Source organism: Mus caroli, unplaced genomic scaffold, assembly GCF_978045245.1.
Source record: "Mus caroli unplaced genomic scaffold, Mus_caroli_1 scaffold_4, whole genome shotgun sequence".
NCBI lineage: Eukaryota > Metazoa > Chordata > Mammalia > Rodentia > Muridae > Mus > Mus caroli.
The window spans coordinates 76,005,794-76,144,121 of NW_028227259.1; the positions used below are offsets into that span (position 1 = coordinate 76,005,794).

General features: G+C 45.0%; 1 protein-coding gene and 1 pseudogene across 7 annotated transcripts; one reads left to right on the forward strand and one right to left on the reverse strand.

The window, feature by feature from the left end:
* Positions 1-12,562: 12,562 nt before the first annotated feature.
* On the reverse strand, positions 12,563-13,445 carry LOC110294740 (small ribosomal subunit protein uS5 pseudogene; annotated as a pseudogene).
* Positions 13,446-17,594: 4,149 nt separating this feature from the next.
* On the forward strand, positions 17,595-97,036 carry Dcun1d4 (defective in cullin neddylation 1 domain containing 4). Of its 7 annotated transcripts, XM_021163557.2 has the most exons (12): positions 17,595-17,656; positions 17,770-17,830; positions 47,278-47,348; positions 47,520-47,559; positions 56,520-56,634; positions 59,062-59,153; positions 67,988-68,058; positions 71,926-72,017; positions 81,235-81,343; positions 91,602-91,706; positions 93,484-93,586; positions 93,859-97,036. In XM_021163557.2, the coding sequence occupies exons 1-12, from the start codon at positions 17,651-17,653 to the stop codon at positions 93,912-93,914; spliced, it is 921 nt and encodes a 306-aa protein (XP_021019216.1). In that variant the 5' UTR covers positions 17,595-17,650; the 3' UTR covers positions 93,915-97,036. The 7 variants fall into 7 exon arrangements, with proteins under 7 accessions (XP_021019216.1, XP_021019219.1, XP_021019218.1 ...); XM_021163560.3 differs by lacking the exon at positions 91,602-91,706; XM_021163559.3 differs by lacking the exons at positions 17,595-17,656; positions 17,770-17,830 and adding an exon at positions 27,629-27,755.
* The last annotated feature ends 41,292 nt before the right edge of the window (positions 97,037-138,328 follow it).

Genomic DNA, 138,328 nt, shown 5'->3' on the forward strand with positions numbered 1-138,328 from the left:
TGACTGAGTGCCAGGCTCAGTGACAGACCTGTCTGGGAAAATACAGTGGAGAGTGATAGGAGGAAAACACCCTGATGTTAATGTCTGGTTTCTACATGTACAGAACGTGCGCGCGCGCACACACACACACACACACACACACACACACACACACGTGCACACATGCACACATCTTACTGGTGCAGATAAAATAATTTTATTTCTATCAATAATCTTAGGGAAAGACAATATAAATGAAATTATCTCTCCAGTGTTTTCAGATACACCGTCCAGCACACAGTCAAAGATGACTGAGCATAAACCGCCATCAATAGAAACAACAGAGAGGAAAAGCAGACCTAATGAAGCTGCCAGTATGGGATTTATCAGATCCAGCCTACAGAGTAAATGCAATTTCCAGGTTTAAGGAGAAGCCAAGTTGGAACATTCTGGCAATAAAATAAAATAAAATAAATAAAATAAATTCTAGAACTCTTAAAAAAATACAACTGGAATAAAAGAGTCACTGAGATGATTTAACATCAGAATCTACACATAGTTGAAGGAAAGCTGTGAACTGGAAGATAGGTCAGAAAACAAAAACAAAATCCCACTGATCCGGAGCTGGAAAGACAGAAGGACAAAACTCAGACACACTGTATACAATGTCTACACAGATAGTATCGCTGTTGTCTCTACAAATCACACATATCAACAAATTCATTAATACTTTATACAGCAGTGTGCTCTGTTCAAATCAAGTACCTATCTCTAGCTACACAAAGTGTGCTAACACTAGTGTTATGGAATTTCTTTTGATTCATGTCTATTAGCCCAGTGCTTCTAGCCACCCTGGCTTCACTGATGTTGGCTGTTGCTAGATTCCAGGATAAAATAATGGCCCTGGTTGTTTGGGGGTATGCGTTGGGGAGAGGTGTGGCTGACCAGTGTCTCTGGTTGCAGGCCCTTCACAGCGCAGGTATTGGATTGCTGTGGAGATGGAAAAGTCCAACCTATGGTAAGTGGTGGGGCTGCCATCCTGGTGACTGATGGTGGCTGCTTTGGAGACAGTGTCACTGTGACTGAGATCACTAAAGACTGTTGTAATCTGTGAGCTCAGCACAATGTCACAAGGGCTTAGCAGTCTTCATACTACTTTGGAAGAAGTCTATATAGAGATTAAATAACTTGTATGACAATCTGGGCCACTTGCTAATACTCACACCAGAGCCAGTGTTCTCTGGTTGAATCCAGGACCATGAGTTGTTCTGGGACCTAATTCCTTCCCTTGGTGGAAAAGGACAGCATGCAGATCACTCCTGCTTGCTCTGCTTATTAGCAGAGCAAAACACTATATAAATATTTCTCCAGTATTTTTCCATAACAGAAACTTCCTAATAATATCTCTGTAAACACTTTCTAATATTTTTTGGCATTTATCCACTTTCTTTTTTCTTATAAAGTGCAGCTGGCTGACAAGATATTACAGTTGGTTTTATATTTTTTCTTAGATATAAGATGAGAATAAAACTTGTTTCTCTCTTTTTTTTTCCCTGTTCCCATTTATTTTTGATGTGCTACTTTTAAACTTCTATGTTTTTCCTCATTTTTTTCTATTTAAATATAACACTGGCATGCATTTATGGACTGGGTTCTCATAGCTTGACACAGGACGGCAATGTATGACAAACTAGCCAGGGTGTAGAGCATGTCTGTTGCCTTGGATGTCAATCATTTTTATGTGCCAGGAATTTTGATGTACAGTGGTCATTTGGAAATGATCGTGGGCTGCTTTACCCAGTATCTACAGTGCTGTGCTATGGAGACCCAGGCATACACTTCAGTGACTCCTAGGTGGCTACTTTCTGCTTCCCCCACACTTCCCAGTCTCTAGTGCCCACAGCTCTGCTTCGTCCTTCTAAATGATTTAAGTTACATTTTTTTATTAAATTATTCTTTGACAATACATACATATACATACTGAAGTCTAGTTACTCTCTTCTTCCCACCACCACCCTGCTCTTCCCACCACGACCCCTCTCTTCCCACCCCATCCCTCTCTTCCCACCCCCACCCCTCTCTTCTTCCCAATCCCACTCCTCTCTTCCCACCCCACCCCTCTCTTCCCACCCCACCCCTCTCTTCCCACCCCACCCCTCTCTTTCCACTCCCACCCCTCTTTTTCCATCCCTCCCCATAGCCCCCCCGCCCCCGTCCCTTTCTAAGATTCATGATCATTAGTTCCGTTTTGTTACACATTCGTCTTACCCAGGGCCATCTGTGTGACATTGGACTATGATGCTAAATTAAAAAGAGAAGGTACTTATCTGCAATACACTGCAGTAATGAATTTATCTTATCTTAATCATCTGAGCCTGTACAGTAGCCTTCCTTGTCCATAGATTTTTCTTTTCTTTTCTTTTTCAGTTACTTAAGTTTAACTGTGCCTAAAAATATGAGATGGGAAACTTCAGAACTACACATAGATTTAAAATTGGATGGTGTTCCGAGTCGTGTGGCGAACCGCGTCTGCCTAGTGCAGGCGTTCACACTATATGCTACTCACCCTAGTGCAGGCGATCACACTATATGCTACTCACCCTAGTGCAGGCGTTCACACTATATGCTACTCACCCTAGTGCAGGCGTTCACACTATATGCTACTCACCCTAGTGCAGGCGATCACACTATATGCTACTCACCCTAGTGCAGGCGTTCACACTATATGCTACTCACCCTAGTGCAGGCGATCACACTATATGTTACTCACCCTTTCATCAGTAGCTGCCTCGATGATCAGATCCACAGACACAGAAACACGGTGCACTTGCGTGAGGTCTTCCTGAAACTTTTACATTTTTATTAATTTGTGGAGGGGGGCACACATGCCACGGCTCACATGTGGAGGTCAGAGGACAATTTGTGGGAGTTGGGTCTTGTCTTCTACTACAGCAGATCCTGGGAATGAAAGTCAGGTCGTCAGACTTGGTCACAAGTGCATCTAACCACGGAACCATCTCACTGGCCTAAGTGATCTCTATTTTGTTTTCTAACATTACCAAAGAGCAAGCAGAGGGCTGCTGGCAATTTGGATATGCTAAAGAGAAGCCACGAAGTGTTTTCCTTAAGGGAAACTACAAGATATTTTTAAAGGGAACTGCATATACTTAATTTGTTACTGTAAAAATTATTTTGTTTTACTTTTGGTTATTTTTATGAAAATCCTGGCACTCTGGCCTCAAACTCAGAAATCCACCTGCCTCTGCGGCCCAAGTGCTGGGATGAAAGGCGTGTGTCACCACTGCCTGCCCCACAGTAGGTTTTTTGTGACAGATTCTCTCATTGACCCTGGGGCTCACTAATTTAGCTAACACTGGCTGCTCAGCAAATCCCCAAATTGCCTCTACCCTCGCAGCGCTTGGATTATAGGTTTGTGTGCAGCTTTCTTACATGCATGCTGGGCATCAAACTCAAGTTCTCCTGCCTGCCTGGCAAACACTGGACCAATGGAACCATCTCCTCAATGTATCTCGCTGTGGCCCAATGATCTGAATTTCTGCTTTTAGGTTTTGTGTACAGTGATGCCTCCAAGGAGATCCTCACAGACAGGGTCAGTATTTCCTGTTAAAAATGCTAATTCTTGGGTCCCATCTCAGTCCTACAGCAGGCTGGAAACTCTAGGAGATCTGTGCTTCCAACTTCCTGTGATTCTGGTAGCTGCAGAGCAAATGAGTTTCCAGTGTGTAGAGTGTATGTATAAATAAGTGCACACATATGAGGTATACCGGAGAGCTTACTAATGTAAGTCTGAAACAATCACCTCTGAAGATGATGCTGGAGTGACAGTTGCAAATTCTCTTATTTCTTAATCTTGACGGGTAGCCCTGGGATGGGGTGTGGGTGCCATTTTGAGTCTTTAACTTCCTTGGTGAGCATAGGTGAACTACTTTACTCATCTGGAGAGAAACATAACGCAGTAGATGCCAAATCCTTGAAGGGATCCAGGGACTTAACCTGGCTGTGGCATTGAGGGAATGAAGAAAAGACCAGGACAGACATACAGAAGAGCTGGGGCGAGGTGAACCGGGCTCTCTGTTGGAGATGCCACAGAACCCCAGGAACTCAGTGTGTTTATTATATACAGTGGAGCAGAAACGAGGAGTTACTGTGTATAGCTGACCAGGGACTCGGTCTTATTACGTACCAATAAACATGAGGCAGAGTCACAGTGTACAGCTACATCAAGATTTAGGAGGTGTCTCTAGAGGGGATCAATCGTCAGGTCATAAGCAGGGAGGAAGTTATGGTGGACATTTTCTCTATATAGTATCAACATCTGCACTTGGGCCTGCAGAAGGCTTTGTCATCCCTCTGAGCCTCCCGCACAGGGCAAAGGCTTTGGTGTCTTTTCTTGGGTCTGGTGCTAGAGTTCTTGACATGGTAATGCCCACGAGACAGCACACATTTACCCAGGACTTTCTTCCCTCTGGGCTTCCTCCACACCCTACATGTAGTGAGACGTTATCCTGCTTACTGCTGTCCTGAGAACTAAGTGAGCTGGTGTACACTCCAAGCACGCAGGGAGCCTGAACAGGTGCTTAGCTTTTCTCTTCCTGTGTAGCTGCAGACGCCATAGCAGGAGTAGTTTATAGCCCCCAGCTGTCCCCAAGCTTATTGGAATATTCCATGTATGGAAACCAAAAACCTGATATATTTATTATTTGTTCAGAAGCCTTGACAACCAAAGGTGGATGGGGAGAGCCATGAGCAAGGTTGTTCAACACGTATTTGAAAGTCACACGTAATTTCCCTCTGAGATTGCAAGTTGCACGAAACATCAGTCAATCCAGCTGCTGCCGTTCAACATCACGTTGTTTCGAGGAACAGCCAATGAAGCTGCAGGGATGTTTACCCTGGAGGACAAATTCCAACTCCTGCCAGGAATGCTTGGTCTCCACAGCTGGACGCAGCTGGGCCAGCTCCTGGATGGCAATGACAAGTTTGACCAAAGTTTTTCCACTAAAGACCCCCGGCCACACAAGAGAATTGTCTGGGAGGAGGGTTGTGGTGGGGGTGGAGGTGAGGGTGGGGGGAGGTGGCTTCTGCTTCAGCCCCAGAGGTTTTGATTCTCTGGGTAGAAAGTGGGCCTCCAGCTCCTCATTGTTATCTACCTTTCCAAGTAAGTTGCACACACTGCAAGTGGTCGCGCACAGAAAGAGTTTATCTGCCCTGATCTGTGGCCATTTTAGAACTGATAAACTGTTTAGAGCTCATCCCATGTAGGATATCTTTACATTTTTTCCTCTCTTAAGAGTCAAGATCGTTGTCGTTAAGATAATCGCATGACACTTTCTCACTAAACATGCTCAGGTTTGACAAAACTGCCAGAGTCAGACAGCACTGTAAGATAAGCGTCCGTATGAGCAGAGGCTCTCCACAGACTGGAGCATAGATGTCTTTAACTTAATACCATCTCTCTTGAAAACTTAACCAGAGTGCAAGGAAGAGAGCGAGAATAAGGGTGAACCTGGACGGCCTTGAATTTATGTCTGTTTCTAAAATAGTTTGTTAGTATGCTTGAAGACTTTATCAGTGACAGATTTCCAGAGGATACAACTTGTTCTATGGTTCTTTTGTTCCTCTTTGTCCTGTGTAAGAACCTTATGGTTTTATCTGGAAATAGGGTGTGATGGCTCTTCTTGGTTGCCAACTTGACTACATCTAGAATGAACAAAAACCCCAAAATGGAGGGCACACTTATGAGGGACTTCTACTTAACGTGAGGTAGGGAGATCCACTTCTAACCCAGATATTTGAGGCAGGAAGATACATCTGAGCTGGAGATATTTAATCTTGGCCACACCTTCTGCTGGAAACCTATATAAGGACATGGAATATGGGAGCCATTGCTCCTTCCCTGTTTGTCCCCGCCTTGCTAGCGAGTCTATTTCTTCACTGGCATTAGAGCCTACTTCTTCAGATTCCAGTAGATACTGGAAGCCAGCTGAAACATGCAGCCTCATGGACTGAGCAACTATTGAATTCTTGACCTTTCTGTTCATAGACAGCCAGTATTGGATTAGCTAGACCATAGCTTGTAAGTCATTCTAACAATTCCTCTTTCTATATGTAGAGAGGTTTATTCTATAAGTTCTGTTACTCTAGAGAACCCCGACTAATACACATGGACACACAGAGAAAAGACTACAACAGACTACATTTCCCATCATCTCTTACATCTGGGCATGGCCATGAGCTGAGTTCTTGCTAACAAGATATAAAAAGCAACAATGTGCAACTTCCAGACAATGTCCTTTCAGAAAGCTCGGAAGGATTATTTTGGTAAAGTACTTGTTAGGCAATAATGAAGACTGAGTTCAGATCTCCAGTAACTATGAAAAAGCCAGGGCTACTAGCATGCCTAAAATCCCAACACTGTGTAGGTGGAGACATGGAGATCCCTGGAGCTCATTGTCCAACCAGCCTCTATTCAGGGAGAGAATCTGTCTCAAAAGATAAGCTGGGGGTCAAATGAAGAAGACACCCAAGTCAATCTCTGGCTTCTACAAGCATGCATATACATGCACCTACATACATGTACGTGTTCACACACATACGCACAGAGAGGAATTCTTGGTTTTCAATAATCCTGTCATCCTTTGTTTCACCAGTTGCATCTCTCTCCATCACTCAGACATTGAGGTGCATTACCCTCAGAAGGAGAAAATAATATCTGAGCCACAGAAGGAGACAGGGAAAGAGATCCCACAGGAGTGAGAGGAGCACAAGAGATGGCACCTGCATCACTGGGAGCCCACTATGGGGACAACCATGGCAGACAGGGCTCCTTGAAGAGATGATCTCTTTGGTCTCTGGGTTGCAGAAGATGTTTTATTAAAGAGATCTCTCAAACACTGGACCATCAAACAAACAGCATACACAAGCTGAAATGAGGCCCCTAACACACATACAGTAGAGGACTTCCAGGTCTGTGTTCATTCAGAGATGATGCACCTAACCCTCAAGAGACTGGAGGCCCCAGGGAATTTAGAGGTCAGGTGGGGTTGGGGGTGTGGAAATCCACGTGGAGACAGGGTTGGGTAGGGAGGAGGTATGGGAGGTGGAACAGTAGGAGGGTAGATCGGGATGGGGGAATAAAATATGGAGTGTAAAAAAAAAATATTAGAGGGCACTGGAAAGATGGCTCAGTAGTTAAGAAGACTTGCTGCTCTTGCAGAAAACCTGGGTTCAGATCCTAGCATCAACAAAATGGCTCATGACCATCCATCAGCTCTAGTTCCAAGGGATTCAATGTCCAATTCTGGCCTCTGGGGATACCAGGCAGGTGCTCATATGGTGCACTTCCATATATGTAGGGGAAAAGCCATGCACAGAAAGTAAAAAAAAAATCTTTTAAAAAAGAATCACAGGAGTATGGTAGGTCTTGCTATACACATGACAAGAATGGAATAGGCAAAGAATTCAAGATGATAGCTGTGAGGAGGATGAGGAAGGCAGAAGCAGAGGATTTGCCTATCTATGTGATTTCCAGTTTTGTTGCTTTTCATGCCAAGTACACAGTCACTGGTCTGGAGAGCCACTTCCAAGTGTGAGGCTGAAGAAAGGGGTAGGTAGGTCCAGGCCTGGTGAACATGGCACTGGCCTGCAGTACTACACATTTGAGAATGACTCCAGAGGAATACAGTAATGTCTTAGGGTTCTATTGCTGTGAAGAGGTATCATGACCATGGCAACTCATATAAAGAACATCATTTAATTGGGGCTGGCTTACAGTTTCAGAAGTTGAGTCTGTTATCATCATCGTGGGATGCATGGCATCACGCAGGCAGACACGGTGCTCGAGAACCTGAGAGCTCTACACCTTGATCTACAAGCAGCAGAAGCATTGTGTCACTGGGCATAGCTTGAACATATATGACACTCCACAGTCTGCCTCCACGGTGACACACTTTCTCCAACAAGTCCACACTTCCTAATAGTGCTACTTCCTATGGGCCAAGCATTCAAACTCACAATTCTAGGAGGGCTATACCTATTCAAACTACCACAGTGTCTTTAGCTCCAATGCTACAGCAGGGAACTTCAGGCTGAGTGGCTTAAAGAACAGACATATATTTCTACAGCATTGTGGAAAGACCTTCAAGATATCGGCCTATTTCTGGCTTCTTTTAAGTAAGCATCTGCTTTCTGGCTTGCAACTGGCTAGCTTCTCATTATATCCCTGTTTGAGAGAGCCACATAGTCTCTCTTCTTATAGGGATATTACTCTCATTATGGGGCCAACATCAATACTTCATATAATTCCCATTCAAAGGCCCTATCACTAAACACCATCACATTGGGGGTGAGGTATTGTGTTAGTTTGCTTGGACTGCCATAGCAAAGCACCATAGACTGGTGGCCGACAAGCAACTAAAATTGATTTCTTACTGTTCTTGAGGCCAGAAGTCCAAGATCCAGGCATCAGTATACTTAGAATCTGGTGAGGGCTGACTTCCTGGTTCATGGGTGTTGCCCACTGGCTGTGCCTTCATGTGGTAGAACGAGCAAGGTGCTCTTGAGAGATCACTTTTTACAAAGTCATTCATTCCACTCATAATCTGCTTCTTGAGACCATCATATTCAACATGGGAACTGGGGAAGCATCATGACAGGGTGGGAAGTGTTATTAAACATCTAGTCTAAGCCATCATGGTAGACCCTGACTTAGGAAACCCGAGAAGACAGCATACTCGTTAAACAAAGTAGAAATGCTTCAAAAATGTGTTGTTCTGAATATTGCTCGTAGCTGACGATTTCATTGATGTGTTTGAAGAGCAAACCAAGATGCTTTCTAGACGTTAGTAACAGTGAAACAAAACCAGTGCAGGAAAAAAGTTCAGATAAACAGTGGACAGCTGAGAAGTTTTCCCCTTTGGGTAGAAGCAAATAATGAGGTCAAAGAGGAACCGAGAGCTGAGAAAATGAGCCTGGAGAGGTGGCTCCATGTAAAAGCTCTGGTTGTCCCTCCAGAAGATCCTGTCTGGGTTCCAAGTAGCCACATCCGCCAACTCACAAGTGTCTGTAGCTCCAGTCTTCAGGGATCTGATACCCTTTTCTGGCTTCCCTGGGCACCTGCACACATGTACCATATACTCACCCTGACACACATAGATAAACAATAATAACAGGGGAAAGATACTTTCTGATCCTGGACAGGATTGAAGGAGACAAAATCTCCACTGAGGGAAAGATGCCCTGGAGACTTCCCACAAGTCCTAGCTTTTCCTGCCACAGGATGCAGACAGACATCAGGTGGCTTAGGATTATAGGTTTGTGAGTTAGTGCTTCGGCACCTTTAATGCCTGAAGTAGCTATTTCTGTACTCAAGTAGCCCATGATTGCATCCTGACTGATGTGTCTCAAGAGGACAATATTCACAAAAATAACACATTTAGATTCTCGGCATAGCATCAGGCATAACAGAATACAAAATAATAGCAAGTTGGGTAAATAATAACTCCTGGAGGAAATAACTGTTTTATGTTGGTGCCCCACAGAAAGGAGACCAGGGAAGCCTGCCGTTTATGTGAACTGACTTGATAAAAATCTTACTAAAGAGATCTCTGACCTTGACAGAATAGCTTCCCTGTAATAACTCCACCAGGGAGGAAGCTAGGGAAGGGGCACTTGTGGGCTTTGGACTTTTAGAGAAAGAGGCTAGTTTGAGGGCAAAGACTAACATATATATATATATATATATATATATATATATATATATATATATATATATATATCCCAAATATAGACTTAATATTAGGAAAATTTTTTGTTTCTTTGTTTTGATTTTGTATACAGTCTCTATCCGGACTGGACTGGAACTTCTCCATGTAGCTTCCCCATGACTTTATATTTCTGTCCTTCAAAGTGTGTACCACCATGTCTGGTTTATGGGGCCTTGGGAATCAAACTCAGGGCCTCATGCGTTCTAGGCAAACACTCTTGGTCACTCTACCAAATGAGCTACATTCTCCAGTTCAAGAAGGTTTTATTTTTAGGATAGATGGGCTCAAATGAGCTGCTATTAAAATTATTTAAGTTTAAGCAGTCTATGCTGTACACGGAAGCCTGGTGGGAATTTGTCGGTTTTGCAAACCTCGTTTACAAATTACAGTTTCTACTATGTTCTCATGGAAGCATGTAGCACGGTGTTTGTACTCAACAGACATTTGACTGAGTTAGTAAGTTAGTTACTAAAGAGAAAAAGAACAAAGTTAATGCTCTCAGGAGCCTAGACAGGCAAGCATAGGGCAGTGGCTTCCTAAGCTATCCCTATAGAGTTTGACTTAGTAGGTGTTGCAGAGAGGTGGGCTAGAGACTTTGCTGTTAAGGAATGCCAGCGTAATTGTATGGCGGCTCACAACCATCTGTAATGGAATCCGATGCCCTCTTCTGATGTGTCTGAAGACAGCAACACCAGATGATAGAGGAGAAAGCAGAATGAATTGCATATCTCAGCGTGCATGACCCCTTGGCCATCCATGTACCTGCACATGGAGCACACACGTGAGCTCGTGAGGGAAAAGTTAAGGCAAAGAGAAACTGAAGCAATGTGGTTATGTGAAGGCACTTTGGATTGCAGTGTCTGGTCACAGTGAATGTTGTCAGTATGTTATTTTTACCCATAATAGCATGCCTAAATTGGACTGCTTTATTAAGTATTTTTATTGAGGTGAAATTCACGTAACACTAAACTGCTTTAGAAACAAGCATTAGGTTTTCCCTGAGATTACACAATTACCACCAACTTCTAGCTCAAAAATATTTCAACATCGTGATTAAAAAACCTTCCCGCTGAGTAGCTCCTCCCTAGTATTTACTCTCGGGAGTTCCTGCCAGTCATCACGGACTTCTCTTCTCCTCTCCTCTTCTCTTCTCTTCTCTTCTCTTCTCTTCTCTTCTCTTCTCTTCTCTTCTCTTCTCTTCTCTTCTCTTCTCTTCTCTTCTCTTCTCTTCTCTTCTCCTCTTCTCTTCTCTTCTCTTCTCTTTTCTCTTCTCCTCTTCTCTCTCCCTCTCCCCTTCCCTCCCCTCCCCTCTCCCTCCCCTCCTCCCTCTCCATTCCTCTCCTCTCTCTCTCTCTCTCTCTCTCTCTCTCTCTCTCTCTCTCTCTCTCTCCTTTCAATTTTGAGCTTACTAAGTTGTCAAGGCTGGCCGTGAACCTGTGTTCCTTCTGCCTCAGCCTCCCCAATAGCCTGATTACAGGCCCTGTTGTACCAGGTCTGGTATGTGAGTGAGTCTCCTGTTCTGAATGTCTTTTGAGAGGTCATGCATTCCGTGTGTGTGACCTGCCTGGCTTCTTTCACTTATCAGACTGTTTCAGAGGTCACTGCCTCCGTCCCAGCACGGACCTATACACGGTTCATTCCCCTTTATGGATAGTGATATCCTGCTATGGATAAATAATTTATTGTATTCACCCATATGAAAACCTTTGTGACTTTTTGGCTCTTTTGAACTGTACATTGTTTAGAATCCCTAGGTCATTCTATTCACAGGTGATTCTATGTATAAAAAATTTTAAAGGAACTGCCAAATTATTTTTCAGACTGGCAGAAACATTTTATGCTGAATCAAAAATAGATAGAGGTTTAAATTTGCCCACACCATCACTGACAACTGCTATTTATTAGCTTTTAGTTACAGTCATACTCAAGGGAGTGTGGAGCTCCCTGTGGTCTGGTCTTGCTTTTACCTAACAGTGAGTGGCCAGTGTTTCCCTTGCTCATTAATGATGTGTGTTTATTGTCTGGGGAAATGTTTACTTGAAGCTCCTGTCCATTTAAAAATTTGTGGGTGTTTTTTTGTTGCTGTTATGTTGTAAAAGCTCTCTGTCTCTCTCTGTGTGTCTCTGTCTCTCTCCTTTTAATATTGAGCTTACTTGGTTGTCAAGCCTGGCCTTGGACTTGTGTTTCACCCCAGGAACTTGATTACAGGCCTGGTATGAGAGTTCTTTACATACTCTAGATGTTAGGCCTTTGTCCAACTACGGACACTATGGTTTTAAAATATTTTATAGCTATACTTACTTCATTCTTATTAGTGGTCACTACCTTTTCTCTCTTTCCTCATAAGAATCAAGTAATTGTTCTACCTGTCTAGAGTGCCTATTCTGAACGATTCATCAAAACTGGAACTGTGCCTCTTCGAGTTAGCATAGTCTTTTCAAGGTTCATGTTTCAATATACATGAATACTTCCTTCTTATCACTAAATAATGCTGAGTTGGGCTGGCAAGATGGCTCAGTGATTAAAAGCACCGATTGTTCTTCCGAAGTTCCTGAGTTCAAATCCCAGCAACCACATGGTGGCTCACAACCATCCGTAATGAAATCTGATACCCTATTCTGGAGTGTCTGAAGACAGCTACAGTGTAATTACATATAATAAATAAATAAATCTAAAAAAATAAAATAATGCTCCATTGTGTTTGTGTGTTACATTTTATTCATCCATTAATTAGTTTTTTTTTTTTTTTTTTTTTTTTTAGCAGACTTAATTCATTTATTTTTCTTGTATAAAAACCCTTATGTGGTAGCCACAGCTGGAGCCTGGGTCTTCTGACCAGAGACTCTGATGTGGGTTTTCACTAGATGATCAGTGAATTCCTGATAAAGAAACTTGGTAAACACAGTGTCTTTCCAGAGGTCAGGGGTCAGATAGCTGTAGGTCTTGGAGATGGCATCAAAGGTGGCCTTGGCAAAATTGCCTAGGGTGGCAGTGCAGCCTTTATCTGAAATGTAGCAGTCATTTATACCGGCCATCATCAGTAGCTTCTTGGGCACAGAAGCAGAGACAATGCCAGTGCCTCTGGGGGCAGGGATGAGACCCACCAGCACAGAGTCATAGCAGCCTGTCACCTTGCATGGAACAGTGTGGGGTTTGCCAATCTTGTTCCCCCAGTAGCCTCTCTGCACGGGGATGATGGAAAGTTTGGCCAAAATGAATGGCCCCTCGGATGGCAGTGGCAACCTCCTTGGAGCACTTAAGGCCAAGACCAATGTGACCATTGTAGTCCCCAATAGTGACGAATGCCTTGAACCTGGTCTGCTGGCCAGCCCGAGTCTGCTTCTGCACTGGCGTGATTTTCAGAACCTCATCCTTTAGGGATGCACCCAGGAAAACATCAATGATCTCAGACTCCTTAATGGGCATGGAGAACAGGTAGATCTCCTCCAGGGACTTGATTTTCATGTCCTTAACCAGGCAGCCCAGCTTGGTGACAGGGATCCACTCCTTGTCTTCAGCTTTACCTCCACGAGCCCCACAGCCTGGACCACGGCCATGGCCTTGACCACGACCGCAGCCCCTAAGACTGCTCCTGGATCCTCCGTGGAAGCCATCGTGGCCTCCTAATCCTGGGTCTCCGGGTCTTCCCGGCCCTCCCACTGCACCGGTGTCATCCACCATTTGGTGTTTTCCGGAAGAAGAAGCCATCCATTAATTAGTTAGTGGATAAACAATGTTGCCAGGAACATTTCTATGTTCTTAAGTGGACCTGTGTTTTTGTCATTCTTGGATATGTACCAAGGAGAATAGGTGGGTTATATGGGGAGTCTCCATGATCAACCCTTTGAGAAGTTACAAATTGTTCTGCAAGTCTGCAATAGTCCTTACATTTCCACCAGTCAGACATGAAGTTTCCAGTTTTCCAAACATTTGCCATCCTCCTGCCTTTAGACGACAAGATATTCAATATCAGCCAGCATAGCAGGTATGAAATAGCATCTCATTATGGTTTGCAATCACACTTTCCTAAAAAAATGGAATGTTGAATACCTTTTCCTTGTATGAGCATGGAGGTGTGCATATGTATTCAGATATGTGCATGTGTGTATGCTGTTATGTGCATAGAGTCCAGGAGTGGAGTTCTAGTATCATTCTTTAGGAGCTTTCTATCTTGTTATTTTTGAAACAGGGTCTCTCCAACTTGTGCAGCAAACTCTTTACCAATCCCTGTTCCCTTGGGAACATTTTCATGTACCGATAGATATCTGTCTTATTTATTGATGAGGATGTGGGGTGCCAGACATCAAGTGTGTGTTATCTATTTCTGTCTTCAAAGTGAGGTGAGTGTCCTTATTTAAGCAGATATAGATTCAAGGTATCTGTCCTGCCCAAGGTCACACATGGAAGCCCTCTCCTTCATGACAATACTGAGAGGTAGGGCCTTAAAGGGACAGCCACATCATGAGCGGCAGAGTCCATATATGTAAATTATGACTTGTGAAAGGCTTGCAGGAACTTGCCATGTTTTCTTTGTCCTTCTGTTTTCCATCAGAGGACGTGGTGTTTGTCCCTTTTTGTGCTTTTCATCCTTTTCTGCCATTGGAAGGCATGGCAAGAAGGCCTTTAATCCCAGCAGATAGAGGCAAGCCAATCTCTGAGTTCAAGGCCAGCCTGAGACAGCAAATTCCAAGAAAAGAATAGTTTTTGTCCAGACCTTAATCTGGGCCATACCTTCTGCTGGAGGCCTACAGGGGGACAATGGAAGAAGGAAGGCTCAATCTTCTTCGTCTGCTTGCACTTACTTGCCAGCACATCTGTTGGAACCTACTTCTTCAGGATTCTAGCTGATACAGAAGACCAGCTCAAACACCTAGCCTCAAGGGACTGAGCAACTGTTAGATTCTTGGACTTCCCATCCACAGCTGCTCATTGTTGGGTTAATTTGACTATAGAATGTAAGTCCTTCCAATAATTTCCCTTGATATATAGAGACATCCCATAAGTTCTGTGTCTCTAGAGAACTCTGACTAAAACTCTCATCTTAAGATTCTTTTCTGTTTCCAAGTCAGGAAAGCAGCCTTCCTCGAATTCCTACACAATTATGGGCTTGTGCTTTAGGTTCCTGCAGGTGACGAGAGTGCAGCTGTGCCTCTGTCCTTGGTACCAAGACAAAACACCCACAAGACAAAATGCCCACAACCATCCTTCTTATGGTTCAGAAAATGTTAACTGAGTTTCTATCTCTGCTAGAGACGATGTTAAGTCATCAAAGATCCAGGTTTTGCGCTAAGGTTCAGGTGGCCACATGGAGGAGACGTTTCCATGGAAACCTCTTGAGAAGGTAAGCCTGGCAGAGAGCACGAGGGCAGGATGGATCAGAGGGCCAGGCCAGACAAGCTTTGCCTCTTGAGATCCTGGTTGTGACAGAGACCTAATTTGAACCAAAGAGAAGCATTTTGGAAGGTCAGAGGCCAGGCTAAGGGTGAATGGGTCCAGAGACTAGAGAACTCTCCAGGCAAAGCTGCTGTGTAGTTTGTTCTATGTGCTTGGAATGCTCTTCTTTCTAATTAGCCTCATCTATTGGCTAATGCACGTGACTCCAGTCATCTCCTTGGGGGAGGGGGGTATTATTTGCTTTCTTGCTGCTGTGACAAACATACTTTGAAAGGGGGCTGGAGAGATGGCTCAGTGGTTAAGAGCACTGATTGCTCTTCCAGAGGTCCTGAGTTCAATTTCCAGCAACCACGTGGTGGCTCACAACCATCGATACTGGGATCCAATGTCCTCTTCTGGTTTATCTGAAGAAAGTGACAGTGTACTCATATATATATAAAATAAATAAACCTTTTAAAAAAGAAACTATTAAATAATACCTTGAAGAGAACATCCTAAGAAAAGAAGGATTTATTATTCAGATTTGAGGGTACTTCATGGTAGAGAGTCAAGATGGCAGGAGCCTGAGGTAGCTGGTCACAGTGTGCCCACAGTCAGGGAGAACAGAGCTACGGAAGTGTGTGCTTAGCTAAGGGTCTCCTTAAAAAAATTTTTTTTTCTACTTGAAAACTTTTAATGATTTTTTAAAAATATTTTTTATTATGTATTTTCCTCAATTACATTTCCAATGCTATCCCCAAAAGTCCCCCATACCCTCCCCCCACTCCCCTAACCCACCCATTCCCACTTTTTGGCCCTGGCGTTCCCCTGTACTGGGGCATATAAAGTTTGCATGTCCAATGGGCCTCTCTTTCCAGTGATGGCCGACTAGGCCATCTTTTGATACATATGCAGCTAGAGTCAAGAGCTCCGGGGTACTGGTTAGTTCATAATGTTGTTGCACCTACAGGGTTGCAGATCCCTTTAGCTCCTTGGATACTTTCTCTAGCTTCTCCATTGGGGACCCTGTGATCCATCCAATAGCTGACTGTAAGCATCCACTTCTGTGTTTGCTAGGCCCCGGCCTAGTCTCACAAGAGACAGCTATATCAGGGTCCTTTCAGCCAAACTCTTGCTAGTGTATGCAATGAAATTTTTTTTAAAACTTATTTTTATTGTATGAATGCGTTGTCTCTGTATATGTATGTGTACCACAATCCCGAGGATGCAGAGGAAGGTGCTGTGTCCCTTTCTTTGTATAGTCTTGGCTGTTCTGTAACTCACTCTGTCCTTGAACTCAGAGAGAGGCTTTGCCTCTGCCTCCTGAGTGCTGGTGCTGCCACCACCTTAACCACTGGGCCATTTCTGCAGGCCCTTTATTCTTTTCAAGTAGTCTAGGATCTGAGAGTCCAGGGAATGGTACCACCCACAGTGGGTGGTTCTTCTCCCTTCAATTCCGCTCATCAACATAATCCTCCAAAGGTATGTCCAGAGGTGTAGATTCCGGGTGATTCTCATGGTGTTGAATTCGGAGTTAGCCATCATGGGATATCCACTCCCAACAGTCTTCTTCCTGACTGGATAACGTCTGGAATCTCAGCTGGCCTACTCATGACTTTAGACCAAATTAGAAAAGGGTGATGTGTTTGCCACGATAACACCAACGTTTGAAAAACCGGCTGATCTTCCCTAGAGATGAACGTGGCTTCAGAGCGGGGCTCATGGCTCGGTGAGCACAGTCCACGTGGGCTTCGCTTTGCACAGTGCCCAAACTGTACAATTGTTCACAGGAGCTGAACCGCAATTTTGGCTGCACACGCTCTGAAAAACTGCCCCTTTCAGTGCCTAAGACGGCGGCTTTATTTTGCTAGTTAAGAGACGTCTAGTTAAGGATGGTCTCCTCATAAACTCAGAAGCCTCGTAAAAGGAGCAGCTGTGGCTGTTCGTCGTTTCTAGAGTTGAGTGCGCTGACACATCAGAAACCCTTGATAAACCATGCTTGTTTCGAGAATGAATGACTGAAGGAGTAAATGAATGTTTCTGTCACCTGCTTTCCCACGACTGCCTTTTCCCTGAGGTGGGAGCTCTAGTCTCTGGCTGCTGTGAACCTAAAGGCAGGGCCTCTATTTTGCCTTTACTGTTTTAAAAGCTCCAGGGAAGGGAGTTGATTGGCCCAGCTGAGGTCACATGCTCCTTGGAGTTGGGAGTGGGGCTTCCTGACTGACAAGCTTCATCAAGCGTTTGGTAAATATGGGGTGCAAAAAGAGGGTGCTCTTCCGAGGAAAAGATGGGATATGCTAAACAGGGACTGTCCTTGTCCCCTGTCTATGCCTCTGCAGGCGTTGCTGGAAGCTCCTGGGGTTGCCGTGGGGGTAGTTTTCTGAGCTCACCTCTAACGTGCTCCATCGTTCCATCCCCTTTGTCTTGGTTCTGAGGCAAAATTCGGTTTCAGTGTCAGAGAAGACCTGTGGATAAAGCCATGACACTGGGCAGCCTTGGTCAAGCAAGACCTCATGGAGGTGAGTGAGGGAGGAGGAGACAGACAAAAGGCGTGGGCTGGGGGCTGAAGGAAGAAAGTTGGCTTGTTCCCCCGTCAATTTCTTACCTGATCTCTCTTTTCCCCCCAACTCAGTTTACCCAAGAGCAGCAAGCCTGTCGTCCACAACGGTCTGAGGAAATGAGACATTGGAAAGGCAAGTTTTGACGGGAGCAAATGTATCACATCCTTAGTGCGCAGTCTGATTGGCTCCTTGAAGGTCCCGTCTCTGCTGGGGGGTGGAGTCTGATTGGCGCTAAAGTAGATGGATCCCAAGGTCTAGGTGGGGAAGCCTTCAGATCTAAAGCAAACTACCAGAGATAATGAAGAGTAAAGGTTTACTCGGCCCCAGGCCCCACGGTTCAGGTCGGTGACTGGGTAACTTGTGTTGGACCTGTGTTAAGGCTGCACACCATGGCAGGAGCCCATGGATGGCAGAGAAAGACGCACACTGGAGGGAACTCAAGAGGCAAAGGAGAGATTGGGGTACCACAGCCCTTGGTACTCTAGGCCATGCCAAGTGGGTCATTGTTCCCCTTCCCCTTTCTCTGTGACCTAAGCTTTGTGCTTAACTGAGGGCGGCTTATCTTTTAAATCATGTGTTCTGGGGGTAGGGAGCCATTCCAGATCCAAAGGATGGCAGGGAGACTAGGGCAGCAGAAAGAAGTGTCTCCATCTTGTGCTGTTAAGTTACAAGATGCTCTCTTCTGGTGCAATCCGCCCCAACAGCTTCCTAGGATCATGAAGATCCTATAGCCTTGGATCTTGTTGGCTCCTGCTTCACAGTCTCTAGGCTCCTCCTCTGTGACTTTCTTTTTGGCTTTTGTTCAAGACCAGTGTAACTAACTCTCTTCAACCTATAACACAGATAAGGAACACTGAGGCTTGCCTTCATGAACTAAGGATAGGTCAGCAGTACGGATCATTTTGGGCAAGCCGTTCAACCAGGTCCCCTGGGTATCTGGAAAGGAAGCTGGGAAAGGCAGAAGTCTCCCAAGGGGGAAAAGAGGGAGAAGGGAGCACAGCTCTGCCCATGCGCTTCCCCAGACGACAGTGCTGCTTTGGGTCCTGTTCTTCTATTCCCCAAAATGAGATCCTGCTTTAGATTTGTTCCGCTGCTTAACAAGGACAGGAGGAACGGGATGAAATATCCATGCATTGATCTTCCTTCTTGATATTTTTGTGTTTTGCAAATTGTATCTTGGATATTCTAAGTTTCTGGGCTAATATCTACTTATCAGTGAGTGCATATCAAGTGACTTCTTTTGTGATTGGGTTACCTCACTCAGGATGATAGCCTCCAGATCCATCCATTTGCCCAAGAATTTCATAAATTCATTGTTTTTAATAGCTGAGACCAACTTTCTTCTAATATGCAATGTAGTCTGTCATACCTGACTGTAATGAAGATTCTAAGTATACTTTGCTAAGCTTGCCCTGAGATTTCTAACTCTATGTAGTAGAAGTAATGTCGGATTTCTTTCACTATCTCTCTTACAACACTAGAGGCAATTCTGAATGTCACTGAATAGGCAACATTCTTACTGAATTCCAAACCCAGGGATGGCTCAAGGACTATCTAGGGCATTGGTGAAGGCCAGGAAGCAAAGTTCGATTTTGCTTAGGTATTTGGCAAGTCATTGCTTGGAGGCACCTATAATAAAACAATACTGAGGGAAAGCACACAGATCCTTTCACCAACTAAAGCAAGGACATTATTGGAGCATTCGTTATACAGGATGCCCCGGTTCCAGGAGACTAAGTTTCCATGAACTTTTGGTCTTGCGACTGCGTCCAGGTTTCTAGGCCCATCACATGAGTCACTACTGGAGTGAATGTAGCATCTGGGCAAGTTACCTTATATCTGTGTGCTTTGGTCTCCTCATTTGTAAAATGGGTTATGCAAAAGAACCTACTAGGATGGTTTGGAGGAGTGCGTTAACATGGGGGCTTCAGGACAGTACCTGGCCCAAAGGGAACGGCAAGTTCAGTAAGATTTCAGTGCTGAAATCTGTTATGTGCAGTATCTCGGGAAGTTTTGCAAAGCTGAAGTTATGGAATGTAAATGGAGGTTCTGATGTTAGAGCTTCGGAACCAGAAAAGGTGGTAGAGATGGAAGGATAGAAAATACACGGGCCAGTGTGGAGTTCATTACTCAGGGTAAACGACCAGAACTGCAGGCTGGGAGCCAGGCAAGCTGGGAGCCCTTGTGGTCCCTTTGGGGGAGGAGCAAGAAGTTGATTTGGGGTCCTGGAGCCAGTGGAGTGAGGAGAGGACATCATCTGATGACAGCGAAGTCATACAGAAGGACTGGGGACAGGGCGCAGAGCCTGGGAGGACAGGGTGGCCTCAGAAGAAGCAGCGCTGGCTTGAGTCCAAGTTGGCGTTGGAAGACAAATCTAGAACTCGATAAAGTCTATTCTTGGCATTTCTGCCCCCAAGAACACGACTGCTCTTGCCCAGTGACCAGGATCATCTGTGAAGGAGGCAGCAGGTGCCCATCAGCCTGAAGCTGCTGCGCTCACTCACCTACCAGCTCCTCAGCAAAACTCATATTTGAGCACAGGCGCAGTTGGCAGCCACGCTTAGGAGGAAAACTAAGAGAAAGAAATTAATCCCACCCTGACAGAATTACAGGTCACCACCAACTGTGGCCTGAAGCCCTGGGACTTCAAGAAGGCAAAACCTGTCGCCGGAATGAACGTCTGAACCAGGCATTCTTAGTGGAGGGTGACGGGGATGCCTATGGCTGCGTTTCAGACCTTTGATAGAAAATTATCAATGACTCCCCAGAATGCTAAGGACTGCCCTAAGGAAAATAAAGTAATAAGGAAATATCTGGGTTAGTTGAAGGAAATAAATACGAACTCTGTTGTTCGTGATCAGGGCAGCATTTGAGTGTTTGAATGTTCTATGCCAGGCTTAGAACCATTGAACTTCCTTGAGTGTGTAAGATACCTTGCTTTTGTGACACTTGTGGTAGGTTGTGGGTAGCATCCATTAGGGGAGAGTATGTGGTTGGAGGTGTGAAGAGTCTAGGGTAGCTTCAACTCTGTAGGTGAGGCTGGAATGTGCTGAGTCATGGAATTTGGGTGTTCAGCATGCTAGTCCTTTATAGAGCAGGAAGTCCTTACCCCATAGTGTAGTATCCCCAATCAACTGAACATATAGTTCCTGTAGCTCCTGCTCTCCTCTCTCCCCTCCCCCACTTCCCTACTGCAGTCTGCCTTCTCCATCCACTCTCCCAGAATGCTTCACTCTTCCATAATGAGATGCTTGGCTGCCTTGCAGCCACTGAGCACTGGAGATGGATGGGGTCTCCTGTACCGCCCTGAGAGGGATGTTAAAAGACATTGTATTCATGAAAGCAGGAGAAAGGAGGCAGAAGAAACGGAGAGCACGACAACACACAGAAGCCATTGTGCAAGAAGAATGGTTATTCTTTCTGTCCATCTCCGGCTAGCTGCGGTAATTGAAGAAATGCTATGTTCATGAGCATCAGCACCAAGGTCAGGCATTGTTGAGAACTGGGAAGTTATTCCTTCTGAGATTGAATCACATGCAGCATCATTAGGACTTGATTAGCTCGATGTGGGGTAAAGAGAGAAAATCCAATTCAGAGACGACGTGGTAAGGAATGAATACATTTTTATTCAAACTCTGTTAATTCCCTAGGCAGGTGTAATTCCACAAAGTGAAAGGAAGGAAAGGAAAGAAAGGAAAAACCCAGCTGAAGCATCCCATATCTGCTCTAGAAAAAATGATTAGTTTTTTCTACCTGATAAGAATTCTTGGAAGTTAGGAATATTAAAAAAAAATCCTTTATTGCTGCTATAGGCAAAGCAAATAAATTCATTGCTAAATGGGACCAAAATGGAAACATGATGTTAAATCTAATTGGAAAATTCTAAGCTCTGTTAAGGGATCCTCCAGATGACTGCTTCATCAAGAAAGAGTCATTTTTGGTTGAAATTATCCTTGAGTTGGGAAGAAGCCAACTCTAGCAGACAGCAAGCATTAGGCTCATCAGGAAATAGGAAGAGAACCCGGGCAGTGGGAGGTCACACGCTCCTCCTTGCTGCATTCTCCTAGTCCTAGATGAGGTTCTGTATACTTGACCCTGTCATCCCGAATTATACCCTGGCAAAATTAGTCCTGTTTTTGTAGATGAAGAAACTGAAGCCCAGACAAGTTGGCACTTTTTTTTTTCTTTTGTCTGTCTTTTAGACAAACTCTTGCTATGTAGCCTTGACCTTGTCATCCTCCTGCATCAGTCTCCCTGGTACCATTGTACTTGGCTCTCAGATAAGCTTAATGTCTTCATTTGATGATTGGAAATGGTAGGGTCTTTCTTAATCCAGCTTACCTCATACGTGGTACTCAAAATCATTCGATTTCACGTTCAGTCTACCAGATTCAAAGTGTCCTAAGCAGGGCCGGGAAGGTGCCTTGGTGGAAAAGTGTTTGCTGTGGATGTATGAGGCCAGTGAAAAGTTAGGGGCCTTAGTGTAGGCATGAAATCTTAGCACTGGGAAGGTAGAGTCAGGCAACTCCCTGTGGCTTGCTAGTTAGCCGTTCTAGGTGAGCAACAGGTTCAATGGGAGATCCTGTCTTGGACAAAATATTGTGGGGGAACAATTGAGGAAGGCACTTGATAGCACTGTGATCATTGCATATGTGCACCCAAGTATATCTCCCCCATCCCCACATACAGAGTGTTTGACACCAGCAACTGTGACTCTCAGAGAAGAGTAATTGTTTCAAAGAAGAGAAACTGTTCATTATGGGGATACAATATGAACCTCCATTCATAGAAAATCTTCTAGGATATACTTCAGTTGGCTTAATTTTTTTTTGGATATTAGCTTTCTGTACTCACAGAACTTCTCTGTGTGAATTCCAAATATGAACATGACTTTTTCTTTTGTTATACAAATGTTTGCATGTTCTGTCGGAGTAGGCTGCACTGGTGACTTGTCCTGGCGAGTTTGTTCTTGCATCTCTGTCTCTGCCTTCACTGTTCATTTTAGAAGCTAGAAGAGAATTACTCCAAGTGTCCTGGTTAACTTGCTATTGCTCTTGGAAAGCACTGACCAAAAGCAGCTTGGGGGAGAAAAAGGGTGTCTTTGGTTTCCAGGTTTCAGGCCATTGTCTAGAAAAGCTAAGGTAAGAGCCCAAGGCAAGAACCTTGAGTAGGAATCTGAAGCAGATAACTTAGAGAGCACTTGCTGTCCTTTACAACCCAAGAACAGAACGCGTGTCAAGGGATGGCTCCGCCCACGGTGGGCTGGGCTCAGCCTCAGCAATCCTGTGGACTGTGCATACAGGCCAATCTGATGGAGGCAAGAACTTAATTACATTGCCCCCTTTCTCAAGTTACTCTAGTATGCATCAAGTTGAGCAAAACCCAACTAGCACAGCGAGTAATTATCTACTATCCAGTGAGGAACTAGCATAGGTAAAAGAAAGAGGTGGTGTGAGAATCAGCATGCAGTGGAATGTGATTGTACTGACAGGGTGGTAGCCATAGCAACAGTCTCACCATTGCTTAGGGGATGGTCACTGAACCTGTGTTCCAGGACTTAGTCTAAAGGGTTAACCATCATTATGAGATTGAACTACACTGTGCCAAGTATTATAAGCAATTATAGAAACTATTGTTTTCACTATTTTGAAAAAAAAAATGACAGAAGTGTTCCTTAAGCCAAAATGTCCAGTGAGGAGTCAACTTAAGAAGGGTCTTAAAATTCTACGTGTTATTAAAAAAAATCTTTGGAGGACATGCTATAAAGATTTATCATTTACTTTTATTGTGTGTATGTGTGTGCCTATGTGTATGTGGATGCAGGTACCCTGGGAGGGGCTGAGAATCCCCAGAGCTGAGATAAAAGGCTGGTATATGCTGTTTGACATGGATGCTAGGAACTGAACTTCAGTTCTCTGCCAAAGCAATGCTCTCTCTTAACCACTGAGACTCTTCTTCCGATTCCCATTTTGAGGTTATAGTACAGATACAGGGGTGGCTAATAAGAAAACGGAAGCACCATCAAGGTGCCCACCCCGAACGACAGCGTTTGGGTTTGTGTGTGCATTAAATGCATTTTAGACTCACAGTCTACTCACAGCAACTCCACAAAGTTTGAGGGAATTAACTATTCTTCCTCTGTGAAGACATTTAAATATTTACTCATTTTCATTTCCATATCCCGAATACCTACTTAACCCGTCTTTTGATAAATTGAGGAGTTTCACATACTCTCTCTGGAATCAAAGGTTACATGAATTCCAACACGCTATGTTTTCCTTTCTTACTTCAAGCCTTACCAGGGACATATTTATCTACTAATCTAAGCAGGTTCAAGCCTATCTAAGTCTCCAGGGCTATGCTGTTCTCAATTCCGTATCCCAAGCCTAGTGTACATGGGACAAGCAGACATACTGTGATTTGGGATATTGGGAGGAAATGCTTAAACCCCCAAACCTGTGCTATTCTCTCTCTCTCTCTCTCTCTCTCTCTCTCTCTCTCTCTCTCTCTCTCACTAGACTTCCATCAAATTCTCAACTAACAAAATAGGTGAGTCAGGCTCCACTGAACACTCCAAGTGATGGCTACTCCTGAGTGTCAGCTTGTCTATATCTGGAATGAACTATATCCAGAAATGGAGGGCACACCTGTGATCCAGATCTTGAGGCAGGAAGACACAGGCTTTTGGTCTGAATCTTGAGACATAGTGGCCCAGAAAAGCTTAGGCCCAGACAAGGGAGTACATGCTTTTAATCCCAGGAGACAGATGCAAACAGATCTGTGAGTTCAAGACCAGTCCGAGACAGAGCAAGTTCCAACTAAAGAACATCTTAGGTTCAGGCATGGTGGTATAGACCTTTAATCTGGAGGAGGTCTACATAAAGACAATGGAAGAAGGAAGCCCCTTTTTTTTTTCCTCTGCCTGCTTGCACTTACTTGTTAGCACATCAGTTGGAACCGACTTCTTCAGGATTCCAGCTTATACAGAAGACCAGCTGAAACACCTAGCCTTGTGGGACTGAACAACTATTAGATTCTTGGACTTTCCATTAAGAGCTGCCCATTGTTAGCTTAGTTGGGCTGCAGACTGCAAGTCATACCAACAATTTTCACTAAAATATAGACATTCCTGTTCCGTGACTCTAGAGAACCCCAATACACTTTGTGACTTGTTCGTATTGTTAATGTTTTAAGTCATAACCAAGTGCCATGAAATAATGTGCTATCCCTTTAAATCTGCCCACCCGCGAGTCTCAAGACATTCACTACCCGCTGCCCCCAGATTTAAATATAAAAGATGGTATTTCAGTAAACATCTCTACAGGGGGACCTTGCTATTTGGGAAAGTTATTGAATGAGGAAAAAAATGGAAATAACATTATTTATTGAATGATTCCTTGAAAAGGCCATATTCCAAACATGAAGAATAGAATTTGTATTAGCGTGGTAGAACTTTTAAGGAGTTGGAGAGAGTACTGTCCCAGGAATCTTGGATTTTCTCATTAGACCAGCGTGGCGATGGAGCGTTGTAGACAAGGAGCCAGAAACTCGAGTTCTTAAATACTGCTTTGTCCTTGGGTAGTCCGATAACTTGGATTAGATGCTTAATTCCTTTGAACTCCCGGTCTCATATTCTTATAATGAGGAAGTTGGATTTGGAATCTCTGAGGTTCCTTTCAGATATAAAATTCCCCAAGAGTTGTCATCCACTTCACTCTTAGGAACAGTGAATCAGTGTCCACTGTTGGAAGCCACTGTACTAAGTGCCGGGGGACTGAAAACAGTCATAACAAGTTCCCTGACCATGAAGATTTATAATCTTATGGGTGGTTGAACTGTCTGGATGATATTCACAGAGCATCGTTTAGTTGTTTTATTATTCATGAGACTTGTGCAGTAGTGAGGCTCAGCTGACTAAGAAAGAGTACTTCCTCTCAGTTCTCTAGCTCTAGCGGACCGTGATTGGCCCTGACACCTTGCCTCTGACTGTCCTTGGTGGAGGCCACTATTTGGAACCTACACACTATCCCCCTACCCCGATCTGGGTCAATCTGTATTTTACTTGAAAATGGTCAGACTGAACCTAGTGGAAACAGCTGAGAAACAGCATAGGTTAGAATTCTGTTTATTATTTTCCTGGATACTATGTGTCAAGGACGTGCTGAGAGCCAGGGAGAAAGTGAACTGGCAGGTCCTTTAGGTTTAATAATTTCACAACGATAAAGTTTGCTGCAGAGAAATCAATGTAGCAGATTAATAACTAATATAAATCACGGGCTTATTTTAATTTACAAGTACCAAGAAGTAAACCCTTTTTCTGTGCAAAACAATATGGGAAACAAAACTCAAACACATACAAATATTATACATAAGAAAGTCTCAGAAACACGAATAAACTGTAGTTCTTACTATATTAGGCTGAAATCGGGAACAGAATAATGAACCCAAGAAGACTTTGCCCAGAATAAGCACTTAAAAATTATATATAGCTCCCAACCTAGGAGCCTACAAGTACCTTCCTTTGTTTAGGAGACTCGGCTAAGTCTCTGTCCTGTTAAGGAGACCCAAAAGAATGCTCTATGAAGAATTCTTGCCTTCAGATGCAATTCTGATATTTTGCAATTTGATGAAGTGAATCATATGCATTTGAATGACAAATATGAAAGATTGCATTATTGGGATTCAATTTAATTACAGAGAAATAGAGGACGATGAGGTGGAACATATCACAGTAACAAACACAGTGATGTAGATAACCAGGACTGTAAGCTGTTTTGCTTTGTAACATTTGTCCGGATTTCAGAACTCTACAACTCAAGAGCCTGGGCTGTAGAATTCAGAATCCTAACGCAGGATCCCTTTGCTATCTTTGGTCATATCATCCAGTGCGTGTGGCGGAATCTACAGGCTGTCCAGGCTGTGGTTGGGGCAAGCGAGGTTCGGACATGGAGTGTGTGTTTGCGGTGGGGGCGGGGCGCCCACCCTTGCACATTTTAGCGTTATTGCATTACCATAGTGATTGTGGAGAACTGGTTTTCAAGTACTGAAAAACTCCAAGAAACAACAAAAAGCAGTATTTAGGACACTTAACAATCACAACCCCTTTAACGCTTCCCTTTGCTAAACAGCGGTTTGGCCAGGTTCGACTTATGTTTCTTAGACTTTTATAGTCAGGTGACCTGGCTTGTCGTGGTGTCAGGCTGACCCCCCCAGAGCCTAATGTGGCACTAGGTTTTTCTCTCGCTGTCTGGGGACCGCAGAGGTGTCTGACGTTCAATGCCTGAAGCATTCGAAACCTTTGGCGCAAGTAACGCATGACTCTGAATAATTGACTCTGAAAAAGAGGCGCATTTCCAAAGTTGAGGACAGAAAGGTTGTGGCATAAAAGGGAGGAAAGCGGAGATATTTTTCTTCTTCTAATTTTCCGCGATGGGAAACGATTGATGAGAACCGGCGGGATCCGGGCGTGGGCAGTAGCGGGATCTGGCCGATGGCCTCCCAGGGAACACCAGTCCCTGTGGGTAGGAGCTTGGCTCCAGGTCCCTCAGGCTGCTTTGTTTCGGATGCTTAACCCAGGTTCTCGGTTGGGCTCTCGGTTGGTCTCCCGCTCCAGGATCCGCCCGCCACAGGGCGGGGCTTCAGGGTCAAGGTGGACCAATTCCCCAGTCTCGCCCCTCCACGCGCTTTCGGACCCCTGAATGACTGACAGCCGTTGGGTCCAACCTGCGGCTCCGAACAGTGGCCTCCACCAGGGGCGGTCGGAGGCGAGGCGCCGGGGCCAATCACGTTGCAGTCTAGGGGGCGGGGCCTCCTTGCCAGCTGCAGGCGGCGCAACCAGCACTTCTTCGGTCAAATGAGAGCCGAAGAGGGGCGGTCCCCCGGCTGGGGTCTAGCCAATGAGAAGGGCGGAATGGGCGGGCCGGAGAAGAAGCCGGCGGTCCTCTGTTGCGAGCTAAGGTTTGGGGAGTCGGTAGGGGGACCGCGAGTGGAGCGCGGGAGCCCGGGCGGCAGGCGGGTGTGAGCTGCCCGAAAATGCACTCGGATGCTGCAGCTGTCAGTGAGTAGCACAGAGCCAGCGGGCCCGCACACCCCGTCCGCTCCTGCGCTCCCTTCTCCACTTCTCCGGTTCCGATCGCGCTGGAGTCCCTGGCCGGGGAGCGGGTTGAACCCCTCCTGGAGTCCGAGGGCCGTGACGCTGCGGGCGGCTGGGGCGGGAGCAGGGGCGGCGGGGAGGGGGTGGGGACTGGCTGGCTTTCCGCGGTTGGGGGAGGGGGGACATTCTGGAAGGCCGGGGGCCGAGAGTCGGTGGTGCACGGAGGTGGAGACGGCGGCGGGCGCTGGCAGCTGGGGTCGGGGGTGGTACGAGCGGGCAGGGAGAGGGCCTGCGGTCCGAATACGGGGTGAGGCTTGCGGGGCCCGAGCCGTACGGTCTACCGGGGAAGGCGGGGGAGTTCGAGGGGAGAGGGGGCGGGGACAATGGGAAGGAGGGCTGGGGGCGGGGGCGGGAACAATGGGTGGGGAGCTGGGGCAGCGGCCGGGCCGGTGAGGGGCTGGGGGCTGATGTAACGGGGGCCATGGAGTGGGAGACACCGCGGTGGGATGGGAGAGTTGTGGAGTCCGGTATGCGGGACGGCGGCCGGGAGTGGGGAGAGGGCTTGGGGGGCAGGTGTTGGGACAGGGGGTCCCCGGAGGAGTGGATGGCGGATAGGACTGCTGTGCAGTTTGGGGGCTGGGACAGGGGTCGGGGAGGGTGTGCGGAGTGAGTTAGGAGGAAGAGTAGGTGGGGAGAAGCGGGGACTGGGAGGGCTGTCATCTTCGGGTACGGTGCTCTTGGGGCGGGGTGGGGAGCGTTGGACTGTCCATTGGGGGAGGCGCCTCCTCCCTGGAGAGGCCCGGTCCAGCCTAGGAGGGGACCACCCTTGAGCCTCGGGGTGCACTGAGGAGAGGGGGCGGGGCCGGGTACCCGGGAGGTGTCCCTAGGCTGGCAGTGGCCGCTGCGTTCGGCGAGCAGCGGGGAGCGAGGTCAGCGCGGGCTGGGGTTACAGGACCGGGAGGCCGCTGTCTGCGAGCTGACCCGACCCGCAGGGGTCCTGGAGGCGGGGTGGAGGAATTGGCGTAAGAGGTTGTCGGGGTCCCCGGCGGTCCGTAGGTTTGGCAGTGTGTGACGCAGTTCCCTAATTTCTGGCCATCAGCTGTAGAGGCTGATGCGTCAAGACCTGTTACCCTGTACGGAGGGCCGCTTTGGAGGCATAGCAACGCGCGTGCGAGAAGCTACCTCCGCCCGAAGCACCGGGAGGGTGCTTTAGGGGTTTCCTTTAGGGTCTGGCTCCCCGAGCCGGTGTAAAGGGAAAGGCAGGCTCGCGGAATTCTGGGTCTTGTAGTCCCAGCCGCCCTGGGCCGCGGTTGGATTGGGTGCACGTGGGTAACTGTGGAAACGAGTCCCAGAATTCAGCGCGCCCCTTGGAACCTCCTTGCTTGACTAACTCGTGCTTTATGCCGCGGAGACTCAATGCGTTCTCTCCCGGGAGATGCCTGGGTTCCTTGGGACAGTGTCCACCGCAGAGGGAGAGCCCAGGCCAAGCCCTGGCCTTTCTCCGAGATAATTTACCCCTGCATCTGCCCTGGGGAGCGAAAGCTTAGTCTCGAATCATCCTGCACACGTTCGTTTTAAAGCAACGTTTACCATGGAACATTTAGTGTGTGTTGTATAGACGTCTAGAGTGAAGTATATAGCCTTACATAAGTATGGAAACTAAGTAGAGATTCGTAATATCCCTTGTGAAGAAAATACAGATAACTGCACTGGGTATTTCTTGGGTTACTTGGTTTGCCCAAGAGTTAGGGGATTTTTTCTTTTGGAAGCGAATCAAGAATGGCAGCTTAGTGGAATTTGGGGTTGAAGTAGTCTCATGCCAGAACCTGCAATGAAATCCTAAAGGTGAGCAAAGGGGAACTGTGATGTCTTAACTTTTATGTAAGTGAAGCGAATGAGGCTGTAAAGTCCTTCCCTTTGGACTATTACAGGTCTTCCTAGTTTGTGGGCATCCTTTGCCAGTTCTCCTTAGTGATCACCCTAAATCAAATGTAGGGACTATAAGATTATTTTTGTGTGGTGTATCAGATACTATGAAACATCCATAATCGCAATGGTTATTGGAGGGGTGTTTTAATAACCCAGCGGTAAACATCTTGAGGGCGAGTTTTAATATTTGGAAACGACTTGACACAGTTAAGACAGTACTAAACTTGTCTATGTGTTTGACAATGTTTTTTTAAAATTTATTTTTACTATTTTTAAGTATGTATATATATATATATATATATATATATATATATATATGTGTGTGTGTGTGTGTGTGTGCACATGCATATAGATGCAATGGAGAACAGATGAAGGGTCCCCTAGAACTGGTGCTTGTGAGCTACTCAACTGAGAACTAGGAATGGAACTCAGATCCTCTGCAAGAGCAGTAAGCACTCCTAAGTGCTGAGCCATTTCTCCAGACCTTACAGGATGGCTTTTGAAATAAGGTCTGAGAAACTTGTGAGAATATGTTTTAGGGAAACAATTTATATCTATCCTGTTTTGACTTACACCTGCAGTAAAATTTCTAAGAGCCGTCTTGTATATAGTATGGACATTTTTCAACAAAGTATTTAATCCAGGATTTGCTCTTGCTGAGTGATTGGGGGGTGGGGGAGAGCATGTGCTCTTTAGATCTTCAAGATCTAAAGAAAACATCAGTCTGCATTTCTTCTGTTTTCATTCGTTCTCATCACATCCCGAAGAACAAGTGCCCTTACTCACACAGTCCTCCAGCTAGTCCATAAGCCCCAAAGCCCTAGGCACTGTCAGCCTGTACTGTCTACTTGTCTTTCGACCTTTGCATTTTGGCCCTTGGCTAGGTCTTATATTTTCTTGTGGATTTAGCTATGCATTTAAATAGTTCAGAAAGTTTTATTGAAGATTTTTGACTCTGTATTGGAAGGATTTGGCAGGGGTAGTTGTATAAAGGTTCTCTCAGTATCAACTTATAGAATGAATCTGTCTCTATATGTATGTATATATGTATATATGCATATAAATCTTACATATGTATGTGTATATATATGTATACACACATACATACATACATACATACATACATGGGACTTATACATACACACATATATACATAGGCAGTCTAGCTAATACAACAATGGCTGTCTATGTATGGAAGATCCAAGAATCCAGTAATTGTTCAGGCTGGATGCTTCAGCTGGTATGTACTGGAATCCTGAAGAAGTAGGCTCTAATGCCAGTGAAGGAATGGACTTGGTATTGAGGCAAGAGCAAGCAGGCAAAGAACAAAAGCTTCCTTCTTCCATGTCCTTATATTAGGATTCCAGCAGAAGGCTTGGCCTAAATTAGAGGTGTGTCTTCCCACCTCAAAGGTCCAGAATAGAAGTAGATCTTCCCACTTAAAATTAAGCAAAAATCACTCCCCAGTATGCCAGTTTGGGGGTTTTAGTTAATTCCAGATGTAGTCAAGTTGACAACCGTATAGTCATCACAGTCTTGTGTGTAACTGCCAAAGACGAAAGCTCTCTCCTCTTCTTATTGGGGATTTGTATACAGTGACTTTTTTCATTCTCCACATTGGCTTAGAGAAGGCCCCTACTTAATGCTTGATGGTATCCCTCCTCCCCGTAACTTCCTTCCTTCTTCCTGTTTTGATGTTTGCATTGCTCTCATCTTAATTATCATCATGGTCATCCTTATAATTGTAGCTAATAATTAATAGCTAGTAATTCTGCTGACATAGGAGCAAAATGCAGTCTGTCAGTTGAGGACCTGGTACTTAATAGCCTGGTGACTTTGGTAAGTGTTTATTCCCAGGGACATTTAGACTTGAGGGTGTACCAGGGTACTTCCATGTGTTGGAAATAGGCTGTGTATATGGCCCTAGCTTTGTAGTTAGTCAAGGCAATAGAAAACCCAAGCTAGTTAGTTGATTTAGTTCCTTTGGTTAATGAAGCTGCAGTAATTTTAATCACCTTGGTTGGAACCTTACATACTTCCCATCTTTTTCTGTTTGGAAGTGGAAGGGAGAGTCTGTATATGCAATACTTATCTTGTTGCTGTGATCAAGTAGCTGACCACAGCATCTTAAAGAGGAAAGGGTTTATTCTGGCTTACAGTTTGAGGATACACTCTGGCAGAGCAGAGAAGATACAGCTTTGAGAGTGAGGTGCAGGAGTGGGAGGCAGCTGGTTACACTGTGTCAGTAGGAAGGATAGCAGCTACTGGCAGCTGGTTACACTGTGTCAGTAGGAAGGATAGAAGCTACTGGAGGCTGGTTACATTTTATCAGTAGGAAGGAGAGACGCTACTGGTGGCTGGTTACATTGTGTCAGTAGGAAGGAGAAAGGCTACTGGCCCTCTCCCACTTTCTATTTTATAGTTCGGCCGGTGGGAAGGTGCTGCCCACACTCATGGCAGGTCCTTTTTCTGCTGTTAAATCCCCCTGAAAAGTGCTCTCACAGACCCACAGTGTGTCTTTTTCAAGATTGCAAATTCAGGCAAATTGACAAGATAAATGACCACAGGCTGCATCTCTTCCTGTCCCCTACAGCTGCCCCCTCTTCCCAACTCCTCCTCATCAGTATCTTGGGTCTGAGGCAGTGTTTTGTGATAACCAGTGATCCTGTGTGAGGCCTAGCCTGTGCTCCACTGGTCTATCAGTAGTTGAATCATCTTTGCTTTTAGTATTCCTTCCCTACTCAAAAACCTTGAGGGCTTCCAGGCCTCCTGGTGATATAGGACAGCTTCTGTCATTGAGGCCTGGCTTCTGTCCTTGGAAGGCTCCCTTCTCCCTACCTGTCCTCAGAGCATAAGACAATATCACACTCCCCAAGACCTATCGCCAATGACCTGCAGAGGTTCCATAGTTTTTGCAACCTCCAAGCAAGAGTACTAGCTGGGCAGCAAGCGCTCAAGATGTCAGCCTTCTGGGAACATTTTCTATTCCAGCCACGACGTAGCACTACGTGAACATTATGTTTGATATGTTTGATATGGAGAGATTAAATACTGCAACGGATGAGCAAGGTACCTACAAGGGACTACGAAAACTCTGTTTGGGACAGAAGGTTAGATCTCTTACCAGGTCTGTTTGGGAGATGGTTGATACTATTTTAATTTTTCTCTTTCTGACTTATGGCCATATCCTGGTCCTAAGGTTTTATTTCTTCAGTTAACAATACAGTGAGATAGGAGCTGGTGAGAGGGCCTGGTGGTTAAGAGCACTAGCTGCTCTGGCAGAGAACCTGGGTTTGGTTCCCAGCACCCACACAATGCTGAACCACAGTCTGTAATTCCAGTTCCAGGAGTCTGATACCCTCTCTGGCCTCTGAGGGTATCAATCACACACATGCACAGACACCCATGCAGGTAAAAATACCAAATGCACATAAACCCAGACAATAGGACAGTGAGAATGTTGGTATGTTTTCACTTACTATGTTAAACAATGTGTAAGTTAACTCTAACACTGACAGAGGAAAATATGCTGGTTGGGAGCCTGAATTGGTGTTGATTGCTTCCTACAGCTTATTCTTACAGTGAAATTCAGGTCAAAAGTACCTCTTGAGAATTATTATTTTAAGACCATACTTTAGAGAGTGTATCTTAGGAAGAAAAACACTGAAATGCATTTTAAATAGAATTTCATGCTTTAGTGTCACATGACAGTTTTAGAGCCAGAAACACTCCCCCCTCCCTTTTTTTTCCCCCTTCTGGAGTTTCAGTGTTCTGGAGGAAGTGCCTGCTAGTTGAAGTTTGAGTTGCCTTTCTTTTCATTAGAAAATGTTAAACAAGTTAATGTCACCTAGGAAGGCTGTTGTTTTTGAAACTCCTGAATGTATGGAATAAAATCCCTAAACGATAGGAAAAAGACCCCTTCCTCCAGGTAGCACCATCCCTCTGTGTGGGATGGGTTTTGCTCTGTTTTCTGTTTTTGGTAGTCCTTCAGAAATTTCCTTTCCTGATGAGAGTTTAGCAAACCTTTGTCTACTGCTGCCTGTATCAGTAGGGCTTGCTGAGTGTCATCCCAACTGTGCTATCTGGCCTAGGGGATCTCTTCCTTAGCTCGGAAGCACTCCTCCCACCTCCCATCCCTCCTGAAGGTGGAAGCCAGCTAAGGGAAGAAGGCTGTAGCCTGAGGAGAATCACTGTGGTGGGGGCAGCAGCTCTGTTGGTTTTGGAGTTGGAGTTGGTCCAGTCCTGGTTCTGTCTGTGGGGAATCTCACCATGTGCCCATGGGGGATTTTTTTCTGTTGTGTGATCCACAGGCCTGGCTTTCTCATCTTCCTAGTGAGTCTAGTGCTATATTTAAAAGAAAAATCAAAACAAAACCAACATGCCACAGTTGGTTTCCCGTACTGGCAGCTAAGAACTCAGACCTAGCCCCTCACTGTCCCATTTACCTGGCAGAGGCTGTTGTGGAGAAGAGCTGCCTTTTTCCTTTTCAGTGTAGCTGTCTGTAGGCTCCACTCAGACGTGACCAAAAGCCTGACTGAAGGATTCCTGTAATGTCCCTTGTAGGTGGCAGGAGCCAGCATTGCAGGTACTCAGTGTTGGCATCCCTTCTAGGCTCCTCCTAACAGTTACCTGGCAATAGCCAGGTAGGCCTGGCTTGCTATAAAAGAGGCTGTTTGGCCTCGATCTCTCTGCCTCTTTTCTCTTCTCTCTCTGACTCTCTTCCCTCCCTGACTGACCCTTTCTTGCCCCCCCCCTCCAAGGGTTCCTGGCCAACCTCTCTCTCCTCTCCCTACCTCTCTGTCTCTGTCTCTGCCTCTACTCCCTTCTCAACTCCCCTTCCCATGCCCTTAATAAACTCTATTCTGCACTATACCCATCCTATAGCTGGTTCTTAAGGGGGAAGGGATGTCTTAGTATGGGCCCACAGAGACCCCCCTCCCACCTCACCATACTGTGCTCTACAAAACATACGGTGGTCTTTTTGTAAAGCACACCACTCAGCCACAGGTAGGCCAGCCAGCTAGCTCTCGGCTGGAGCTGTGTACTCACGTCTCCACAGATAGATAGCCTCTTTTGTCTCTTAAGAAATGCAGTCCAGAGGTGGGATGCTCAGAAGCTGGCCCCTAGCCCCTTGTAGGTTTTTCTTGAGTAAAGTATTTTGTTTAGTCAGAAATAATGTCTGATAGTTCTAAAGCCTTCCAGGTCAACTTTACTGAGGTTATAATTTACATGTTAAAAAATTATAGCCACTTAAATGGATAGACTGGTAAACAAATACCCTGGCAGAGCAATTGCTAAACCAAGATACAAAGCATACCCATCGTTCTTTAGAGCCTCTCTGTGCCCTGCCCACGAGGCAGCACTTCCCGAGGATCCCCTCCCCCACATACTTGGCTCTTAAGATGTGTTTATGGCCTTCTTCATGTTAATGGTTAGCTGCTTTTCTTTGCATGAAGATACTACAGCACCACACACTGACCTAAAGGAAACTGTCGATGCTGTGTGGACCCTGTATCTCTTGACTGGTGCTTTTGCCACAGAGAATGATGATGCTAAATGTTTCCACAGTGTTTCTGTGGCCCAAAGACATGACCACACCAGCGTCTGCTCCATGGATGTGATGGGATGGTGTCTCCCCACTGCTCTGTGACAGTTTGAGAAGTAGGAACGTGCTTGCTCGGGAAAGACCCTTGGGTCAGAATGACTGGATTCACAACCACCCTATGCCATTTATTAGTTGTGAGATTTTAGGTGAGTTCCTCAACTATCTTGTGCTCAGAGATTTCATGTTTAAAAGCTACCCTCTCAGGGGCACGGGGCTGCCAGTCACCAGGTGTGAATGTTGAGTACCTAGTGTATGCAAGGCCGAGTTCTCCACTGGTCTGGAAGTCTTCATTCTGCTGTAGGTGAGAGGCAGATGATAGGTAAGTTCCATAGTGATCAGTTCTGTAGAGACAAACAAAGTAGAGGAAGTGTGTGTATGTGTGCGCGCGTGTGTGCGTGTGCATGCATGTGTGTGTGTATGTGTAGGGCAGTTGGATGCTGGTGTGGTCAGGGAAGGACTGATGGGAAGGATACCAGTGCATAGTCTCTGTGTGCAAGGTAGGCCTGATCTGAGGAACATCAAGGAGATGGGGATGCAGGGAGGAGAGTTGAGGGGAGACACGGTCCCATGGAACCCGTGGTTGCTGTTGATTTGTAATAGTGGCTCCTTGGTAGGTGTGGCAGCGTAGGAGCCATGGAGGGGACGTGCCATTCCGTTATTTGGGCACTCTGTCACTCACTCAGCTGTTGCCAGACACTGCTATAACAAACAGGATCGTGGAGGAAAGAGGGGAGGGGGCAGGTGAAGGGTGAATGATGGCTGCTGCATTAATGAATGTTGGGGTGCTTGGAACCAGGGGAAGGCACACAGCTAGACTTCCTAGAAGAGTTAGTAGTTAACGTTGTCAGCTTAGCCTTTGGTGTTTCACTGGGAAAAGAAAGAACTGAGTTCAGGAGCAGGTTTGAGAGGCCAGGACGGACCGACCAGGCAGACCTGTGACAGTTATGTGTGTGTGTGGTGGGGAGTGGAGGGCAGGAGGAGTTAAGGTACAGAGAGTAGGGACTTGTGGGACGTATGGGTAGAGAGAAAGCAGGAGGGGAGGGGGGATGGGTAAAAAGGGACAAGGGGAGGGGGAAAAGGCCCTTAATAAAGGCCCTTAATTACTATGGTCTTTACCCCTCCCCAAGGCAAGGAAGCTGGAATATAGGAAGGGGGACCTCAAGGCCACTGGGATTGAGGCTCTTTACACAGCGCCTTGGAGGTCTAGCTCCAGAGTCGGGTACTCTCCACTGCAAGTGAACGGGCCTCAGTTGTACTCTGCTTTTCCCTTGCGTTGTCCTGGCCTGTGAGTGGCTAGGTCAGAGCCCACTGGTACTTCCCTCCTTTGCCTTGGGCTCTTCCTCCTGGGACAGAGTACCTGGTAAGGGTCTTACAGCTTGCTCCTCTGCACACCTCCTGGCAAGGAGATTCGAGGTGACAACAGGAATTTAACCCTGCTGGAGGATTGCGGCCCAGAAAAGTACTCTGCATGTTCTTATTTGCTGCCAAAGCAGTTTAAGTTGTCGAAGATATGGAAATACTCTTACAAGTTTGAAAATACAGGCGATAACTAACACCATTGCAGAAAAGCCAGAGCAAGAGACTTGGCTTAGAGCCACTCAGTCCTGAAGTTAATCCCCATCCCCAGTTTTATATCTTAGAGCATGGTTAAGTATTTATTTTACCGTCTCTTTTTACAGATGCCATTCCCCAGACTATCCCAAAGATTCCTAGTTCCGATCAATTAAATAGGGGATGTTATGAGTGAGTCCAGGGGATATATTGTAGTATGGCCTTAAAGATACATCTCCTTGCTATCCCTTCTTCCATGTCTTTTCTGTGTAGCTGTTCCAGGTCCAGGCCAAGTAGAGCTGGTGTGGGGTGTGGGTGTGGGGTGTGGGTGTGGGCAGCACTCTGTCAGTGTGCTCTGTGCACCTGCTCACTGCTGCCCCAGGAGCTTGTGGAGAGGGTTCTGTCATTCTGGCTCTAGATGGGGCACTGAGGCACCATGAGTTAGATTGCTGACATATGAGGTGACTCAGCTGGGACACAGCAGAGTTAGGACTCTGGACTAGAGCGTACTAGGCCTGACAGTCTCTGTTCTAAGCCTGGGCCCTGCAACATTATCTAGATTGAATGGTATTTTGTCTCTGAGTGACCCTGTGAAGCTCCTTTCTCAGTGGTAGGCAGGGTGCGAGGAAGGAATCTGGAGTCCTTTGTACCTTGTCACATTGGGAACACAGCCAGCCCCTGCGTCCTGGAGTGACCGGATCCTTTGAGATGGCAATGGCAGGCACAGACAGGGCTCTGGATGGCATGCCTCCTCTTGGGTTTCTTCTACCAGCTTCTTCCCTGGGTTCTGTGAGAGCGAGGGGCAGCTGCCTGCACCCAGGTGCTTCTCTGCATGTAATGTTGCATCTTGTGCTCCATGCCCATGCTGCATTACACAGTGACCTGTTTATCAGTGTCCCTTCTGTAGCTCCCCTCTGCCGGCTCTTTGTCCCAGTAGCAAATACTCATTGGCCAGGCAGAAGTTAACACTTTCCTCCCTGCTGCCTGCCTCCCCTTTGCTTGGTATGCCTGCCCTGTCTTGACCCTGGTTCTCACACTGCAGGGTACTGGATTAGTCTTGTTGGCGCCCAGGGTGTTGGAGTGGCCGGTGATGAGATGAGGTGCTGTGTGTTAGAATTTATGCTCCTATTTTCATAAATTGATTGGGTCATACTCTTGCTTCTATGGGTATATAAGCTACTTTTGTGTTGCTTAAGCAGGTAGCAAGCTGGGGTTGGTTTGGCTGTGTTGGGAGAAGGCTTAAAAGATGCCACCCTCTGACCTAGGTGTTACCTCCCATGCCCTAGGCTGATCTCAGCATTTCATTCTTGCAGCATCCTTGGGAGGTAGGTACCATTAGCCATTTAGTAGAAATGCCTACTTCTGGCAGGGAAGGCCATGCTGTATGGAACTGACTGTAGATGTAGCTTTTGGGATCTCCTACCTAGACTTAGAGTGTAAAAAGACATCACAGTGTTCTGATAATTTTGCCTTAAAAGTAAAAATAATGAAAGACCTGTGCCATTTCATACAGCCAGTGACTATTATGTCAAATTGTAAGTTGGGATTAGAGATCCCTTAAAACATTTTGTTTTTAGTTTTCACAAGGTGTAGCTTTAATTTTATGGAAGATACTGTGTCCCAAGTCATTTTAAAGTGAATTTATTTTACTGTAGTTAAAAAAAATTACATACTGTACTTTTCAAATCTCACATACTGAGAATCTCTGAGCTCAAATTCCAGTCTGTAATGACTTGTGATCTGACCCACCTTTTGTTCAGTCTACCGGCAGTGTTTTTTTTTTTGTTTTTTTTTTTTTTTTTTTTTTTTTTTTTTTTGGTGCGGGGCTTGGGATCCTCCTGCCTCAGCCTCCTGAGGTCTGGAAAGTATCTGCATTTTAAACATGTTCAAGTCTCACCCTCAGCCACTTACACTGCTCTGTGAGTACGTGGTGCATGCACGTGTGCATGCACACACACACACACACACACACACACACACACACACCCCTACCTGCTCTCCCCTCACTACGTCTTGAACACTTTGCTCCTCCCCTTACCCTCCACCCCCCAGCCCAGCCTACCGTGAGCTCTGGCTTCCGCACTGTCTTCCTGAAGGTCTTGTGAGCGACCTCCACGAGGCTGAGGCTGTTGGCTGTTTTTGGAGCTTGCAATTCTCTTGCATATCCACACCCGCCATGTCCCAGGTTTGTGCCCTTGGAAGTTTGGGGTTGGGGTGAGAAGTCCCTGCCCTGAAGCTTGGACTCTGGGGGTAGGGACAGAGATGGTCGTGTAGATAATACACACAGTATTCTGTTTATGAAAGTGCTGTCCTGGGCCTTTCTGTATTCTAAAATGTTTAGAAGAAGCAGATCTGTAGAGACAGGAGGAAGAGTCACGGTGGCCTCTAGGTGAAGGGGGAGGGGACAAGTGAGGACTGGCAGCGAATGTGATAAAAAATGGCCCGGAATTTGATTGTGGTGATGGTTAGATAGCTCCCTGAACACACTGAAGCCACTGCATTGTATACTTCAAGCAGTGAATGATGTGGAATGTGAAACGTATATCAGCAAAGCTGTTGAGAATACCAGCAGGGGGAAGGCCTGTGAGGTACGAGTCTCTGGAGGGTGGGGAAGCCAGAGCTGATGAGGGCCTGTTCCAATAGATACTCAGTGAAGACAGCTGTTGAACCTTGTGCACTCCAGGCATCAAGGCAGAGGGCATCCCGACATCGACATCGCTTGAGCGCTCAAGGAATGGAATGAGCCCCGAGGACATGGGACAGTCAGATGGGGCCTTGCATGGGCTTGTGTTTCTAGAGGGAAGGAAGCCAGGCAGTCTTAACAGTGGCTATCACTCTAGCACACTCCTGCCATCACCATGGGTTTTCTCTTTCCATAACACTTAGGAAAATGGAGGCCCCAGGGGAGAGTCACAGCTCTGCACTGTTTGGTCCCTGCGATAAAGTGCTTTTTGATAACCTTTCATTTTGTCTTGGATTTCTGGCAGTAGCATGGCTGTTATCTTGCCCTTACCATTGAGCACCTCCCTACTGCCCCTGCAGGTTATTTCATGCTTTTTATTGTCACAGAGAAGGCATTTATTGCGAGCACAGTGGCACCTTGACTAGGTAGTTTGAAATCTGCAGGCAGTTGTTGTCAAGTGTGCTGAGCCTTCTGTCCTGTGCAACAGGAGAACTGATCCCTTCTGTCCCGCTTTACACCAGACCCATGAGCCATCCCCCTTCACTCCTCCCACAGACCCTTGCTAGGCACTGCTGACTAATATTCTGTTCCTTTTAGGACAGGATCTTCCTCTATAGTGCAGGCTGGCCTGGAGCTCGCACTGTAGGGTAGGCTGGCTTTGGATTCCCACTGCTCCTCCTGCCCCTGCCTCCTAAGTGCCTGGCCTGTACTTTGAGAAGAACTTGTTAGCTTTTACATTGATTATGCATATTCTCATGGAAATGACATACGTCTAAGGTAACTGACATGCCAGTCATCCTGGTCTGTTCACCACACATTATATCTTTGTTTTGTGGTGTCACAGTGTACCTCCAAAACATGTACAGTTACCACATTTCAACTAAAACCAAGTGAAAATATGCAGTGTTTGTCTTCTCTTCCTTATTTCTCTTTCAATGGCCTCCATTTCCCTCTGTCGCAGGCGACAGATTCTATCCTGTTACTGCTGTCTAGTGTTCCACTGTGTGCATGTACTGTGGCTTTTGCATTTGTCTGTTGGTGTGTGCTGAGGCTGACTGCATGCCTTAGTGAGCTGTGTCCCAGTAGATATGCCGAGCCTCCCGTGCTCTTCTCAAGTCCCTCTCTGTGCACACCCAGCAGGGAGGTGTCACACTGTTAGGGCTCCTTCTAGTTTTTGAGAGTCCCACACTGTTTGTTAATGGCTAATTATTGATGGCTAATCAATTAAAGTATTAATATAACTAAGTCCTAATTTGTGTCCACCAGCCACATCGCCTGCAAGAGTTCTCTCTCACACCAGTGCATCAGGTTCTAGCTGGCTTGTTGCTAATACTATTATAACCTGTGTGAGGCGATGCCTGGTTATTCATTCACGTGTTACTCATTTATCTAATCTTTTAAGAACTCTCTTAAGCCAATGTCCACACAGGTCATTTGTTTATTTCTAAATGGAATTTTTTTTCTTGTTTGTTTCTTTTTTGCTGTTGACATGTTTAAGACTGTTCATGACTTAATAAACTCCCATGCAGTAAAGAGACTCTCGGCTATTCTCTTCTGCTCTGTGGGCTCTCTCTCTCTCTCTCTCTTTCTTTCTCTCTCTCTCTTCCTTGATTGTTTCCTTTGCTGTACAGAAGATTTTCAATTACCATTTGTCAAATTTTGCTTTTGCAGCTTATTTTTTGGGGAGTCCTATCCAAAACATAATCTTTCTCCAGACCTGTGCCCTGAAGCGCTTCCCGTGTTTTCACAGTGGTTGTGTAGTTTTGGGTTTGTGTTTAAGTCTTTGACCTATTTTGAATCGATTTTTTTTTTTTTTTTTTGGTTTTTTGAGACAGGGTTTCTCTGTGTAGCCGTGGCTGTCCTGGAACTCACTCTGTAGCCCAGGCTGGCCTTGAACTCAGAAATCCGCCTGCCTCTGCCTCCCGAGTGCTGGGATTAAAGGCGTGCACCACCACGCCTGGCTTGAATCGATATCGATTTTTAATTCATTCTATTTCTCTCTCTCTCTCTCTCTCTCTCTCTCTCTCTCTCTCTCTCTCTCTCAACTGTCTGTCTTTTGTGTTTGTTTTTGAGGCATGGTCTCACTCTATAGCCCTAGAATCCTGGGACTCAGGCTGAACTCCAACTCACAGAGATTCACCTGCCCAGTCTCTTGAGTGCTGGGATTGGATCCGTAGGCCTTGACCATTCTTTTAAGTGTGTGTGTGTGTGTGTGTGTGGGGGTGGGGTGAAGGAAGAGAGAGAGGGAGGAGAGATTGTTTTTTCTTATTTTGTCTGATGTTCCGAAATTCATTTAGTGATGAGGCTTTATGTAATGTATGTTCTTGTTCCATTTGTTGACAGTCTGGCTGTAGATAGACTGATTCTTAGATTCCTTAGTCTGTGTCATTGGTCTGTGTGTCTTGTTTTTAATTTCAGTATCATGCTGGATTTGTTTGTTTTTTTTGAATTTTGATTTTTTTGTAGTATTATTACTGTTGCTTTGTAGTGTTTTTGTTTTTTGTTTTTTAAGACAGGGTTTCTCTGTGTAGCCCTAGCTGCCTTGAAACCTACTCTTTAGACCAGGCTGGCCTTGAACTCAGAGATCCACCTGCCTCTGCCTCCAAGTGCTGATGATATTAAAGGCCCATGCCACCATCTCCAGGCTTTGTAGTATGTTTTTAAAGCCAGGTATTAGAGCCTCTAGATTCTTTTCTTTTTACTCAGGAGATTTTTTTTTCATTGTTAGCATGCGGCAGCTGCAGCAGCTGGCCTGCCCTCTTAGTGCAGTAGACAGTGCAGTTGATGTGTGGGGGTCTGGCAGAGTGCTGAGGGCAATGCCAGAGTGTATGGAACCAGTGAGATACAGGGCTCTGGGCCCAGTGACGAGTGCATGGCTGCCTCTTGCCTTGAGTACTCTCCCCTTCTACTGTGGCTGAGGTGGGAGCCGATTTCAGTGGATTTCCCTGATTGTGCTTTGTTCTCTTTCTGATAAGTAGAAATGCTTTCTTAGTTAGTGGGATATAGTGGTGCACTTCTTCAGTCACAGCACTTGAGAGGCAGAGGCAGGAGGATCTCTGTGAGTTCAAGGCAGAAGTCTGATTTACATAGTTAGCACCAGGCCAGCCAGGATTATGTAGAGACCCTGTCTACAAACAAATAGGCCTCTATAGCATTAGTTATATGCATCAGTTTACACACAGAGACCTAGGTGTCTCCTTTCCCTTCAGCTTACCTGTAGTCCTGCACAGTCCACTGTTGTAGCTGTTGCACATTCCCACCAGGTGTTGGCTGACAGTGACCTAGGGGCCAAAAACTACCCGCCACCTAGTTTTTACAAATGAAAATTTTTTTTCTTTTTTGGGCAAACAGCCTCACTCCTTGTTTATGTGTTAGCCCTTTGCACTTGGGCTGTAGTGGCCAAGCACTTGTGGAGCCCACAAAGCCCCAGACACGTAGTCTGCCCCCTAGAGTTTCTCTGGCAGAGAAACCATGCTTCATGTTGATAACTGGGGAGAAAGTGCTTGACCGGGCCAGCATCTTCATTCCAAGATTGGTTCCAAGCCTTCCCTTCCTCTCTCCTCCTAGGTTTTCCCCAGGGGTAGGAAATGGCTGTGGGGGATGGGTGGGTATAAAAGGGTGGGGTGTGTGAAAACTGCAGGGCAGTCAGAATAGGAATTTGATTGCCTTTCATTTTTAGTTTTCTGAAGACAGAAGCCATTGCTTCATAATGTTGGCACTTTCCCCTTCCAGAAATAACCATCGCTACGATGACATCTGTCACCAAACTTGATTGTTTCTGCATTTCTGTCTCACATTTTGAAGTTTATTCCTATATGTCTTATTGCTTTTTTGATGCTATTATAATTGAGATCTCTCGATTATATTTTATAATTGGCATTATGGTAGGAAGGAAGGATTTTGCTTATTGTGCATTTAAATTGCTTCTGGTTCTTACGGATATATAAACTGCTAGAACTTGAATTGTTGTTATTTGATGTTCGTGTCTGAGTTTACTACCCCAGATCGCCTGATTCCTAGTTCTCCTGTGTCACGTTGTAGAGTTCTATATCTACGGTGGTTAGCAGAGTGGTCTGTGTCCTCCCGTCCCTTTCATCTTGCACAGATCACAGCAAATAGTAATTAAACCAAAAAACATTTTCATACCCAGTCAGCATTTATTGGTGGTTTTGAAAACACCCAGAAGATAATGTCGGTGAGCTCTTTATTAGACAGACTGTGTTTTGCAGAGCTGATGGTTGCCCTAATGCAGACTGTAGAGGGGTGCCTGTCACCTGCAGAGTCGGACCCCCTCTGCTCTCTGTGGAAAGCTGCGGATCATGGAGGACGCTTGACTTAGCCTCGTGTTTATCCTTTGGAATTGAAAGATGAGCAGGTTTTTATGAATCAGTTAGTGCTTTCCTGACTGTGTTCTCTGTAAAGCGTTTGATCTTTACCCTGACATCTCTGCCTTAAGGATGTGAAATCTATTTTAGATTTCAAGGTCTATTCCTTGCTCTGAGCACAGTACAGGTGAACCATAAATCCAATCTCTGTTAACCTTTGTGAAGTTATCTTTTATTGCTATTTTTTCCTTTTTTTTTTCCTTCTAAATTCATGTCTTCTTACACTGAGACGAAAGGGCCATTCATGTTAGTGGTTTCATCTGCTTTTCCCTTTTCAGTCACTGCCTTTTGAGTGCAGTGACAGCCTGTGGCTGTGGTAGGAATGGGTATGGAAGAGGATAATTGACATAGTATGTTGACTTGTGAAATGAACCCTCTTATTGCCTTTAGTGAAGTGCAGCTCCATATAGAGAGCTCAACTGTAAGCACTCTTGTCTGTTTCAGTGTGTGGAGATTCACTGGCGCCATCATTGTGTATATACATACACTTTGGGTAGAGCAGCACTCTCATAGGTTGTAGAGATGTCTCAGGCCGCTCACCTCAGCGGAGCTCTGACTTTCAGGTCTTTGATACAAGGCTGGTATCAGATGGATGCTTTTTCTGATTACTTGGTGGGGAGTTGATAGTTTTTATTGAGTCCTTACTGTATTCTAGGTGTTATGGTTGGGGCCTGACATATGTAGGCATTGTGGTCGGCAGCCAGTTACACAGTTTCATCTTTACCACACTATACAGGAAGGACACCATTTCATTTTATAGATGAAAGTTGGGTTGAATTAACTAAACCAGAGGGTTCGAGTTGAAACAACTTCTAGGCCCACAGGCCAGAATGCAAAACCCAGTGGTGCTTTTGGTATGTGCCCTGTGGACTAAGCTGTAGTGGGAAGACTGGTGTGGAGGGGGTGGGGAGGGGTTTGTGGGCTGGTGTGAAAGACCCTTGGAGGCCAGGGCAGGCTGTAGTAGCTCATGAAAGTCTGCGAATTCAGTGCAAGGAAAGTTTATTTCTTATCTTGTGTGTCTTCCATCTTTACTACGGAAGAGGAAGGTTTAACAACCTCAGTTTGTTTTGACACTTACCCAAGGTCTGTCATGGCCTGAACCACAGGCTTGTGATTGACATATGGTGACCACAGGGATGCATGTTGTATGTTCATAAACCTTTGACACATCCTTTCTGGCTTCTCTTCTGTTGTCCTCTGTGATAAGACAGGCCATCGTCTCAGCTTTAGTTTAGGGTGGATCTGTGGAGCAAAGTGATAGTGGAATGTATTCACCCATTTTCCTGTTCCTAAACAAACAAATACTAAGATGGTTTCTGTGTTCCTTAGCAGCTGCAGAAGGGTATGGATGCTGTGTATTTCAGTTCCTCACAGCCTCTGCTGGTCTGAGTAAGCACCATTGTTTCTGGCTTGGAGACCCCGTCCACTTTTCTCAAGTATAAACATGAGGCGTTATGGACACTGCACACGCAGGCACATGTGCACGGTCTCACCTGGGTGCTTGTGCTAAGTGGGTCATTTGGATAGATCCTGTGCTGTGTACCTTAAGCCTGGCTGGATTATTCAGATGCTATAAGGGGGCTTTTGTTTCTGTTTTTCTTTGTGTGTGTGTGTGTGTGTGTGTGTCTTTCTAAGACTGGGTCTTGAGCATACCATCCCCCTACCCCCTCCATGCTGCAGCATACCTGGCTAGGAGTCCATCTTTAGGGCCCATGTAGAGGTGAGGCCCTGCTCTGGCTGTCACTCAGCCCACACTGGTTCTGGAAGGCAGTGAGAGTGACTTGAGAGCAGTGCATATGCACATGGGTGTCATCTGTTCCTGTGCCCCCTTGTGAATGTCAGGATATCTCATTGCTTGGCTCCCATCCTGGCAGGGCTGCTCAGGGATGGATTCCTAGTGCAAGTGAGCCTTTTTGCCAGAGAGTCCAGCCCAGCAGATAGCTCACCGGGTGGCACTGACCCCTGGCTGTGTTCTCCATGTCTGGTGCACATCCCAAGTGATAACTCAGTGAAGTGACTTACTTCTTTCTCCCTAGAATGGTGTGACTCTAGAATAGAGTATCTCTTTTCTAGGCCACTTTCAGTCTAACATTTGTGATAGGAAAGCAACAGAATTAATGCAAATCCTGGTATTTATAAAAATACTTAATGCTTTTCCAGTTATGAAATTCTTTCTTTCTTTTTTTTTTTTTTTTTTTTTTGGTTTTTCGAGACAGGGTTTCTCTGTATAGCCCTGGCTGTCCTGGAACTCACTTTGTAGACCAGGCTGGCCTCGAACTCAGAAATCTGCCTGCCTCTGCCTCCCGAGTGCTGGGATTAAAGGCGTGTGCCACCACGTCCGGCTCAGTTATGAAATTATCAATAACCATTTAGCGCCTCTGTATAGCCTGCATATATGTATGTGGGCATACTTTATAAAAACGTGTCTGCATGTGTGTGGTGCTAGGGATTGACCTAGGGCCTCACTCATTCTGAGTTAGGACTCTACCACTGAGCTGCATTCTCAGCTGTGGAAACCTTTGTGGCGGGAGATTGCAAAGCCTGGCCCTGTACTGTAGTCGTGCTATGCAAGATTCTAGGACTGAGCAGCCGGTAGGGTCTCTGGTGCCCGACTTAGCACGCAGTCCTGAGGTGCTTAGAGGTGGGGGATGGATGGGGATGGGTGCTCCTCTGTGCCGGGCTGCTTTCCCGGGAGTATAGCTTAGAACCTGGCATTCTCACTGTTGCAGGGCCTGCAGGGGCCTGCACACTACCATGCGTTCTGGAACCAATAGTTCATGAGACAGTTCTTTATCTTCGTGCTTAAGGGGAGGTGGAGGGTGGTAGATTCCTGTGATAGAACCATATAATCTGAAGAAATACATTGTTAGGTTATAAAGTGCTGGACATTGGGACACCATTCTGTCATTTTTCTGCCCTGGAGCGTGCTTATTATACCAAGATTCTGGGAAAGGATGGGAAAGCAAGCCTGTTTCCTCTGAGATCTGAGCCATCTTCTATTTGCGTGATCATTTGAGTTCCTAACATTATTTATATCCTCCTAAGGAATGCAGGTTGGCTGCTGGCAGGGTTTCACAGCCACTGCGGTGTTTTCTTTTTACTGTAGAGCTGACATGAACTCGCATGACTCTTAGCATTTGGTTGGAGACTTGACTTTGCTGTCAGAGCTTACTCCTGGGGCTGGCTCAGTAGTTACACGCCGCTGTTCCCTTGTAAGCGTCCTGCTAGTCGAGCTACTAGGACAACTATACATGTTTACTTTTGAGCTTTTGCAGTTTCCTGCTGAATGAGAAATAGCTAACACTGGTTTCTTCTCTCCCTTCTCTTTTAAAGACTTTCAGCTGAACTCTCATCTCTCAACACTGGCAAACATTCATAAGATCTACCATACCCTTAACAAGCTAGTAAGTCAGTCTTTAAAGATACAGTCGCCAGCTTGGAAGCAGTCCTTCTGTGCAGGCGTGTTGGATAAAAGAATTTACACTGTGGTTATCACGTGCTTATGACAATACTGAGTTTTCATGCTTACTGTAGGATGTGCGATTTCTTGGTGTTAACGATCATATTTCTTACAGAATCTGACAGAAGACGTTGGCCAAGACGATCACCAAACAGGTAAATGCAAATAACACTACTGACATTTAAGTGACCGCGCTGAGATGTGATTGTGCAAGGGAAGCGGTGGCCACGGATGCTCTACCAGCCCCTCCCACTCCCCAGTGCCCTCAGTTAAGAAGTTGCGACTCTTGACTCTTGAGGCCTGGGGTAAGAAGGCTCCTCCTTCCCAGTGGGGACTCTGTTCCTGAGGTGCAGGATTATGATAGCTGGCTGTCTGGTTTCTTCAAAGGGCCTGAAGACTTTTCTGGTAGCCTTCAGGAGCAGTCCTTTTCCTTACGTAAGCATCTCGGCTCTTGCTGAAAGGCCCTGGAAAGGTGTGTGTCACTTACAGGCCAGAGTGGTTTGAAACTTGGGAAGGTGTTTGTGTTTTTGCCCTGAGGGGTCCTGAGTGAATTGAAAGAAGTAAGTGGAGTGCCTGACTGCTCCTAGGTGTGGCAGTGAAGAAGGTTGGTTGGAGCTATGAGGAAGAGCATACCCAGAAGCATCCAGAAGGGTCCAGACTGAACATAACCTGCTAACTGAACTGGGCCATGAGAGGAGAGGGGATGGAGGAGAGAGCTCAAGAGAGGGGAACCAGAAGCACTGGCAAAGAGGCCAAGAGGCCAAAAGACAGACAGTAGCCAGAATGGCTGGGTTATATAGGAAAGCGCAGCAGAGGGAGGGGCAGCCCAGCCTAGTCCCTGGGTAAGGAAGTTTAGGGTAGGGTTGGGTTATACCACTCAGGAGGACCCTGTAACCTGCTGGGAGAATCTGGTAGACTGTGTCAGCTTTTATATGTTAATAGGCATCTCAGTTAGCCCTTTGTCCCAGGTTTGAGACCTAATGGGGTGGGAAAGTGGAGATCTTGGAGCTGTGCTTTGGCCCTGAGGTCCTCAGGGTTTAAGCAGCGCAATGATTGCCTTAGTTCAGCCCTCAGCTGTAAGTTCAGGGTGTGGTCTCAGTGTTTGCCCATCTGACCAGCACCTAGGTCATGATGCAGCCAACTAAGGGACCAGACTTGGAGAAGCTCTTCCCTAAGCCAGTTAGGTTACAAAACTTGTGTCAAAAATCTTTTAAGTGTACTGTAAAATAGAAAATCACTACAGCTCCATGCTAGCTGATTCAGGCTGCTGTTACAACACCCTAGAGCAAGTATCTTATAAATAGTCCTGTCTGACTCTCAGTTCTGGAGGCTGGAGAGGCAGGTGACAGATTGCTGTCTGGTGAGGGGCCCTGGAGGAGGTGGGGGCTCCCCGCAGGGTTCTTTTCTCAGTCCTTGGGGTTTCAGCCCATTACCCAGTCAGCCTCAGAGACCCCAGTTCTCCATTCCAGCACTTTGGGGATTTGCTGTCAGGGATGAGTTTTGGAGTGACACATTCAGGCCACAGCTTGGTGAAGGCATTGAGCAGTGCCAAAGTGAAGGGAGTGGAACTTGGTGGTCTTCGCTCTCCCAGTCTGTCACTCTGCTCAGCACTACTTTCTGTATTCTTTTCTCTCCCAGATTAACTTTCACACACGTTGTGTCTTCTGAAGCATCCATGGTTTTCACATTTTCATTTAATGGTAGATTGTTATTGTGTGGTCTCATCCTCAGCTTCTCCCCAGACTGACTCAGAGTTAGTTGAACTTTAACCATGAGGTGGAGGTTGAAGAAGTAGTCGGCTGGAAAGTACTGGCTCTCAGTCAGCTCTCACAGGGTCCAGGCTGGTACAGCTGCTGTGTGCTCTCTACTGACCCTGTAATGGAGAACAACTTCCCGCTCCGCTGGAATGGCTGCATCTCAGAGCAGCTTGGCTCTCTGCTCAGCATCCTTTCTCTGGCTCTCAGACCAGACAGGATCTCTGTTCATGGGAATATGAGACAGGGGAGCAGACCGAGGCCGGTGAGCTGAGGAGGTCCAGGGCAAGCAGTCCGTTTTTAGTAGCACATTAAATAAAAAAGGATCTGTTCTCTTTTTTAAATTGCTGCTTAATTGTCCAGTTCATACATATGTCATATGTTCCAGTGCAGCCTCCTGATGTGCATTTGTTTGAGCCTAACTCTCAGCTATTTTAGTAATTCTTGAATAAAATTTCTAGGGTCAAGTTAATAATTAAGGAGAAAACCACAGTTCTCTGCTTGAAGCTGGCAGTGGTTGTGAAGTTTTGTTTTGTTTTGTTTTGTTTTTAAACTTAAGAGTTGGTAGTTTTAGTTTTTAAAATAGAATTTTGTATTAGTAAGACTCTTAAGATTATCTTAGCTATGGTAACAACACCTCTGGCTTGTGAATATTATATAGTTAATTTTGGAGTTTAGATTTAAATGAGTAATTGTTAGTAAGTAATTTCATATCTAAGTGTTAAACTTGAAAATGGCAATATTAGCCGGGCAGTGGTGGTGCATGCCTTTAATCCCAGCACTTGGGAGGCAGAGGCAGGCAGATTTCTGAGTGCAAGGCCAGCCTGGTCTACAGAGTGAGTTCCAGGACAGCCAGGGCTATACAGAGAAACCCTGTCTTGAAAAACAAAAACAACAAACAAACAAAGAAAATGGCAACATGATAACCAAGTTTCAGCTAAGAGCAGTAATGGAGGAAAGGGTGTTTGGCCCTGGCTCTGTGTGCCTCTTGGTCCACAGCTGTGTCTGAAGTGTGGTCACTGCCATGCCATAATGCCTGGACTGTGTTGATTAGTGCTCATGATGTATGTGTGCTCATGGCTTATGTGTGCTCACCTGTATGTGTGCTCATGGTGTGTGTGTATGTGTGTGAGTATACATATACAATATGTTTGTGTATGGTATATATATGTGTATGTGTGTGTGTGTGTGTGAGTATTGTATACATATACCATATATATTGTGGTGAGTGTTGTCTTGTGCATGTGTATTGTATGTGTGTGTGTGTGTGTATATATATGTATGTGCATGCGTGTATGGTGTATATCTATCTATATCTATCTATCTATCTATATAGAGAGAGTATGTGTGTATGGTGTGTGTATGTATGTATGTATGTATGTATGTATATGTGTGTGTGTGTGTATGTGTGTGTGTGTACTGATGTATAAATGTGTGCAAGTACACTGGGTGATCGTGTAGGGGCCAGAGGTTGACATTAAGATGTCTTCACTTGCTTCTCCACCCTATTTTTTAAAACAGTCTCAATGAACCTTGAGCTCACTGGTTTTGGCTAGACTCCACTGGCCAGCAAGCACCCAGATCTGCCTGTCTTTGTCTATTCCTCTGGGGCCAAGGTTACAGGCACATGCATCCATGCTTACCTTTGTATGTGGGTGTTGGGGATCTAAACTCACGCCCTTATGTTTGTAGGACCCCCTGAGCAGGGCTTGTTTACCAGTCCATCACCACAGTTCCACACCTGGCTAAGGCACCTGCTGTGTTTCCTGCTCTCCAGTGTATACTGTCTACGTTAGGCAGAGAGCGGAGGCTTGGAGATATGAGCAGGTGTTTCCTTGGACTGTCTTGGTCCAGCACTTGGGAATCTGAGCACTAAGCATTATGTGCAGTAGAGCCAAGGCCATGTCAGAGGCAGAGCATCTCATGTGCTGCCTTGTGCTCTGATCTTCCATGGGACAGATAGGGAGATAAGTCTGAGCAAAAGTAGCTCGAAAATAGAGAAATGGTGAACAAGAGAAAAGCACAGAGGAAAGAAGAAAAAGTCAGGAAAAGTAACGGTATGTGCCGGAGTCCCTCTTACTTAGAGATAAAGGGGATTTCTTTTGTCCTAAAATAGGAACATTTGGTTCATTTAAAAGTTACTAGTTTTGGGCTAGAGAGATGGCTCATTGGTAAGAGTGCTGACTGCTCTTGCAAAGGTCTTGAGTTCAAATCCCAGCAACCACATGATGGCTCACAACCATCTCTAATGAGATCTGACACCCTCTTCTGGAGTGTCTGAAGGCAGCTACAGTGTACTTACATATAATAAATCTTAAAAAAACAGTTACCAGTTTTTGAATGGGTAATCACTGATGTGTTCAAGATAATGCAATAAGATCCTATGTACTGGTGAGATGTCTGAGACTGCTATGTATTTATCAGCCGAAACTGAAATCTCTGACATTGAGTGAGTTCACTCAGTGGAGTGAGCTTCCTGAAGACTCTTGACAGGGCAGAATGAGCCGCACACAGTGTCATGAACTGAGACAGCAGGCTAACCAAAATGAAGGTGTGCATTTTGGACAAATCAGAAATAGCCTTGTCCTCTTGCTTGGGAATGAATAGAGACTGGGCTACAAGTTGCCAAGTCTTATGGGAAATCCACTCTACTGGGATTCTTGCTGAAGCTTATAATGTACGGTGATTACCGGAAGCCAGAAGACCCGACTCAGATACCCACTGGTGAATTCATGTCCCAAGGTAAACTGCCAGCAGGATGGGTAAACTAAATCAAAGGCCTTTGTCTTATCCAGGTGACCTCAAGTTGTCTTTAAAACTTGATTTTCTGAGACAATACTAAAATACTAAAATAGACCTACTAAAAAATGCCAGCAGTATTCTAAATTGTTGAATGTGGGAAGAAAGGCTACAGTAATTGGCTTAATTAAACAGATAAAAGTTTTCTCTTGAAATACTGAATAAAAAAACCGAATTCAAACTTTCAGGAAAAAAAACAGTTGGGTTTTAAAATTGTGCTTGTGAGAGTGTATGTGTGTGTCCCCAGAGAACTCTCTGGGATAGGTTCTTTCTTTCCATCTTCATGTGGATTCCTTGAAATCAAGGTCAGGTTGCCAAGGTTTTGTGACAAATGCGTTTATTGCATGTGCTGTCTTGCTGGCCCTAAATTTTATTGTTATTGTCTCTTTAGTGATTATTTAAATGCCACACTATTTAGAAGAAACCTGTGTCTGCAGTCCCAGCATTCTAGAGGCTGAGGCTGATGGAATGAGAGTTCAAGGACAGCCTGACCCAGCCTGAGACATAAGACACTGTCTCACAGCAAGACACTGTCCCTGAAAGCTCAAGGGCTGGGATGCTGGTCAGCAGTAGTGCATTTGCCTGGCTTTCCTGAGGTCCTAACCCCATGCTGTAAGGAGAAGTGCTGTGTCTGTGGCTTTGCACCCCCCCCCCCACCACCTAGAATGTCATGTGGGTAGTAGCCTGTTTTCTGAAGTAAGTAAATTCATAGGAGTTCTTGCTTGTACTATCTACTTTCGGATTTTATTTTCTGTTAAGGTATAATTAAATGGAAGTAACGTACGTATCTAAGCTTGGAGGCTAAATTTATTGATAGAAATACATAAGAATTTGTAGAACATTCATTTAGATGTAAACATTTTTTAAATTGTAAACGGAGTTATCTTAGTCATTTTAAGGAGCATGTTCTCTACCTGCCAGTGGACATGAAGTCAGTCTTGCTGATGACTGGGGAGGTAGACCGGGAGCTTTGGCGCAGTAGCTACTCAGGTGTTTCAGTATCCTGAAACGCTCTGACTTTAGCACCTCAATTTATGCAGTTCTATGAACACATTTGTCCAGTGAATCCTGCGTATGGAGTTGAGTAAAGTGTATTTCACTATTATAAATTATTACGTTTGCTGCATATATTATGAGTGAACCAACAGGAAGCCACAAACAAGGATGTGCTTTTTCTTTCCCTTTCCTGTATTGTTGTTGTTGTTTTGAGGCTGTGTCTTAATCTTTAACTTCCTTCGGTAGCCCATGTTGAACTTGTCTCCTTTCTGCCTGAGCCTCCTGAGTGAGTGAGCACAGGCTATCAATAGGCCTTGAGCACTTCTGTCCACGATGTACTTTAGGAAGTCCTAGTGGTTGGATCTGCCGGCAAAGGGAGGAGCAGAGGAGGCAGCAGGTGGATGTTGGGCAGAACTTCTGTATGCGCGGTTGACCCCAGACTGCAGGTCTTGTTGGTAAATTGTGAACATGCAAAACAGCTTTCTCCATAGCCTGGGGAATTCTCTATGAGTCTGTATTTTCTCCATCTGTCTTGTGAGGCAGCTGTGTAGGGGCAGGACAGAATATTTGAATAGTGGTCATCAGAGAGTAGTCATGGCATATTTGTGGAAAATGGCCAGTAACAGTTACTCACTTATAAAAATACTTAGAGCAGAAAGATCTAAAACAAAGTCATATTTCCTAGCTAGGAAATAAAAGTTTTGAATAAAGTAAGGTGCCAAACTTGAGGATATGAGTAAGGTCTACACAGATATGAGAAAAGAAATGGTTTGTAAAACTTAGAGAAGAAAGCTTCGGTGTAATGGATTGACTAGGTATGACCCCATAGACTCACGTGTTTAAATGCTTGGCCCAGAGGGAATGGCACTGTTGGAGGTGTGGCCTTGGAGGAGGTGTGTCATTGTGGGGATGGACTTTGAGGTCAAGCTATGCTCAGTGTGGTACACATTCTCCTCCTGCTGCTGCCTATGGTTCAAGGCGTAGAACTCTCAGCTCCTTTTCTAGACCATATCTGCCTGCATGCTGCTATGTTGCCCACCATGATGATAATGGACTAAACCTCTGAAACTGTAAGACAGCCCCAGTTATATGTTTTCTTTTGTAAGAGTTGCCGTGGTCATGGTGTCTCTCCACAGCAATGAAACACAAACTAAGACACTCAGTAAGAAAACCATGTAAGGAGATTGGTTGATGTTTGTGTGCTTACAAAGATGTGCTACTGTGGTGAGTAGGGTCGGTGAAAGCAGACATGGTGTTGCTGTGTCTGAAGAAGCAGGTGCTAAAGGAGCGAATGGATTATGGTTTATTGGAGGGAGGAGACATTATTTTCAAGTGCTCATTCCTCATGGACTGAGGAGATAAGTGTGTTTTCCTGTGTTCTGTAAATACCGTGCGAGGGAAAGGCTGCTGCTAGACCAGATTCTCTGGGAAGGAACTGCCTTTCCCTCACGTGTGTGTCTCTCCAGGGCAGTGGAAGCCCACCGCAACAGTAGGCATACCCCCAGTTCTGGACTCTGCCTCAGGCTATACAGTTAGGTCGCCAAGCATCGGTAAGCAAGGTTAGCCTCATCTTCGAGGCTGATAGTCCTTGGAAGCTTAGGTCAGTGCAGTGGTTGAACCTTGGCACACGATGGAGTGTGGTTTGAGAACTGGAGACTTCTTTGTAAGGAAGGTGAATTGAGTGTGTCAGGTGGTAGGCAGCACCCGCTCTGGCTCTTTGCCTGTTCTCAGCTGCTGCTGTGAGAGATAGAGCAAGCTTTGTATCTCTGAGGGACTTTTCACTCTAGGACAGATGTAGTTAGGCTCCAGGTAAGGTAGCTGGGATCTGTCTAAACCTGCTGGAAGTCAGGTCTGGGCTCTGATGTCCAGGGACTGTCCAGGATGGGCTGAGGACTTGAGTCCATATGGGAGACCCTGAAATGCAGCAGAGCGGTACAAGCCTAAGAGTGAGCCAGGGTTTGGCTCCAGCTCATCATTGCTCTCAGTAGGTCGTGGCTCTGACTGCTGACCACTCTTGCCTGGCTTGTCACACCTCCCAGCTGACTGTGATCTGGCCCCCATCCTAGCTCTTTACTACTAAATGTAGCTTGAGTCATCTCACACAGCGGCCAGCCTTCATGTGGCCATAGAGCCACTGCTCCCACCCTAGAGTCTCCTCTGGTTTCTGAGACATCATAGAAGTTATTAACTTCCTTTTCCTGTGTTCTTCCAGGTTGTTAACCTTCCTTTTTGGCCTCTTGAATAGCTGTACTTCCTAGGGTTAGGGGTTACAGAGCTTACAGCTGATGGTGGGCGAGAGCTGGCTTTGCACTGACCACTCGAGTTCCCTTACCATTAGGCTGCACACACCTACACACAGTGTGTCTTCAAATGTTTGCCGGATGGATGCTTGTCTTCATAATTGTGAGAGAATCAACAAGAGAGATACCTTTACCATTCTTCAAATGATAACAGAATAAGATGCCTAAAATAGGTGAGCAGTTGCCCATGCTACAGTGTTAGCTGGAAAGCTGACTTTGACCGTGGGTTGCTGTAGCCTTGGATGCTTGCAGCATGGGCTATCCACAGCCTTTTAACCATTTTAGAGATCTTAGAAAGTTGCCTGATGCCAGCTTCTCCGAGCTGTTATGTAGAGAATTACCATTGCCTATCGTGTGCGGGGCTCTTGTGAGAATTGAGCACTGTGTCCAGTGGCACTCGTACCCAGACGGGGTATCTAACATCTTCTAATCACGGTCTGAGTGTCTTCAGTGAGACAGCCACTCTCCTGGGTCCAGCTTTCTCTTCTCAGTTGTGCCTCTTTCTTCACAGTCCTTTACACTAGGAGCGTGACTGAGTGTGTCCATGCAAGGGTTGAAAACAGAGTCTGGAGCCCTGTGGATATGTCGGTGTTACTATCGCCAGATTTTCATACCCTTTCTAAGTTACAGTTACACTTCCTCACATGAGCCCTAGCTGAAGGAGGCAGTCATTCGCAAGTGGCAGAAACAGGGAACAGTTGACATGAGCCTTCTGTTTTAAAGTCAGATTTCTGCCCACCTCCCAAACCCCCCACCCTCCCTATCCAATGTCCCTTGAAGCCCGTGTTCAGACTAGTGTGCTTGTGTGTGTTCAGGTAGGGTTGCTGTTTAGTCAGCTTTGCCTCATGAAGTGCGTGTCTGTGACGGGAAGACGGTTTGTCTTGAAGGACATTGCCGTGTAAGAAGTGATTTCCCTGAGTGCCACCTTGACAGTGAAGCTCACCTCTGCTCCTGCTGTGGGAGGGGGGTGGGGTTTATTGATTTGTGTAATGGAAGGTTTATTTCTTGACTAGACCGTTTTCCTAAAGGAGAAACTAAAACCTGCTTCTCTGTGTAATGGTCCTGACGATGTCTGACCACTTCACAGGGCAGGTAGGTCTTGGGGACGATGTCTAACCACCTCACAGGGCAGGTAGGCCTTGGGGACGATGTCTAACCACCTCACAGGGCAGGTAGGCCTTGGGGTTAGTTGTTTAGTGGTGACTGTGTTTGGAAGTATTGCGTATGCCATGCCTCAATTTTGTGTGCTCCAAATTTGTTCCGTAGGAAGCCTGCACTCTTGCAGTTCTTCGGACTGCTTTAGCAAAGTGATGCCACCCAGGAAAAAGAGAAGACCTGCCTCTGGAGACGACTTATCTGCCAAAAAAAGCAGGCATGACAGGTAGGGTGCAAAGGCCACGGACCCAGAGCATGCAGGTGGGCCGGAGTCCTCTGTTTCTGTAGATGATTCTTCAAAGTATAATTATTTCATGATGCTTATTTTATGTCTTGGTTTGTATTTAAGAAAGAAAATAGGCAATCTGAGTTATTAGAAATTAGTTTCATCTAATCAATTGATTCTCTGGGACTTGGGTGAAACATCAGTTTATTTCCACTGAAGCCTGGCTGGCGTAGCCTGTCGTATGGAGTACTGGGTGTCTGTCCTTCAGAGAGGGTCTCACTAGCTGTAGTCACACCGCCAGAGTGAGGCAGCTGCTTTGAGTGTCCTCCCAGATTGTCAGCCAGTCAAAGTTTCTTCTCATAGGGCTGAGAATTTAATGAAAACTGAAAAACAAGGCTATTTAAATACTACTCAGACAGGTTACATGTTAACCATGGTGATGCCAAGAACGCCATGCTTTTCATGTTCTTCTTAGGTATCTTTATTGTTTTGCCTTTAACCTTAACTTTTTCTTTCTTCACATGTCAAATTTCATGTCGTGTCTGTCTTTTCTTCAGTTTCTGTCTTTCCCCATTCCTGCCTGCTGTGTGGGTCGTTTCATCCTTGGACTGCAGTGTTCCTCTTTAAGTGGAGGGAGTTAGATGAGTTTGGTTTCTTTCTTGCGGTCATGCTTCATTTGTTTCAACCCAGTTGGAGGAGCAGAGATGGGCAGCAAAAATGAAAATAACGCCACAGTTAGTATCTCAGCAGCAAATGCTAGCCAGGAGACCAGAGTGGCTTCTGAGATAATCACCAGCTGTCCTCTGGCCAGTGGTTTTCAATTTTACAAAGCTAAGTACTTTGCATCAGGGAACTGATAAATTCTCACACTCATGTAGGCATCTGTGCTGTATTTTTTTTTTTTCTTCAGCATAATTTGGTATGATATTGTGCTATGGAAAAGCCAGCTTAAGCATTGGCAGTTAGGTGAAGTTTTTGAGTCTGATTCTTGGCCTTTTAGTGACTTTATTTAGATCCATCAAGTCGATACAGTCTAAGTGTCTAATTCAGTGTGCTTTTAAGTTACTGAGTTGTACAGACTGTCCTTACAAGCCAGTGTTGGAACATTTCCGCCATCCCAGCCAGTTGCTCTTGTACTTTGTGGCAGCCTAGGCTCGCTGTTACAGCATTTTGTCTAAGTGGTCTTCTGTGTTTCCTGTCTTTTTAGTTACTGGGATATTTTTAAGGCTCATCTGTATGATAATGTGCACCAATATTTTGTTTCTTTAGCTGCTGCATTATTGTTCCATTGTATGGTTTTGGGCAAATTTTATTTATAGAGAATTCTTAATTTAATGCTACCATACCAGAGAACTTCAAGTTTATTGATGAGTAACGGGCTCTGAGCTAAGACAGGAGTGCTTTTATCCCTTTCTCTTTGAGCCTTAGCTTGTGTAGAATGAGAACTTGGGGTTTGTAGTTTAGATAACTTGATACTTTCCACCACCAGCATCTAGAGGTAGTAGATGTAAGCATTTATGTCAGAGGTCTGCGCAGGTCACTCTCAAGTAAATGTTCAGGTAAATTCCTAAGAGAATTATTTGTTATACAAATGAAAATTATACCCATAGATATTAATATACCTGGGTATATGTGATAGGTTAAACTGTGTACATGTTTTGTACCTAACTCATAGTTTGAAACCCCTGCTCCTGTCTCCCTATGTGGGAAGCTCTTCTCGGGCATGTCACAGGGTGAGGGACTCCAGAGTTGCAGGACTGCTCTGTCACTCAGTGTCCCTAACCCTGCTGCCTAGCAGGCTTACAGTGGAGAACTAGGAGCCAGGGATCTGCTCTCTCTCCTGAGGCGAAAGGGTTATGGTAATACAGGAACCACCAGAGAGATGGTTTTTTTCAGCCTTGCACTTGGATTAATTTAGTTCTAGAATATTGGGCATGAGTCGATGTTTCTCTTCATTTGTGTAAGGTTTTCTGGCATCATTACTGACAAATTCCTCTTTAGCCTGTGCCTGTGCTTAACTCATGACACAGAAATCAGAACTTGATAGAGAGATAGGAATAATTAATGTTTTTAAAGGATCATTTTTAATGCCTAATTTCTTGCGATATTTTACTTAAAATCTTTCTATACTGAATTCTAGGTTGTGAGGCAGAGGAAAGTTTATTAAATACCTAATCTATTTAACTCTAATTGGTTATTGATAAGATAGTTGTATTAGGTACTTACTGTTTAATTCTTTATTAAAGTATTGGGTGTATTTCAGTACTAGTTATGAAACTGCTAGTGCTTAAAAATGCAGGAAGTAGAATGTTTAAAGCATACTTATGCCTTGGTGGAATGGACGGCTGATTTAGGCCAAAGTGAAAATTACCTGCTACTTGAACCCAGTGTCTTTAAATAACATAAAGGTGCTTTTTCAATTTGTAGCATGTATAGGAAATACGAGTCAACTAGAATAAAGACTGAAGAAGAGGCTTTCTCCAGTAAGCGGTGCCTGGAGTGGTTTTATGAATATGCAGGTAGGTAATGACCTGTGCCATATAAAACCGATCCTTAGGGAAATAAGGGGCATCTTAGAAGAGATTACAGAATTTTAAAGCATGTACTTTTAGATTTTGTGTGTGTGTGTGTGTGTGCGCACGCGCGCTGGGATAGGGTCATAGCTAGTGACAGAGTCAGAACAAAAGAAAGAGATGTAGTTGGAGCCCATCACTAATACCCTATTTATAGCCAGCAGCTAAACCCAAGAACTGAGAACTCTAGACCCGAACTGAAAAGATGAAATGCCCTTGGGAGCAACCTCTCAATGGCTACAAAACCTAGTTAGAGTACTGATAATGGGTAATTACTTGGTTAAGCCTCCAAGTTAAAATAAGCATTGCTATTTTGAACTTCAGCATGGTGCAGTGGGGTTTCCTTGTACCCAGTGTCTCTATTTTGGAAGATCATCTGGCAGAAAATGGTTACTTTGTCCTTTAAAATGTCTTAAGGTGGAGTTACGTTTTTGCAGTTTTCTGTGACTGGTGATGGTGCGTTGCAGCCTGGGCCCTGTGGTCTGTGCCTGGTGCTAAGAGACTGAGGGAGAATCTTGTCTGGCCGGAGGTTTTCTGACCTTCCGTCTTCCTCACCATATCTTAGGCCTTTTCAACCTGACCGTTGAACTTTAGCACAGTCATCTTGACTGTTTGAACAGCCTTCACACCCACGTTTGTATCACCAGTCTTAGTTCTAGACCGAGTCCCACGTGTCTCTGGTTGTCTTACTTAGAAATGATTGGAGCAGCTCATTCATGCCGTTCTCCCTGACATCCCCTGGCTGCTGCTTGACAATCTCTGCTGTCCCCAGGATGCCAGAAACGGCTCAGCCATCCCTCTACAGGGACGGCTGCGGCTGCGTTCTTCTCTTCCCTTCTGTGTACTCCCTACCAACAGATGCTGACCAGTGAGATCCAGGCCGGGGCTCCTGAGTGACAGCAGCTTTTTGGCCTTCTCTGCACTTCTGCAGGAAGTTGTCATAACTTGTCCCACTTTGAGTATAAAGGTTGATTTTCTGTTTCCCTTGCTCTCACTGGACTCTTTACTCGGGTGAGAAACTGACCACGGGGACCAGGTGCTGGGATTTGTAGACATGTGCTGGGAGAATTTTTTGTGTGCATATGGGGGTGGGGGCCAGTGTTGTTGAAAGGACACAGCCCCAACTTCCTTAGTTTTCACTTAGCGTTTCGTCTTTGTGAAGAGCCTCTGTACACCTGGTGAAGTCCCAGCTGGATTTTGTGTGCAGGGCATGAGCATTGGAGAGACTTCCTGGGTTTGGAGTGTATCTGTTTCCATGCTTCATTAGAACATGTGTCTTTGAAGGCATTCCTAGTTGGATGTACAAGTGATTGGCAGTTCCCATGGCTGTAGAAAAGGCTGAGTGAATGAAGAGCTGTTCCACATTCTTACTGGGTTAGGAGGATATTTGGTGGCCTATATTGGGTCACATTTATCTCCATGAAAATATGTTATAAAATGGAAAATTTAAGCAAAACCTGGTATAGTAATTTTTTGAGTGTATGTTTTTCTCTAAATGCAGATGAAAAAAAGATCTTTTTTTTTTTTTTTTTTTAAAGAGGGCAGGATGGAATTGCTATCTTGCTTGCTTTTCTTTGACTTCAGAAGCTGACATTTTGGAATTAAAAGTACAGCCACATTCTTTAGCTTCCTTGGGGTCCCTGCTGGGCAACTATGACACTCATCCCTCAGAGTGTGTGTGGGTGAGTTTATCTGTGTGTTCATAGTCCCTTACACCCTCCCCCACTTTATCCTTTTCTTCTTTCGTGCCTTATCAGTAGGAAAAGTGCCTTCAGATTGGGGGTGACTGAAAGCCTTCTTTGGCACCACATTCCCTCTCTCTAGGAAACATGCTCCTAGAAGAGCAGTTGGTCATAGGCTGTGAGAGGCACCACAGTGGACTTGGGTGTGCACTGTGTCGTGAATCTGTAGGTGAAGGCTGTGAGGCTCCACAAGGGTGGCCCTGGAGCAAGTGTGCTGGTTGGGCCGAGGGTAAAAGCACTCTCCCTGCCTTTTAACCTGAAGTGAGGGTGGGCAGAGTAAGGCCTTGGGTAGCAGGGTTCCTATGAGTGGTCTCAGGTCCAGAGACTCCAGTTCTACTGCTGCTCCGTGGAGCCCGTAGCCCAAGGCCAGCATGGCTTAACACACGCTAAGGTGGGGTTTCTCAGCTTTCCAGACCAGTGTAAACTCAGTCACTGATTCCAGACATTCAGTAAATAAACCCTTTCCTCTGGGACTCCCTCCTCCTAGTGTCTGGTTGGACATTTATTCCTTATTCTAATTTGGACATAGGATTGGCTCAGGGAAAAGGCAGAGTTTAGTTTCAAGTCCTTCTAAAAAATGGAAATACTCAATTTTATATTAACAGTTTATCAGATACCTTCTAATTTCTGAAGTCAACAATAAGAAGTCAGGGTAGTTTTTTACAGGTTTTAAAATTTTTTTATTTATTTTTTAAACAGTGCTCCAATATAGCTCACATGTGTAGGTCATATTATTTATGTAAACTGTGACTATAAGTCCTTAGGCTATTTTGAGTTAAGTTCTGTATTTGTCCTTTGGTCCATGAGGGGGGAAAAAAAGGAAAAAACAAAACAAAACAAAACAAAATGGGATTAGAGACCAGGAAGAAATAGTATAAAATGTATTTTAAAATTTTTTATAGATTATATAAAATATTTCATATTTATGAAAATTTGTAAAATACTAAAGTGGGCATTCATAAAAATATGAAAGCGTCTTTTGGGAAGATATGGGTCAAACCACCAAAGAGAGCCAAGGAAAACCTCTCACTGCAGTGAGGTGTCCTGGTCCTATCATGAGAACTTCGGCTTGAGGGCCTTGGGCTGTCAGGAGAAGTTAGATGTGTTTAGTTAGACTCCCTGTTTAAGGGGCAGGGACGTGGGGGCCATCACTTAGCTTTTTGACTTTTCTCACAATCTGCATTTCCCACTTTCCCTCCAATGCCGAGTAAGCCAGGGTATCGCACAACTCATTATTTAAATACAGATGCTTTTGTCGTCGTACGTCTTCCTCCCGCCCTTCCTTCAGACCACCCTGCTTGATCAGTGGTGTATTTGTGTGAGGCACATCCTTGCTTGAAAAAAGTTATCCTCTTAATTCTAGAGATGAACTGATGGGTTTACTCTAAAATATATCCATAATCCCTCTCAGTGTTTATTTTGCATCGATACACTCCGTGACTGAAAGCAACTTGTGGAGAAATTTAGGACTTTCAGGTTCAATCCATCACTGCGGGAAGTCAGGGCAGGAATTTACTCAGAGGCTTTGGAGCAGAGCTTACTCAGTCTGCTTTCCTATAGCACACAGGACCACCTTACAGAGGCAGTACCACCCACGGTGAACTAGGTCTTCCCATAAGGAAACATGGGGGAGAGAGCTAAAAATTAAGGACCATTTGAGCGATAATATGGAGTCCTAACACAGTGGAAGCTTCCTAAAACATGTTCACATATGAAAGTAATCTAGATAAAGTTGCCAGTGATGGAGGAAATAGAACTCTAACTGGCTATCTCTTGTCACCAAATGAAGCTCTAGGCCAGGGATTGAATTACATCTAACTGATGTTGGCCAAAGGGCCCACGGGAATCCTCAGACAGCCCAGGCCGTTGCTAAGACTGTAAGTTGCTCTCCACAGTCTGATAGCAAGGCCCCAGTGCTGAAGACAACAAACACACAAATCATTGAACATGCAGACGCTGAGCTGGTGCCCACATAGAACCTTCACCCCTACATTCTGGTGTCTTTGCTACAGGAAAGTACTCAGCATGCTACCAAAAGAGAAAGCTAACCACCTAGCCACACACCCTCTCCTCTGACTGTGGTGTGTTACTTCCAGTGGCACAGAGCTTATGGGAGTAACCAACCAATATCTGATGTGACCTAAGGCTCACTCCACAGATGGAACCCATACCTGTCACTGCTTGGTGTCAACAAGAACTTAAAACTAGGTAGCCCAGAGACCAAGGATAAAACCACATACTCCTGTTCTAAAGCGAAATCGTAGCAGTAAAATGCCTCCCATTGACAATCTGCTGTACTCACACGTCAGTTGCCTTCCTCAGCCATCATCAGCAAAGCTTCTTCCTGCAGCAGACGGGGACAAATGCAGAGACCACAGCCAGACAATATGCAGAGAGTGTGAGACCTGGAACCCCCATCTGTAAAGAGAGAATAGGGTGGATTCATCAGATCTTCCTTCAGGCCTCAGGGAACCTTGCAGAAGAGGAGGCAGAAAAAAAATGTAAGAGCCAGGGGATTGGAGACCATAAAGAAAGCAAGGCTCGTTAAACCAACACAGTCAGAGTTCCTGTGAATTCAGAGAAGGGGGCAGCATGTCCAGGGTCTGCCTGGGCCTGCACCACATCCTTTGTGTGTCTCCTATGACTTCCGTTTAGAGTTTTTATGGGATTCCTGAGTTGGCGGATGAGTGCTCTCTCATTCCTGTGCCTTCTCTAGAGCTCTTTTCCTTTTGTTTTATGCGATTCTGATGTCAGTTGCTTCTGATCATCCAATTCTGATATTAGCTTTTGTTTTATCTTACTGTACTTTATTCTTATATATTTTATTAAGACAATTTTAATTTATTTGATCATATTCTTCCCCTCTCCTAAGTCTTTCTAGATCCTCTCCCCTCCATAGCCAACTTAGTTTTTTTTCTTTTTCAAAAAAACAAAAACTTAATACAACAAAATCTCCCCAAACCAAGAAAACAAAATAAAACCACAACCCCCAAACAAAACTAAACACAACACCAAACTATAACCAAGTAAAAAAGCATGCCCTACGGGCACCCCACCCCCCGCCCCGCCTCAACATGAGGCCTGTCCAGGAGTGGCTGATAGGCAGGCCCAGTGTCAGTCTTTGGGAAAAACTGATTGTCTCTTTTCCAGCAGGAATAAGTGGCAGTTCAGTTGTTAACCATAGTGGCTAGGGTCTCCCTCCCCCTTCCCCTCCCCCTCCCCCCCTCTTTCATGAAAATGCCCTATAGACTTGCCTATAGGCCAGTCCTATGGGGACAATTTCTTGGTTAAGATTCTTTATTCTCAGATGACCCTAGCTTGTGTCAAGTTGACACATACAGTAGCCAGCACAATCCCAGTGAGCAGTCTGCTGACAACTAGATTGAAAGCAGTGTTAAATGACTGGGCGATGAGCAAATTTTAAATGATATTTATTAACAAGCTATATTTTGCTATTTTTAGAATATAGTTTTGACAGTAAAGTATTATAAACTATATACTGAAGTCATGTCCTTTTATAATAGAGACGATTCTCTCTGTTAGCTCAGGATGTCCTAGTGACTATCTAGACCAGGCTGGCCTTGAACTCACAGAGATCTGCTTGCCTTTGTGTCTTGTGACCCAGTATGTGCTGCCACAGCAGATGCTAACTCTTGTTGGAGGCTTTCTGTACGGCATTTCTAGTTTCTAGTGTGGCTTTCAAGCTTGTGCCTTCTCATTGCTCTTATTTGCCATTGCTTGGAGGTCACTAGCCAGTGCTGTTTCATAAGAAAAAGAGGTGGATATAAATAGTGGAAAGGATAGGCGAGTGGTTATTTACCTAGGGTGAAATGCTGTGAAATTATGGTATTCTGGATGGCCAAAGAGAATTTCCTGAATACATCAGTATGTATATATTCTATACATTGACATTTTTGTGAAGGATTTTTTTTTTTTTTTGGCAAGGATACTTAGAGGGTAAATCTGCTTTTTAATATTCTTATCTTCACTGTTAAATGATATTTGTATTATATATTAATATAGGGTCATATTGCCTCCCTTAAGTTAAACTTGATTTCTCTAATGGTCAAGTTAAAATTAAGGAATATAGAAAAATAACAGATAAGAAGGGAAGTTCTGATAGAGATGGCAGTTGACAATGGAAGACAGAGCAAATAAAGGGAAGATGGCAGCACAGAGAAAATGCTTTTTTTTCCTTTGTTGAGACTGTAAGGAAGGGGCGATTCAGGGCAGGAAGTGACGCAGGCCTTTGTAGCAGGTGCTCCTGGAGAGAGAGCACTGTGTGCTTTCACTGTATTGAAACTGCTCTGATGTTCTGTTCCCTCAATGGGGTGGGAGACTGAGGTCTCACTGGCCCCTGCTATATCCCAAGCAGTGCAGTCTGTGACTTCTCCAATAAACGTTATTGATGAAACAGCAACGTAGGACTCAGTAGCTCACTGGATCTGGATACAAAAAGATTCTGCAGGAATTCCCTTATTATGGCGTCTCTCTTTGAATGAACTCTTACTAAGTAAAGCCAAGTTAATGCTGCTGTTGTAGGAGAGTAAATAGGTCTCTCTCCTGAGCTTTCAGGGAAGAGAAAATGGCTGGTACTCTTGAATGTGGTATGCTGAATGGGGACACTGTCCTCAGCACTGAATGGAGTCACAGTGGGCATGGTTAGTGTGGCTTGAGGTGGGAGTTGGGGGAGATTGCTTGGTTTCCTTCTCAGTGGTTGAATGAGTTATCCAGGGAAGAAGGAGAAGGAGAGGACAGGCCGAGGCACAAAGCACATTATGGTGTCTGGCATATGTCCTGTATCATGAAACCACACGTAGGTCAGTAGGTGTTTCTGGAGCCTCATTCCATCCATCCATCCATCCATCCATCCATCCATCCATCCATCCATCCATCCATTTTGTTTTTTGAGAAAAGGTCTCCAAGAACCCATGCTGGCCTCATCTTGCTTGTATAGCTGACCTTGAGCTCCTGATCATCTTGACTCCACTTCCTGAGTGCTAGGATTACTGGCTCAGACCATTATTGTCACCCTAATATATAGGACCTCTGTGTGCCTGCGTGTGTGTGTGTGTTTGTGTATTGCTGAATCATAGAGAACCTTAGCTGATGTGCTAAAAACTTGGGCTTAGACTTTAAGTAGTGAAGAGCCATTGGGGGATTTAAGCCAGCATGGGATTTTCCTTGGGGAAGACCTCATAGTGGCCATGTGCAGCATGAGTCAGTAGTCTCAGAGAATGGAGCCTGAGCCAGGGCTGGACAGGAGGGGCACCAGTAAGTAACACAGAGGAGGTGGGGCATTTGCTATCAGATGGCTAGTGAGGGAGAAGGGAGAGTGACTCCCAGGCTTGTTTCTAGGTATGCAGGCTTGACACAGAGAGGACAGGTGTTGCCTTGAGGTACTGCTGGAGAGTGAAGTGAGGTAGCAGTGGGCTTGGAGAGAAGGTTGATGTAGTTTCAGATGTGGAATCAGAGTGGTCAAGTGGATGCTGTTGATTGGTCAGGATGAGATCGGAGCAGTTAAACTGCCAGTGGTTGGGAATTTTGGATGGGAGTCTACAGCAGTGGTTCTTGCCCTTCCTAATGCTGCGACCCTTTAAATACACTTCCTCATATTGTGGTGATGATCCCTAACCATAAAACTATCTTGGTCACTGATTTATAACTGTAATTTTGCTACTGTTATGAATATAATGTAAAATGTCTTGGAGATAGAAGCTGGTCTAAAGACTAGCAGTTAATGTTGACCTCTACACATGCATTTTAATGAGCAAAAGAACCTGCAAAGAATCCTAAAGAGGAGGGAAACCAGATGAGAAGACATTTCTGGAGGCTGTGGGAGTTTCTTGAATAAAGAGCTGTGTCAAACCTCCAGAGATCAAATACAATACAGATGGAAGTTGTCCATTAGATTGGAGAGTTATGGAGTTATTGGTGACTTTGGCAAGAATTTCAGGGGAAAGATAGGTGCAGGAAAGAGAAAAATTTCATGAAAGAACAAGCATGAGCTGAAGTGGAGAAATAGGCAGTCTCTGGGAAGGAACACGTAGGACCGGGGAGACGGTGTAGATTAGTGGTAAAATCTGGCTGGACAAAGCTTCCTGGGAACTGAGCTTGGCTCCTGGCACTCATTCATGCCACTCGTATCATCTACAACCCCAACTCAAGTGGATCCTACACCCTCTTTGAGCCTCAGAAAACAGGCAGGCAGATATAGACAGACAGACAGACATATACACACAGAGCGCTCACGCACACACACACACACACACACACACACACACACACACACACACACACAGAGAGAGAGAGAGAGAGAGAGAGAGAGAGAGAGAGAATAAAAAGGGAACAAAATGATAGATATTCCATGATACATTGTGGACGTTGGTTCTAGGACTGGAAGGACCAAACTCCACAGTACTCAACTCTCTAGTTGTCAAATGAGCTAGCATTTGGATCATATGACCTATAAAGATCTGCCTACTCTAAATCATTTCTAGATTTTATTTCTAATACTAAATATATGATATAATTTATATACCATGCCAGTATATATTATGTTCTACTTAGGAAATAATGGCAGGGGAAAAAATCAGTATGGATTTAGTATAGAAATAATTTTTTTCAAAAACTTTAGAGATGTGGATTGGACTGGATTTTTTTTCTACATAAAAACATGTTATATTTCCTATTTTATACAGACTAGTGTGGGGCTCTTTGTGATGATCCTATGTGTTTCTTATAGGTGTCATCACCAAATCAGATGTAGAGTTTTTAGGTACTTTAAAAAGCAGTGGTCTGAAATAGCCTTGTCCTTCGAACTGCCTGCCTTCTCCAAAGGTTGAAGGGCACACTGATGAGTCCAGAGAGAGTCCAAAGTAGACTCCTTAAAGGTTTAATCCTAAAGGGCACAATCCAATATTTTCTAATTTGTACTTGATTTTTCCCCAGAGGATTTAGTTTGGGGCCTTTCCTTCTTCTTAGGTGTATTTGATAGTGTGCCAAATTTGATTCATGGGACACTGCATTTTATTCCAGGAACTGAGGATGCCGTGGGTCCCGAAGGCATGGAGAAGTTCTGTGAAGACATTGGTGTTGAACCAGAAAACGTAAGTCTGCCTTTAGGACAGTGTTCAGTGGCCTTTCTTTCTTGCCTCTGTTTGTCTTTTGCCAAGCAAAGCCACAAAACAAGATGCAATTGTGTGTTGGCTTGTTGTGTGAGGCCATCTGAGAAATATGTCCTAATTCTAGTTTGATTTATAAGTAGAATGTTTTCTCTCCCTCTCCCCCATCCCTCTCTTCTTTGTTAGAGACAGGATTTGTCTGTGTAGCCCTGGCTGTCCTGAAACTTGCTGTGTAGACCAAGCTGGCTTTAAACTTAGAGAGCCGCCTGCCTCTGCTTCCCAAGTGCTGGGACTGAAGGCGTGCGCCACCACTGCATGGCCTGGTTTTTTCCCTGCCAGTGTTGTGCTGTAACTGTGGTCATTTACTGGGTTGGTTTCTTGTACATTAAGTGATTAATTCTGATGTATAAGAAGGGTGTGGGCATGCGTACCCACAGTGGGTACCAGCCACCCTGTGCTGTGTACCTTTATCCCCCTCAGTAGCTATTCCCGCTTAATAAGGAGCTCCAGATTTTAAATCCTTATTCATAAAGGGCTGAGTAGGTGGTCATTACCATAAATTTCCCACAGGTCTTTCACTTCTAATTGAACTTAACTCAAAAACTGACTGATTTTTAGTATAAACGCACTAAATATTTCCCTCAGAATTTAGAATTGTTTTATATATGCTTAATTATTTTTGCCTAGTTCTCTGCATCACAACTGTTAAATAGTCTATCTTGTTCTCATATGTTACACTAAAATGAAAAATTACACATGTGCCCTGGTTCATAAATGATGCAAGTTGGTTTTCCTCTAGCTGCCAGTACAGCAAACCTGGCAGGTCCTAAGGGAGGTGACAGTCTGGAGGAGGTCTCAAGGGACTGTCCCTTGTAAAGGCATCTGGTGCCCACGGTGTACACTGTGCTTCTAATGAAGACTGGGAGTGAGGTTTTATACCTTTTGGTCTTCATTTCCCCTTTGCCTTTTCTGCCTTGGGGCTGCTCCCTCCCCACAGTGTCTCCAAGAGAAGAGTTACATTTTCCAAAGGACCTTTAGAATGTTTTCACCATATGGATTTTTGTTTCGAAATTTTTAAAAATTATTTTAAGGTGTTCTAGTTCCAATGTTTTGGTAAATTATTCACCTTGGTCTAGATGCTGCAGGTCATGGTGTTTCACACGGTGGCTCTGCTGTGCAGGGAAGATGGCTGGTGCTCAAGGCTGGGAGGGAGTTGGCCTGGCAGGGGTTAGAGAAAGAAAGGGGACAAAGAGGAGATGGGAGGGGGTGCGCAGCCGCAGTTGAGTGAGAGTGGAGTTCAGGGTTAGGGTGCAGGACTTGAGGGATGAGCTGAACAGTTCACTGAGGCAGAAAGCCTGCCTCCATGTGGGATGATCCCACTTTGATTCTGACTGGAAAAGGAAAGTGCTCGAAGCTCCTCAGCAGTAACAGCTCTGGAGAAAAGGCAGCCATTCCTGGTATCTTTGCTGGCAATTAGGAACCCTTAGACTGTTTCTGTAGGAAGAGACAGTCTTGATATGTAAAATTATGTGGGGGACTAAAAGACTAAATTCAGATTTGGGTTGTTTCCAAGTATGTGCTGCCATGCTCCAGTTCTGTCGGCACAGAGGGAGCGGTGGTATTTCATAGCCTGAGGTGACAAGTTTTGTTTAATGAACCCCAAACTACTGTGTCCTCAGGCTGCAGCCTGCAAAGCAAGCAGAGCAACAGTCAAGGCAGCGGTTGGTTGTAAAGCCTTTTTCACCTCTACTAACAAGCACTTTAAAGATATTTTCACTCCCTGCTTCCTGATTGTATCAGGCCCATAAAATTCAATATCCTTTTATTTACTAAGGGGTGGGAGTCCTTAAAAATACATAGCTTTCTCACTGATTTAACCCCAGGATGATGAGTGTTCACTGAAGCTGTTTAACTCTGTGTGTGTGTGTGTGTGTGTGTGTGTGTGTGTGCGTGCGCTAGTGCATCTATTACAAACTAGATACAAATTAGTATCAAATACTAAAACAGGATTCCCTTCCCTTTTCTTCCTCAAAACCCATCCTCTTTGCTGTTTAAAATTCATGACTTTTTTTCATTAATTGGCGTGTGTGTGTATGTGTTTGTGTGTTTTTGTGTGTGTCTGTGTGTGTGTTTGTGTGTTTTTGTGTGTGTATGTGTTTCTGTGTGTGTGTCTGTGTGTGTGTGTTTGTGTGTATATGTGTGTGTGAGTGTGTGTTTGTGTGTGTGAGTGCGTGTTTGTGTGTGTGAGTGTGTTTGTGTGTGTCTTTGTGTGTCTTTGTGTTTTGGGGTATGTTTGTGTGTGTCTGTGTGTGTGTTTGTGTGTCTTTGTGTGTGTATGTGTTTTTGTGTGTGTGTGTTTGTGTGTGTGTGTTTGTGTGTGTCTGTGTGTTTTTGTGTGTGTATGTGTTTGTGTGTGTGTGTTTGTGTGTGTCTGTGTGTATGTGTGTGTGAGTGTGTGTTTGTGTGTGTGAGTGTGTGTTTGTGTGTGTATTTGTGTGTGTGTGTTTGTGTGTGTCTGTGTTTTTGTGTGTGTATGTGTTTGTGTGTGTGTGTTTGTGTGTGTCTGTGTGTATGTGTGTGTGTTTGTGTGTGTGAGTGTGTGTTTGTGTGTGTCTGTGTGTGTGTTTGTGTGTCTTTGTGTTTTTGTGTGTGTTTATGTGTGTGTTTGTGTGTGTGTATTTGTGTGTGTGTGTTTGTGTGTGTCTGTGTGTGTATTTGTGTGTGTGTGTTTGTGTGTGTCTGTGTGTGTGTTTGTGTGTTTTTGTGTGTGTATGTGTTTGTGTGTTTGTGTGTGTCTGTGTGTGTTTGTGTGTGAATATGTGTGTGAGTGTGTTTTTGTGTGTGTGTTTGTATGTGTCTGTGTGTGTGTGAGTGTGTGTGTGTTTGTGTGTGTCTGTGTGTGTGTTTGTGTGTGTGTGTTTGTGTGTTTTTGTGTGTATGTGTTTTTGTGTGTGTGTATGTGTCTGTGTGTGTGTTTGTGTATGTGTGTTTATGTTTTTTTTTGTGTGTGTGTTTTTGTGTGTGTGTTTGTGTGTTTGTGTGTGTTTGTATGTGTCTGTGTGTGTGTTTGTGTATGTGTGTATTTATGTTTTTGTGTGTGTGTGTTTTTTATGTGTGTGTGTGCTTGTGTGTGTATGTGTGTTTGTGTGTGTGTGTCTGTATGTTTGTGTTTGTGTGTGTGTGTTTATGTGTTTGTGTGTGTCTGTGTGTGTTTATGTGTGTGTGTGTGTGCACGTGCATGCTCATACACTCTTGCCCAGAGAAGACTATTTCTCCTGCTCCAGGCAGTCCTGACTGGCCTGCAGTTGTTAGTGTAGCCTGAGGCGCCTGGACTCTCCTTGTCCGGCTACCATCCGTGTGGAGCTCACATTTACTTTTGGCCTTTGTGACAGGACTGAATAGAGACTAAGCTTGATAATACGCACAGTCAGTTAAGAATGTGGTTGGTTTACCTGGGTAAATTGATTTTAACACACCAGAGTTGCAGTACACCTCTGAGCTGGGAGAAAATGCACTATTCGTCATCTGAAGAACGTACAGTGCGCCCTGTGGGAGAGAGACTTCTTAGTAGCCACTCATGTATAAATCACATTTCTTTTACCTTTATTTAGCAATCATATTTTGACCTCTTTAAATCTAAAAAACCACTGATTTTTAAATTTAATGTTTTAAAATAAAAATAATTTTATCACTAGTTTTATTCTATTATCTTTGTCAAACCCAGACTCACTCGGTTTTGAAGCCACCCTTCACACCGAGGTGACTGGGCCACGTGGGCAGAAGCTCATGCAGGACGTGGGAGTAGCTAATTGCCCAGGTCTGATGTGTTGCTGTATTTCTGTCTTTTAACAGGTAGTTATGCTTGTCCTAGCTTGGAAATTGGATGCACAAAACATGGGCTATTTTACTCTACAGGAGTGGCTGAAAGGAATGACTTCCCTACAGTAAGTCCGGGGCTGTGAGGGTCTCGGGTGGTTAGTAGAGGGGTGTGGAAGATGGGTACAGTAGAGGAGGGACCTCTCCAATCTCCTCTGGTAGTCACCTGGCTCCTGGGAACTTAGGACATGGTGTGTGAGAGAAGAGAAACCTGGTAGTGTAGCAAGCCTCCCTTGGTCAGACACGGAAAGACCACACCCCATCCTAAGGATAATGACGGTATAGCTTAGTGAATGAAGTGTTTATATATTGAACATGTGGCAAAGAAATCGATAGTAAAGAAAGCAATGGTAAAGAAAGCGATGGTATTTCTCAGGAGCTGCTCTGGGAGGAAGTGATTCTCCCTTTCCCATGCATGTGAGTCACGTATGTAAAGCAAAATTTTATAACAGCTATAAACATTAAAAATATAAAGTTTTAGTACATTTTATTTAGCCACAGATATCCCAAAAATTATCACTCTAGTATATAATTGTGCTTTAAGAATTGAGCTATTTTATTTTTTCTTTCTTTATAAATTTGTTGTGTATTTTCAGTTTTAGTCTATCCAGTCAGTTTTATTAACCGTGCTGACCCCTTAGTCTAGACTAAGAAGAACAATTAGTAGCTTTATGTGTTTACTTGGTGTGTGTGTCTGTGTGCGCGAGTGTGCATGCGCACACGAGTGCTTTCTTACTTTAGAGTTTCATTCAAAAAAACAAATTATTTTGCTCTATGGGAAGGAGCACCTTGGGAGAGGGTATGGTTCAGATGGTGTCCAAGAGGAAGCACTAGTTAGCTTCAGTCTGAGAGCCAGGAGTACTCTATCATTTTCTTTGCCCCATAACTAAGAATAATAGACTTACAATTTATTGGATTAAAGTTGTAACTGAAATAGTTTCATAATTTTATTGAAACCATGATGGATTCATTGGCCTTTAGTGTCCCTGTGCCTCTGTGGGTACAGCCTGCACTGTGTGTATTGTGTCTTCTCTTTGCTGTTTTCCTGTTTGAACCCCACAGTGTGAAAACAGACAGTTTGGCTTAACTTTGAACATTGGACAGATGGGGAAACTGAGGGCTTAGGGAGAGTGATATGTGACTTGTGAGAGTAAGCCTGGGAAGAAAGACATGGTTTTTAACTCAGTTTCCTCGACAGCATTGTCTGTGGCTGAGGACTGATAGGCAGAAGTCACCATCCTTTTAGAGACACATTTCTTGTCTGTGTGCACTACAGTTGTGGGGTGGTGGCATGTGAAATGCCGGTGTAATGGCGTCTGTCATGTTGGAGCCTGCTGACCCATCCTTGCCTCATTATTTTCCCTACTGCTGTCAGAAAGGGAATTTCGTATCTGTTCAGAGTGTCCTTGGGACCGATGTGGATACGTGGCGTGTGGGGATTTCCTTCAGCTATCCAGAGGCAGCGCCATCTCTCAGGCCTGTGCTCAAAGGCCTATGCTCATCTGTTCTTGAAGGGATGATACTCATTTTCTTATAGGCTTGGGTTCTGTCAGACATTTATCTTCACAAGATTTTTTATTCACACCAGGTCTTGTGTTTGAGTGCTACACATCCTGAAAGAAGCCAGTGTCTCCACTGTAGGGGACATAGGACTCCATGAAGCTCTTGGTTGTGGGCTCTGTTCTGTGATGTGGTGTAGTCACTGCTGGTGGCTATGACCTAATTCTAGAAATCCAGGGCTTGGCGATGTATGACCCACTGGAAAGGCAGAAGAATCTGCTCTGTGTGTGTGTGTGTTTTAAAGTTTGGAGACTGGTTTTCTTATTCAACATGGAGGTGATCATTCAGGATACAGTTATTGTTCTTTGTGGTTCAAGTGTTACACAATGTCAAGTTTTTAAGGGCCTTCCTGCAGCCTCCCTAGATTAGCCATCTGTTTAGGAAATATTTGAGTGACTCTGATATGCCAGTTCCCACATCCTGGGAAAGAAAACTCATGAACAAGATTCATCTCAGTGGTTTTCAACCTGTGGGTCATGACCCCTTTGTGGGGGGGGGGGTGTCAACCCTTTCACAGGGGTTGCCTAAGACCATTGGAAATCTCAGATATTTATATCCAGTTCATAACAGTAGCAAACTTACAGTTATAAAGTAGCAATAAAATAATTTCATGGCTGGGGGGTCACTACACTATGAGGAATTGTGTTAAAGGATCCTGACAAGAAGTGTGTGGTGATTTGAATGAGAATGTGCTCCACAGTGTGAGCAATTGGTCCCCAGGTTGCTGGCACTGTTTGGGGACATGAGGAGGTGTGTCCTGGCTTGAGGAAATACGTCACTGGGTTGGGATTTGAGATCATATAGCTTCACCTTGTACTTCTATCTCTGCTTCTTGCTTGTGGTTGAGATGTGATCTGTTAGCTTGCCAGCTGCCTGCTGCCTGCTACTGTGCCTTCGGCAGGATGGACTCTTAGCCCTCTGGAATCGTAAGCCAGAATAAACTTGTTCTTCTCTTCACTTACCTTGATCAAAGCCTTTTATCAAAATGACAGAAAACTAACTAATGCAAGAAGCAGTTCAGAGAGAGGAGAGGTTTATGTTGGCACACGCCATGAGTAGATGTCTGACATGGGAAGGCCTAGCAGCAGAGGCATGCAGGTCTGCTTCCTCCAGCCTGCCCTCACTTCCCGAGAGCGCCACAGCCCCTCAGAACCATGCCGCTAGCTAGAGAGGAAGCTCTCAAACATGAGCTTGGGTGGACACTTTGCTTGGGCTTATGGCTACCTCAGAATGCCAAATGCATTTAGACCAACTTAAAAGTCTTCATAGTCTCAGAGTTCCAACACTTTAAATGTCCCAAATTCTCTTTTGAGAGTCAAGGCAGTCGGTTAGTTGTGAGCCCTGTGAAATTAGGAAAGTTAAGAAACATACTTCCAGTCTACTATGACATAGAATAAGCACTTTGATCCCAAATCAGGGAACTGGGAGGATAGCAGGAAAGATCAGCCTAAGTGAGACCAGAAACCCGAAATGGACACAAAACCTCGAAGCTCCGTGCCCAGGATCTGAGGGCTCGCAATGGCTTTCTCTCTGCTCCACTGGGCTGGAGTAGCCATGCCCCCCCCCCCTTCTGCTTGTCACCTGTGGAACAACTGACGTCTCTCTTGGGCCAGCTCTCCTTGTACTTGCAAAGGTTCCTCAGTAAACATGCCCACCTTCCTGGCTGCCATCTGTGGGATTTCGGAATCTGTATCACAACACGGGCTTTAGTTCCACTGCGTGACACACTGCCCACTCGGAGTTCTGGGCAGAATCTCCTTTCTACTACATGTTGCCTGACGTCAGCGTCCTTACGGAACCTTGGCAGTTCTCTCTCCATGACTCTGTAGTTCTTCTTTTTTGTTTTTTTGAGACAGGGTTTCTCTGTGTAGCCCTGGCTGTCCTGGAACTCACTCTGTAGACCAGGCTGGCCTCGAACTCAAAAATCCGCCTGCCTCTGCCTCCCAAGTGCTGGGATTAAAGGCGTGCACCACCACTGCCTGGCTGACTCTGTAACTCTTGTACTGTGCATGCCTTAAAAATTAGCACCTGTGCCAAGTTGTGCTGCCAGCTGTAAACACAACCTGACCAGAGCTGCAGCAGCCCCTGAACCTAGCGAAGGACCTTCCTAAGGATTCCTCGGTGGCCTCCTTCCGGGTGCCACTTGAATCAGTCCCTCTCCAAATAAGTTTTCGAATGAGTCTGCATTGCTGCATTTTGAAATGTGATTAGTGTGACCCGCAGGCTGAGGGTTCTGCTGAGCAGTGTCTCCGTGTACAGCTCCAGCTAGCTGGTCAGCACTTGCTTAGTTATGGTCTTGATCCCAGTATTAACATGGTTTGAACCCTCACCAAAGTGGCCACTCCTGTCTTCACCTCTAGCCATGTTCACGCTCCTTCCTTCCTATTCTCTTGACTGTAAATAAATGTAGGTGAACACACGTGAGCCACGCCACAGCTTGAACATTTTACACTGTCTTGAAATAGACAAAATAGACCATTACTTTTGAACTCAGCCTTCAGGTTTTTAGGACATGAACAGGAGTTTGAGAGTTCCTTGGCAAATATGATTGATCTCCAGTCCAGTTCCCAAAGCTCCATCCCCCATCCACGTGCCCTCCTGAGAGCCTGTGAGTTCCTGTGTGCCTCCTTGGCACTCTAGTCTTCCACACTTTGACCAGACTTGCCCGGTAAGCTCTTGCTAGCCTTGAAGGCTTTGCAGTTTTAAACTCTTCCACATTCCTCCTATAAATCTGTTCCAGATGCATATAAGCCACACTGTCAGGTACTTATCTTTATCCTTCCTTCTGGTTCCATTCAGGACCCCAGGCCCTGGGGTGCTGCTGCCCACACTCAACGTGGTGGGTGCCCACCCCTGAGTCATCTCTCTGGAAACACCTTCAGCAGGCACTGAGAGTTACACTTCCTGGGTGATTCTAAGTGCAGCCAGGTTGACCATGAAGGTAACTTGTCACCAAGACAAAGTCCATTAGGGGCAGGACTTAGAAATAATACTTAAAAAGTTCAGAAATATTAGTCATTCTGCTAGTAGAATCACTAAGTCCTGTATTTGTAAGATGTGTTTACCTAGTCCACAGGAAACCTCAAAGGGAAGTGGCTGTGTGTACTGACATGGAAGTGGTCTGTCTTTTTAGTTTGTCTTCTGTTTTAGATTTCTCCCCTGGGTTTTGGTCATTTTTGTTTTATTAAATCTGTCCTGTTAAATACTTTAGATTCATATTGGAACCCATGTGCCTATGATAAAAACCTGTATTTCTATGCAGTGATACACATTTTACTTTATTTAAATTGATATAGCAGAAGTTTGTTTCTTACAGTTCTGGGTGAAGCTGTAGGCCGAGGCTCCAGCAGCTTTGGAAGCTAGGGACAGCTTGGAGCTGGCGTGTCAAAGAGTGCCTTATGGCTGTGTGCTCACCCACTGGTTAGGACAAATGAGTTTCTTTAGGCTGCTTTTTAAGGACATTAGTCCCATTCACAGAGGCTTTGCCTTTGTGACTCAGTCCAAAATTCACCTCCAAAAATTTAAAAATATTTTTAACTTGCTTGTTTAAAATCTTATGAAGACTTGCTTGTTTAAAATCTTATGAAGCATGTCTATCTTTTGCTCCTAACAGTTGACTACTCCTCCCATCTTCTCCTGGTGACCCTCACCCATTTCCCTCCTAACGACTTCACATCCTCCCTTGCCCTTGTTTACTGTGGTTTTGTTATTAATGACCCTTGAATGTAATGCATTCTTCCCTGTGTGCCTGGGGTGAAGCCATCCTCTGGGCATAATGCCCACAGTCACCTTGAGGAATTAAGATTTCAGCACACAAATTGGTGGCGTGCATGAGTGGGAGAGAGGGGCAGACACAGGTACAGACTAGCAGTCCAACCTTTGGTGAAAAAGACAGCCTTTCAGGGTGGTGATTACCCCACAGTGGGGAGCTGTCAGAACTAGAAGGGCCTTGAGTTTGGGGAGGGCTTAGAACGGTAGCCAGTGTTTGTGTAAAGCTCTGGTGGCCAAGTGAAGGGATGGTGGTGTGGAGGGCAGTGGGGAAAGCTCTCTGCCTTTGGAAGTGGGCTTCACTCACTGAGCTTTGAGACTTACCTGTGTAATACACTTGTGATTACACAGTGTGAGGTGGGAATACAGCCACTTTCCAGAAAGCCCTCTGTCTATTGTCCCTTCCCTCTGACAGGGTCTTTGCTGGGTGGCCACTAGGTGGCAACCTGTTGTTCCAGGCAGGGCGACTGAGCCCTGTCTTCTTATTGGCATGAGCTCTGGGTTTACAAAGAGCCCTGTGATAGATGGAGCAGTACTACTGGATACACAAAGTGGAATTTTGGATAGACATTTGATCTCATTTAGTATAGGAGACTTGCTCACTTCTCACAGTTGGCCATGAGTTGCAGGTGTCTCTCTCTAGGAGAAAGGTCACCCAGGCCTGGCACAGGTCTTGTTTTGCTTTCACACACTGTTGTACCCCAGCACCCACACACACTCTGTTCTCTCCTAGCAGGTCTCTGTTCAGGTTCCTGAAGCTGAATCTATTGCTCGGGACTGACAGCCCGTCTAGACGTGTCCCTTAGGTTCCCTTTCTCGTGCCAACCAGGAGCCTTACATGGCTTTGGATGGACGAGCTGCCCCCTCTCCAAGCCCTCCCTCAGTATTAGTAACATTATTACTTTTTCTTTAATTACTAGGGTCTTGGTTCTGCAATAGTACACCCAACGCCAAATAAGCCTAAGCCAGCTGCCACTCCTGTGTCCCAGCCATACCTACCCCCATGCTGTCGCTGGTGTTTTTCTCATCTCTGCCATCCTCATTTGGGTTCTGACACTAGGTCTATAGTTAGACTCTCAGCTTCTCAACTCTTTTCCTTCCCTACCCCAATTTTGAGAGCTCCGAAGAGCTGTCGAGGGTGCAAGCCTGGTCTCTCCCATGGTAGGAGGTTGCCTCTGTTGTTTGTAGGATTCCATATAAAGTTTTCACAGTGGACTGTGGGAGGCGTGTATAGCTATTCTTTGGGTCTTGAACGAGTGAGTTCAGTAAGTATATCATAGCAAATGAAAGTAAAAGAATAACTATCGTTAGTAACAAACATCAAACTGAAGGCTCACACTATCCAGCAGAATTGATGTGGAAGCCCTTTTAAAGCAGCCAGGGGCATGCCTGATAGAGTACCTGACAGAGCTGAGCCCCCTTGCTGAACTTCCAAAGAAAAGAACAAAACCACTAGGGAAGTAAGTCATTATGTCAGGAGCTCACACATCCCCCAGACACTGACTGGGAAGCCCTACTAAGGCATTGCTTCCTGACTGGGCAGTCTAGGTATAGCAGCTGGAAACCCACTGGAGAGGGCCGAGGCAGTTCAGTGGGGCTCCCTACCTCCACCCCGAGCTTCCAGCCTTTCCCACACCCCTCCTTCCCCTCCCGTTAGACACTTTCCTAGTACTGGGTAAACAAACCACAGTAACTTCTGTGAGGAAAAAGCTTTGTCTTCAAGTGCTCTTTAAGGGCACCTTGCCTGCTATTCAGTGTTCTCGATAATTCCTGCCTCACTTAGGAAGGCAGCCCATTCCCCTGACAAAGATGACACTTAAGTGTGTTTGAGCAGGGGCTGCACAGGATGGGACTGAGACCAGAGGACAGTCTACCCCTCTTCCTAGAGCCAGCTTCTCAGTGACTTCAGATGGTTCACGACAGTTCGCCAGTGCACCATTCATTACAAGGTCAGAGGAGGACTTGGTACAGTTAAGTGAGCTCAGGTCACCAGATTTGTGTAACAAGCACTGTGACCCCCCCCCCTTCTTGTTAGCCTGGTTCTCATTTTTTAAGGCTTACATGTTACAAACAAAGTTAATTTGTGGGGGTGGTGAGATGGCTCAGTGGGTAAGAGCACTGACTGCTCTTCTGAAGGTCCTGAGTTCAAATCCCAGCAACCACATGGTGGCTCACAACCACCCGTAATGAGATCTGATGCCCTCTTCTGGCTCATCTGAAGACAGCTACAGTGTATGATAAACAAATCTTTAGGTCAGAGCAAGAGGGGTTTACTAAAGCAAGCAGAACTCTAAAAAGAATTCAATTCCCAACAACCGCACGGAGGCTTACAACCATCTATACAGCCACAGTGTACTCATATACATAAAATAAATAAATCTTTTTTTAAAAACCCAAAGTTAATTTGTAAAAATAACTAATTAGTGTGCTTCCTTATCAAAGGTAAACACTGTTACTTACTGGTAAAAACAGGTTGTCATCAGCAGGGCTCCCTTGAGAAACAGCTGGTTTCAAGTTTGAAGCAAATTCTGTGCCAGGGAAGGAGGAAGTGTGCAGAGATTGGTGGGCACACATCAGAAGGATGCAGCCAGGATCAAGGGCCACCGCCCAAACTGGACAGTTCCCATTGCAGAGAATCAAATCCGCAATGGACGAACACAGTGAATTAAAAGGAATGGCAACTCTTAAGTCCCAGAGGGAGAACAGTGTTGTCCAGGGCTCCTCACAGGAGGAGCGGGAATTCATGTGCTGCGTCTTCAAGTGTGAGCCTAGCCGCGAGGTAAAGCTGCTTTGGGTAGGGGGGTGTTCAGTGGCCATCCAGCCCTGCTGCAGTTGCTGTTAGGGGAGTCATGGGGGCCTGGGGGGGGTGCTTGCAGTGGCTAGGACCCCGGAACAGGTGTCTTATTAGGGGCTGTGGGAGAGCACTAGCAGAAGACATGAAGGGCTTTCACTGATATACCTGACCGTCACCATGTCACAGGCAGGATCAGTGTCTCTGCACTAGAATGTCTAATCTGTAAGCTTTTGTACAGACAACTTAAGGATAAATTGAGGCATCAGGAAAACAGCAAGTTGAAAATAAAGTTGAACTGGGCAGTCACAGTCTTAAGGTGGCATCCACGGGCTGCTTAGTGTTTCATAGCTAGGAGAGTACACTCTGGGGCTGGGCAGGAGGCTCAGTTGGTAAAGTATTTGCTGTACAGGACTAGGGTCTGAGTTTGATTCCCAGACCCCATGTTAAAAGCCAAGGACAGTGGTATATACACACAAATCCCCGCACCGGGGACAGAGACAGGCAGGGCACTGGGGCTCACTGGCCAGCCATTCCAGCTCATGCGGTAGATTTCTGGCCAATAAGAGACCTTGATTCCAAACACAAGGAATTCAGCACCTGAGGAGTGGTACTTGTAACTGACCTTCGTCCCCCACATGTACACACACATATATGAACACAGAAGTAAATAATAAATGGAGAATTTGGAGCATACCCCTCCCTGCATTAATACAAGTTAATTTCAGCAATAGGGAACAGCCTGATGTGACAAGGTTCCTCATGGTGTGTCCAGAAAGGACATAAGGACACAAAGTGAGTGCCATGTTCCCATCATGGGGAACCTGCGTGACAGAGTGACATGCTAGAGAGACAACTGTAGTGGTCTCTAAAAGCAATTACGAAGGCGCTCTGTAGAGCAGCTGGAGGCAGCGCTGCTGTTTGCTAGCTGAGGAAGTAGTAGTAGCTGAGAAGAGCTTCAGTGTGAAGGGGAGTGTAACACTGTGCTGGGTTGCTGTGTAGGCACTCTTCTATGCCTTCAACATTTATTAAAAAGTACAGAGAGCAACTGGTCATTATAGACACAGTCCCGTCTCCAGCTTTTTATTCTTTTGGTTTTTATATTAATTACTTCAATTAAAAAAAAAACCACTCAGGTTGTAATTTACCTTTATTCTGTTTCCTAGATGTGATACAACAGAAAAACTCAGAACTACTTTGGATTACTTAAGATCATTATTAAACGATACAACAAACTTTAAGCTCATTTACAGATACGCGTTTGACTTTGCACGGGTGAGTTCTCTGGAGCCTGTCCAGATGTTCCCCTCTCCCTCCCCTCTTTTATTACCTTTTTACACCACAGCAAAGACCTTGAAAAGTTACTCCCAGACCATGAGCTAGTGTTTCTAAATGCTTTGAAAAACTGATTCTGGGCCAATATGTGTGTCAGCTAGAAGTTCCAGTGGCTGCCACTGAACACCTCCTGTGACGGGCTTAGGAGCAGGTTGTGCGCGAGCCCTGTGTCTGATGCTTAGAACCATCGGATGGTCTTGGAAAGGCCGACCGTTTTCACATAACAGACCTTCTCCCCTAGAGAGACTAGAACACTGACCGTAGCTAATCCAGTTTCACTTTGAAGGATGTCACAGGAAAGAATGTGAACCTAAGCCCAGGCTGATTTCCTGTTTGTTGATTTATCTATTCAAGGCCATGTTTGTGACACGGGTGAATAAAAACCTAGTCACTTCAGGGAGTGAATTCCGAATGACTCGGTGGTATGTTCATAGAGACCTGCCCTCAGCCCTTATAGCTATACTTTACTCCAGATTAGTGTCTTCTCTGGGTGTTTGTTGGGTTTAGATGACTAGACTTTGGTTGGCTGCATTTTTTATATTTCTTCCTTTCTTATTTATTTATTCCCAGCAGAGTGAGGAATGATTCTTCCCTTTTCTGTGCTGACCTTTTTTTATTCTTCACTCTTTGGCTTTACCAGTTTTAGCACCAAAAATGTATTCCATGGCGAATTATAGTCTGCAGCAGAACGTCCGTCAGCGGTGCTATGTGGAGTCGTAATTCATGTCATTCTGAAACTGCAGCCTTACGGAGTCACGGTGTGAATGGAGTTAACTGAAGCTAGGGATGGAGGGCATGAGAGTCACACGTGGTACTTGATGGAGCGGTGTTTATGTAATTATACATAGGACGCAGGGTACTAGTTTCTAAGCTTAGTACATAATCATCCACCCCACCCCCCACCCCCACTCGCACCCCTTTAAACATGTAGAGGTCCCTTCAGGAATATCCTAACTTTCTGCATCCAGATCAGCTCCTTTTGGCTTGTTTAGGTGTCAACATTCTCTCGGCCACCCTCTGTGCTTTAGATTCACGGCTCCTTTGCTCCTTCCTGACTTCCTCCCATTCTGGGTCAGTCACTGTGGCCCACCTTACAGGAGCTCTTTCGATCTCCTCTTTCTCGGTGCCTCCACTCCACTGCAAGCTTGCCAGTTGGGGTTCTTGTTACTTGTAACCTGCCTCTTTTGCTAGGCATCCTTCACACGCAGCTAGCGTCTGCATCACTAAGGAGTCATCAGTCGTCCTCCTTCCTTACCTGGCTTCCTGACTCCTTCGGCACCTCTAACTACATTTATGCCGACATGGGCATCCTGATGGGGCTGATGCAGCTGCCCCCACCACCACCCCCGCAGCCAGGAGGTTGTATCTGTTTCATACAGGAGAAGAGGGAGCCAGGGGGTGTAGAGAAATGACCTCTGCCACGTTATTAACAGTCAGTGGATCTCCCACTGAAGCACTTGAATCTGTGGCTTGGTCCAGCCTCACATAATCATGTTCCAAGCTCCTGACTTGGTGACATCTGCAGGGAACTGTATTCTGTGTAACCTGCCGAGCCTGACACCTGACCTTTCGGCTTTTCTGCTCTCTGCTTCTGGTCATGCTGAGCTGTTGCCTGGAGCCCTGCTTACACTCCCACACCCGTCTTCAGGCTTCTGGGCCCCATCACGTGCAGCCTGTGTTGGAGGGCTTGTGCCATAGTCACTTACACAGCCCCAATAACTCCTTGGTGCGACATTGGAGTTTAGGTACACATTCATGTTCCTGGTAGACTGAGGACTGTGGGATTTCCATGGGTTCAGTCTCCTGGTTTTGAGGGGTATTTTCAACAGGTAGTGGTGAGTTACTCCTTCTTACACAGTGACGGACAGGAACTGCTCATTTTTATCATTAATTACCAATGCCATTCATTTCAGCTTAAATACACACTGAGGCAAATCTGTTACTCGTGTTTCTTCTCCTTAGTTGTAGCTTACAAGTTTGGGAAGTTGTGTTTTCATCTGCGTTCAGTTAGCATATCTGTAGGTTCTGTTTTGATGGACTTGCTGCAGAGCACAGCAGCCCTTAATCCTCCGCTCAGCTTCTCTCCCTCGCCACTTCTCTTCAATACATTGATTAGAAATACGTTGATTGTTTTGCAGGTATTTGGGGTTTCCTGGGTGGTCTTTGTATTATGGATACCTAGTTTAATTCTGTCAGAGAAGTACAATTTCAGTCTGTTTAATATATGGTCCAAAGTATGGCCTGGTCTTGATTGTTGCATATCTCTGTTGTCTGGTGACTCTAAGTTGGGTCAGTTCGGTTGAAGGTGCTCAGGTCTTTACTGAATGCTGTCTGTTAGTTCTGTCAACTGAGGAGTAGTGAATTCCTCAGTTCTAACTTTCTCTGTTGACCTGTATCCAACCTGCTCCAATATATTTTGAAGCTGTGATGTTAGGTTTAGACATGCTGTCATGTCCTGAATGAACTGATCCACTTTGCTTTATGAAGTGTGTCTCTTCTTTATTCCAAAGTTACTGTGTGAGAAACATAGGGTATCGGGCACTCATTGGCTAAAATCTGCCTGGCCTGTCAGTTCTCTCCCTTCCCTTAACCCACGGGTGTCTGTGTATTTAGAACAGATTTCAGATAGATGGCGTGCATGCAGATGAGTCAGTTCGTGTCTTACAGAGGCTGATGCTGCATCTGATGTGGATGTTTCTGACCCCGTCCTCCTGTTGTGCTCTTCTCCCTGTTTATCCAACCTGCTCTTCCGAGGGAACACAACGTCCTTGCCGCGCCTTGTCTTCTTTTCATGCCTTCTTTGGGACTGAGATGGGGTTTTCTGTCCTGAGAGTCTGTCATTTATTCTTCTATGCTTTATTCCTCATATTCTCTATTGTATTATTTCTGCTGCTCACCCCAGGCCTTACCGTGGTGTGTTAAAGGTTTACAGTTTTCATTTGCGTGTGTAACGGTGTAAGAGCCTCGGCAAAGGTGACTCTGTTTTGCCTGTCATAGTTTGAGCATTTTACTCACGCTGTGAGGCTTACACTGTAGTTTTGTTTAAACAGGCAGATGTGTCAGTTGCAGGGACCCAGGTTGATGCTGCTTCCAAGTCCTTCTTCCATCTTATACAGACCAGTCTCTGTACCATTTTCCTTCTGCGGGACAAAACTTCCTTAACAGTCGTTGTAGGCCAGAACTGTTGCTGCTGCTGCTGCTGCTGCTCACTATGGGCTTGGCTTTGCCTTCACCTTTCTAGATGCTTCTCTGGGTAAAGGCTTGGAAGCTGGCATTTCGCCCTCTCAGGGATGACTCTCTGCTGTCTCCAACAGTGTGGCGTCCAGTGCTGATCCCGTCTTTATCCTCTGAGCATAGTGCCTGGTGACTGAGATAGTTTTTCTCTTTGCTCTGCTGTCCGGCAAGTCGACCACATGCTTCCAACACAGTTCTCTGGGTTATTACTCTGATTGGGATCGTTGGGCTCTTTGAATCTGTGGGTTCACTGGAAAATCTTTTAGGTGTTAGGTGTCTCTTCAACTATAAACTGTTGCTATATTTCTTGATACTGTCCCATGGGCCACCGATAGCACATTTCCCTCATTTTAGAATTTTATTGTTGTGTCCTACGTTGTTAATCATTAACATTTTCTAACCCCCTGACAACATCTCTCATTGCAGATACTATTTCATCTCAGAAGCCCCATTTCTTTTTTTTAATGCCTTCTGCTTTTCTCCTCAGGACAGTGTCCTTGTACCTACTTAACCATCTAGGGTATGTTTATTAGATATGCCTACCAACCGCGTCTTTCATTGTATGCTGTGTTGGGCAAGTTCCTCCTGACTCTGACTCTTGCTGTGGGGTTTAGTCACTGCCCTAGTCCTTGGAGAGTGATGTGAGTCTGGGTTGTGGGTTGCTGGGTTGCCTCTCCTACTTGCAGTCAGTTGTGTGCTCTGAAAGGGTGATACAGACCAGTCTTTCTTGTGGCAGTGCCCAGTATGTAAGTAAGCCAGAGCTGTCTCGGTACCTAGTGTGAGCTCTTTATACGCCGGCCGTGGAAACACAAACCATCTTTAGTCCTCTGTCAACTCAGTTTCTGCTTCGCCACTCCAGCAGATCCTTGTGGAGACTCTGATGTGCATGGCAACGACTAGCGGCAAGTCTGTAGACTTCGTTTTGTGACTCTCGGCTCCTTGTTCCTCTTTGGCCTACCATGTTTTCTGTAACTCAGGAAAACCTTCAGGCTGTGCTTGAGTTTCCCCTTTGGTTTGCCAGAGCCTAGAAACCACTTCTGGAGATGACAGTCTGCTGTCAGGGTGGGAGAGCAGGCGCTTCCTATCTGCTTCCGCTTTCAGAAAACAACTAGAGTTGTTTCCAAGTGAAAGCAGAATCCTAGTCCCTTTCCTCTGTTGTCTGTGCACCTCCTAAGGAAAAGGGCTCCCAGAAGTCATACATTATAATTAGCACAACAGACCTTTTTAATTGTCGTTTCAATGAAGTTGAACTACTTGACAGTGTTAATAATAACATAAATGTTGCGAAATAACAAGTGTATAATGCTTAACTATTCTGAGTGATGCTTTCCTATACCCACAAGAGGCTATACTCCAGCTCCTCAGGCCGTGGGTCGAAACCCCCTTGAAGGGGTCAAACAGTCCTTTTCTAGGGGTCATCTAAGACCGTGGATGTGGTTCCTAACAGTAGCAAAATGATAGTTATGAAGTAGAAGTGAAGTAAATTTATGGTTGGGGGTCATAACTATAACATGAAGAACTGTATTAAAAGGTTGTAGTATTAGGAAGGTTGAGAACCACTGCTATAATATAATATTAGAGAATAGTCAAATGGCCCTTTTGACAGCTCTTCACTGAAATTGTAGTCCAGGAGAATTATCATTTTTCTCATCTTTAAAACTGGTAGCATTTGGTACTAATGAGATGGCTCAGTGGTTAGAAGCACTTGTTCTTACTCAGGGCCTGAGTTTGGTTCTCAGCACCCACATGGTGGATCACAGCCCATGACTCCAATTCTAAGACTTCTGAGGCCCACAAGGGTTTTGTATTAGTCACATGTGGCGCACATACCTATGTGCAGGGACACTCTAAGCTTTTGTATTGATTTCCTTTGGTTCTCACTAGTCTGTAGTTTTTTTTTGTTTTTGTTTTTTTGTTTCTTTTTTTTTTTTTTTTGATGTCGTACAGTTGTGACCCTTCAGAGGTCACCTGGTGCAGCCTCATCAGTCCTTGGTGTTGATATGGTGCGGGACAGGAGGGCACTTGAAGGCCGTTGCTCTGGTACGCCTTTCTACAGAGCCATGCTGCCTTCCCTGTCTCAATTTTGCCTGTGTCTTCTGGGGTCTTATAAGGGAAACTAGGGAATAAAAGACAAAGTGTGCAAGAATTCTCTTACATACTTCAAATTCTCTCTCAGGGTTTTTTGCATGTGTTTCTTATATAACTGGTACCATGAAGAATCCTCCCAGTGTCTCCCCTCAGTTCCCCAACAGTTTTTCCCCTCAGTTCCCTTGAGTCTTTATAGAGATAGCATCTGGCTGCACTTGCAGGCTGATCCCAGACTCCACGTTACCCCAGGAGCCTGGGGAGCATGACCACGTACAGATTTTTGAAAAAGTAACAGTTTACTTATTATTAATAATATTTACTCTTCTTGACTCTTTGCTATTCTGATCCAGAAGCTGATGGCTTGAGGTGAATTAACCCTTGTTGCTTAACCTGGAAAGGGGTGGGAGTTAGTTAAAGGGTTTATTAATAGTGTTCTCTTCTCTTTAGCCTCTCACTGACTAGGCTGGTTAACTCTTTGTGGACCAGAGAGGAAGGAAAAGAAAAGAATTAAAATCCTTTACACAGACATCTATGCACAGACACATATACATCCAGATATACACAGTCTGGCCTGGCCCTGACACCTGTCTGAATCTATTCCACAAGTGTTCATGCATGCTTCCATAGATACACACATTCCTACACAGCCACCACAACTGGCGTTGGTTCCTTATGTGAAAACAACTTGGTGTGGAGGAGAGACATGAGGTGAAGAGCTAAGTAGAGGGATTCTCCCTTCGATGTGAGCAGAGTTGGTCTGAGTGTATCTGACTCTTATATCCTCCCTAGTGAGGTGGCTCCTGTAATGAGAGCTGGAGAGCTTGGCCTTTTGAGAAGGTGGCGGCTGCATGTAGTGGCCCTTCTGTAGTGGGTGGCAGGGGTAAAGGCCAGGGGAGACCAGAGGCTGAGTTTAAACTGTGGACACTGTCCCTGGTCTACCATGGCCAGCCTTCCTCCTCGGTATTCTCCTGCCCTGATGCAAAACAGCCGTGGCCTCGAGTGAGAAGCGTGTGGGGTTGGAGCCCAGGAGTCAGGAGGAGCTTCTGGGGCAGAGATGAACTGCGGTGGCACTTGGGTGGAGTGGGGTCTTGAGGCGCAGCTGGAATATGTGAAGAGAGAAGAGGCCTTCAGGATGAGGGCAGGAGGCTGAGAGAGAGAACCAGAAGAATGAATGATGTGAGTGTGGCGGCTTGATTTCTTTTTCTCTCTTCTTGACGTGGCATTTGAATGGAGGATGTTTATGGAAGCAGAAGACACAGACATTTGAGAAAAGATCCTGTGACAAGTTAGCTGGTTAGCAGATCCAATTTCGCCAGGGCCTTGATGGTCTGCTCACGGCTCACCAGTAGCGAAGCTGTCAGTTATTTTCTGCTGCTCAGCACCTCTGAGGAAGTGATTCAGGAGTTAGAGAGCTTACCCAGACACTCACTCACACCTTCTCCTTCCAAGGACAACAACTGCAAGTGATTGTGGATGCTACACCAGTTTTTCCTCAGAGCCTCATTGTCCAGTGCAGTGGGAACGGTACTTTGCAAGCACTGTGAGCTACATGCTAATGCTCTTTGTTGTGTTCTAAGAGCATAGTTCTTTTAGTTTATTTCTTTTTCAATGAGGGGATATTTCTCAGGTTTTGTGTCTTTTTTTTTTTTTTTTGATGCCTTTTAAAAAAACTACTCCCAAAGGTCACCCCATTTTTGAGTTTCCTAAGCTGATCCACAGAACTGAAGGTTTTAGTTCTTCTCAGCCCTTAGTTTTCAGTTTTTACTTCTTGGCCGCACTAAGAAGGGCTGCCCTCCCCCGTGCCAGGACACACGGGATTGATCTTCAGTCAGTATTGGATTTCATATGCCAGTGGGTAACCTGGCTCCCACCGCTCACCTTAGGAGTCATGCTGCCTCTGGACTTAAAATGAAAATATAAAATCTTCAATGAGAAAAGTAAGTTAATATACATCTCAAGCCATTAGAGAGTGAACATTTGTATTGAGTTGCCAGGGGCTCTGATAAAGCAGTGCAGACACCTAAAGCTTTAAAGACTCGTTTTATAGCACTGCAGTTACATTTACATATTTAAGATTCTTTACTTTAGTGTTTGGCGAGTCCTTAGTCCCCCTTGAGAAAAAAATATTTCTCACTCCTCACAAGGGTCTACACTAGGATGTTCTGACACAATCAAAGGCTCTTAAAAATTCTGGCTTTAATACACCCTGGATATATCTCTACCTTAGCCGTGAGTATTAGGCCTCTGGGGTGTACTCCTGGGCAGTGTTCCACCTTGGAGTGTCTCACCAAGGTCCTGAGGTTGAGGGCTGCGCTGGCAAGCCTGATGCTGTACAACTGCTGCTCTTATTCTCCGAGGAAGACAGAATCTGTCAGAATGTAGGGGAGCATCCAGACCCGCTAGGGTTCTGTTACTTGAAAGATGACACAGAGGGACTCTATTGTTTTAGCAAGTTAAAGTTTACAAAGTGCTTGGGTCCAAGGTGGGCGGGGAGACAGGGGAGTTGTGTTTCCTTGTCCTTCAGCCCTTGTTAGGCCTCTTGGCGGCCATCTCAGCAAACTTGAGCTTCTATGCCTACCTGCCTGTCTGCCCGTGCTTCCTCGTGTCCAGCAGCTACAGACCTGTGGTTACCATACTACTTTAGTATCTTGCAAAGAGCTCTCTGATGTCTGTGCTAGGTACCTTGAATTTGAAAGGTGATTTTAAATAACGAAGTAAATAAAGCCCGTTATGCCTTTGGCTGCCTGATGGCATTCTGGCAGCCAATTGAATCAGGACCTCCCTCACAGAAGTCATCATTGTTGGGGGACCCAGGAGTGTCTGAGTGCATGAGAAGGCGCTTGCCGTGGGCCCTCTCCACCATGGCATCCCCAGGACTCTTTGATGTTTAGCACTCTGGTCATGGCATTGGGCCACAAGGCCACCATGTGCACTGCTGGCTGTCACTGATGCTCCTTCCTGTTCAGGTGGCACGTGCGTCCATAATGCCTCTCTCTTATTCGCTAGGCAGAAGATGGTGGTAGTGATTGGGAGCGGCTGGCTGCACCCTGCAGGGCAGGAGTGAGCGCGTGCTGTTCAGCTGTCCTCGTGTGAGTCTCACGCCTTCCTTCCCTCTGTGTTCTGGCATGGCTGCCACACACGTGCAGCAGAGCCTTGCCTGACTGACATCCGTTTGTCAGACGGTTGCTGTGTTGCAGAGTCTGTCCAGGTCTTTTGTTCCCTTTTTATTTTTGTCACTGTAGTACATGTCAAGAGTGACACAGATCCTATGATGGCAGGAGATGAGAGGTGTGGGGGCTAACAAGTGCTTATAAACTCAGCAAAAGGAAGCTCTTTAGGGTGCTGTGTGGTCAGTCGGTGCCGAGCACACTTGTGTTAAGTGGACTTTGGCAAGATCTTGTGGTCCCACGTGCGTTTCTCAGCAGCTTACTATTTTTCTCGTGGCTGGCTTTCTGACATGGTGCGCTGTTGCTGTCTGCCATCCCCACACTCCAACCTAAGTGACGTTTTATATTCATTTCACCAGTGCATCACAAAAGCGCAAAGACAGCACACCAACCAGGTCTCTTCTGGCCTCTTCCCTAGCAGAGTTAATGATGCCAAGACACGATGGGATCATCCGCTTGGCCCAAGGCCAGCACAGAAATGGCCTCCCTCCCCAGCCTTCAGTGGTGTAGCCTTTAACGGGGAGGGCTGTTACTGCGCCATGTGACCCGGCCTGTTATGAACAGCTATTTCACTTAGCGACTATGACCAGAAGCCATCTTCTATGTCTTTCTTCAATGGAAAGTTGCTGTGCCTTCTTTTCCATTGCTGGTGTGTAGAGCGAGCCTCGTCGCTGTACCACTTTAAGTCCTCTGAGGATCAAGGGCATGAGTAGAACCTCCCTGTGGACAGACCGGCTCTTGTCAGGAGGTGTGGGTGGCCAGTGGTGGCTGCAGCATGGTTCCTTTTGTGGTGGACACTTGACCTTCTACTCCAGGAGGATAGCCAAGTACCTCACCCCTTTGTAAAAAAGTCCTTGTGCAGATTTCCCTCTAGCTGATGGACCACACAAAGGAGAGCTGTAGATGTGCGAGCTTGCCTCCTGGATTTGAGAATAGTTTCCCCCTGTAGGATCAGCCTGCTTAAGTTTTAAAGTGGAAATGAGTATGGAATGAGAAGTAGAATCTTTAGTTACAGTTAAAAGTGGACCAAGCTTACTCTGCATGTCACATGCATTCTGTTTTCCAGTTTCCTGTGGTCAGTAGACACTGTTGTAGGAGTCAGGTGTAAGACCCGCCAGGGAAGGCAGCATAAGGAGACCCAGAGCCCCTGCTTCCCTAAGGCGGCTGGTGAACGCGTCTTCTGACTAGGAGATGCTCCAGGGCTCCAGACCTTCCTAGGAGCTGAATTTAGTTCCAGTGTATTTAGGTAGAAGAAAAATATTTACCACACAAAATAAAGCTGTTGGAAAATGAGTCTCTGGGGAAACCGATTCACAGTACTCAAAAGCAGACTACTTGAATCCACTGAGTTCACTGCGGGCTCCGGTCAGCGGTTGTAACTCTGGTAATTATCATAATGTAAAACAAGCAGGCCATGGTTTTTATTTGCCCAGAAATGATTGAACATACTACTGCATGATCGATAGGCATTAGGGTAAAGTTATTCTCTTGGCATCAGTCTTTCTCAAAATAAATGTATATGTGACACTCAACTGTTAGGTTTCCCATTGTGTCTTGGCTGCCATCCTTAGTCCCTTCAGGGTTCAATGACGCATAATAACTGAGCTGTGTGTTTACCAACCTCTTGCTGAAGTAAACTACGTGTTTGGTTTATTAGAGTGTGTGACTTAGGAACATCTGGCTTACTTTTGTTTTTGTTTGTTAAACAGGAAAAGGACCAGCGCAGCCTAGACATAAACACTGCCAAATGCATGTTGGGACTGTTATTAGGAAAAATCTGGCCCCTTTTTCCAGTTTTTCACCAGTTCTTAGAGGTACCAAGTTACTACTTTATGAAATGTTATGTTTGCTTGCTTAGAACTAACACATACTTATCTAACCTTGTTATGTGATGTTTTTATTTGCCGTAGCTTTTTGCTCGTTGGAATTGTGATTCCCTGATTGCTGTCTGTCAGCGGCTGCATGTTTTGGAGTGTGTCTGTGTGTTCCTGTCAAATTGTGTGTCTGAACAGCCACAGCACTCCCTCTGTCCTCCCCGACCCCATGGAGATCCCACTGGCTCTGGACTCCCAGTTCTTTGTAGCAACAGAACTCGGGGTTACTTTCAGATGAATGTCCAGTCTGATGCCAACATTAAACACGAGCCATCTGCCTCTCACCAAAACTAGTTTCTAATCGATTTGTAACTACTCATGTCCCAGTGCCTGGCGGTGTACTTGGATAGCCCTGAGCACTGGATTAGGCAGTGTTCTCTTCAGTTTAAATGTGCTTAGCCTCGAGTCAGAAACAACCAGCTTTTCTCTACATTGTTGCTGTTTGCTTTCATGGTGGTCAAAATTTGGAGCCACCAATAATTAGCAGTGGTTTTGTTGAAACATCCTTTTGCAGAGCCTGAATGAAGCAGAGACTGAGTTGCTTTGGCTGCCCGAGTGTGGCATCTGCCTTGCCCACCTTCTACAGAAACATGGCCTTGCTTTTCAAGGATTGGTGTAGGATTTTGCGAGAATCCTGTGCCTTGTCCAACTCAATTCCCACTTGAAATAAACTTTCTTACTACTTGCTTTATGTAGTGGTCCAAAAGACAACTGATGTTATTCTTGCTACTAGAAACTACTTGTAAGGTTAACTGGAACTCCGTAAAGAGCTAATACAAGCTGCTTATTAATACAAGTACTTGTTGGCAGGATGGTCTGCCCTACCTATGATCCATTCTAGCTTCTAACAGTCCCATGACATAAGCTGTCACTATTGGACAGGATTGGAAGTAGGTTCTTGTACTCAGGGAGTGTAGTAGGATTTGAACCGCCAGGTGAAGGGTCCTTTGGCTAAAAGATGGGGCTGTGAGTAAATTTGACAGTCCCTAGTCCCAGGGACTTAACTGGCTGTTTTGAAACTTCTAAAGCTTTTGTGCTTCAGAAGTTAAAGTCTGTGCTTTGCTCTCATGTAAGTTTGTAGTTTTTCTTTGAGAAGGAGGGTAGCAACCCTTCCATTCCAGCCTGTCTTGTGCCTGCATCCTCAAAACCATTGGCTTGACTCTTTGCATATATATTTTTTAAACTGGTTTTGTTATTTATTTATTTATTTATTGCCATAAGGACTTTTAAAATGTTAGCTCTGGATTTCGCTTTTAAATCTCTAGGATATTGTCTTCATCTACCTGTAGCAGATTTCTTGTCTAAGGGTGATAGACAACCACTTCATGTTTCTTCCAGGTTTTCCTGAGAGTCATAGCAAGAGTTTTCAGCTCTGGGCCACTGGCAGCATTTCCATAGTCCCCAGCAAGTGGCTGCCTGGTTAGCATTTACTGTGTGCCAAGTACTGGATGAAGCACTGTCTGAAAACCGGGTAGTCCTGTGGTTTAACCCTTGCAGCACTGCTGCACAGCGGGTGCTGCGACTGGCTTAGAGGCAACCTTACAGTGATAATGCATTGAAAACATTGCCATTTTAAATTGCTTGCCTGTCGATCTTCCTAGATTGGTGCTTCAGTTGAACTAACCCTGCATGAGCTTTCTTAAGTTGACTCATACAGAAACTGGAACCGTCCCCCTTGTTTGTGTCATTAACCTTATCACTCCCCTCCCCTCACCAGCAATCAAAATACAAAGTGATAAACAAAGACCAGTGGTGCAATGTTCTGGAGTTCAGCAGAACGATTAGTCTCGACCTCAGCAACTACGATGAAGACGGAGCATGTGAGTACTGGGTGCTGAGTGAGTGAGTACTGGGTGCTGAGTTATCTCTCCTTCCTCCCCCACTCATCCACTGTACACTTCTCTCAGCCTCTGAGCCCATGGCTTTTCTTCTGCCCCTCTCCTCTCCCTCCACCTCCCTCCTTTCCTCCCTCTCCCTTCCTCTTTTTCCTTCTCTTCCTTCCAGTTGACCCTCGGTCCCCATGGGTGTTGGCCATGTGCACAGCCTCCGCAGCCTCTCCAGGCCTCATGTGGTTTGTTCTTTGTCTCTCCAGGGCCAGTTTTGTTGGACGAATTTGTGGAATGGTATAAAGACAAGCAGATGTCCTAGGACCTTATGCCTGGCAGCGAGAGTCACTGTTCCCACGGTTATGTCACCCATTAGCCATAAACTGCTGTCTGTATGGAAGCGCATGCTGCTTTTCTTGCACTGCCGGCCTCTCGCAGGCAGGCGTGTCTCGGTGTTTGCTATTGAATGGGCCGCCCTGCTTGATGTAGCATTGTTCTCTTGGAGGCTGCTCTGCAGTTCGTTTTCACACTACAGATTGGTGAATTTGCCAACGTCCTCACTGTGATTATGTGTATATTGCTGTTTAAATTTTGTATATGTGTATAAAATGAAAAGCTTCACCTAGAGATTATTTCTGCAAAAATGTATTGTAAAAATAATTTTGTGGCATATTTTTGGTCCCCCCCCTTTTTTTTTCAAATGAACCAGTTATACTTTGTTTGGTCTCAAATTTCAGAAAACATTATAACTGTCCCCATAAGCAAGTATTGCCAGAATTAACCTCATTGCTTAAGAGGCCAACTTCTGGAAGAAGTAGGAGCCATGACTTACTGTGGCATAAGCCAAATATGACTTGGTTTCCTTGACAACTTTGGTATTTTAAAGTGACAAAAGTTATTTATTTGAGCGCACAAACATCTGACATGCTACAAAGCATTTCTAACACAAAAAGTACAGGTTTATGGTTTTTTTTCCTTCCTCTTCCTCCTCTTCCTCTCCTCCTTAAATTGCTCCTTATTTTAAATCGAAGCTTACGTTTCCATAAGCCTTCCGCTGTTTCCCTGCTTTGTGTTCCTCTAGCAGTGCTTGGTCTGCTGAAGCTCTCTGTGCAAACCGTCTCCTTTGCCACCCACCCTCGTGAGCCTCCTGGTTTGCTGGCGGCATGACTGCAAAGCACTTTGAACTCCGGCTTGAGATTTTAGTTACTCTCTCATGGTGTCTGTAATACCCCAGGGCTTTGGAGTTGTTTGTTTGTTTTTGTTTTTAAACCACAAGTGAGAGCTGTTTGTTTCCTGTCTTTGTTTCACCTGTGCTGGGCTTCTCCTGGCCACGCGTCCATTGCAGGCAGTGGACTGAAACCACCAGCATCGAGCTAACCCTGTTCACACTGGGACCTTTCTCGGAGGGGCCGCTTGTCATTCCCTGAGTCACAGGTACAGAAGGGTGGTAGTAGCCATTATGTGGATGAGAAACCAGAGCCAACACAGCAGTAGTTGTGAGTTTGTACCTTATGTCTTATGTTTAAGGTTTGCATCTGCTTGCTTGCTTGCCTTGCCCCTCGTGCAGAAGTACACAGTTAACAGGTTTCCCCAACCATGTGGTGCTATGACTCACTCGGTCCCTGAAGTCTGTGAAAACACATCTAAGATTTAACCCAGGAAAGAGCTAATGGATGGTTTGCTGGGTAAATGATATAGAGGGATCCGTGCCTGCCCAGGCAGGTGATGGCTAGAAGATGGTGGGATTATTGGCCAAAAAAGAAAAGAGTCTTCTCCATTCAGTGTGAACCTGTAAATGGCATTAAATGAGCAGAGCACACAGACAGTGCTACCCTGACCGCTGTTTCACAGTTCCTTTTCAAAGTGTTGCTATTTTCATATATTTCTTTTCCTGATTGAACCACCAAAGACAGAAATGTTGTATGTATATATCGTGTGCGTGCATATGCAAAATCATGATGTGGTGGAATGCAAATACTTGCCTTTTTCTACCAAATAATGAGGTTTGGTTTGCTGTGAAATAAATCAGAAGTTTAAAAAGACCAACAACCCAATATTGCTTTAGCATAACCATCCTTTGTCTGTAGTCTCACTTAAGAATTAGTATCTGAACACAATGTAAACTTCTTGGGAAAACCACAGCTGTTGAGACTGCTCTATGAAAGGCATTCCAGTGCATAGAGGTGTGTGGCGCTGGGGACTGCGAAGACAGGCACAGCTCTGCAGAGCAGGATCCCTTTGCAGGTGGTCCCACGGTTAAAGAATCATTCTCTCAGGGTGACTGTTGTTGAGGTAGGTCAGCTGTCGATTGTCTCGATGCAAAGAAGGATCATAGATGGGATTGTTTTAAATGCTGTGTGAGAATCTAGAGAGTGTTTGAAACACTAAGCACAGTGAACCTGGAGTAAAGGTGGTTACCAGCATGAGAAATTCCATTTTATCTACTGTGAACATTTTGATAATAGAGACTCAAGTAACCACCGTGATGACTAGAATGGAAGTCGGCATTCCAGAGGGGATGACCAATATTTACAACTCCAGATAATCTCTGAACTGCCTCAAGAAACAAACCACCGTGACTGTTGCTTGCCTTTGGATTTCTCAATTTTTACAGAGCTATTATTAAGGGGAGTCAGACCAAGTAAAAAAGACCCCTTTTCTTGAAGAATCGCCAAGTTACGCAAGTTGAACGATCATCAAGAGCACTTATGGCTACCATTGGAAGAAGCCTGGGCACCTTCGGTTCTCCAGTACCTGAGCCCCAGCCACCCTTCCTCCGTTCACTTGTGTTTCAGGGTGCGGCAACATCCTCTTGTTGGGGAATGCAGCTTGCAGCCGTTTACACTGCACTGGGTAGAAGTTATCTAACAAGATGTGCTGGATAGCCGTGGTAGCCTTTGGCGTGCCCCTTTTGAAGCATGAATTCTTGTGTTCAGTCTTTATAACTGATTAGACAAACCTCTAGATTCTGGTTTAACAGATTTCTGTTGCCTCTGTCTCCATCCTAACCATACTTTTGAAGTTTATACAGAAAGCTTTAAGAGTTTAGTTTGTGCCCTTGGTTTTTATTTTTACAACTGCTAAAATACCTCTGTAAGCCTTATCCTTTATCCTTTCATAGTTGTATAAAATTGTATAGAATTCATTGACCAACTGAAATGTTGGATATCTGTAAATGAGACCAAAATGTGGGTTGCTTTTTTTCATAAAATAATTTCTATTGGGCGTTGCTGTGACATGAACAGCAGCCAGCCTATAACTGTGAATGCCTTGTGTCGTCAGTATTTGCATTACAGTCATAAAAGTGTGCAAGTCCTGTGACTCCCAGCTTAACTAAATACTGTTATGCCACTTAACGAGCACAGCAAACTGGTTTAAGTTTCAATGAAATTGATGTAAAATGATAGCCCATAAATAAACAGATATTTGTGTTTGGTTTCAGAACTGATTTGTGGGGTCTTTGTACACTGGGTTTCTCTGCCGAAACCATTTTTAAAGTACTTTTTTAAAAAATTTAAATGTTTTATCCTTTGCCTTTCTCTCAGCCTGTTCTATTAAAAAAATCTTACAGGTTCAGGGGGGAAATGCAAGAGTAATCCAATGAATATGTATATTCCTGTTACATAGACACACCTTAGGGCATTTTCTGGGGTGGGGGGGAGGGGAGGAAGACAGATACTACTTCATTTTCTGAATCGTTTGACACTGAATTACATTATGACACAGCACACTGACCTTTTGGAATGAGATAGGATCTATTCATGGTGACACTATGCAGTTGTCACACTCAAGAATTTCAGCAATGGTAATGTTACTTGCTACACAGAATTAAAATCTCCCTAATAGTTTCAATAATAGATATTTTATTTCCCAACCAAGGATAAGAATTTTATAAGAATGTTTTGGTGTAGAGCATCTTAAAAGTCTTGGCAAGGACAGTTTAGGCACTCATCGAGTTGTGGTGACAGAATGATTTGTTACCATCGACTCTATTGTGCTTTTCTAAACATTGAATGCTAATGCTAAGTGATCATAAGCCAAGAGCTAGGCAACAGTGGCCATTTTACTACCCACAAGGGTACTGTGCAGGAAGCTGTGCGTACCGGCCTGCTTTCTGCTCTGTGTCCCATATTAGAAGGTGAGCTGAGAACAGGGCCTTTGACCCATCCTGGAAGACTAGAAAGTGTATGGGGAAGGAAGACATAGTTTCTAGTCTGGCAAAGCACTGTCAACATGTAGGTTAATCTGGGAAGATATGGATGTAAAAATGAGAAAGGCCAGTGTCTTATGGTTTACATTGCTATGAAGAGACACCATGACCAAGACAACTCTCTATATAACGGACAACATTTAACTGGGGTTGGCTTACAGGTTCAGAGGTTTGGTCCATTATCATTAAGGCAGGAGCATGCAACGTCCAGGTAGGTATGGCACAGGAGGAGCTGAGAGTTCTACATCTTGTTCCAAAGGCAAACAGGGGATTTGTCTTCTGGGCTGCTAAGAGGCCACACCCACAGTGACACACTTTCTCCAGCAAGGCCACACCTGCTCATAATGCCAATCCCTGGGCCAAGGATATTCCAACCACCACACCAGGAAGTGATAGTTTCTGGAGTCTCGTAAGCTTTGGGGAGAGAGAAAATGGCAAGATGACTAAGAAGTCCAAATATATACTCTCCAAATTGGAGACTGGCATTTGGCCCAAAAGCTAAGGACCAAACCAAGAACGTATTTTCCAGATACCCGGAAAAGAAGATGCTAAGTAGACATACTTGTACTTAAATATTGTAATTAACTGCAAGTTAATGGGAAGGATCAGGGGTGGTCCTGGCTTCCTATAGAGTATGAGCCCAGGGTGTGTCCTGCAGCCTCCGTATGGAGTAGTAGAGTCTTGAACAGTGTTCATCCACATGAAGAGTCATGATACACATCCGTTTTCCAGCAGTGTAACTGGACCAAGATAAATGGGAAATAAGTCACCAAGGCCTAGTCAGACTACCCGAGGTGCATTGCAGACATATAGAGAAGTAAGTTACAAGACAGTGACTCTCAAGGAACTTTTATACCCTTTGAAATAATGAGATAGCAAAGGAATCTTGGAGTGAGACATGGGGAAAAATTGGGACTGAAGACAGAGCTTAGAGGTAGGGAACTTGCCTAACATGCACAAGGCCTTGGTTACAACACCACACATGAGCTTCATTTTAGAGTAGTGGTTCTCAACCTGTGGGTTGCGATCCCTTTAGTAAACCTCTACCTCCAAAACTATTTACAGTATGATTCATAACTAAAATTCCAGTTATAAAATAGCAAAAATATTATTTTATGGTTGGGGGGGATCACCACAACATAAGGAACTGTATTAAAAAGTCAAAGCCTTGGGAAAGTTGAGAACCACTGCTCTGGAGTTTTCAAGTCTGAGCATGTGGTATGTGTGTGTCTTAGCACCTGAGAGGCTGAGGCAGGATTGCCATGAGTTTTAGGCCACTCTGGGCTACAGTTTGAGAACCTGACCATGAAAGTTAAAAACAAATACAGAAAGAAAGAAAGAAAAACAAACAAACAAACAAAAAACCAAAAAGCAGTTCTAGGAGGTTTGATGTGTTCTAGCCTCCTCAGGCCCCAGGCCAAGCATGCACGTTGTGCACAAACACTGACAGAAAATAGTATGTTAATAAAATACTTTTGAAAAAAGATGACTATTGGGTCAAAACCAGGACTACTGAAATGAGGAGACTTGGCACTGTGCATGATCTGTTTGTGCCTAACAATGGCAAGGTGCACTTTTTTAGAGATGGTGTAGTGTGTGTGTGTGTGTGTGTGTGTGTGTGTGTGTGTGTGTGTGTATTCATACTGAACTACTCTTAACTGGAGTTACTGGTGGGTGTGTGCTGGGAATTCCAGTGTGAAATCTGAGTCCTCTGCAAGAGCAACCAGTGCTCTCAACCACTGAGCCACCTCTCCAGCCGTTTTTTGTTTTTTTTGTTGTTGTTGTTGTTGTTGTTTCTTTCTGTGTTTGTTTTGAGCTTTCTCTGTCAGATTCTCAAACTGTAGCCCAGAGTGGCCTAAAGCTCATGGCCATCCTGCCTCAGCCTCTCGGGGGCTGAGAAGCACACACACCACCATGCTGACTTGAAAACTCCGAATTGTTATATGAAGAGTAACTTCTACATAGACAATCCCAGAGAAGTGTTTCTGGTGCCACCAGAGGTCACTTGTCTTTGTAGTTCTCTCAGCTGGCAAAACCACAGATGACTCCTGTGAAGATGACACCTCCGGCTTTCTGGCCCCATCTAAGCTTGTGAGGCAGAGGACCACCCAACATAGGCCCACATATTACTTTTGGCAGAAGAGTTTAATTTTTCCCTGGTTTGAATCCATCTCTGGCATGTCATCAATTACTTGAAGAGAAAAGAAGTGCATTTGTAGAAGTCACGCTCTGCGGGTCTCAGAGAGAGTAAGAAACTAAGAAACAGGGACAAAATAATAGGAACATTGTAAAGAGTGAGTCAAAGTGACGTCCCATCTCCCAAAGAAACGTTCACACTCAAAGACATTCCTTTGAAGGCACTATAGGGTGAGTCTGGGCTGTGTGAAAGTCAGCTCAACAGGCCCTGGGTGTTTCTCCCTTAACGTTGTAACAGTGACATTTTGGGATTGTCCTAGTTTGCAGTTCTAAAATTGCAAACTTGTGTTCTCCAGAAATGAGAACAAATATGAGGAGAAAGCTGTAGTTGTCCCCATTACCAGAGTGAACTGCATCCCGGAAGAGTGGGCCTGGCTTCCCAGGCCACACTGCAGTCTTCTTTCTCTCAGCTTAGTGATTCATTTGTGTTCCTTGGCCTGTGGTGGTTCTTTTGTGTCGCATCCTGAGAGAGAAGGTTGGGTGAGGCTGTAATCTTTGGACAGTCTGAAAGCCCGACATCACGTCTCTTGGCAGCTCATTCTTGTGTCTCAGGGCGCACGAAGCCTTCTACATCGCCTCTTCTGCCTCAATGCTGATTTCCAGATTCTCAGTGTGGCCATCAGATCATGCTTTAGGCAGATGTTCCATGTGAAATTAGTAAGAGGGTGTAGAAGGGACCAGAAAGTCAAAAGTCAACAGATTGAAGAATGAGGGGGCCGAGAATAGATCAAGGACAAAAGAGTTATTTGGGCTTATAGTTCCAGAGGATTAAAAGTCTATCATGCTGGAGAGTTGTGGCTAGAGGCAGGCATGGTGACCAAAGCAAGACGCTGAAAGGCCACACCCCTTGTTACAAAGATAAAATGGAGAGGTAAGAGTAAGTAATCTCAAAGCTCACCCCCAAGTGATGTGCTTCCTCGAGCAACATTGCACTATCTAAAATCTCCCCAGCAGCACCGTCAACTGCGAATCAAGTGTTCAAATATCTGAGACTACAGGGGACATTTCTTATTCAAACCACCGCAGTGGACATGAGCCCCAAGCCCACAGTAGACTGGAAAGATACTGGCTCGGCTCAGCTGAGACATCCTGCAGTGTAGGTAGAGGGCTAGATGGAGAAGGCGTAGGGTCTCCTCAGAGGTCATATGTGCACTCGTGGATCTAGCTTTGCTAGCTAACCAGTGTGAAGCCTGGGTATCTACAAACTGTGAGTTCACAGGTGTCATCGAGTCTAGTCCATGGCTTACTGACGTGACAGTTATAGAAGAGAATGCATTCAGCCACACAAGGCTCGTCATACTGGTCTCATTGATACCCTGGGATATTTTAGGCACCATATAGAGAAAGTGAAGTGAAGAGGGTGATATATTTAGTAAATAGGTTGGAATTTCAGCTTTCAGTATGAGGGTCATTAGGAGGTATCTGGATCATGAAAGGATTAGTAAACTTATTTAAAATTAAAGAACCCAAATAGTATCATTTCTGCCATTGGAGAAATCAAGGAAAGTTAGCAGTGTGCAGTCTGGAGAAGGTTGGCTCTGACTGTGCCAATACTCTGGCCTTGCACTTGCTGTCTACAGAGCTCTGAGAAGTGCATTTCTATTGCTTATAAGGCTCCTGGTCTATAGTATTTTGTTATGGATGCCATAATTGATGAGATTGGCACATAGACTCTCAGTGTGGCAGTGGGAGGACATACTGGGACAATGACAGCCCTCATGTCTGTGACTGGCCGTGTGGAAGCCTGACATTTGTAACCGCCTTTTACTGTTACCCATACTGCGTTTCCTTTGCCCTCAGCAAGCGTGTCAGCTGGTCACAGTTATTTACCAGGACAAGGGGTCATCAAAGTTTCCTTTGTTCTTCCTCCTTTTTAAAATGTTTTCTTTTATTTTTACTTTGTTTTAAGATAGGGTCGCATGTATGCTACATTGACCTCAAACTCACTATGAGGCAGAAGATGACTTTGAACTTGTGATCCTTCTGCCTCCAAGCACTGGGATTATAAGTGGGCTCTGTCATGGCCAATTTCTATTGTTCTGGGGACTGAACTCAGGGCTTTGTGCATACTAGTCAAGTACTCTTCCAGGTGAGTTACAGCCTCGGATCCTTTCTCATGAGACATAATGCCTACAGGATCTCCTGTCTTCTGGGCGTATTTTCCTTATATGTGGAGTTTGTCTTTGTGTACTAATAGAATGCCTCCCTCACCAACAATGTCATGTGCACAGCATTGCTTGCCATCAAGAAACCCACCTCACAGAAAAATAAATAAATGCAGCCATGAGCCATGCCCATTGGGTTGGCTGAATGTGTTCCCACCATTGAGAAATGAACACGGTTTCTCCTTGACAGGATCGGTGTCCCTAAACCACCTATAATCCCTTTTTGTCAATTCACAGGTATGACAATTCCGAAATGGCCAGCAGCCATCTTAACTTCCAGCTCAATGCAGCTATTGTTCTACCCTCTGGTGGAAACATTTTCCTTTTGGCACCAAGATGTCTTGGCAGGCAGAGCAAAGGCCGTGTGGACTGAGGAAGCAAATTTTGTAAGTGAGTCACAACAGGTGTTAATGAATGGAGCCACTCCCGTTCCCACCCCTCGACTGCTGGACCCATGAATCCTGGCACAACCAATTCAGGGCATGTACAGCCTTGTGGAGAACCTTGTCCCAGCTCCACAAAGTATTGCTATCTCGTGAGCTTTCAAAGGGCCACTCTACAGTTCTATTAGGCCAGCTACTTTAGGATGGTGGGAACATAGACTGTAAACCCCATGAGCATGGCGCATGGCTGTACTTGGTTTGCTGTGGAGTGAGTTTCTTGATTGTAAGCAGTGCTTGGTGGTGTGCCACTGCTGGGGAGGCTTTCTTTAAGTTCACCAATAGGAGTTTGGCAGAATCCGCTGCATGTAAGGAAGGCAACTCCATAGCCAGAGTCAGATGTCTAATCTGATAGAACAAAACTCTGTCCTTCCCACAATGGAAGCTGTCCGGTGCAATCCAGCTGCTGTGAGATCGCTCACTCATCATCCCAGAAGAATGGTTCTTACTGTGCTTCCACGTTAGTCTTTGCTGCTGGCACACTGACCGCCCCGCTCACCCCCAGCAATGATCTTGACCAGACCAACCTTGGTTGCTAAGCCTATGTATAATTGCCACTTCGGCTACCTTAGTCATTTGTTTATGAACCAACTGGACAATGACAGGACTGTCTAGCAATAAAGGCTGGCTGGTATCCACAGGGAAGGTCAGCCATAGCCTGGTTAGTTAAGTCTTCCTCTGTTGGGAACACCTTTGGTGAGTATTCATACAGGATGCACAGGGGCTGGGGCTGGGTTTGCTCATCCTTTTCTTTGTCTCCATTTTTACAGTCTTGTTTGTCCCAAGTCTCTGATCATCGAGCCAAGGTATTAGTCACAGTTCATGTAATGATACGTCTGGCAGTCCTCTGTTTTGAAGAGCTGGGAGGATGTCCCTTTACCACTGTTCTTCAGAGATGTCCCAGGAAGGGCCATGAGGCTGAAGTTACCTTCTTTGAGGTGGTTCCTACATATCACAAGGAGCCATTCATAATGAACATCTAAATCTCTGTTCCATTGTCAGTAGGTAGTGAGGGAATTAATCCCTCCCCCAGGTCCCAGGAACAGCTGAGAGAAAGAAGCGTAGCAGGATAGAGACCCAGGGACGTATGGACCATTTCTTTATATGATTTACGGATGCCTTCCAGGCCTGCTCAGGCCTGGTCTTAGACACTCCACTTCTGCTTGATGATGACATGCTGAGGCGCTTGCTTAACTTTACGGTCTGGAGGATCAGCCCACACCCAGCTCCCGGTGGGCAGTTCAGGTCTCATAGTAATGTAGTTAAGTACTCAGTGTTTACTCAGGCCCAATAACTGCTCAAGACAACAGGTGGATCCTCCCACCTCAAAAGATCCAGAAGAAGTGGGTCATCCTCCTTCAGATAATTCAATCAAGAAAGATCCTTCACAGGGCTACCCAGCTGCCTGAGCTTTTGGTTAATTCTGGATGTAGTGAAGTTGACAGCTGAGAATAGCCATCACACTGGATCCTGAACAGTGCCAGACACAGAATAGCTTACACAGTGTTTTGGACATGACAAACACTACAGACAACATCTTCTTGTATTCTGGACCCTGCCCACTGAAAATTAATAGTCACCTGGCAAGCCAACAAGAGTAATAAAGCCAAGGAAGAGCATATTCCTTCAGCAACCCAAGGTGAGTCACAAAGAGATCCATGCAGGAGGGACCAGATGGAGTGACTTTTCTTCAGCCTCAGAGGGACATCTCAACAAGGCCCATACCACTAGATCCCTTGAATTTTTCTGTGTGGGAGAAAGCCCCCTCCAAGTTGGTTGGGGTTTTTGTCTACCTCTGACATGCAAGTGTATTATCAACAGTATTGTTACAACTTCTCTCTCTCTGTCTATCTCCATCTTTCTCTGTCTGTCTCTGTCTCTTTCTCTCTCTGTCTCTCTGTCTCTCTATTTCTCTGTCTCTCTGTCTCTCTCTCTCTCTCTGTGTGTGTGTGGGGGGGTGGTATATCCACATATGAGTTTGCAAGTGCCAGAGGACATCACATGCCATCCTTTGTTGCTCCATACCTTATGGGTTTTCTCTTTGACCCTGAAGCTCATCACTTGGCTAAAATCGCTGGCCAGAAAGTTCCCATGATTCACATGTCTCTGCCTTCCCCAATCACTAGGTTTACAGGCACATGCAGCTCTGCCCAGCTTTTTACATGGATGCTAAGGATTTGAACTCAGGTCTTGCTTTCATAGCAAACACTTGTCCACAGAACCATTTCTCCAGCTTCTCATTAAAATATCTGTCTTCCTGTCTTCCTGCATAATGCCATCCATGTAGTAGATCAATGTGATCTTATGGGAAAGAAAGGTAGTCGAGTCCCCATTAGCTATTTTATGACACGGGGCTGGGGTTGGGTAGTAAAGTGTTGCTGGCCTTACCAGGTTAAGTACACAGCTTTCTTGTGTATCTATTTGTCAGGGATGGAGAAGGACATCCATTGGGTCAGTAGATTCATGTCACACTCCAAGGGTGAGCTGAGCTGCTCAGGCAATGAAGCCATGTCTGATATAGCAGTTGCAACTGGAGCTATTGTCTGGTTAAGCTTATGATAATATTCTCTTATTCTTCAAGACCCATGGACCACTTAACCTCTCTCATTGATGAACCACAGTGATGCACTGTTTCTCCAGAACCCTGTCAGCTCAGAGTCAATGACCTGCAGTTTGCCAAAGCTTTCATTGTTTCCCTTTCCCCAAAACACAGTTATTCTTGGGGGAGCTAGAAGAAAGACTCACATTATAAATTTGGGGTAATCTGGGGTCCTTATAAGAGAACCTAGAATCCCCTTCCTTTGAGAGATTTGCTGTCTTTAAATGGCTCAAGTCTGGAAGCTGATCAGTGGCTATGATGATGCCCATTACAATTTATCTTAGACCTCCTTCCACTCCCCCATCCCTAGCTGCACACCTCCTCCCACAAGGCCATGCCCCCTCCAACAAGGCCACACCTCCTCCCACAAGGCCACACCCCTCCCACAAGGCCACACCCCCTAATCCTTCCAAACAGGTCATCAACTGGGGACTAGGCATGCAATTATGGGCACCTATGGGTTCCATTCTCATTCAAACCACTATGCTTAAGAAAAAGATCATGAGATGTCCTGCTGTGGTCCCTTTGATCATGTAAGGTCCACATGGTGATGGTGAATAAGTTTCACTCAGGAATTCTGAAGCCTCCCCAATATTCCTTATGCTCAGCTCTCCTTATTGCCCATATCTCAGGCAGAGTGGAGGAAATTATGGGCCTCATTAAAGATAGAAGCCATCCCGGGGATAGAGAAAGATGTCTGCTTTACAGTGAACAGCCCCAGTTGCTCAGGCTGAACATGTGTGCTTTCTTGTGTAAGAACAGATTATATACAGCACTGGATCTATGCTTCCAGAAAATTCTTGAGGAAAGTCATTACAGGTGTGACAGTCATCACAACAGCCAACAGTAAGTCCCTCTTGTTATGAAAGGGACAAAGGGCCCCAGAAATAAGACTAATTCTTATTCTAAAATGGCATTTGCTCTACTTCCAAAAGCAGGCTTCTGCTTCCAAAAGTGGCTAAGTTGCCTGAGACAGCCACCTATTAAGAATAACTATAAAATTTAAGCATAATAGTAATGATAATAATAATAATAGTAATAAAATATTTGAAGGAATTGTCAAGCTATTAAGAAAGTAAATGTCCAAGCAGCAAACATCTGGAAGAAGAACGAATATAAGAGAGGTGTGTCAAGTATGTGAGGTTGCCTTTTCTCCTGTAGAAGCTTGTCAGTTTCAAAACTGAACACAGAGGCTGGGGGTCTCAGGAGACCTCTGGACAGTATCACTGGGAGGCAGTAGAGAAAGATCAAGATCACACTGGCCAGACAGAGAGGGTTTGAAAACCTTCAAATGTGTGAAGAGGGATCTGAAAAACCAACAGCGCCAAGTAAGGACATGCCAAAAAGAGACCTACTACCGGAAATAGACCTACTACCAGAAATAGGCCTACCACCGGAAATAGGCCTACTACCTGAAATAGGACGCAGATTCTCTCAGTGATTTGGGCTCTGTTCTGCTACAGCTGGAACCAAAGATGGGTTCCCATCTCTGTGAGAGCAAAGCTGATGTGAGTATATCAGAGGAGATAAAAATGAGCAGAGAAAGATTTGTTACCAGGGCTTCCCTCCAACAAAGGCAGCTGGCTTCTTCATTCAGGAGCCCCACACATGCTCATACATGTGTGAACCACACGTATGGGGCCATCCATCCCTAAGCATGCTCAGATTAAGGCCATGGAGATTAAAGCAAGGACGGGACATTAAAGTGATGGGCATTCTCAGGTTTTGTACCATAAAGTTTAGCTCCAATAAATAAAAGGGCTCTTTTCAAAGAGCAAACACAGGAGTCTGACCCTGAAGGTCCTAGCGGCTGACACTGACCTAGGCAGAAGCCATGGACCATACTGTGTAACTGAGATCCTTTGCATACTACGAATGACTTGGTGCTAAATGCAATTTTCTATCCCTTCCAGTTTCACAACCATTTTATCAAAGTAACGTGAATGTGGTTCTATGAATTGCATCATTCACTAAGGCTTGCAATGAAAGCCTGAAGCCCTCTACACCACAAATCTCAGCTTGGCCCACTGCCTACTTTAATATCCAAGAGCTTTCTCTTGCCAATTGCTCATCTGCTCTCTAATGTTTGTTTCCTACTGCTTAATTTTACTCAGTCGGTTTATTGTGGGCAATGTTCTTGAACATTGGGGGACTTTATGGTAAGCAGAGAGCTATCAGAAATATCCTTAAATTCAGTTATTTTTGAGTCTGTCAGAGAGCCCAGGCTGCAAGGCCAACAGCTGACTCAAAACCCAAGGAAGCAGGTGTCTTAGTTAGGGCTTAACTGCTGTGAACAGATACCATGACCAATGCAAGTCTTATAAAGGACAACATTCAACTGGGGCTAACATGTTCAGAGGTTCAGTCCATTATCATCAAGGTGGGAGCATGGCAGCATCCAGGCAGGCATGGTGCGGGAGGAGCTGAGAGTTCTACATCTTCATCTGAAGGCTGCCAGCAGACTACTGACTTCCAGGCAGCGAGGATGAGAGTCTTAAGCCAATTCCCACAGTGACATACCTACTCCAACAAGGACACACCTCATAGTGCCACTCCCTGGCCCAACCACACACAAATCATCACAGCGAGTGTTTCTGAGGAGGAGCAAGCTGCTTCAAACCTGTACGAACACCACTAAGGTATCCAATACAATGCGGGAGAATGAGTATAAACTAATAGAAATTCAGAGGTCCCTGGGATAGCTGCCCGGCTAGGGCTCTCATTGGACTCTACCAAATGCTCACCAGATAGTATGCAGGAGTGGAGGAATGGTCTGTGTCACCGCCAATGAACTCAGAGAGAGAGCTAGCCTCCTCTATAGCTAGCTACTGGGAAAGATATCACTTCATCCCTCAGGCAGTTGCTTGGTAACAGGACCCTGAAGAGGTTGCCTGGGACAGAAATGAGGGCATCATGTTCTTGACACTCAGACCACGTGGCGCTTGCCTCTCGCAACACAGCCCAGACACAGTCTCCAGGGACTTGTCTCAGAGCTCATTAGGGCCCAGAGCTGTCTAGTAAACATCCCGGTGACAGCCGTCTCAAGTATCATTTGGAGTAGGCTGTGGGTCTCTGGCAGGAGAGACTGGACCTTTACTTGGGGCAAGTTTTCTGAATGAGGTTTGAGACGAGTGAGTAAGAAAGGGTCAGGGTCCTTGCTGCCCTTCAGTCTTGGGGTGTTCCTCCTTCACAGACCCGCATGAGGAGATAATGCCACTACACGTTTGGCATGTGGTCTATATGGAATGGATTCCTGAGTGGTCGTAGTTAACTTGTATGAATGTTATCAATCAGTCTGTACCTTCTGGTTTATGCGGGGGAGATGATGTCTGATCACTCACACAAACAATTTGCGGAACATTCACCCTGACAATGGAGCATGCAAGATGGAGTCTTACAAGTCTTACAAGATGGAGTCACTCGGGACAAGACACCGCTGCATAACATAGAGTTGCTCAGATGGGAGCACCGTTTAATCTTCACAACGGGCAAACATAGAAGCAGTAATAAGCTCCCTGGGAACGTTTCTTGTTATTGGTATTTTATTTGCAACTTAGTTCCACTTCACTGGCTTCTGCGGGGAGGGTATCATTTAGGAAATGAAAACCCTTAAGTGTCTTGGAATCATAGCTTTTTAGAGCAGGGGGGGGGAATGGCAATGATTCAGTCCACTTTTATGTAATAAAACCAAGCACCGAGTCCTGGAGCCACAGTCACTAGGCCACTGGTCAGGAACTCAACTAGAACTCAATCCAAGGCTCTTCCTTGTGAGTCACATGGGACTTCATGGATATTAAATCAAGCACTGGATAGCCAGGTGTCCATGGCCCTGGACAAGCCAAGGATTCCTCTGAGTGACCAAGGCTGGCAGCAGAAGGCTACCAGAAGCATGTGGGGGAACTGGAAACTGTAGCAACACCATCATTGTCCTTGGCTTGGGAAGGCTTACAGAAAGCCAATTCTTTATCCCCCTGTCACAGAGATGCTCTCCATGCAGTGCCCTCCGTGATATGGGGATTACATGCAGTCCCCCCATTGTCCTGTAAGGACTCTGTCAGGCTCCAGCCAATTCCCCTCAGAAGCCGATCATCAGGAGGAGCCTGTTTCCTTTGAAGAGTTCAGATCAGACTTTGGGCAGCAGGATGGGAAGTGGTTGTTGATCTTGATCTCTGATGCTTCAGATTTCCTGAATGAAAAAAAAGAAAGAAAGAAAAAGAAAGAAAGAAAGAAAGAAGTTCCTTGATCCACTTAGATTTGACCTTAGTACAAGGAGATAGGAATGGATCAATTCGCATTCTTCTACATGATAACAACCAGTTGTGCCAGCACCATTTGTTGAAAATGCTGTCTTTCTTCCACTAGATGTTTTTAGCTCCCTTGTCGAAGATCAAGTGACCATAGGTGTGTGGCTTCATTTCTGGGTCTTCAATTCTATTCCATTGGTCTATTTGTCTGTCACTATACCAGTACCATGCAGTTTTTATCACAATTGCTCTGTAGTAAAGCTTTAGGTCAGGCATGGTGATTCCACCAGAGGTTCTTTTATCCTTGAGAAGAGTTTTTGCTATCCTAGGTTTTTTGTTATTCCAGATGAATTTGCAGATTGCACTTTCTAATTGAAACTTATAGAGGCTCTTCCGGCCAGAACAGCACCGGAGTAGCTAGAGCACAGGGTCGGCTAAGACCCGCCAGCTACCCACGACTCCCGCCACAGGATATTGAGACTGCTGGTGAGTGGAACACAGCTTCTGCTCCAGTCCAATCACGCGGGACCTGAGACTGCTTTGGTTGGGGAGGCAGAAATCCGGCCTGAGTAGGGCCACAAGCCTCTTCCGGTCAGAAAAGCACCGGGGCAGCTGGGGCGCAGGGTCGGCTGACACTCGCCAGCTACCCACAACACCCGCCACAGGATCTTAAGACTTCTAGTGAGTGGAACACAGCTTCTGCTCCAATCCAATTGCGCGCGGGACCTGAGACTGCATTAGTTAGGGAAGCAGAAAACCGGCCTGAGTAGGACCACAGGCCTCTTCCGGCCGGACCAGCACCGGGGTAGCTAGAGCACAGGGTCGGCTGACACCCACCAGCTACCCACGACCCCCACCACAGGATTTTGAGACTGCTGGTGAGTGGAACACAGCTTCTGCTCCAATCTTTAAACAGTGACAATGACAACAACTAACCCCAGAGATTACCAGATGGCGAAAGGTAAACGTAATAATCTTACTAACAGAAACCAAGACCACTCACCATCATCAGAACCCAGCACTCCCACTTCGCCCAGTCCAGGGCACCCCAACACACCGGAAAAGCTAGACACGGATCTAAAAGCATATCTCCTGATGATGGTAGAGGACTTCAAGAAGGACTTTAATAACACACTTAAAGAAATACAAAGGAACACTGGTAAACAGGTAGAAGATAGTAAAGAGGAAGCACAAAAATCCCTTAAAGAATTGCAGGAGAACACTGCTAAAGAGTTACAAATCCTTAAAGAAAAACAGGATAACATAATCAAACAGGTAGAAGTCCTTAAAGAAAAACAGGAAAACACATCCAAACAGATGATGGAAATGAACAAAACCATACTAGACCTAAAAAGGGAAGTAGACACAATAAAGAAAACCCAAAATGAGGCAACACTGGAGATAGAAACCCTAGGAAAGAAATCTGGAACCATAGATACCAGCATCAGCAACAGAATACAAGAGATGGAAGAGAGAATCTCAGGTACAGAAGATTCCATAGAGAACATCGGCACAACAATCAAGGAAAATGTAAAATGCAAAAAGATCCTAACTCAAAACATCCAAGAAATACAGGACACAATGAGAAGACCAAACCTACGGATAATAGGAGTGGATGAGAATGAAGATTTTCAACTCAAAGGACCAGCAAACATCTTCAACAAAATTATAGAAGAAAACTTCCCAAATCTAAAGAAAGAGATGCCCATGAACATACAAGAAGCCTACAGAACTCCAAATAGACTGGACCAGAAAAGAAATACCTCCCGACACATTATAATCAGAACAACAAATGCTCTAAATAAAGATAGAATACTAAAAGCAGTAAGAGAAAAAGGCCAAGTAACATATAAAGGCAAGCCTATCAGAATTACACCAGATTTTTCACCAGAGACTATGAAAGCCAGAAGATCCTGGACGGATGTTATACAGACACTAAAAGAACACAAATTCCAGCCCAGGCTACTATACCCAGCCAAACTCTCAATTAACATAGATGGAGAAACCAAAGTATTCCACGACAAAACCAAATTCACACATTATCTCTCCACGAATCCAGCCCTTCAAAGGATAATAACAGAAAAAAACCAATACAAGGACAGGAACCACGCCCTAGAAACAACAAGAAGGTAATCCCTCAACAAACCTAAAAGAAGACAGCCACAAGAACAGAATGCCAACTTTAACAACAAAAATAACAGGAAACAACAATTACTTTTCCTTAATATCTCTTAATATCAATGGACTCAACTCCCCGATAAAAAGACATAGACTAACAAACTGGCTACACAAACAAGACCCAACATTTTGCTGCTTACAGGAAACTCATCTCAGAGAAAAAGATAGACACTACCTCAGAATGAAAGGCTGGAAAACAATTTTCCAAGCAAATGGTATGAAGAAACAAGCTGGAGTAGCCATTCTAATATCTGATAAGATTGACTTCCAACCCAAAGTCATTAAAAAAGACAGGGAGGGGCACTTCATACTCATCAAAGGTAAAATCATCCAAGAGGAACTATCAATCCTGAATATCTATGCTCCAAATACAAAGGCAGCCACATTCATTAAAGAAACATTAGTAAATCTCAAAGCACACATTGCACCTCATACAATAAAAGTGGGAGACTTCAATACACCACTTTCACCAATGGACAGATCATGGAAACAGAAACTAAACAGGGACACAGTGAAACTAACAGAAATTATGAATCAAATGGATCTGGCAGATATCTACAGAACATTCTATCTTAAAACAAAAGGATATACCTTCTTCTCAGCACCTCATGGTACCTTCTCCAAAATTGACCACATAATTGGTCACAAAACAGGCCTCAACAGATACAAAAATATTGAAATTGTTCCATGCATCCTATCAGATCACCATGGACTAAGGCTGATCTTCAATAACAAAATAAATAATAGAAAGCCAACCTTCACGTGGAAACTGAACAACACTCTTCTCAATGATAACTTGGTCAAGGAAGGAATAAAGAAAGAAATTAAGGACTTTTTAGAGTTCAATGAAAATGAAGCCACAACATACCCAAACTTATGGGACGCAATGAAAGCATTTCTAAGAGGAAAACTCATAGCTCTGAGTGCCTCCAAAAGGAAACTAGAGAGAGCACACATTAGCAGCTTGACAACATACCTAAAAGCACTAGAACAAAAGGAAGCAAATTCACCCAAGAGGAGTAGACGGCAGGAAATAATCAAACTCAGGGGTGAAATCAACCAAGTGGAAACAAGAAGAACTATTCAAAGAATCAACCAATCAAGGAGCTGGTTCTTTGAGAAAATCAACAAGATAGATAAACCCTTAGCCAGACTCACTAGAGGGCACAGGGAAAGCATCCTAATTAACAAAATCAGAAATGAAAAAGGAGACATAACAACAGATCCTGAAGACATCCAAAACACCATCAGATCCTTCTACCAAAGGCTATACTCAACAAAACTGGAGAACCTGGATGAAATGGAGAAGTTCCTAGACAGATACCAGGTACCAAAGTTGAATCAAGATCAGGTTAATGATCTAAACAGGTTAGATATATCCCCCAAAGAAATAGAAGCAGTCATTAATAGTCTCCCAACTAAAAAAAGCCCAGGACCAGATGGGTTTAGTGCAGAGTTCTATCAGACCTCCAAAGAAGATCTAACCCCAGTTCTTCACAAACTATTCCACAAAATAGAAACAGAAGGTACTCTACCCAACTCATTCTATGAAGCCACAATTACTCTGATACCTAAACCACAAAAAGACCCAACAAAGATAGAAAACTTCAGACCAATATCCCTTATGAATATTGATGCAAAAATCCTCAATAAAGTTCTTGCTAACCGAATCCAAGAACACATCAAAACAATCATCCATCCTGGCCAAGTAGGTTTCATCCCAGGGATGCAGGGATGGTTCAATATACAGAAATCCAACAATGTAATCCAGTATATAAAGAAACTCAAAGACAAAAACCACATGGTCATCTCGTTAGATGCGGAAAAAGCATTTGACAAGATCCAACATCCATTCATGATAAAAGTCTTGGAAAGATCAGGAATTCAAGGCCCATACCTAAACATGATAAAAGCAATCTACAGCAAACCAGTAGCCAACATCAAAGTAAATGGTCAGAAGCTTGAAGCAATCCCTCTAAAATCAGGGACTAGACAAGGCTGTCCACTTTCTCCATACCTATTCAACATTGTACTTGAAGTCCTAGCCAGAGCAATTTGACAACAAAAGGAGATCAAAGGGATACAAATTGGAAAAGATGAAGTCAAAATATCACTTTTTGCAGATGATATGATAGTATATATAAGTGACCCTAAAAATTCCACCAGAGAACTCCTAAGCCTGATAAACAGCTTCGGTGAAGTAGCTGGATATAAAATTAACTCAAACAAATCAATGGCCTTTCTCCACACAAAGAATAAACAGGCTGAGAAAGAAATTAGGGAAACAACACCCTTCTCAATAGTCACAAATAATATAAAATATCTTGGCATGACTCTAACTAAGGAAGTGAAAGATCTGTATAATAAAAACTTCAAGTCTCTGAAGAAAGAAATTATAGAAGATCTCAGAAGATGGAAAGATCTCCCATGCTCATGGATCGGCAGGATCAACATTGTAAAAATGGCTATCTTGCCAAAAGCAATCTACAGATTCAATGCAATCCCCATCAAAATTCCAACTCAATTCTTCAACGAATTAGAAAGTGCAATCTGCAAATTCATCTGGAATAACAAAAAACCTAGGATAGCAAAAACTCTTCTCAAGGATAAAAGAACCTCTGGTGGAATCACCATGCCGGACCTAAAGCTTTACTACAGAGCAATTGTGATAAAAAACTGCATGGTACTGGTATAGTGACAGACAAATAGACCAATGGAATAGAATTGAAGACCCAGAAATGAACCCACACACCTACGGTCACTTGATCTTCGACAAGGGAGCTAAAAACATCCAGTGGAAGAAAGACAGCATTTTCAACAAATGGTGCTGGCACAACTGGTTGTTATCATGTAGAAGAATGCGAATCGATCCATTCCTATCTCCTTGTACTAAGGTCAAGTCTAAGTGGATCAAGGAACTTCACATAAAACCAGAGACACTGAAACTTATAGAGGAGAAAGTGGGGAAAAGCCTTGAAGATATGGGCACAGGGGAAAAATTCTTGAATAGAACAGTAATGGCTTGTGCTGTAAGATCGAGAATTGACAAGTGGGACCTCATGAAACTGCAAAGCTTCTTCAAGGCTAAAGATACCATCAATAAGACAAAAAAACCACCAACAGATTGGGAAAGGATCTTCACCTATCCTAAATCAGATAAGGGACTAATATCCAATATATATAAAGAACTCAAGAAGGTGGACTCCAGAAAATCAAATAACCCCATTAAAAAATGGGGCTCAGAACTGAACAAAGAATTCTCACCTGAGGAATACCGAATGGCAGAGAAGCACCTGAAAAAATGTTCAACATCCTTAATCATCAGGGAAATGCAAATCAAAACAACCCTGAGATTCCACCTCACACCAGTCAGAATGGCTAAGATCAAAAATTCAGGTGACAGCAGATGCTGGCGAGGATGTGGAGAAAGAGGAACACTCCTCCATTGTTGGTGGGATTGCAAGCTTGTACAACCACTCTGGAAATCAGTCTGGCAGTTCCTCAGAAAATTGGACATAGTACTACCGGAGGATCCAGCAATACCTCTCCTGGGCATATATCCAGAAGATGTCCCAACCGGTAAAAAGGACACATGCTCCACTATGTTCATAGCAGCCTTATTTATAATAACCAGAAGCTGGAAAGAACCCAGATGCCCCTCAACAGAGGAATGGATACAGAAAATATGGTACATTTACACAATGGATTACTACTCAGCTATTAAAAAGAATGAATTTATGAAATTCCTAGCCAAATGGATGGACCTGGAGGGCATCATCTTGAGTGAGGTAACACAATCACAAAGGAACTCACACAATATGTATTCACTGATAAGTGGATATTAGCCCAAAACTTAGGATACCCAAGATATAAGATACAATTTGCTAAACGCATGAAACTCAAGAAGAATGAAGACCAAAGTGTGGACACTGTGCCCCTTCTTAGAATTGGGAACAAAACACCCAGGGAAGGAGTTACAGAGACAAAGTTTGGAGCTGTGATGAAAGGATGGACCATCTAGAGACTGCCATATCCAGGGATCCATCCCATAATCAGCTTCCAAACACTGACACCATTGCATACACTAGCAAGATTTTGCTGAAAGGACCCAAATATAGCTGTCTCTTGTGAGACGATGCCGGGGCCTAGCAAACACAGGAGTGGATGCTCACAGTCAGCTATTGGATGGATCACAGGGCTCCCAATGGAGAAGCTAGAGAAAGTACCCAAGGAGCTAAAGGGATCTGCAACCCTATTGTTGGAACAACATGATGAACTAACCAGTACCCCGGAGCTTTTGTCTCTAGCTGCATATGTATCGAAAGATGGCCTAGTCGGCCATCACTGGAAAGAGAGGCCCATTGGACTTGCAAACTTTATATGCCCCAATATAGGGGAATGCCAGGGCCAAAAGAATGGGAATGGGTGGGTAGGGTAGTGGGGGGGGTGATGGGGGACTTTTGGGATAGCATTGGAAATGTAATTGAGGGAAATACGTAATAAAAAAAAATAATAACAGCCAGAGCTGGAAAGAACCCAGATGCCCCTCAACAGAGGAATGGATACAAAAAAGAAAGAAAGAAAGAAAAGTACTTGTTTTTCTCAGTGGCTTATGTAACAAAGAAACCAAGCCCGGTCTCATGCTTCTCTTACACTCCATAAACATCATAATGGGTCCTGCCCCCCTCCCCCCCAGCTCCAGATACTCTGCCTTACTTCCATGTCATCTCACCTTCCTTTTGCCTAGGATAATTTTCTCAAACCCAACAGATACTGAATTCACCTTGGAAATCATGAGTCTTGTGAATGAATCAAGGGAAGGATTATTCATGAGAGGAAGGGGATTGCAAGTCAGCATTGCCTGACTGCCTTGCCAGGGCAGGAGACTGGACTCTACTGTTGACTCATCCACTAATTCTTTACTGTTCTGACAATCTGATGATTTCTACAGGCCTCTGTTTAACTGCAAACAAAGATGAGCTATGCATTAGCTGTGGGGAGCTTTGAACCCTGAAGCCCAGGGCTTCTCCTTGGAAGGTATTCTGCCTGTCACTCAATCCTTGTAGCAGGCCCTCTCCCTCCCCCTCCCCCTTCCCCTCCCCCCTTCCCCTCCCCCCTTCCCCTCTCCCTCCCCCTCCCCTTCCCCTCTCCCTCTCCCTCCCCCTCTCCCCCTCCCTCCCCCTCCCTCCCCCTCCCTCCCCCTCCCTCCCCCTCCCTCCCCCTCCCTCCCCCTTCCCCTCTCCCTCTCCCTCCCCCTTCCCCTCTCCCCCTCCCTCCCCCTCCCTCCCCTCCCTCCCCCCTCCTCTTTCCTTCCTTTCTCTTCCTTCCTTCCTTCCTTCCTTCCTTCCTTCCTTCCTTCCTCCCTTTCTTTCTTTCTTTCTTTCTCTCTTTCCTCTTCTTTTTGTGTGCTAGGGCCTTGAGCAAGCTAGGCAAGTGCTCTAGCAACTGAGTCCTACCCACAGATGGTGCTTCCCTCCCCCCTCGCTGTACTCACCTCTGTCTGGAAGAAGGGGAGACAGGTCAAATCCCATGGCACCAGGACATTGCTGAGCTGAGTGTGTATGAACGTTAACTTTGCCCTGAAGAAACCAGATGTTTTATTGGCTTGCTGGCTTCCAAAACATGCTCTGCAATTCTGTATAAGCTCTACTGGAGTGGTGGGAGAAAAAAAAAAAAAAACGGTGACTGTCCTTAGTTTAAAAGTTTGTAAGGTTAATTATTTATGCCAAGCTTGTGTGAGTGCCCTTGGGAAGAGGGTAGGGGAAACATGTTTTCCACTTTCTCAGTCTGGCTCCTCCTCCCTGCCCATATCCTTACTATAACATAACTCTCAACCAGGCTAGCTGCTGGCTTGCTCTCTTTTCCTCTGCCTCCTCTGATATGTATCCAGGCCACTTTGCTCCCTCTCAGCAACCAGCTAGAACAGACTATGCTCTTGGTCCACAGCATCGGGTTGGGGCATTTTCAGAAGTGCCACAATTAAGAAGCTCAAAGAGAGGGCTGGTGTTGAGCTGGTATTCACCATTATGGCTCCGGTGGTCCTAGCAATGTGAAACACTTTGGCATCCATGCACAGCCTCCTCCTCCCTGGAAAGACTCTCATCCACGGTGATGATCATCAATCTGGTACATCAGCTAGATCCCTGTGCTAATAGGTGGCAAACACCCATTCAACAGATTTGAACCTAGCTTTTAGAAGAGTAGAATTTCATCTGTCACCTATCTATTAAATCACGCGTTCCCATGTTCAGAATCCTTACTTGGAGCCAAGGATGCTTAGAGACAGATAGCAATGCTTCCCCTGCCTGGGGCACGTTCCAAGGCTCCTCCCACAGAGCCTACTGGATGATGCATGTGCTCGTTTCTGGTTGGGTCGAGGCTGCTTTGATCTATCCCTCTGCAAGCCTGTGCCATGAACATGAAGCTCATTGGTCGGAAGGTTCCCAAGCAGGCCCTGAGGTTGCGCCCATTGTCAGGAGGTTTTGTCAGCCTGCTGAGATGCGAGTGACATACTTATGTAAGGCTTTATTTTTTAAAAGGAGGCCGGTGGCTCTATTTATCTTACTCGTTTTTTTTTTTTTACTTGTGAACCACACACTGATGTGTTAGAATAGCACTCTCCTCTAAACATAGCACACCTGGCCAAAACAGTTCCATGTGTAAGAGGTTTATTGGGAGAGAGAGGGACAAGGTGGTGGCAGAAACAAAAGGGGGGAAGAGGGGGGGGGTCCTTTCTTTATATATGGGCAATTACAGGTAAAGGTGGGAGGTGAACCAAGTGGATTCTGGGAATATGGTGGCTGTTGCCTTGGCAACAGGCATTTGGGTCTTGCCTATGTGATGTCACAGGTTTCGGAGGTCCTGATACCAACATACACAACATAGAATTTTCCATCTTTACCATTGGAAGTAGCCAGTAGTTTTGCTGTATTCACATTGTTAGGCTGTCTTAGTTAGGGGTTTTGAGAGTCCTTTTCAAGTGACTGGAGTAGGGAAGGTAAAGCTAACCAGGACAACTAAAGTTCCATTGCATACACATACTTCCTTTTGCTTACCTGCTCTTTCAGACACTCAACAGGATTGCCTCCACCTTTGGGCCCTTGTGGGAGTCTTACAACGATTGTGCATGTATCTGTTTGAGTCGCCATTCTCAGTTCTTTGGGATTCCATACCCAGAAGTGGAATGTCTGAATAATTACATTTCCTGTGTAACTGCACCCTTTTCCACAGTGGCGATGCCATTTAATATCCTTCCTGACAGTGCACACAAGCCTTCCAGTATCCCCACATCCTCTCAAACACTTGCTATATTTTACCTTTTTTTTTTAAACAGAAGCTGTCATGATAGATATGATTATAAAGGGTGTGTTTTGAAAAGATGTATTTGGTTGTGAGCCTAGCCTTTAATGGCTGAGCCATCTCTCCAGCCTGAAAAGATGTATTTATCCCATTGTCCTGATGACCCTCCTTTCCAGGTGTCTGTTGTTTTACAGGTGCTGTCCTACTGTGGGCCTCAAGCTTTCAAGCTCTTTGTGGACGATTCTTAGCATCAGAATAAAAGATGATGGATCTCAAAGGGTAGAATCTATAAGGGGTAATATTCCAGCATGACCCAGACCTGCCAGCCCAGGTCAAAGGGATGAGATTTACATTTGTGGCTTCTTTGTACTGATGACAATGTGAGCAGATGGATTGATGTGTGTCTTGAAACAGAGTGGCCTTGAAGGCTCAGAGCAAAGCTCAATGGATTTGGGACACTTTCCCCTGAATGGCTACCTAGGCAGTGTAACACTGCATAATCAGAAAGGATGTGAAGTCTGAAAATAGCTAAAAGTGGTTCAGAGCCACAGCTGCTGAGGAAGACGGGTACCACGCAGGGAAATGCCAGTGCCGTCAGAAAACGAGATACATCTATAATAGTCTAGGTGCTTTGTAAACCTTTTGAACGTGCTTCAAACATAAGACATCTGAGAATATTTTAGCAATGGAAATTCTATCTGGCAAAAGTTTCCAGGTATCCCCACGTGGCTACTCTAAAGGAAACTGAATTTAAACTGTGCTGTGAATTTTTAGAGACTCTGTCTCTCTCTCTCTCTCTCTCTCTCTCACACACACACACACACACACACACACACACACACACACACACTCCCCACACAAAGAAAGCATTGCTTTCCAAGGATACTTCATAAGCAATTCTGTGGGAATGACAAACACAAGCTGGAAACTCAGAGACAATATTTGGCCATTACTTTGGCTTCCCTGTTTATGGAGTATTTTTCAAATTAGCGTTTTCAAATCTGCCAAGGTATGCGTGCAATGAGTCAGGTTTATCATGCTATGCTAGTCATTGTTGTGGTTCCTATGTGCCTGTGCTGGCTAGTTTTATGTCATCCTGACATAAGTGAGAGTCATTGGAGAGGAGGGAACCTCAACTCAGAAAAGATCAGGTTGTAGGAAGCCTGTAGGGCATTTTCTTAATTAGCGATTCAAGTGGAGGGCCCAGTCCACTGTGGGTAGGGCCACCCTTGGGCTGATGGTCCTGGGTTCTATGAGAAAGCAGGCTTAGCAAGCCATAAGGAGCAATCTAGTACGTAGCACCCCTCCATGGTCTCTTTGATTGTGTTTCCAGGTCCCTGCTTTGTCGGAGTTTCTGGCCTGACGATGACGATCTGTGTGGTGATTTGAAGATGCTTTGTGATAGGGATTGCTACAGTTAGGAGGTGTGGCCTTATAGAGGGAAGTGTGTCACTGTGGGGAGTGGGCTTTGGAGGTCTCCTACTACACTCACCCACTACCCATTGCCAAAGAGAGCTTCTTCCTAGCGGCCTAAGGATGCCAGTCTTTTGGCTGTCTTTCCAATCAAGAAGTCGAACTCACAGCTCCTTCTTCAGCACCTGTCTGCCTGGATGTGACAGGGTGCTGCCATACTTTCTGCCACGATGATAATGGACTTGAACCTTTGAAACTGTAAGCCAGCCCCAATTAAATATTGCCCTTTATAAGAGTTAACTTGTTCATGGTGTCTCTTCACAGCAATGGAAACCTCAAGTAAGACAATATGGAAGCATAAGCCAAAGCAACCCTTTACTCCCCAAGTTGCTTTTGATCATCGTGTTTCATCACAGCATTGGTAACCCTTACACAGTGTTGTGGCTGGGTAAGGCTGTCGGTGCCTCCCTCCTTTGTGAGTTTTCATGACAAACTTCTGGTACTAGGAAAGCCAGTCCATAGGAAGGAAGCATTCGGGTTACTTCCAGCTCAGAGGTCTCTGCGCCCTGATTCTACAGTGCACAGTGTGATCAGCAATAGGTTCCTACCACCACCTCTGGGGCAACCCAAGAGGGTTCTTTAATTTTTTTTAAACTAGTGATTTTAATTAAAACACACACACACACACACACACACACACACACACACACACCTGAGTAGCGTGTTGTGATAGTCAAATGTTCCCCAGTGCCAGACTGCTTGAGTCTGAATCCCAGCTCTGTTACTTCCTATGTGTGGGACCATGGTCTTGTTCCTTAACTCCTGGGTGGAATATTGTAACTCAGTCTTTGCTTCATCTTGAAATAGCTCCAGGACCAGAATCTCCCTTGTAGGGAATACTGCGAGCTCAAGTGAGATCACCTACTTGGAAATACAAGGTAAATACAAGCCAGTGTGGAATCATCGCCTTCCCATCCGCTAGAGCCAGACTGTCACCATCTTATGTACACAAGGCAAGCCCCCCTCCTCCCATACCCTACTGGGCTCCTATCTGGACAGCTCCACCAACATATATCACTTGATTAGTCCTGATAGGCATTTGGAGTTTGCAACCCCTGCCTTACAGTCATGGACCTCTGCTGATCAGTCATGGGAGGTAAAGAGTTAGCCCCATCACCAAGTAGCAGCTGAGCACACCCAATTTCTGTCTGTCCAGGACCATTTCCGGACACCCAGTCTCTGTAACCTTGGCCTACAGCAAAGGATCTCTTTGTCACTTCAGTGGGTTATAACAGAGTCACACAAAATCATACCCAAGGCACTCAGACATGCAGAGCAAAGGCCATCTCTTTACTATGTCTATTTCTTTCCTGGTTCCCATCACATTGGAGTAGCAGGGGTGACTTAGGCTGGGCAATAGTCTTTCCATCTAAATTGTCTGCTTTTTATTAAAACATTGATCTATTAACTGACTTTCAGCAGTGCTGGGATAGTCTCACTGGGTTGACTTTTGTTTCTCTGACCTTCACCCACTCTCTCCATGTCCCTCTCAGGTCTGAGGAGAAGAAGGCTACACTCTGTTGAGCATCGTGGAGAAGGACCTTCAGATCTGGTTTTACAGGGGTTCAGATCACAAGGCACTTGCCCCATAAACGTTAGGACCCAAGTTCAATCCTGGGATCTGCATCCAGATGTAGTACGTGAACTTGTAAACCCAGCACATCAGAAGTAGAGTCAGGAGAATCACTAGGGCTCACTGGCCAACCTCACCTAATTTGGAGAGCCCCAAATCCCAGGGAGAGACTCTGTCTCAACAAAACAAAGTAGCCAGAACCTGAGGAATGACATTTGAGGATGGCCTCAGGCCTCCATATGCACACATGCACAAACCCACACATGAACACCCCCCACTCCACACACACACACACACACACACACACACACACACACACACACACACACCAAGGAAGCCACAGTAGGCAGCACAGATGATATACGCTCTATGTTGAGAAGATGGTGAAGCAAATGCCATGCTCCAGGAGCAGAGAGAAGCCAGTGCACCCTAAGTGGTGTACCATGGAGAACAGCAAATGATAAGGCCAGGCTAGAGATGGCCAGGGCAACTAGCAAAGAGCATTGTGGGCCAAGAGAGAAGCTGAGTTAGAAGGTTTTCTACTGGGCAGCAGCTTGCTCAGGCAGCCCAGTCGAAATGTCTCTGCTGTTTTGATGGAGAACAAGGCCATCTGTGCATTTGCCTCGGGTCAGGATTCACAGTGCTGTTAGAGGAATTATGTTATTCCTTGCCTAATGGTAATCTTATTCATATACAAATGAATGCACATTTTCATTTCTTCCAGTATGTTGAATCTTGCCCACATATTGAGTTTTGTAATATTACATACTCAAAAGACAGAATCTCTGCATGCTTCCATCTATAGATTTAGATTGTCCTAAGTTGTTGGGTCTTCCTAACTAAATGTAAATAGGATTTTGTTCATGAATTTGCAAATTGATTTTCTCTTTAGTGACCCATGTGGGCCTGTGGCCCATTTTCTTCTGCATGCAATTTTACTGCTATTATTTAGATGTTTAGTCTAAGCAATACAGTGACATTCCTTCTGCATAAATCCATGAATTATATTAAGATACGGGCAGCAGTCTACCACACAGGCTTCCACCGCTCTTGCCTTTCATTCCTGCCCCCCTTCACTCATCCTTTCCTCCCCAGACCTGAAGCTGATCTCCCTCAACAGCACATGCCTGGATTTCTGGGGAGTCTCTCCCAGCAATACTGAGATTCCAGGTTCTCTGAGGGCTGTACTGTCTAGTCCTTACACCTTGCCTCCTTCACAACCCACCTGCATCCTGGGTTTGTGGGAGCATCATGGACATGGGGCACTGTGCACCTTAGTGGTGTTCAGCTTGACTGAATGATAGATGCCAGAGTGTTCCTGTAAGACTCAGGGAGCCTTAACTTACTGGGGGACCTCCTGAGTGAACCACGTGGAGCTGGGAGGGGACACATCCTTCAGGTAGGACTGTTGCCCACCTCCAGACAAGGGAAGTCCTTGTCACCTCATTCCCTAAAGACCAATCAGTTTAAAGGGTGGACTGTTCCGCCAATCATATTGTGTCTAGTTGCTGATGCTCTAATCTGTTCCTGGAAACCATATAAAAACTCACTGAACAGGTGTTGTAGGTCACAGCCTCTCCTTTGGGTCTGGGACTACTCCAGTGCACTGGAACAATAAATTCTTCTTGCTTTTTGCATCGATCCTGGCTCCATGTGGTTCACTCAGGGGGTCCCCTGTAAGCTAAGGCTCCCTGGAGTCTTACATTCCCTACTATGTGCACACACAGTTTAGCCAGCCAGAGAGATGCTTATGGTACTGTAGGGTTTTTCTTTCCTTTTTCTCTGAGATGGGCTCACATATAGCCGAGGGTGACCTTGAACTTCAGATCCTCCATCCCCTGAGTGCTGGGATCACAGCAAGCATACTAAATGCTATAAGTAAGTGCTGGGGTTCCAGGCATGGACCACCACTTCCAGTTAATGTGATGCTGAGAATTAAACCAGGGCTTCCTGCACGCTGGTGTGCACTCTACTAAGCTGAGCTACATCCCAGCCAGGCAGTATAGTTTTACATGTGCTGCATAGCGCATGGGATGGAGGAAGGTAAATTCTTCCAGCTTTTTGAGTTGGCCATAGTCAAAGCTGATGCCTCCTGAAGCCATGAGGTCCACAGGGAGCCAAATAATGGGCTCTGATGCCTTGAGCTAGAATTTAATAGATCAGAAGGCTCTCAGGGAAGCTTTCTGCAAGCTAATTCCTTCCCCTCCCTTTCTGAATAACTGCTTCTAGGCAAGAGATCAATCACATTTACAAGTATTTTGTTTGGTCACATTTTTAGTTTTTCCTTGGCATTGAGAGGAAGTTTTGGTATTCTGAAGTCCCCACCCAGGTTTGGTTGTGAGTGAATTTCTGCTCTCACTACTGTGTAAGTCATTGTTCAAATTCTGACAAAGGCATATTTGTAGCCAGGTGTGCCTGATGGCACATGCAGATTGTCTTAGTCAGGGTTTCTAGTCCTGCACAAAACGTCATGGCCAAGAAGCAAGTTGGGGAGGAAAGGTTTTATTCAGCTTACACTTCCATATTGCTGTTCATCACCAAAGGATGTCAGGACTGGAACTCAAGCAGGGCAGGAAGCAAGAGCTGATGCAGAGGCCATGGAGGGATGCTGCTTACTGGATTGCTTCCCCTGGAAGCACCCACAATGGGCCCTCCCACCCTTGATCACCAATTGAGAAAATGCCTTACAGCTGGATCTCATGGAGGCATTTCCTCAAGGGAGGCTCTTTTCTCTGTGATTAACTCCAGCTTGTGTCAAGTTGAGGCACAGATCGACAGCTGCATCTTTGCTACATGGAGGGAAGCTCATGGCACTTGCTTTCCTCCACCTCCCGTAATTATGGAAATGGTTCTTACATTGCATGGAAGGGTTTTCTCGTTCTTTTTCCAGGTTGTTTGTTTGAATATTAAAATAGGGTTGCCAGATGAAATACAGACCACAAAGCTGTTTGAATTTCAAATAAGCAACACTTGATATAACGTTCGTGGCACATGCTTAAATATTAAGAAAGCATTGTTTATTTGAAATGCAAACTTAACTGGGAAGCCTGTATCTTTATTTCCTGAATCTGGTGGCATGAATTAAAAAATAGAAAAGAAAGGAAAGGAAAGGAAAGGAAAGGAAAGGAAAGGAAAGGAAAGAAGAGAAATTATAGCTATAGCCAGAACTGTTAGCTAAATGTCTCCCTCAGGAAACAGGAAGAAATTAATGGAACATTTTTCTGTCTCAGCATCTTCTGATCTGTTCAGACTTTCCTTGGGAAGGGAGCAAGGCCTGCTGGGCCAGCAGAGATGTGGATAAAGAGGCAGACAGACTGGTGTTAGAGAAAAAAGGGCTGTCACTAGCTGCCTTGCAACTGCTAAAGACACTAACAATTTCAGAACAAATACACTTTGAGCTGCTAAAATTAAAAGGGGGTGGGGAGGGTCAATTGATGCTCTCTTCATGGCTGCGGCTGCTGCCTGGTAGAGTTTGTGTCCAGGAAAACCTGGGGAAAACTAGTTGGGGCTCATTGCAGGAAGCAGGAGGGAGTGAGCCACAGGGCTCCCTGGATCTGGAGGGGAGTGATGGGGAGGGAGCGGGAGGAGCAGGCAGAAGCCTTGGCATTTGAAGTGGGTAAGCGCTGCAAGGTCAGCTCAGAAGGCAGGAACATGATGGTTTAGGCTGGGAACTGTAGATGAAATCCACCTGCAAGACTTAGCTGTCTGTCACAGTGAGGGAGCAATCAGGACCATCTGCCACCACAGATAGCTGCCTATTCCAGGAAGGAGTGTCTGCAGCATGCTGTGACATCCTGTAAAGAGTCTTTTTTAAAATCGTCCTGTGCTGGGGTTCTCTATCAAGCAGAAAGCCAGCAGGCAGGCAAACAATAAGGGCAATGGTTGTGAGGATAAAGGGTGGTTTCGTTCGTTCAACACCAGGCATTCCAAGGGAATTCTGGTTGGAAACAGGAGCTAACTAGGTGACCGGGCACAAAATGTGACAGTCTGTGATTCAGCTTCCTCCTCTTGAGATCAGGTTCTTGTTAATGGCTGGTTAATTCAGACTGATCTCACTGTCCCACTGGGAATTGCTTCAAGCCAGAATTATGCCTCCCTGGTGTCAGTTCAGGTCCTCCATCAGCTGAGAGAAAGAACAGATTGGAGAGTCAGAAAACAGAGAGGCAGAGGCGGTGTGTCCTTATTCTGCATAATTCTCACATCTCCTTCCACTGGCTAGTATCAGAACTTGACTTCTTAATTGCTGAAGGAGGGCACCCAGGCAATGTGATAAACAGACTTGAGTTGATATTGAGGGAATTATCATACTGATAAGGTGTCCAAAGAATCTGGAAACATCTAGAAATAATATTGTTTTGGATGGAAAACATTTGACAGTTTTGCCTTCACCTAGGCTTCTCGGTGTTATGAACATCTTCTGTTAGTATCCAGTGAATGTATATGACATTTATCATATGCAAATTTATGAACTAGGAGTGGCTGTTTATGTTTTTAACCCCAGAACTCAGAATGCTGAGGCAGGAGGATTGCCATCAATTCAAGGCAAGCTTGTGCTACATAGTGAGATCAAAGCCATCCTGGTTATGTAACAAGACCCTGTCTTAGGCACAAATGACAAATTTATGTACATAGAGAAAATATAAATACTTTTTTTTTCAGAGGCAGAAAAATATATTTAAAGAGAAAAAAATAAGTTCTGGGGGAAAAATGTTAATTTTAAAAAAAATCTAAAATCTGTCTACATTCCAGAGCATGTCACTCAGAGGTGCCTAGCTAGCTTTCCAGTGCTAGAGACCTGACTTTCATCACCAGCAACACACTGGTTATAACTTAAAAAAAAATTACGTGGTCAATTGTGGTCACTTTGAACACATTTATAATAAATGGAGTCACCAATAATGCATTAGTGTCACATTAAGGAAATAAATCAAAGTGCTTCCCCTTAGTGTCAAGGGGAACCAAGATTTGAATATTCATCTTGCTCTCCCTGGGTCTGCTATCATCCCTGGCTGTGGTTGCTCTCCCTGGGTCTGCCATCATCCCTGGCTGTGGTTGCTCTCCCTGGGTCTGCCATCATCCCTGGCTGTGGTTGCTCTCCCTGGGTCTGCCATCATCCCTGGCTGTGGGTTACTAGTCTGAATCTGTGTCTGTTGAGCGACTTTGTCCCCGTGTGTCTGTCACTGACAAAGGCCTTTGCTCTTTATTTTATTGGAGAGTACAGAAAGCCGTGCATAAAGAAAGGATGCAGAATAATTTCCAAAAATATTTAAAAGATTTAAAAACAAAACAAAAAACAAAACAAAACAAACAAAAAAAGGGATTCAGTTACTGACTCCACTGACCACAACTGATGTAATAAGTAACAAACAGTATAACAGACATCACTGCTTATCAGGAAATGCCCTTATGTTGCAATCAGCATTTACGGTGGGTATTTATTTTATAAGATTGTTTTCAACCTCTATTTGCTGTTTTTAGCAAATGGTGATCATAACACTGATTCAAACACACATGCATTACTTTTGGTTCAGAGGCAAAGAATCACACATAAGATTGCAGCTAGGCATTAGCTTAGGTTGTAAAAGTCGATAACATGGGAAATTCAGGGCAAGAGAGGCTGATTGTTCCTTCGTTCTCTTCAAGGAAGATCAAACAAACAGGCCGATTACACAGTAGAAGAGCAATCTTAAGTGACTTCAAGGTGTATTATTAACTCTGGCTGTGCAGTCCAGCAAGAGTTTCAGCTCTTAGAATATAAGTATTACATATTATTTTATCATAATATAAGTATAAGTATTATAGTATTTTATCTTAATGCATTCACAGTTAGTGAAGGTGTAACTCTAGGTTTTCTTAATATTTGCACATAGGTAGAAAATTCACTACTAAGATATAAAAAAATGACAGCAATATTTACACTTGGATTTATTAAGGGAGTCTCTTGTAGAGGGAGAGTTAATTTCACATGAAAATAAAGAACTTATAGGAAATGTCAAGTACTCATAAGTGGCCATCATTCCCAATGTATATATTTTTAGAACTTTCCATCTGACTTTGGAAGCATTTCTAACCTCTATGCCAAGATGTAGTTTGATAATTTTGGGAACTCCTGGGCCCATTCTTCTCCACCCACTCTTTACTGAGAGTATGTTATGATAAGGGAAGAAATGACCAGTGTTGGAGGACACTCTGCAAGCATCCTTGTCTACTTAAAGCAACAGTGTAACCAGGGAGGCAGTTCTGCTTGTCTACTTAAAGCAACAATGTAGCCACTTTTCTGTAAATCGGAGTAATCAACTCTTCAGTTGAAAGGAATGAGTCACAGGCAAGATTCCATGAAATTCTGCTTCCTTGAGTTTGGTTCCCGATGTGGCATTAGAGTTCAGTGGGCAAGAGAAAGGTATTCCACTTGGTACCGACCCCATCCTTAGTCACAGTTTCTAATGCTGTGACAAACCACTATCTGGAGTCACCTTGGGGAGGAAAGAAAGAGCTGACTTACTTGACTTAACTTCTTAGGTCACACTGCCCATCACTAGGGATTGGGTGGGCATCAGAGCAGAAACTAGGAAGTCAATGCAGGAACCTGGAAGCAAGAATTGAAACAGAGACCACAGAGGAGCCCTGCTTTCTCCTCATGGCTTGCTCAGCCTGCTTTCCTATACAAGGACCTAGGGGCAGCCCCCACCTGCCTACTGTGGGCTGGCTTCTCAAACCTCAAGCATTACTCAAGAAAATGTCCCTACAGACTTACCTGCAAGCCAATCTTATGGAATCATTTTCTCAATTAAGCATTTTCTCTTCCCCAAAACATCGAGGTTTGTGGCAAGTTGATAAAAAACCAGCCAGGACATCCTGTATATTCCAGATGTATAGATGCTGCAGGACACAGATTGCAGTGGTCTAAGTGTCACCTTAGTAGTTCCAGGATGACCTTGAACTCACTATACAGTTCTGTAAGACACAGGAACCGACACCCTCCCCCAGCGTCAATGCTTTCCATTCTTTCTTGATCTAGCATTGAATATACTAGGGAAGGGGGTAGGCTTTACTGATGCCTCTGTGCCTGAATTAAGTTAATTTTGCATTGTTGTGACCGAAAAACCCAGATGGAAACCAGTTAAGAGTCTGAGTTACTTTGGTTCCTGGTTTCAGAAGTCCAGCCTGTGGTTACTGGCATCTAGGCAGAATGCTATGGCAACAGAAGCATCTTCATTGCATCACAAATAAGAGAGCAATGGGGCTAGGGACCTGATGGACTTTCAAAGGTGCACCTCTAGTGACCTACTTCTGGTCTTCTGTTCCCATAGAATTTTCAAAGAGTACTGATATCTGGACACATTCTGTATCCACCTGACCTCCAATCACCAAAGACTCTTAGTCATTTCATAATGCAGAATGCATTTACTGCCATCTTCAAAACCTTAATAGTTCTGATATTTCTGAAAAAAAAAATCCAGATTCAGTTTCTTCTGAGTCTTAAGGCAGATTTTTAGCCTAGGGTCTCTATAAAATACTTTCAGAATATAATGTCACAGTGTAAATAACCCCATCCCAGAGAGGAGGAGTAGAGAGAATCTCTCATAAGCATCACATGTCAATAAAAAAAGCTTATGGCCAATGAGCTGAGGTTATTTCTATTACTCTTCCACAACACAGCCCACCAATCATCTAAAGAAGTCAGGGAAGGAACTCAAGCAGGGCAGGAACCAGGAGGCAGGACCTGATGTAGAGGCCATGGAGGGCTGCTGCTTACTGTCATGTTCCCCATGGCTTTTATTTTTTTATAGATCCCAGGATCACCAGCCCAGGGATAGAATCTTCCCCCCACCCTCCAACAATGAGCTGGACCCTTCCCCACCAATCACCAATTAAGAAAAACACCTTATAGGTTGCCTACAGCCAGATATTATGGAGGGATTTTCTCAATTGTGGTTTCTTCCTCTCACATGACTCTAAGTTGTGTCAAGTTGTCATTTACTAGACAGCACAACTCTCTATCAATAGGAAGCTACCCGCTATCGGCATCAGATTCATCTGACAACATTTTTAGTCTGTTGGTTGATTGGAAACTAGGGGTCTGTTTATGTGTTCCAAAGGCTTTACCGAATGCTCACACAGATGGGATTCCATGTAGAGAAGAGGGAACTCACAGACTATTCAAAGGTCTAAAGATGCTCCAGGGTCAAGTAGCTCTGGAAGTGCAACATTGTAACCTCTCTACTGTGAAGTTCTAATCAGCTCAGCAACCTTACAGAAGGTTTGATGGGAGGCACAGCACTTTTCAAGAGCCTTCATTTACCTTGCCTCAGCGAATTGTATAAGAGAGGGATTTAAAATCAGGGTCTAGGATGGGAACTGCAATTTGTATTAGGTATATCACAAAACAAACCTGACACTAAACTACTATTAATATTCACTCAGGCATGCTAAGGAGACCATCTCTACCTGTTCCCCTGTTGACCAAGAAGAATGGAGGATTTGTTTTGAAAGCTCATGGTCTCAGAAAGTCCAATCCATCGTGGTGGTAAGAGTAGAACATCCCACATCATAACGGGAAGTACAGAGAAAGAATCCAGAAATGATCAGGACAAGATCTGAACTCAAGGATGGCCTGCTGACTCCACCAAGATTCCACTCTCATCTTTCTCTTTCTCTCAATAATGCCAAGACAACTTAATCCATCATGGAAAAGGCCCAGGCACGAGATTAGAGCCCTGAGGATTGGTGACTGACTCATCCCTGGAGATGTCTTCACAGACACATCACAGATTTGAGATGTGCCTCACTAAGCTCCACGAGAACGCTCAGTCTAGTCAAGCTGACAAGATCAATCAGAACAATATTGACCTATTTTCTGGTTAACTGTGCGTAAACAAACCGAGCAGCTTCAGTGACCTGCTGTTATTTCTCAGAGTTTGGAGGCCAATGATGCAAACTTCTTCTGTTTAGAAGTTCCAGGAAGGAAAAATATAAAAAGAAAGCCATGCTTCCTTTGAAGACTCCTCAAATCTGATCGACTCAAGAGAACTTCACAACTGTGGGAAGACCAACACTTGCATATCCAGAATCTTGTGGGCTATCTTTAGTAGCCATTCCCCACCTCCCTCTATATCTAACCTCTTTCTAACTATTAGATAAAAGAATGCATTAACTTAGCAGACCACCAACCGCAAAGCTAAGCAGGTTATCAGCCAACATCTGAAACCTATGCAGGGATTTCTCTTCTTTGTTATAAGATGACAGATGTATCGTAGTCTGGAGTGCTTGGCATATACCTCGATCTATGACTTTCTTTTGTTCTGTGACTCTAAAAGTTTGTGCAACACTTCTACATGCTGTCTGGAAAGACATGAATCTGGGATCATGGGACATAGTCACTTACATTTGGCTCAGAATAAACTACCTCCTATTCCCTTTGAGGTGAGAACTGTGTTTTACATTGACAATGAGCTACTTTATTCTTAATATAAACCTTATAATATTATTTAATTATGGACATGGCAGAAACCATTGTCATAATTACATGTTGGGTACCCTGTTGTGGTGAGTTTTGGCTACACCGCTTTGGCTCCTGGCAAGCTCACCTGCTCAGGAGCTATCTTTGAATCCATGAATAAAATACACACATATTAGCTTATTTTTAAATGTCTTGGTTACCTCAAAGGCTGGGCACTCTTAAACCTTCCTCTTCTATCCTGGGACCCAATTAAGGAAGCTGCCACTTACCCAAAATCTCACACGCCTAGTTGGCTTTATCTCCTGCCACTACTGTGTCCCATCCTTCTGGCCTGAATCATGTGGAATCTCCCTTGTTCCTCTTTGCATTATCGCCCATACCCAGTCATTAGCTGTTGGCATCTTTATTGATCGATCCAAAACCAACTAGAGACAAGGACCCCGTTAGCATCAGGGTATGCAGATTCCTGATTGAATCAAAGCATTAGAGGCAATCTTCAACAGTACCCAAGTTAGGCTGTTGGGATCAATTGCCAGCTGGCGAGGCATGCTCTCTTCATGTCTCCCACCCCCAGCAGGGGACTAATTTGCACCTCCTTATAGCCTGGTTGTCTTAGGGTCTCATGATCCCCTACACAGTGGCTGGTTTCATCCAGAACATTCCAAGACACTCAGCCAAGGTTTCAAAGCATCTCCTAATATTTTCAGAGGCCCTGCAGTGTCACTGCATCTCTTGTCCCTTGGTCAAAGCAGCCCAGTTCAGGTTCAGGATCAGGAGGAGCAGATATGCTTTACATGCAGAGAGGTGGAAGGCTGATAGCTCATAAGCGTGTTTCAATACTGTTAATTAGTTCAGCCCCAGGGAAGCCCACAGAGACACACAAGACACACAGAGAGAGGCATGTATCCATGCCAGGCCACTTCTGGTGCCTAGGGAGTTCCTATACTGAGTGTTGTGTTTATAAAAGGATAAAGAGAGTGGGGATATGTTCTATGGAGGTATGGTGAGGTGTGGGGGAAGGGGGTGCCTTGGCAGGCCCATCCCTTACTCTCAAGAGACCAGACATACTCAGGGCATGGGGAGGGGAGTTGAGAGTGTAGTAGAAGCAGAGAGGGAGAAAGGTGGGGGGGGGGAGGGGAGGGGAGGAGAGGGGAGGGGAGGGGAGGGGAGGGGAGGGGAGGGGAGGGGAGGGGAGGGGAGGGGAGGGGAGGGGAGGGGAGAAGAGAAGAGAAGAGAAGAGAAGAGAAGAGAAGAGAAGAGAAGAGAAGAGAAGAGAAGAGAAGAGAAGAGAAGAGAAGAGAAGAGGAGGCTGGCCATGAACACATGGAGAGAGAGAGGGGGAAAGGGAATGAGGAGAAGGGGAAGGGAAACAGAGAAAGATCAAGAGAAAACAAGAGAGCAAGGAAGTGGCAAGCAGACCCTTTTTATAGTGGGTCAGGCTTACCTGGCTGTTGCCAGGTAACTGTGTGGTGGAGCTTAGACAAAATGCTAGACACGGAGTCCTTCAGGATGCTAGCCCTTCTGTCCTTCCTGCCCAGTATGTTGTCCAGGCATCCCACAGCTCTGCTCCAACTGCCTTAATATTCCATTCCATGGCTTATGTGAATGTAGCGAGTGTGTGTGTGTGTGTGTGTGTGTGTGTGTGTGTGTGTGTGCATGTGCACGCGTTTGCCCAGAGGTTGACATCTAGCATCTCCCTCGATTGTTTTCCATCCTTTTTGAGATGGTTTCTCTTTGAACCTGGAACTCACCATTTCATCTATTCTGGCTGACCAGCAAGCCCCAGGGATCCTTCTGTCCTTCCTGCCCAGCACTGGGACTGCAGGCCTGCACATGTGTGCAGAGAGCATTTTACTGACCGAGCCCCCTCCCCCACAGCAGCTGATGGGTGCATCCTTGCATGCCGGGGTAGTCTCCCATGCTTTCTAAGGGACCAGTGACTTCTGCTCAGCACTCTGCTCCTGAGGCCACGCCCCTGTCAGTAGTCACCTCTGATTGGTCTGCCCTTGGCTTGTAGTGTGTGCTTCACAGAATGTGAGCCTTTTCAGTGATGCAAATTTCACAGCAGAAAAACCCAAGTCATTATTCTCCACTAAAAGAAAGCAGAGCTCCCTAGAGAGAGAGAGAGCAATTTCCATTCTTGAGGAACATTTTGGGCTGCACTGAAATATTTATTACCGAAAAGCAATAATACTTCAGGAATAATAGAGAAAGACACAGAAAATAGCTTAAGGTGGCAGGGGGTGGGGTGCGAGGATGGGTAGCCTATGGGTCCATTTGTGAACATTTGCACAGCTAAAAATAAAACAAAAATAATGGTGAATTAAAATTATGTTGAGCTGTAAAAAGCTAGTCAGTAGTGATAGCCAAAGGAAAATAATGAGAATTTTCTTTTTAAATAACAGGACTTACACCCGGGTTGTATTTACTGAAATAAACAAGAATGCTATTCACATTTAGTCCTATGAATACATACACACACACACACATACACATACACACACGCATGCAAGTGCACACTCACATGCATATGCACACACACACACAGAAGTGGATGAAATAATCAAAGGCTGAGCCAGTTTCTTGTCTGTGCTTGGGATGTCCTTGGCTGTGGTGACCAAAGAACAGTTGCCATTTGCTAGGCTGTTGTGACAGTCTGCAAAGCCTTGGGACATAGCTATTCTGTTGCTGCCCACTTTGCCTAGAAATTTGAGCTGGTAGAGAAACATTAGAGTGGGTATCCGGAAAGAAGATCTGGACAAGGGTGGTGCAAAAATGGAATTTAGCTAGAAATAGGTCTTTTTCTGATCTCCTGGAATATGAAATATGAGATTCCCAGAAAATGAACTGATGGGCTCTTTTTCCCTTTCCTGCTAGCAGGTAGGCTTCTGAGACCAGGGCACGTAAGCCCGACACTTGTCTCTATTTGGCAGCAGAGTCTCCTGTAGGCACCGCTGACCTTCATCAAACCCTTTTATTCACAATACGTGGAAATTTCTACCCCACCCACTTTGTCTCCTTTGATCCGAAAGTGCTTCAAGGATAGCCTTTACCCCAGGGAAGAGTGGGACTTGTATTTTAAATAGACCAGAAATGTGTGAGTGTCTTGCTGGTTTGAATTTATTTACTGTTTTGTATTTCCTGTAGCCATTTCTGGTCGTCCTGGTTATTCCAGTGACTTTGCCCTGCCCCTATATGGTCACTCAAAACAACCATGGACATGGAGTCCCAGACCTCACACCTGTTACCTTCCTTGAGGATGCAGAGGAAATGCTGCCAATCAGATACCCAAGGCTGGGAGGTGACAGTAAAGGACAAGTGATTTGTGACACCTGCTGATCTTCAAACAGAGTGAGACTGCTGTGGTTCATGTGTGGGGTATCAGCCTGTGCCAAGACGCATTTACTTAATGGTTTTGGAAACAGAGGAGGGTAAGTAATACCAGGGATTTTACTCTAAAGCTTTTCTGGGGTTAAGACATGCTAGTATGGGACTGTAAGACTGAGGAAAATTTGTTATAATTTTGTTATAACAAAATTATATTTGATATATATCTTATAATTTGTTATAATAAAATTCTCCTATAGAAATGCAAAAGAGCAACCTGAATCAAATAAAGATGTTTAATGTCTGGGGGATAACAGAACTGGAGACATAAACTCAGAGAGGGGAAAATACAGAAGAAGCCGAGGGAGAGGGCTCCACAGAACTCAGGCCAAGACTTGAGAGTGTCAAAATCTGGAATTTTGGCTTCCAGTCACAGCCACACTGACAGCAGGCACACTGAGAGGCGGTTAAATGTGCTCTCACAGAAGCCTAGGGGCTTGCTGAGGAATCCGGCAGCTGAGCTGTAGTGCCCGCGCCATCTCTGCTACACCACGAGAGCTTTTATTGGAAGTTGGAAAGAAAACAAGAGAACAAATCAATAGAGGCAAAGCCCCACGTACAATTTTCTATGAGCTTCGCGAATGGATCCTCTTTGATTCCACACTGAAGCTGAATTCTACCCAACTGGTGTGAGTACCATGGTGAGTGAGGTCAACATTAGCATATTAAAGGAATGGTTGGCACAGAGACTGGAGGCTCTTTGCCACCAAGGCCCACATGTAACAAATAGAGCATGAACAGAAAAGGCCCATGCTGTGTAGATGACCCCAAAGCCTGCGATATGAAAGTTCACAGAAGTTTGTACAGTGTTTGTCACCGAGCCTCTAAACTTCCTCTGAGCTCTGGCCCCTTTCTGCTCCTGGACGCACATGGCTTCTCCATAAACTCCCCCTGCTTTTGCTACATCCCATGTGTCTCTGTCTACGTTTTGGTTCTGGGACACCAAAAGTTTGAAACTCCAGTGGACATTCACTATCCATCAAGAGTTGGAGACTGGCTAATGGAAGAGTCTAGTGGGTTCCAACCAAGCCATATGAAGTCTTGTCGTTTCCACAAGACAAATGGTACTATGGTGACCCGAATGGGGGTGGGGGGTGGGGGGTGGGGATGAAGTGGTCATTTTTACCTGGGTGGGATAAGGACAAAAAGAGTTATGGAAGAGATGTGCCTTTAATGGAGTCTTGAATGAGTAGACAGATAGATGCTGGGCGTTGAAAACACCAGACATACAATGCAAAAAGTAGACTGCAGCACAGCTCAGTCCATGTCATTACAGAGGCTGGTGTTTGTAAGAGTGAGAATTTGTATGACTGGCTGACTTGGTTCAGGTTGTCATAAGCAGGCAGGATGTAATAAAGAATAAGCAAGCTGTATGAGAAGCGGGGCCCTCGATCATGGAATTCCCTGGTCTGTACTACAGAGAATGCTTTTTCATTATTTACTCAATAAATGCATATATTAAGAAGCTATTAATTGTGAAGTCTCGGTGAGACAGATATGCGGGGTTTTGTTGTTGTTATTGTTCTCATGAAGCTCCTGGTATAAAAAGGGCAGACAGACATTGAGCTGGTGGTCATGGTACAATCATTTAATTGTACACATGATACGTGTCTTCTTTGTGAAAAATAACGATGTGTAATGAGAGTTGTAATAAGGGAATCCAACTATTTCTAGGGTCTAACAGTTCCCCAAGGAGGTAACAAGAAAGCTGAGCCCTGTGTAGATGCTAGTCAGCTAAAGGAGGCTCCTTTGGAGGGTTCAGAAGGAAGACTTGGGGCTGATGTGACATGGACAGAGGTCTGGAAACAGAGTTAGGTGGAGTTTTATAGAAACAGGCAGGAGGGAAATCCATGTGGTCATATCTGCATCTCAGCAGCCATGCTGTCTGCACCATGAGGGATGCAGGATGGAGAGAATCATGGTCGATTTCTTGTCTTGAGGGCAAAGGGGTGGCCAGGTAGCAGGCAAAGCTTCACTAGTGTGTGTGCCTAGTGGCTGTCTCTGGAAAACATTAGCAATTGACTCAGTAGACCTAGTGAAGAACACCACCACCCTCGTGTGGTAGACAGCGTCATCCAGTCCACCAAGGGCCTAAGAAGAAGAACAAGGTAGAGGAAGGAGGGAGTAGCCTTCACTTCTTGGGCTGGAACTTCCATCTTTTCACCCTTATGATGAGGAAAAAGAAACTTGACAGATGGTTAGGGTGGGACCTCCAAAATCGACCTGCTCTCGCAGCACCCTTGAGTCCATGGCTATTCTGATCTGGCTGGAAATGCCAGAAATGTTTGGCCAGGTGGCACTGGTTTGGCTCATGTCCTAGATTATTTATGTACATATTTATTTAATCTTCTTCTATCTCATAGCAACCTCATGAACACAGCTGTCTGGAAGATGCATGAAGAGGCACTTCACTGGTCCTTGAAGACTTGTGCCAGAATCTCAGTCCAGTCACAAGGATGGAGAGGCACATGGGCACTCTGTGGGACCTGTGGTTGGGCCGGCTGGGCTGACCAGCCCATCTCTCCTTATTCCTCGGCCCAGCCATTTCAAAGACTTGTTTACTTATTTAGTCAAATGTCTCATTAACTCTTGGACAAAGCCCCTCAGAGACAACTTTCTCCTGAGGCCCCCTTCTACTTGCTAGACTTGCTCTCTCTATATATTGAAGCTTCGTAAAGTTATCTTCATTATCTGTGAAATTCACTCTTTGGGTTTGCAACACAAAGAACCTGGAATATCACTGATTTGGTAGAGGTTTTAGTGACTGTGACCTTGACCACTGAGTCAAGCCCACTTGAGACTAGAAGGTCTCAATCATACCTAGGGACCGCCATTTCACCACTTTACTTGGACACCAGTGATCCTGGTTCTTTTTGTTTTTTTTTTGTTGTTGTTGTTGTTGTTGTTTGTTTCTCTGTATAGTGCTGGCTGTCCTGGAACTCACTCTGAAGACCAGACTGGCCTCGAACTCAGAAATCCGCCTGCCTCTGCCTCCCAAGTGCTGGGATTAAAGGCGTGCGCCACCACCGCCCAGCTGTGATCCTGGTTCTTAAGGCTTTGGATTCAGACTGGGATTCACAGTATCAGATCCACCCATGCTTAACTTACATTGTCTGGACGGGACTGAAGTGGTGGTGGCTCCCACGGGCATCAGCTTGGGAAGAACAGCTCAAGGGACTTCTGTGCCTCTGTCATCATGTGTGTCATTTTTCCCCACAGTAAACCTTTCCTTACATGTCTCGAGGTATCCTGTAGATTCTATTTCTTTGGAGACTCGCAGCCAATACAGAATTTGTAGGAGGCAGTTTGTGTGCTGTTGTGACAGATCTGGTGGGAGTGACAAAGTGCCGGCTTAAATTATGGCAGAATGGACAGGGAAGATGGGACAGACCCGAGAGATATTTAGCATCTGAACTGTTTGTACCTAATGACAAATAAGTTAGATCTGGGAATGATGGAGAGAAATGTCAATAGGATAATCCTTAGATATCTGGATGAAGCGGTTGTCTGAA

Coding starts and splice junctions, on each gene's coding strand:
- Dcun1d4 (XM_021163557.2), top strand. Junction 59,154..67,987: donor GTGGTTTTATGAATATGCAG/GTAGGTAATGAC, acceptor ATTTTATTCCAG/GAACTGAGGATGCCGTGGGT. Junction 93,587..93,858: donor CTACGATGAAGACGGAGCAT/GTGAGTACTGGG, acceptor TTGTCTCTCCAG/GGCCAGTTTTGTTGGACGAA.